This window comes from Pomacea canaliculata, linkage group LG2, assembly GCF_003073045.1.
Source record: "Pomacea canaliculata isolate SZHN2017 linkage group LG2, ASM307304v1, whole genome shotgun sequence".
Lineage (NCBI taxonomy): Eukaryota > Metazoa > Mollusca > Gastropoda > Architaenioglossa > Ampullariidae > Pomacea > Pomacea canaliculata.
This window is the reverse complement of record NC_037591.1, coordinates 17,092,872-17,236,376: the sequence shown is the minus strand read 5'-3', so window position 1 is coordinate 17,236,376 and position 143,505 is coordinate 17,092,872. Positions and strand designations below refer to the sequence as shown.

At 40.1% G+C, this 143,505-nt stretch overlaps 7 protein-coding genes across 20 annotated transcripts; 2 read left to right on the top strand and 5 right to left on the bottom strand.

Moving 5' to 3' along the window:
- The first annotated feature begins 48,982 nt into the window (after positions 1-48,982).
- LOC112557119 (disrupted in renal carcinoma protein 2 homolog) lies at positions 48,983-56,349 on the top strand. Its single transcript, XM_025226767.1, has 12 exons — positions 48,983-49,469; positions 49,895-49,985; positions 50,194-50,357; positions 50,887-50,923; positions 51,357-51,376; positions 51,848-51,901; positions 52,859-52,988; positions 53,393-53,501; positions 53,933-54,000; positions 54,688-54,806; positions 55,101-55,283; positions 55,810-56,349. Exons 1-12 carry the CDS (start codon positions 49,187-49,189, stop codon positions 55,953-55,955), a joined length of 1,404 nt encoding a protein of 467 aa, XP_025082552.1. The 5' UTR covers positions 48,983-49,186; the 3' UTR covers positions 55,956-56,349.
- A 145-nt stretch (positions 56,350-56,494) lies between these two features.
- LOC112557118 (disrupted in renal carcinoma protein 2 homolog) lies at positions 56,495-66,776 on the bottom strand. 2 transcript variants are annotated; one of them, XM_025226765.1, is made up of 14 exons: positions 66,486-66,776; positions 65,783-66,062; positions 62,941-63,472; positions 62,241-62,331; positions 61,446-61,609; positions 60,950-61,010; positions 60,613-60,701; positions 60,213-60,275; positions 59,843-59,972; positions 59,614-59,722; positions 59,367-59,434; positions 58,965-59,083; positions 58,418-58,600; positions 56,495-57,928 (listed from the first exon to the last, which is right to left on the bottom strand). In XM_025226765.1, exons 3-14 carry the CDS (start codon positions 63,368-63,370, stop codon positions 57,765-57,767), a joined length of 1,671 nt encoding a protein of 556 aa, XP_025082550.1. In that variant the 5' UTR covers positions 63,371-63,472; positions 65,783-66,062; positions 66,486-66,776; the 3' UTR covers positions 56,495-57,764. The 2 variants fall into 2 exon arrangements, with proteins under 2 accessions (XP_025082550.1, XP_025082551.1); XM_025226766.1 differs by lacking the exons at positions 65,783-66,062; positions 66,486-66,776 and adding an exon at positions 64,817-64,916.
- A 616-nt stretch (positions 66,777-67,392) lies between these two features.
- Positions 67,393-77,677, bottom strand: LOC112557117 (disrupted in renal carcinoma protein 2-like). Of its 3 annotated transcripts, none has more exons than XM_025226763.1 (13): positions 77,227-77,677; positions 74,716-75,255; positions 74,083-74,173; positions 73,606-73,769; positions 73,273-73,351; positions 72,200-72,288; positions 71,694-71,750; positions 70,882-71,011; positions 70,441-70,549; positions 69,551-69,618; positions 68,719-68,837; positions 68,360-68,542; positions 67,393-68,109 (listed from the first exon to the last, which is right to left on the bottom strand). In XM_025226763.1, exons 2-13 carry the CDS (start codon positions 75,128-75,130, stop codon positions 67,934-67,936), a joined length of 1,680 nt encoding a protein of 559 aa, XP_025082548.1. In that variant the 5' UTR covers positions 75,131-75,255; positions 77,227-77,677; the 3' UTR covers positions 67,393-67,933. The 3 variants fall into 3 exon arrangements, with proteins under 3 accessions (XP_025082548.1, XP_025082547.1, XP_025082549.1); XM_025226762.1 differs by having other exon boundaries at positions 77,232-77,677; XM_025226764.1 differs by having other exon boundaries at positions 77,430-77,677.
- Positions 77,678-79,656: 1,979 nt separating this feature from the next.
- On the bottom strand, positions 79,657-86,342 carry LOC112556654 (disrupted in renal carcinoma protein 2-like). The gene is made up of 12 exons (XM_025225853.1): positions 85,558-86,342; positions 84,478-84,568; positions 84,083-84,246; positions 83,671-83,731; positions 83,208-83,299; positions 82,984-83,037; positions 82,494-82,623; positions 82,079-82,187; positions 81,685-81,752; positions 81,324-81,442; positions 80,832-81,014; positions 79,657-80,241 (listed from the first exon to the last, which is right to left on the bottom strand). Exons 1-12 carry the CDS (start codon positions 85,967-85,969, stop codon positions 80,090-80,092), a joined length of 1,635 nt encoding a protein of 544 aa, XP_025081638.1. The 5' UTR covers positions 85,970-86,342; the 3' UTR covers positions 79,657-80,089.
- Positions 86,343-87,084: 742 nt separating this feature from the next.
- On the bottom strand, positions 87,085-99,258 carry LOC112556653 (disrupted in renal carcinoma protein 2 homolog). Of its 5 annotated transcripts, XM_025225848.1 has the most exons (16): positions 99,137-99,258; positions 95,583-95,633; positions 95,151-95,234; positions 94,745-94,783; positions 92,245-92,891; positions 91,780-91,870; positions 91,416-91,579; positions 91,228-91,285; positions 90,596-90,681; positions 89,982-90,035; positions 89,562-89,691; positions 89,309-89,417; positions 88,988-89,055; positions 88,471-88,589; positions 87,994-88,176; positions 87,085-87,726 (listed from the first exon to the last, which is right to left on the bottom strand). In XM_025225848.1, exons 5-16 carry the CDS (start codon positions 92,696-92,698, stop codon positions 87,566-87,568), a joined length of 1,677 nt encoding a protein of 558 aa, XP_025081633.1. In that variant the 5' UTR covers positions 92,699-92,891; positions 94,745-94,783; positions 95,151-95,234; positions 95,583-95,633; positions 99,137-99,258; the 3' UTR covers positions 87,085-87,565. The 5 variants fall into 5 exon arrangements, with proteins under 5 accessions (XP_025081633.1, XP_025081634.1, XP_025081636.1 ...); XM_025225849.1 differs by lacking the exon at positions 95,151-95,234; XM_025225851.1 differs by lacking the exons at positions 95,151-95,234; positions 95,583-95,633 and having other exon boundaries at positions 99,137-99,226.
- Positions 99,239-112,094, top strand: LOC112556652 (bifunctional purine biosynthesis protein PURH-like). The gene is made up of 19 exons (XM_025225846.1): positions 99,239-99,372; positions 100,385-100,511; positions 100,858-100,934; positions 101,375-101,441; positions 101,956-102,044; positions 102,179-102,257; positions 102,621-102,693; positions 104,374-104,530; positions 104,994-105,119; positions 105,286-105,390; positions 106,297-106,382; positions 106,678-106,767; positions 106,922-107,050; positions 107,284-107,376; positions 108,750-108,823; positions 109,661-109,769; positions 110,157-110,216; positions 110,632-110,727; positions 111,087-112,094. The coding sequence occupies exons 1-19, from the start codon at positions 99,357-99,359 to the stop codon at positions 111,204-111,206; spliced, it is 1,773 nt and encodes a 590-aa protein (XP_025081631.1). The 5' UTR covers positions 99,239-99,356; the 3' UTR covers positions 111,207-112,094.
- Positions 112,095-113,496: 1,402 nt separating this feature from the next.
- Positions 113,497-135,706, bottom strand: LOC112558391 (fibrillin-1-like). Of its 7 annotated transcripts, XM_025228864.1 has the most exons (42): positions 135,568-135,706; positions 134,858-134,985; positions 134,455-134,586; positions 134,077-134,193; positions 133,693-133,809; positions 133,144-133,398; positions 132,767-132,889; positions 132,456-132,581; positions 131,971-132,108; positions 131,390-131,515; positions 130,750-131,004; positions 130,457-130,567; positions 129,991-130,110; positions 129,510-129,626; positions 129,133-129,252; positions 128,636-128,896; positions 128,126-128,392; positions 127,701-127,829; positions 127,168-127,422; positions 126,770-127,024; positions 126,269-126,523; positions 125,389-125,646; positions 125,120-125,236; positions 124,890-125,009; positions 124,339-124,593; positions 124,025-124,144; positions 123,450-123,704; positions 122,914-123,171; positions 122,486-122,743; positions 121,851-122,108; positions 121,578-121,694; positions 121,351-121,470; positions 120,197-120,454; positions 119,827-119,939; positions 119,393-119,457; positions 118,761-118,948; positions 118,345-118,441; positions 117,864-118,022; positions 117,244-117,440; positions 116,844-116,932; positions 116,383-116,433; positions 113,497-116,154 (listed from the first exon to the last, which is right to left on the bottom strand). In XM_025228864.1, exons 2-42 carry the CDS (start codon positions 134,973-134,975, stop codon positions 116,122-116,124), a joined length of 6,783 nt encoding a protein of 2,260 aa, XP_025084649.1. In that variant the 5' UTR covers positions 134,976-134,985; positions 135,568-135,706; the 3' UTR covers positions 113,497-116,121. The 7 variants fall into 7 exon arrangements, with proteins under 7 accessions (XP_025084649.1, XP_025084651.1, XP_025084650.1 ...); XM_025228866.1 differs by lacking the exon at positions 122,486-122,743; XM_025228865.1 differs by lacking the exon at positions 126,269-126,523.
- Between the last annotated feature and the right edge of the window lie 7,799 nt (positions 135,707-143,505).

Sequence of the window (143,505 nt, the reverse complement as noted above, 5' to 3'; positions counted from 1 at the left end):
TGGCGGTGTCCGATTTCCTTATGATAAACGTTATTTTACTAGAAGTGCTTGTTTGTGAGATGTTTGCAATTTCATTTGAAACTACAAACGACACTTGCTGTAAAGTGTATACCTGGACATCGTACATCATCAGAGGGATGTCGTGTTGGATGCCAGTGCTGCTGACAGTGGAGAGAGCTGTCGCCGTCCTCTGGCCTCATCGTGTTGGTGTCATGTTGACATACAGGCGGACAAAACTGATTATCCTTACAATGACTACATTTTTCGCTTTGTTTAATTCTCACTACATATATGGATATAAATTGCAAACCTATTTATATATTTCAAAGTCATTCTACGACATGTATCTTCTCTGCACTGTTTCCTCTCAAAGCTATAATATCTTTAGAAGCTACTGGATTCCAGTGGAATCAACAGTTTATTTCTATTTACCTTTGACTCTTGTTGTCACTGGCAACGTTGTGCTCGTAAACACAATCGTGACGTCAGCACGCTCCGCGGTGTCCAGTCTGTTGACAGGCAGCGTGTCTCAAACTGAACGAAAGAGAAAACTTCAATCTTTGTCTTTAGTTCGTAATGTAATTGTTGTCTCTGCTGCCTTCTTCTGCTTTCTTTTTCCTGAATCTGTTTATCGCGCTGTGTTTCCTTATCTTAATCAGAAAATAATGAACGACAACAATTATATATACATTCACGATTTCTTATTTACGGTTATCCAAATGACTTGTTTTATACATTCAGTGTTAAATCCGTACCTCTACATTCTTACGGGAAGAAAATTTAGAGAAGAGTGTGTCAAGCTCTTTGGTTTTTTTACAAGCAGTGAACGTTTAAATGGTCAAAATAATGTTTGACTTTTGCGTAGTCATCAGGCCAGATGTTGCAGAATGGAAAAGATAACGTTTTATTTAGTACATCTTCTTTTATCTATCAGTAACACATCCGTCATCGAATCTTTCCTTGGATAGAAAGGCCCCTTCATTGACATCAAATTCCTTCGTTCGAGAAGCTTCAAGTACTTGCAACAAAAAGACTTCGATAAAGAGATGATCATTAAGAACGGTACAACGACAGCGATTTAAGTACCACTCGTAGGTAAACAAAGAAAAGTCAATTCTATCACCGACCTTAACGACTCTGAGTAAAGACGTCTCTAAACAAAAATAACTTTTTATTGCCTCTGACGAAGGCGCTTCCACTAGTTCTCAGCAGGTGTCCGTCAAACATAACATCTACCTCATTGCCACCGGCCAGGGATTGATTTCATCAGACAACCGTTCGTCAGACACTTGTACGTCGTCTGCTAGCTCCGTCGGCATCTGCTTTTTGTACTAGGGTACCGAAACGTACACGTACCATCCTTAGACTTATATATCATTTCAATGGTATAGAAAAATAACTTTGTCTCATTCTTCGCTGCTAGAGCAAATTAAATAATGTTTTCGAATAAATCCGATTGTATCTCACCAAGTGCCCATTATTGTTATCACGTGGATGATAAACTCTGCGTATACAGCCCCCACTTTTGTGAGTTAGCAAATAACTCGGATTATTTTACAAAAAGGCAACGATGTGTATTAAGGAGAAACTTGTATTCGTTCAAGAGTTGGTCATATTAATACTTTATCGGATACCAGTCTACCTCCTCCCACTGATTACTCGCAACCTAAGCGTGAAACTGATCTTCTGACAGAAACTGTCTCTCGGGACACCCATCATATTGAAGGCTTTGCTGAAAATAATATCAAAACCGTCAGTAGCAGCACTGTACACCATACGTCCAAACTGGAAAAATACTGTACACCGAAAAACAGCATTCACATATGATGAAGATGCAACGCATAACAGGCATGTACACAATCGTATCTATTCATACGATTATAGACAAATACAGACCTACATACACACACGTGCACGTAATAAGAATAGGTGTGGCAAGCACACAAGCAGTTGCATGTGAGGCCCTAATACAAGTGACAAGCAAACAAGTGCATAATAAAAATATAGTGAAAATAATAGTAGTAGTAATAAGAGTAACAAACCTGAAAAATTTAATCTCTTGTCGATGCATAAATTAGTAAAACAACGTCTTTCGATTCCTTAGTCGTTCTCTGAGCTCAGGAAACATCTCAAGATGGCTTTTAAAAAAGCAGTTGACAGTACTAAGAAAATTTAACATTTACACAATGAATATCAACACCACATTGTGATCCCGATGTACACTTTTAGTTCTATTTATTAAAATTATTTTGTTGGAAACATTTCGTTTAAGTGTGCACTTAAATATATACGGGTACTGACTTTACCTCATTAGAATGGGTTCGTGTGAAATAATGAGTTTGACAGTATTGTAGGACCTCCAAAATGTTGGCAGCATTGCTAATGTGTTCAGGGTTATTAAAGTCATGTCTCTTTACAGCTTAGTGACATGAGATAATATTGAATTATATTATGTGTGATGGTGAATGACAGTTACAGCCTGACTTCTGGGTGTCAGGTATCCGCCTTTCAAGCATTATCAACTAATTTCGCATAGTCTAATTAGAGACCCCGATGCTCAGGAGATGAGGGCGGGTAGAGGCAACAGTTAAACTCGGCGTTGACATTATCATTAACTTGCATTGCAGCACGGGAAAGAGGAGCCCTGCTGTTCTAAGTGTACACAGAAGTACTCCACCTGAAATATTTTACCAGAGCAATGATTTATTTCAATCTTTGACTTTTCAGCTTTCGTGTTTTGTTTTGTTTTGTTTTTTTTTTTCTACCTGACGTCGTACCTACTTCTTTAGTCCCCACTGTGTCCGCCATGGAAGAAAAAATTAGTTTTATGATGTGTGGATTTTTATTGTACGACTTAAACATTTTGGTCTGTAAGGATTTCATCCTGCAAAGCAACGACAAAGTCTTCCGTTAAAGTGAATGGAAGAACCACAAAATGTTTCGTTTTTACTTGGTATTTTTTTGTTTGTTAAGCGTGTGAACTAGGCTTCGCTCTTGTTGTTGTATATGTAAATTAAAGACAAGAAATACACAAACGTGATTTATCTTTGTTTCGAAAACTTGGTACTTGTCTGAAATAAAGTGACATTGAGGTTTCATAGCTTTATCTTTGGTATGGATCGTTGCAGTATTCTTGAGTTTTTAGTCGAAACTTGAGTAATGCCCCATTGGAACCGGGCGCGTGGGCGAGAGTTAACCTCAGTTCTCACTACCCACGTCAACAGAAGTTGCAGGGGAACCATACGTACAATACTCACACGTCAGTCACACAGTTTACCACGTGGCTCAAAATGTGTTTTTTCTTGTAAACTGTGCGTACTTCAGAATGGTATTCACAAGATAGTACTATACTCACTAACATCACGTGGCTTCTATTTTTGGCACAGCGTGCCATTCGACTAGTGGAAAGCAAGTTTACTTGAACTGAACAGAGGTGACGGTGTTGTCAGCAACCTCTCTGCCTCTAAACAAATCAAAGTGCTGCTCATTTCAACAACCCTATGTCTCGATGTCACAATGGCAACCTTCATCTTCGATCAAAGAAGAGCACTGAAGTTAATTAAGAAAGGAACCAAGTACCAAGGGGTTAATTGCGACATCAGAAGGAATATGAAGGCAGATCAAGACTGAATCGTCGACCAGTTTCAGAGCGTTAACAAGAATATGTCACGAGGGAAATGACTATCAATTACTGAAGTTCCTCAAAAAGTAAAGTAAACACTACACTTTAATGGTCGGAGATAGAAATAATCTCCTACCCGCGGAAAGTACGATTTTAATAAATTAATAGATTAATTATTAAAAATAATAATGTACCACTTCAAACTGATAATAGACTCAAGCTATTTTATGCAAGAGACAAAATGTATGTAGAAATAACGCTTTGCCAAACTAGCTTTTAAAGGTATGAAGATGGCAAAGGATGTGTTTGAGAATAAATACCCGTCTTGGAAATAGAGTGTAGATATCTTAATACTACGCATCGGAGATCCTTTCGCGTTCCTTAAGAAAACTTCAGAACGGTCTAAAACGAATAAAATGAGAATATGTTCAACAACACCTTTATTTCGGTCGACTGCCTTGTGACAACCTGTATTAAAATCAGCATCACCACTTTCAGGGAATGTATCCCCATACACATTCTAACACATGGCGGCTTCAGTCGGCGGGCAAGAAGACCATCATGCGGTGCCAACAGGCTGCTGGTCTCTGTAGCAACTGTAGGCTGTCAGTCTGCGTACAAGAGATGATGTCTGCAACAGTCAATACACAGCAGGCAGCCACGTCACCATCTGTGTCTTGCCCGCTGTCTGCCGACTGTCAGCTCCACAAACTCCTCGCTTTTGTCTCCTTACACAGGTGGGAGGGAGGAGCTTGTAAGGTATAGTCTTCTAAAAAAACAATTTACGGAAATAGAAGTCTGAATTCTCTGCTTCCTAATTTTTTTTTTATTCACACAATTTTTTTTTTTTTCGTTTTTTGAAAATACCTCGCATCGTTCCTTAAAATGGCTTAACATTTTTAAGATCAGTTCACTTCTCTTTACGGAAAAGACAAAAATATTCTCAGGTACACAGAAGAGAAAAAAATTTCTGCTGCTCGATTTCTCAAAAAATATTTTTTAACAGTGCATTATCAGACTTAGAAAGTTGGAGGCTTTATTTTTAAAGTAACTTTTCTAAGGAATGTATTTAATATTACTCGAATTTATTTGTTTTATTTCTTGAAGAATTTTTCTTTGATAGTTCTTTGTAACTTTCCATATAAGCTTTGTAGCTGAGGTCTTAATTCGCCATGTTTTCTGTTGCTGCATTCATCTCTTACTCAGACATTTTGAGATTTCATCAAATGTCGGCCAAGAAGATGAAAATCATGTAGACAATTGTATATTTGGTTGGTACAAGTATATTTGCAATATAGTGTTATAGCAAATAGTATTTACAAATCGTAAAGCTTAAGTGCTATGTTATCTTAGTTTTGTAAAGTTATCAACATGTTCAGTCTCATTAATGTGACCAGACGTTTCAGGAGCGAAAGCAAAACGTGTGTCTATCATGGTCTCGTCACTGACAAAGAGAGCCAAAAAAAGAAAGTCGGGGCAGGAGGGACTTTCCTCTGACTTTTTCGAGCAGTGGTGCTTTCAACAGCGGATCTGTCCACGCCACCACAGTATTCTATTTTAAAAAGAAAAAAGATTTCGAAATCTTGTCCGAGGAAACGAACTTTGCCACATAGCTAATTTCGTCAAATAACTCATTATCGTTAATCTCCATAGGAGAAAGTTTTGACCCAAATAATTTAAGGCTTTCTGAAACGTTTTTTTTCCAGGATGGAACATTTTTGAGTGCGATCCAATTAAAAGCATTGTCATTGTCAAATTGACAGCTTCTCTTTACAAGATACTAATTTCAGCCTGGGTTAATTTACTTAAAAGTTATTTTATCAAGTACAACATCGTTAGAAATCGGCAGTCCGTAGCATTTTAACACAAAATACAAAAATAACAAAACAAGGCTGACATGTCTGATGGAGTCGTTAGAGAGCAACGGGGTGGCAGGCTGACTTCAAAGGAAAGACTGGCTTTAGTTTAAAGTTTTAGTGTGAGCGAATTCAAACAGCTTCAATTTAAACAACAAATTTGGTAAGTGAACGCCTTTATTTACTCATTTGTTGTCCATTCAATTATCACTAGATTTTCACGAGAAAGAGAAGTTTCAGCTAGATACGCTGTCCGAGGTGGGTGGATGGGCGGGTGGGGAGGAAAGGTAAAGCCGCTGGGAAGTGGGGGAACTCCGACAACCGTAACCAAAGAAGCTGACACATTTAGAGGGATGATCTTACGACCACCAGCGTCGTACCAGCATCGTCGTGCAATAAGATATCAGCAAGCAGGTCATCATCCTTCTGGACACGCATCAAACACCCGAGCCCTCGAACCGACGAAAATTAAATAGGGATCGACAAGAAAATACCTGAAGCTGGTACACTAGGAGACAAATTTGAAACTAATAATCAAACGGCAATAATAATCAAACGGCAAAAGCCAAAACCAAAGACACGGATTTGAATCAATGTACGGTGATCAGATTTTTAAATACAAGCGGGACTTTTCAGATGAAAGCCAGAAAGAGGGACTTTGGGCGTCCCACCTAAACATTGTGTGAGCATGCGGGACACGAGGTCAAAGGTGGGCCTACATCGGGACGTCTGGTCATCTTAGGTCATTAAACGTATTAGATAGACACGCTGTTATTCCACTAGTTGATAAGCTAGTATCATTGTTTGTTGATCAATGTTTCGGGTCAGGTATCTACTCGTCGACTGACATTGTTGTGTATCAAATGTACAGGGTAGGTCAGTAAGAACGAAGAGTTGTTTTTCTGTTCAGGATACAAACCTGTTAACGCGAAGAGTTGTACCTGTTACACTTCAGCGGAAACTCTCATACTGCAGGAACTGATGAAACCAATTGCTTAGTATGACTACAGTTTTCTCCTTTATGTTTTGTATGGTCGCGCATCACAATTTAATGAGCAATTTTCAAAATATAAACTTTACTACAATCTTCCACTTATTAGAATGTGTAGTAGCCTGAACAGGGTCATTACCTGAAGAAAAAATCCAAATATTAAAGGCAAGTTACTATCTTTTTCAGATGAATTACATTCACGTGTGTAACAGACTGTAAAAAAAATCTAAATATGTGTGAAGAAAATTATACATAAAAATTACAATGTCTGAGAATTCGTCATCTAATATAACCGCCGAGGGAAGCTCATTTAATGAGTTTGCTTCATCTCTTCGTGTGATGAACCTGATCCATCAGTATCTGTGGCTCGTTCTGTCGCCCATCTTGCTGTTCGTAGGACTGTCAACTAACACAATGACCATCCTCACTATTCGCAAAATGATGGTAAAAGCTGTCAACAGAAAAAAGCCAATACTGATGTATTTTGTTTTACTGGCCGTGACTGATTCTCTTGTTTTAATTGGCTATTTGACACCTGATTGGCTGCTGTTTTCCTACGGTGTCAGCATGTGGTCACGTGCCACGTGTAAACTTGTCACCTGGCTCCGCGAAGTAGCGCTCTTTCTGTCGTCCTGGTTCCTCGTTGCCTTGACAACACTCACACGTTCTCTCTCATCGTTAGGTACAATTCCAATATAATGAATCGCATGTTTCTTGTAACAACATTTGTACTGGTTACTTTTGCCTTGGTTATCAACAGTCATCGTTTGTCAGGGATGATAGGGTTTGGTAAATCATGTGGGTTCTTCAGTATTACCAATTACGAAGAATTTTTGACTGGTCCGTGGACTGTAATCGTGCAAATACTTTTTCTTACTATACCATGTATTTTGGTGTTTGTTAACACTGCTATTCATATAAAAATAATAATAAGACATAATCGTGCGAGAGAGAAGGCTGCCAGACCGATAACATCCTCAGTTTGTGATGTTGTCATTGAAACATCAACGTCTGTGACGGTTACCCTGGTTACTTTGTCTACAGCGTTTATAGTGGTTTTCCTGCAACAATTTTCGACCTTTCTTGCATCTTTATTAAATGCTTATTCCTCTATTTTCTCTTTTTATTTAAATTCCATGAGACTGTTTCTATTCCTTGTATTTTATTCGGTCAAATTTTTTGTGTATTTTTTGACACATCGGAATTTTAGACAGACGATGCTTGATATGTTTACATGTAATATCTTTAGACACATTCAACAATCTGATCGCATTTGGAAAATAGACTGTGCAGTCTGTACAAGAGGAAACTAAGAGTGTACTTTTTAATTCTATGTTGTTACGTAATTAAACTCATCGCCAATCTTTTTTAATTCCTTCTTTATTTCTATGATTTCTGTGTCATTCAGGGCTATATACAATAAGAGGTTAAGAGGTCTGAATTATAGGGAAAATAATGGAAAACAATATTGTCCTCTAAATTTTTCAACATGTTGTTCTTTTTCTCCAGAGCAGATTGAAAGTAGCTGCTATGTTTAGAGTTCAATCGCATTAACACAATGGCTAATAATTTTATTTATCTATGTGCAATAATGTTATTGGAAAGTATTGCTGGTTATGAACACATTTTGTTGATAACATTATCTTTGACTATATGCTCTCATTTCCGGACTCTTTGTACCTAATGTTTTGCATAAAAGTATTGGATAAATATTTTTTAACTGGATAGAAGTATTTGGTCACCGTATAAAATCGTCCTAGTGCAAAAAAAAATTTTTTTTAGCGTTGCAAGTATGTTTTAACTCTTTAATCGTTACAACAGGACAATCAGATCCTCAAACAGAAATCAGACAATTATGTATTTAAAATAATTGAATTCATCTGTTAAAAGCTTTTAATAAACGTTTCCAAGTCAAATAAAATTGACAGGAGATTCCTACGGAGGTGGAAGACTAGGAAACGCTGGGGCAGAAAGAAATTGTTGAGCCTCAGCCACACAGACCTCTACTCACCACTCGTTAACTTCACTGCACACTGGTAAGTGTAACTATGAACATCGCTTGATGCCGCTTGCTCTCTCTTGGTGGTTAGTTCAAATCCCACCTTTCCCAGAACAATGCCGCCCTAGACGGTTGTGTACATATGTACTACGAGCTTACAAGTAGGGGTAGCATCTTAGAACACTTCGCTCTGTACGTAAATGTACGTAAGGGAGGCAAGCTACTAGACCCTTTAAGAGATATTCCACTATAGATTACTTCCCTTCAACAGTCAACCAGTCAGGTATTTAATTGGGAGAATGTTTAGTTTCTTCAAGCGCCATGCTGATCAAGTATTTATACTCAAACAATCAAAACTAAGACGAAAACAGTAAAATTGAAATTCCAAATATGTTCCAATAAGATATATGTTTGTTTTGTACTTTATGTTTGTTTACACGGTGTAAGTAATTTTTGTTGCTAATTTCTAACGTTTGACATACTTCCCGATTTGTGAATTCTCTGTCGCATACAGTTAGAATCTTTCATTTGATTTTACTGCCAGAAAACAAAGCCTATGTTTATTAAAATTTACACCACGTAAATGTTTTTAAAATATTCTTGACAACGGAGCATCGCAGATAGTTGCCGATGTTGTAAATTAATAGATAAAATTCTTGTAAATACCCATCGAAATTTCATTCTCGGGCATTCACCGCTGTGTCTTCAATACTCATTGCGGGCATTCATTCTTCTGTCACTTTTTAAGTCGGAATTCGAACTCCATCAGAACCTCATGTCCGAGGGAAAAAAAACAGAACAAACTACAAACAAACAACAAGACCTTCGTAGAGGTAAACAATTCTCTGCGAGAATTTGATTAGAATCCATGTCTTTCAAATAATCATTTTGTCATGGTAATACAATAACTTTGTATAACACATAATTTATATTTTATCACTTAAAAAATCGTATAGCTTTGTATAGTGTAGCCTTCTCAATCGAAAAACAGATCGTTCTTTGGCCAATAGTAAAGAAAACAGTTTAGATAAAGGAATCGTCCCAACCTTGTTATGTATTAAATAAAGCATTTGAGATACATTGGTTTTGGTTAATAATTCACTTTTTAGTTGCCGCATCTCTGCGATTGCGACATATACATACAAACAAGCATGATTAGATACAACAAATGTATAAATGCATATATACAGACACGAGTGAACATTCATTTGTAAATATATACGTATAATACATAATATCATGTAAAATACATGTTGTATTTACATTATTTTTTGCTCACCTTTTATCAAATTATTCACGTAAATTCATTGTATGTGCACTTGTTAATATACAGTAAGTGTACACAAAAGATATATATATATATAGTAGAACCTCGATTATACAGTGTAATGACCGACGCCCCGAATTCGGATGATCAACAGTCACGGATAATCGAAAATGATTCTAAAAATTAGGAAATGCTAGAATAAGTGAAAAATCAGGAATTTTTTGGCTTTCGATGTTAAATTCCGATTAAAGCTTAGCAACACATTCGCCGTTTTCAGCATGCTTAACAATTTGTAGTTTTGTATCGGACTATTTTTAATCAGAAGGAATGCCAGATCTCATGGGACCACGTGAAGTCCACTTTACATCGTAAATTTCAAATATAATTTCAATGACTGTAAGGCCATTTTCAGTTTAGGTTGAAGACTTTTGTAATCAACTTCAGAAAACTAAATGTACTGTCCGAGTGTCAGTTCTAAACAAAAGGTAATTAGGGGCGTTTCGGTCTGTGTGTGGCTACGTGCGTGTGTTTGACTATACCTATACTTATTCCTGTGTATGTGTAAACGTACGTGTACTACTCGTTGTACGTGTGTCTTGGGAGTAGTAGGTGGTTGAGCGCGCGTTGGAACTCCCACTTATTGTTCTGCAATTCATTATGCTCATCAATAATTTTATCGCAGGAGATGAGCAAGGCGTGGAGTTGGAAACCACAGAAAGAATATGGCAAACACTGCAACTAACGCCAGCTTCTCGTATCTGGACAATTACGTCATCTTTCAAACGTACAAAACTAACGACTGGGGTTTGCAGTTTAAAGTGGTTACATACTGGATGCGAGGAGCACTCTCCTTACCTCTTTACATCATCGGCACGTTTGGCAACGTCATCAGTCTTGTGGTTCTGTCTCGTGTGACATCAGACTTCCGCGCAGCTCATCTCTGCTTTATGGTTATGGCGGTGTCCGATTTCCTTATGATAAACTTTGTTCTGATAAATGTGTTTTTTTATGAGAATTTTGTGATTTCATTTGAAAGTGCCAACGACACTTGCTGTAAAGTGTTTACCTGGATATCGTACGTCATCAGAGGGATGTCGTGCTGGATGCCAGTGCTGCTGACAGTGGAGAGAGCTGTCGCCGTCCTCTGGCCTCATCGTGTTGGTGTCATGTTGACATACAGACGGACAAAACTGATTATCCTTACAATGACTGCATTTTTCGCTTTTTTTAACTCTCACTACATATATGGATATAAATTGCAAACCTATTTATATATTTCAAAGTCATTCTACGACATGTATCTTGTCTGCACTGTTTCCTCTCAAAGCTATAATATCTTTAGAAGCTACTGGATTTCAGTGGAATCAACAGTTTATTTCTATTTACCTTTGACTCTTGTTGTCACTGGTAACGTTGTGCTGGTAAACATAGTCGTGACGTCAGCACGCTCCGCGGTGTCCAGTCTGATGACAGGCAGCGTGTCTCAAACTGAACGAAAAAGAAAACTTCAATATTTGTCTTTAGTTCGTAATGTACTTGTTGTCTCTGCTGCCTTCTTCTGTTTTCTTTTTCCTGAGTCTGTTTATCGCGCTGTGCTTCCTTATCTTAATCAGAAATTAATGAACGACAACAATTATATATACATTCACGATTTCTTATTTACGGTTGTCCAAATGACTTGTTTTATACATTCAGTGTTAAATCCATACCTTTACATTCTTACGGGAAGAAAATTTAGAGAAGAATGTGTGAAGCTCTTTGGGTTTTTTTACAAGCAGTGAACGTTTTAATGGTAAAAAAAAAATGTTTGACTTTTGCATAGTCATAAGACTAGATGTTGGAGAATGGAAAAGATAACGTTTTATTTGGCACATCTTGTTTTATCTATCAGCAACACATCAACCATCAATACTTTCCTTGGATAGAAAGGCCCCTTCATTCACAACAAATTCCTTCGTTTGAGAAGTTTCAAGTACGTGCAACAAAAAGTCTTCGATAAAGAGATGATCATTAAGAACGGTACAACGACAGTGATTTAAGTACCACTCGTAGGTAAACAAAGAAAAGTCAATTCTATCACCGACCTTAACGACTCTGAGTAAAGATGTCCCTAAACAAAAAACATTTTTTATTGCTTCTGACGAACGCTCATCCACTAGTTCTCAGCAGGTGTCCGTCAAACATAACATCTACCTCATTGCCACCGGCCAGGGATTGATTTCAGAATAGAATACGACCTACCGTTCGTCAGACACTTGTACGTCGTCTGCAACCTCCGTCAGCATCTGCTTTTTGTCCTAGGGTACCGAAACGTACACGTACCATCCTTAGACAGATATGTGTAAGAATTATATATTACTTAAATGGTATAAAAAAATAACTTTGTCCCATTCTTCGCTGCTAGAGCAAATTAAATAATGTTATCAAATAAATCCGATTGTATCTCTCCAAGTGCCCACTATTATTATCATGTAGATTATAAACTGTGCTTATACAGCCCCCCCGTTTCTGAGTTAGTAAATAACTCAGATTATTTTCACAAAAAGGCAACGACGTGTATTAAGGAGAAACTTGTATTCGTTCAAGACTTGGTCACATTAATACATTATCGGGTACCAGTCTACCTCCTCCCACTGATTACTCGCAACCTAAGAGTGAAACTGATCCTCTGACAGAAACTTTCAGGACACCCATCATGTTGAAGGCTTTGCTGAAAATAATATCAAAACCGCCAGTAGCAGCACTGTACACCATATGTCCAAACTGGAAAAATACTGTACACCGAAAAACAGCATTCACATATGATGAAGATGCAACGCATAACAGGCATGTACACAATCTTATCTATTCATACGATTATAGACAAATACAGACCTACATACACACACGTGCACGTAATGAGAATAGGTGTGGCAAGCACACAAGCAGTTGCATGTGAGGCCCTAATACAAGTGACAAGCAAACAAGTGCATAATAAAAATATAGTGAAAATAATAGTAGTAGTAATAAGAGTAACAAACCTGAGTGCAGGAAACATCTCAAGATGGCTTTTAAAAAAGCAGTTGACAGTACTAAGAAAATTTAACATTCACACAATGAATATCAACAAGACATTGTGATCCCGATAAACACTTTTAGTTATATTTATTAAAATTATTTTTTTCGAAACATTTCTTTTAAGAGCGCACATTATTCTATACGGGTACTGACTTTACCTTATTAGACTGGGTTCGTGTGAAATAATGAGTTTGACAGTATTGTAGGACCTCCAAAATGTTGGCAGCATTGCTAATGTGTTCAGGGTTATTAAAGTCAAGTTACTTTACAGCTTAGTGACATGAGATAATATTGAATTATATTACGTGTGATGGTGAATAACAGTTACAGCCTGACTTCACGGTTTCAGGTATCCGCCTTTCAAGCATTATCATATAATTTCACATAGTCTAATTACATACCCCGATGCTCAGGAGACGAGGGCGGGTAGAGGCAACAATTAACCTCGGCGTTTACATTATCATTAACTTGCATTGCAGCACGGGAAAGAGGAGCCCTGCTGTTCTAAGTGTACACAGAAGTACTCCACCTGAAATATTTTACCAGAGCAATGATTTATTTCAATCTTTGACTTTTCAGCTTTCGTGTTTTTTTTCTACCGGACGTGGTACCGGCTTCTTTAGTCCCCACTGTGTCCGCCATGGAAGAAAAAATTAGTTTTATGATGTGTGGATTTTTATTGTACGACTTAAACATCTTGGTCTGTAAGGATTTCATCCTGCAAAGCAACGACAACGTCTTCCGTTAAAGTCAATGCAAGAACCACACAATTTTTCGTTTTTACTTTGTATTTTTGTGTTTGTTAAGCGCGTGATCTAGGCTTTCGCTCATGTTGTTGTATATGTATATTAAAGACAAGAAATACGTAAACGTGATTTATCTTTGTGTCGAAAACTTGATACTTGTCTGAAATAAAGTGACATTGAGGTTTCATAGCTTGATCTTTGGTATGGATCGTTGCAGTATTCTTGAGTTTTTAGTCGAAACTTGAGTAATGCCCAAGGGAACCGGGCGCGTGGGCGAGAGTTAACCTCAGTTCTCACTACTCACGTCAACAGAAGTTGCAGGGGAACCACACGTACAATACTCACACGTCAGTCACACAGTATAGCACGTGCTTCACGAGCCCCCGTTCTGCAGTGTGTGTGGGAATGAGTAAGTGTGTGGTAGTATGGGAATGGTGAAGTATGTGTACTATTTTATTATTTTAATTATATTATTTTATTATTTTATGCCCCTGTTGTGGACAAATTTTATTTCCGCTGAGGATTATAATAAACTTGTCTTGTCTTGTCTTGTTGTTCCCCAAACACAAAACTCGACGTGTGATGCAACGTGTTCTCGGTTCTTTATCAAAATGTGGTTTTCTTGTAAACTGTGGGTACTTCAGAATGGTATCCACAAGATAGTACTATATTCACTAACATCACGTAATTTCTATTTTTGGCACAGCGTGCCATTCCACTAGTGGAAAGCAAGTTTACTTGAACTGAACACAGGTGACGGGGATGTCAGCAACCTCTCTCAACAAATCAAAGTGCTGCTAATTTCAACAACCCTATGTCTCGGTGTCACGATGGCAACCTTCATCTTCGATCAAAGAAGGGCACTGAAGTTAATTAAGAAAGGAACCAAGTACCAAGGGGTTAATTGCGACATCAGAAGGAAGATGAAGGCAGATCAGGACTGAATCGTCGACCAGTTTCAGAGCGTAAACAAGAATATGTCAAGCGGGAAATGATTATCAATTACTGAAGATCCTCAAAAAGTAAAGTCAACACTAGACTTTAATGGTCGGAGATAGAAATAATCTCCTACCCGCGGAAAGTACGGTTTTAATAAATTAAAAGATTAAATATTTTAAAAAATAATGTAACCCTTCATACTGATAACATACTCAAGCTATTTAGTGCAAGAGACAAATTGTATGTATAAATATCGCTTTGCCAAACTACCTTTTAAAGGTATCAAGTTAGGCAAGGATGTGTTTGAGAATAAATACCTGTCTTGGAAATTGAGTGTAGATATATCTTAATACTACACATCGGAGATCCTTTCGCGTTCCTTAATAAAACTCTAAAACGAATAAAAGGAGAATATGTTCAACAACACCTTTATTTCGGTCGACTGCCTTGTGACCACCTGTATTAAAATCAGCATCACCACACTCAGGGAATCTATCCCCATACACATTCTAACACATGGCGGCTTCAGTCGGCGGGCAAGAAGACCATCATGCGGTGCCAACAGGCTGCTGGTCTCTGTAGCAACTGTAGGCTGTCAGTCTGCGTACAAGAGATGATGTCTGCAACAGTCAATACACAGCAGGCAGCCACGTCACCATCTGTGTCTTGCCCGCTGTCTGCCGACTGTCAGCTCCACAAACTCCTCGCTTTTATCTCGTTACACGGGTGGGTGGGGTGCCCGATGACGGTGCGGAAACGTGGATTTTCCCTGTAAAACATTTTTAACAAAAATAAAAGTCTTATAAATTTCCGTCCTACATTATCTATTCCTTAAAAACAAAATTAATAAAATAAAATTTTTTCTCTAAAAAAAATAACTTTACTGCCTAGTCTACCAGAAAGATCTTCCTTTCTGAAAATTACTTAATTTAAACGTTAACTAATTTTTATTTCCGTAAAAAGAGAAAAAAATTCTGTTCATCCTGTAGAGAAGTTTATATTTTTGTGTGTTGCTCGGTTTCCGCAAAATTCTTGCATTCAGCTGCTTCTTCTCAGCATTAGTAAGATTGAAAAATTTTCTTACCTGTTGAGTTTTTTAATTTGGCTTGGACATTTTTGTTGAATACTTCTTGTTAACTTTCCATATAAGTTGTGAGGCTGATGTCTGAAGTCGCCATGTTTTCTGTGCTGCTGTGTTCGCCTTCAGTAACGGTTGGTTAGGAAAATGAAAGTCACGTAGACAGTTTTATGTTTCGTTGGTACAAGTATGTTTAAATTCAGTGTTATGTCTTAACAGTTTTCTTAAGTTATTAACATGTTCAGTGTCATTAATCTTGTCAGTGAGACACAGTTATTTCACTAGTTTGATAAGTCAGTGTCATCAGCTGTTTATCGGTATCTTGGGTACAGTATCTATTTGTCGCGAGACATGGTTGTGTATCAATGTTCAGGGTATGGTCAGTAAGCAAGAAAAGTGTTCCTCTGTTCAGGCTACGATCCTGTTGTAGAAGAGTTGTAAGTATTACACTTCAGCGGAAATTCTCATACTACAGGAACTGATAAAGTCACTTGCTTAGTTTGACTGCAGTTTTAGCCTTTTCGTTCCAATTGATGCAAGTCAAAGTTTCATAATTGTCAGGACTCACAAACACATATTATATATATACACACACACGTTAACAATCTTACACTTGAAAACAATTACCTTCACCCAAACATAAGACACTAAAGAAACATTAAAATCAAACTATTAAATCAGACAGTTACTTATCACTTCAAAACGAATACATTCTCGTGTGTTATAAATTCTTGGAAATGTCTGAAATAGGTGTGAAGAAATTTTCTCATTGATATTATAATGTCTGAAAATTCAACTTCTAACATACCCATAGACGGAAGCTCATTTAGTGAGTTTCCTTCATCTCTTCGAGTGATGATCCTGATTCATCAGTATCTGTGGCTCGTTCTGTCGCCCGTCTTGCTGTTCGTAGGACTGTCAACTAACACAATGACCATCCTCACTGTTCGCAAAATGATGGTAAAAACTGTTAACAAAGAAAAGCCAATATTGATGTATTTTGTTTTACTGGCGGTAACCGATTCTGTTGTTTTAATTGTCTATTTGATACCTAATTCGCTGGAGTTTTCCTACGGTGTCAGCGTGTGGTCACGTGTCACGTGTAAACTTGTCACCTGGCTCCGCGAAGTAGCGCTCTTTCTGTCATCCTGGTTCCTCGTTGCCTTGACAACACACCACACGTTCTCTCTCATCGTTAAGTACAATTCCAATATCATGAATCGCATGTTTCTTGTAACAACATTTGTACTGACGGTGTTTGCTTTGGTTATCAGCAGTCATCGTTTGACAGCGATGGAGGCGTTCGGAAATTCATGTGATTTCCGTAGTTTTGAAAATTACGATGCATTTGTGAATGGTCCGTGGAATGTAATTGTGGAAATACTTTTCTTTATTATACCATGTGTTGTGGTGTTTGTTAACACTGCTATTCATTTACAAATAATAATAAGACATAAACGTGTGAGAGACGAGGCTGCCAGAGCGATAACTTCCTCAGTTTCTGATGTTGTCATTGAAACATCAACATCCGTGACGGTTACCCTGGTTACTTTGTCGACAGCTTTCATAGTGATTGTCCTACAGAAATTTTCAAGCTTTCTTGCAGTATCCTTATTAAACTCCTATTCCTTTTTTTTCTCCTTTTATTCAAATACCATGGGATTGTTTCTACTCCTGACATTTTATTCAGTCAAATTTTTTGTGTATTGTTTGACATATGGACATTTTAGACAGACGATGCTTGATATGTTTAATTATAATATGTGTAGACGTTGAACAATCTCATCGCCTTTTGAAAATCGACCGTGTGGTCTGTACTGACATACAATGAATCTCTCTTTGTCTCTTTAGTTCTTTCTTTGTTTCTATCTTTTTTTTTCTCTCTCACAAATAGCAGAATCTGCATATCTTTGCAATAAAGATTGACAAAGTATCAAGAGATATGACTGGAAAATATTAATCAATTTATTTTTCTGAATTTTTTTATGCATAGTATTATTTTTTCTCCAATACACGCGGAGAGGTAATGCTATAGTTACAGTTTAGTCGCGTTAAATAGTAATGTAGTTAATGTATTAATAATTTTAGTTATTTCATTGTGCAATAACTTTATCTAAAAGTACTGTCAGTTATGGAAAAGATATGTTTGTCTAAGCAACATCTCCGACTGTGTCCAGTTATTTCCGGACTGCTTAGAGCTTTTTTTGTATAAAAGTAGTCGATGAGTGCGTAGAGTTATTTTCTGACGGGATAGAAGTATTTCGTCGTTGTATGAAGGTAATTTTTCTAGGTGTGGTATGTTTCGATTGTATAAATTAGTTGAAATAATCAATACATCAAACAAAGCATATCATTAAACAGGAATAAGGGACCCGGATGAGCTGGGATGGGTGTATGCATCTGTAAAATTTCTGTGTATGCTTCCAAGTGGAATAAAGTGGAGAGAAGACTCACGCTTTCTACAGAGGCCGAAGACGAGGAATCTCTGGATAAGAGATGTAAGAAGATTTATTCAGCTTCAGCCACACAGACCTCTACTCTACCCGAGTGGTATGCAGATAAATCTCTCTTCTTATGTAGATGTATATGGAAGTATTATATACAATACACTTTGCGACTGTGTGTATCATTGTGTATGTATTATACGTGTGTGTTTGCGACATTGTTTGTGACTTCCTTCGTTCCTCCCATGGCGTGTTGCTGACAATAATTCTAAGACATCATATGTGATACATGTTTACGACTCTTTCTGTTTGTTTTATTGCTTTCATTTTCCAAACTTCTCAGCTTCAAATGAGCCTAGATACTTGGTTACTCAGATGTTATGGGATCAAGTCGTGACATCGTAAATTCCAAATATAATGTGGACATAACATTTAACTGACTGTAAGCCAGTACACAGTTCAGACTGAAGACTGCTGTAATATAATACAGACAGCTAAACACACTGCCGTGTGTCTGAGTGTCAGTTCTAAGATAAGGTAATGAGGGATATGTCTGTCTGTGTGTGTGTGTTGTAGCTTAGTGTGTGTGTGTGTGCATGAGAGTGTGTGTGGGTATGGCGCGATTGTGTATGTGCGTGCATTTGCGTGTACCTGTACTCATTCCTGTATGTGCACGCTCGTGTCTGTGTGTGTGTGTGCTACTGTGTGTTCCTGTGAGCTGGGAGTAGGTAGCGGTTGAACGCTAGTTGGCACTTTCACGCATTGTTGTGACACACCATTATGCATACGACTAATTATCGCAGGAGATGAGCACGTCGTGAAGTTGGAAACCACAGAAACAATATGGCAAACACTGGAACTAACGCCAGCTTCTCGTATCTCGACGATTACTTCATCTTTCAAACTGACAAAACTAACGACTGGGGTTTTCAGTTTTCTGTGGCTGCCCGCTGGATCGGAGGAGCACTCCCCTTACCTCTATACGTCATCGGCACGTTTGGCAACATCATCAGTCTTGTGGTTCTGTCTCGTGTGACATCAGACTTCCGGTCGGCTGATCTCTGCTTTATGGTTATGGCGGTGTGCGATTTGCTTATAATAAACATTGTTTTGGTAGAAGCATTTATTTATGGAGTTTTTCAGATTTCATTCGCACGTGTGAACGACATTTGCTGTAAAGTGTACACCTGGATATCGAACGTCATCAGAGGGATGTCGTGCTGGATGCCAGTGCTGCTGACAGTGGAGAGAGCTGTCGCCGTCCTCTGGCCTCATCGTGTTGGTGTCATGTTGACATACAGACGGACAAAACTGATTATCCTTACAATGATAGCCTTTTTCGCTTTGTTTAATTCTCACTACGTATATGGATATAAACTACAACCTTTCCTGTTTATTTTAAAGTCTTTCCGAGCTATGTTTTTTATGTGCGCTGCTTACTCCCAAAGCTATATGAATTTTAGAAGCTACTGGATTGCAGTGGAATCCACAGTTTATTTCTACTTACCTTTGACTCTTGTTGCCGTTGGTAACGTTGTGCTTGCAAAGACAGTCGTGACGTCAGCACGCTCCGCGGTGTCCAGTCTGTTGACAGGCAGCGTGTCTCAAACTGAACGAAAAAGAAAACTTCAATCTTTGTCTTTAGTTCGTAATGTACTTGTTGTCTCTGCTGCCTTCTTCTGCTTTCTTTTTCCTGAAGCTGTTTATTACGCTGCTTTTCCCTATCTTAATAAGAAAATAATAGAAGACAACAATTATGAATATCTTCACGAATTGTTATTTACAGTTGTCCAAATGACATTTTTTTTTCATTCTGTGTTAAATCCATACTTTTATATTCTTGCGGGAAGGAAATATAGAGAAAGATGCATGAAGCTTTTCGCTCTTGATACAAGTATCTAATGTTTCAATGATCACAATATTGTTTGAAGTTTGTTGTATTGCGGGAACTAAACGGCCGTGATGACGTAGCATTCAGCACACCGTGCTTAATTTATCAGCAACATGTTTTGTCTTACAACATGTTTTATGTTTTATTTAAAGTTTTGTAGTACAAGATTTATCAAGAATATGTTTTATTCCCACTCTTTTCACTCGCAAGTTTATTCAGTCCATAATATTGTCGCGTGTAGAAGGCAGTATACGCTTCCGTCAACATGACAAGCTGCACCGAATGTGTAGCAGTAGGTATCAACGAGCGTGGCTATCATATTGTATACTTTGCTCTAAACATACAGTCGCATCTGTTAACTGTTTACTCAAGAAGAGGATTTGTAGATTATCAGTCATAGCAGATGTTCTGATCCACCGGGTTACCTTTACAACTAGTGATCGTAAAGGTGTAAGTATAAACATGACACTCAGGCATTCATAGAAGGGACTTACAGTTAATTTGATACATAAAAATGGACTTAATTGAAGCTGCTCTAATACGTATAGAAGGAACTTAACGGAAAATAGTTTTCTACACTTTAGGTAAAGCGACAGTTTAAGTACAGTGGAACCTCGGTTAGCAAACGCCTCGGATAGCGAATATTTCGGATAACGAACAAAAATTTCGTTAAAAGTTTGTCTCGGATAGCGAACAAAATTTCGGATAACGAACAGCCACGTGAACCACATGTGACCGACCAGCGTGTCATCATTCGCGCTCGAGACACAGTTACGATCTGTCGTTCCTTATCTATGCGCATCCTTCTTATTTAGTGATTTTTGTGCTTTATTTTAATAAGATAATCCTCAATGATGGCTCCAAAGAAGATTAAGAGCAATTAATAGTAGTGAGGTAATGACAAGGAAGCGGCCAACAAATGAATTGTAAAAGGAAATGATTTCAAAGTATGAAGGTGGCATGCGTCTGTCGTAATGTGATGTTGTATTACCGAAGAGTTATACAAAAAGACAGAAGGAACAGACACTGGACAAGTTTTTTTCCTCAAAGCTTCAGAAAAGGGAAGTCACCCCCGATTTTATAATGTCACGTGTTCATGTAGGGGGAATCAAAGCAGTAATTCCACCCCTTCCTCCCCACACCTGCTTCCAACCACGCCGTCAAAACGGCAAGTTTTCTGATGTTTAAATGCTTTCGTTAATGTTTTTATGTTTATTTAACTCCATTTATATTGCATTATAACTGTTCTCATTAAAACAAATACCTATATATAGCCTGTAACTTTCAAATATTAGCGAGTCAGCAGGGGCTGGGAACCAATTAAATCTATTTCCTTTATTTCTTATGGAAAAAATTGTTTCGGATAACGAACATTTCGGATAACGAACAGCTCTCCAGAACGGATTAAGTTCGTTAACCGAGGTTCCACTGTATAATAAACATGCTATTGTTTTTTAGGTGAAATCAGTTGCTGGTAAGTGTCTACAGGGTGGTGTGTGTAGGACGAGCAAGTAAGAGGACTATAGTGACCTCAACACATTGTCATCAATTCTTGCCATGAACATAATATCACCTTTCCTAACAATTCTCTTGTTTAAGAATCTTCAGGTTCGTGCAACAAAAAAAAAAGATTTTTTAAGAAGTGACACGATACAAATATTGCAATTACTAGTAAAACTATCACTCGTAGGTAAACTAAGAAAACTAAATTCAGTGGCGTTTACAACTATGTAAATAAATACTCCATAAACAAAAGAAAACCTTTTTATCTCGGCTGAAGAAGGCGCTTCCAGTAGTTCTCAACCGGTATCCATCAAAAATACCGACTACCTCTTTCCCAGTGCCAGGGACTGGTGTAACTCATTCTCTCCGTAGGAGAAATACCTCTACGGTACCAGCTGGCGAGGCAAAAAGGGAAATTTCGACTGGTTTTAAACATAAATATTAACCTTCAACGTTGACAATTATCGGGTATACTCCGTTTTCAATAGTATTTTTCAAGCATTTTGTTGTGTTTAGGAAATATAGGTTTAGTTAAATGGTAGTAAAATCAAATGAAAGATTGTCCCTGTATGAGACAGAGAATATAGGAAAAGTAGGTCAACGATTTACATGATTTAAACAAACATAATGTACCAAACAAACACATATTTTATTAGAATATACATTTGAATTTTACTATTACTGTTTTCTTTTCATTTTCGGTGGTTTGAGTACACATTCATGTTGAATTGAGTAACCGGTAAACGAATTTAGGATGGTGCTTAAACACAGAATCTTTGCCTACTTTCAAATAAAAAAAAATATCTGATTGGTGGATTTTCCAGCCTTTAAAGGGAAGTAATATGTAGTTGAACAACTTATAAAGGTTCTAGTATGTTTTCATTCATGGACACACAGAGAGATTACAACAATGCATCAAGAAAGAGTTAAGCAGACAAGAGAACTGTAGCGATTCGTGGTTCAAAGTCCAGCCTCGTGATAGTCGTTGAAGCAGAGGTAGGATCGTGTGCTCACAGCATAAGTAGATCAGAGACTTATCTTGGAGAAGCCACGTGACCGTGTGACGCAAACGACGAAATTGCTTCACGCCATGACGGAAACTACGAAATTGCATCACGCCATGACGCAAACTACGAAATTGCGTCACGCCATGACGCGCTAGGAGGGCTCCAGACTCCCTTCAGTAAACAAGATGTAATCTGTGTGAAGCTCCACATGGCGGGGCGTAACTTCGGCGAACAGTCAATCCGGGTGGGGATCCATGCCGACTACACGGTGAAGAGAAATTGTTGTGGTCGACTAGTATGTCGTTTGCTAGCTCCATCAGTGTCTGCTTTTCATTTTCGTCTTCACACACACACCCCTCCCCCAATCTCTAGGAAAGTACAGTTTTATGGTTTATATAAGACTTCAATGCTATAGACAATTGACTTTGTATGATTATTCTCTGATAAAGCAAAAAAATTGTCTTCCAAGAAGAACGATGTATTTCTCCAAATGCTGACTATTATTGACATGTAGATGTTAGAATCTACTTACATATCCTCCACTTTGCTCAGTCAACGTAAAACTCGGATCATTCGTCTGGGATGTCAAATAAAGAACACAACAATGTGTATTAAGGCGAACGTCCTAATTACCTCCCATAGATCAACGCAGAGACATATATTATACATAACGGACTCCGCGTCTATCCCCTCCTACTGATCACTGATCACCAAAGCAAGTTTCCGAGTCTATGAAAGAAGCTTTCTTGCGGGACACACCTCATGTTGAAGGTTTTGATGAGAAATTAAGCAAAACCCTCAGTAACAGCACCGTACATCATGCGGCCTTTAGCAAAGAAGGATCAAGAGAAAAAAATATACAGAGAAACAACATACCTACATATCAAATGACACACATGTAACATAGATACATATCCTGATCCATATAAATATATATAGAGAGAGACATACACACCTGCATAAAAAAATACAAATTTACACGTGACAGATAAATAAGACCTTCAAAAATATAATGAAAATACAGTTATTACTACAAGAAGTAAGAACAAACCTTAATGGTATAGACGAAGACAAGGTGTGCAAAGGTTTTTGTCGATGTATAAGTCAGTAAAACAACTTTTAAAAATAATTTTCGTAGCTCATCTCCCCGCAGTAAAGATGGTTATGAAGAATAGCAGTTAACAATAATGAGGAAACGTCTCCTGTCACACAAAGCATGTCAAGAAGTTATCGGGATCGTGTCAACTTTTAATTTTGTATAATTGTTTTCATAATTGTTTAAAAGGGTTTGCACGGAGCACATTTAAAATTGAGGAAAGTGAGATAATATTATTGAATAAATATATGTGGTCTGATAGTTGTGAATCTTCTTCGCGTGGAGCATCCGGCTAAGAATCGTTATCCTACAACTGCTGTTACCTGACCTGACGAGATACCTCCCGTGGATAAGCAAAGTTGAGTGTAAGGGTGTGACTGTCAACCACTCCATGAGGTGGCCCAGATAGGGTGGGTAGAGGTGGGTAGAGGGGGCGGGGTGCATCAGGTTCTGTACCTGTGCACGGCATCACAGGGGAGAGAACCCATGATTTCTTGAGTTACACAAACTGCACAGCGGCGATAAGTCAAACAACAACATCACAACTGTAAACACGATAGACTTTAAGAAGAGCTATCAACGAATTCAGAGAAGGGGAGAACTTTTGTGCTTCAAGACTCAAAAAGCGGGTATATATTCTTTAAATAGTATAGCAAACGACTCGTTACAGACGGGATGTACCAAAGGACTACAGATACACAAACGTGATGTGTTATATGATGTCAGTGTTTGTGTTGAAAACTAAAATAAACAACTGATATTGACGCCTTATCGCTTCATCTTTGCTATAGATATGATTTCTTTCCAATACTTTTCATGGGTGATCCTTTAACATTTTTGAAAATTGTAATACTGTAAAAAGGAAACATTCATGTCAAACAGATGCAAAACAAATGCAAAAATTACTTGTATTTTTTTCAATCATCGTCTCAAAAAGGCATCAATATCTTATGTATCAGTTACCCGCCACCACAAAACGAGTCTTCAGTCGGAAAATTGAGATCTTGCAAATTGAATATTTTTTAAATGTACATTTTTTTCCATTTTTATTTTATTTTATTTTATTTTATTTATATACTTAGATTGCATTCCAAGTTAATTGAGATTTAATTGTTTGGAGAATGCAAGTCTGATGGCACAAAGTTGACCCTAATCATTTCTCTGGGCCTCTGCTACAAAACTGCTCTGTCCGTCTTACGACTCATTTCGTGATGGCAAGTCATTTGTATTGTTGGTATTGGTTTCAATTTTCTGGAAAGTTTCTGGAAAGTTTGAATGGAGATGGAGACTTAATTTGCCTTAGTAATTGACCTGTGCAGTCCTAGTCTTTTTGTGGTCAGTCACAAGGTACTTTTAATGTTTATACTTGAAGTATAGCAAACATGTTTTCACTCGATGTTACATAAGACGTGAAATAAAGCTCTGTCACACAACACTAACTCCTACTTCCGTTTGTGATTTGAAAATGCGACTTTTACACGTGTCAAATAGAATGTATTTTGTAGCAAAGATGCAACACCTTTTGTTTTACTCTTTAAGGAATAATTCATTACAAGTAATCATCAGGGGAAAAAACTCTGACAGTACTGCGCCGCAGTTGACGCGGGTGTTTTTATTATTATCTCCCTTACAATCATCTTTCATTATCTTTTACTTGAGCGTGGATTAGTAGGTAATTTCAGCACTGAACATTATACAGAGATGCCCTCATAGTCCTTGATGCCCTGATTCTATCCCGGGTGTATCTTTGCCCACTTGTCAGCCTCATGCAGCGCGCGCTCAGTCACTTGTACAGTTGCTTTTTATAAAGAGCGTAATAAAAAAAAAAGTAAAAACTTTAGAATGTCCGTATTATTGCAGTATTTTAGGAATTAAATAAAAAGGCTTAGATGAAAAAAAGTTAATGACAGCGAAAGACAAAAGTCCAGGAAATGCGAAAATTTGTGAGGCAGAAGTAGAAACCATGGTTGTGATTGTTTCTGAATGTATGTGTGGTTGTAAAACAGAAGTAAGAAATGAAGATAATAGTACTCAAAACTTAATGAAAATGACAATCCATATCATTTAACACAAAGGACAATTATGATAGAGGATCTGAAGGAGGACCTTTATACGTTATTTTTTATTGTAGTTTTTTTATCGGGAATGTGGAGGTAATGTCAGTACTCTATGCATTTTCGAAGCAACAGTTTATATAATTTAAACAAGTCGGAGCAAATCCTGATAAAAACCCTATATTACTACATTTTTCTATTCGAACAAGGCCTATATGCAGTCTAAACTTTTAAGATGACATTGATTTTATTTCAGGAAGCGACCAAGAACTGCAAGACTTAATAGTCAAACAGACAGACAACCAGAAAATTTAAATTTGATACAAACGATAAATTACACAAGCTAAGGAAGAAAATCATAGGAACAAAGAACAAAGAAGTAAACTATCCTAGGCGCCAAGAAGACGACCTTCATAAGGATGACAACTGCACAACACCTTTTGAGAAACCCTGCAAAGCTACCACACCTTCCTTTCCATCGGTTAAAAGCCCACATGCAGACGACATTGATCTGACGGCAGGTAGCAACAACAAACCACACACTCAGTCTGCTGCATGGGAACTGCCATTGTCCTCCAGATGCTTGGAACACTGACTACAGCAATAGCAATGTGTTGTTGGAAGCTGGCCCAGCAGGCACGTGGTGTCATGGAAGCCAAACACTACTGAAATGTAAAGTCTTGGTGGTTGTTGATTGAAAAATATATGTTTATTAGAAGCAACTGGATTTCAGTGGAATCAACAGTTTTTTTTCTATCTACAATTGACTCTTGTTGTCATTGGTATCGTTGTGCTCGTAAACAAAGTCATGACGTCAGCACGCTCCGCGGTGTCCAGTCTGTTGACAGGCAGCGTGTCTCAAACTGAACGAAAGAGAAAACTTCAATCTTTGTCTTTAGTTCGTAATGTACTTGTTGTCTCTGCTGCCTTCTTCTGCTTTCTTTTTCCTGAATCTGTTTATCGCGCTGTGTTTACATACCTTATCGAGAAAATAATGAACGACAACAATTATAAATACATTCACGATTTCTTATTTACGGTTATCCAAATGACTTGTTTCATACATTCATTCAGTGTTAAATCCCTACCTTTACATTCTTGATGGAAGAAAATTTAGAGACGAATGTGTGAAGCTCTTCGGTTTTTTTTTTTTTTTGTTTGTTTTTTTGTTTTGTTTTGTTTTTTTTTGTTTACAAGAAGTGAGTTTTTTAATGGTCAAAATAATGTTCGACTTTTGTATAGTCATGGACCAGATGTTGCAGAATGGAAAAGATATTATTTGGCAAAGATTTTATTTGGCACATCTTGTTTTATCTATCAGTAACACACCAACTATCAAAACTTTCCTTGGATAGAAAGGCCCCTTCCTTCACAAAAATTCCTTCGTTTGAGAAGTTTCAAGTACGTGCAACAAAAAGACTTCGATAAAGAGTTGATCATTAAGAACGGTACAACGACAGCGATTCAAGTACCACTCGTAGGTAAACAAAGAAAAGTCAATTCTATCACCGACCTTAACGACTCTGAGTAAAGACGTTCCTAAACAAAAATAACTTTTTATTGCCTCTGACAAACGCTCACCCACTAGTTCTCAGCAGGTGTCCGTCAAACATAACATCTACCTCATTGCCACCGGCCAGGGATTGATTTCAGCAGACAACCGTTTGTACTACAATTGTACGTCGTCTGCTAGCTCCGTCGGCATCTGCTTTTTGTACTAGGTACCGAAACGTACACGTACCATCCTTAGACAGATATGTGTACTGGGTTCATGTTAAATAATGAGTGCAACAGTATTGAAGGACCTCCAAAATGTTGGCAGCATTGCTAATGTGTTCAGGGTTATTAAAGTCAGGTCGCTTTACAGCTTAGTGACATGAGATAATATTGAATTATATTATGTGTGATGGTGAATGAAGTATCCGCCTTTCAAGCATTATTATATAGTTTCACATAATCTAATTACAGACCCCCGATGCTCAAGATATGAGGGCGGGTAGAGGCAACAGTTAACCTCGGCGTTTACATTATCATTAACTTGCATTGCAGCACGGGAAAGAGGAGCCCTGCTGTTCTAAGTGTACACAGAAGTACTCCACCTGAAATATTTTACTAGAGCAATGATTACTTTCAATCTTTGACTTTTCAGCTTTCGTCTCATCTTTTCTACCTGACGCCGTACCTACTTCTTTAGTCCCCACTGTGTCCGCCATGGAAGAAAAAATTAGTTTTATGATGTGTGGATTTTTATTGTACGACTTAAACATCTTGGTCTGCAAGGATTTCATCCCTCAAAGCAACGACAAAGTCTTCCGTTAAAGTCAATGCAATAACCACACAGATTTTTCGTTTTTACTTGGTATTTTTGTGTTTGTTAAGCGTGTGAACTAGGCTTTCGCTCTTGTTGTTGTATATGTATATTAAAGACAAGAAATACACAAACGTGATTTATTTTTGTGTCGAAAACTTAGTACTTGTCTGAAATAAAGTGACATTGAGGTTTCAAAGCTTTATCTTTGGTATGGATCGTTGCAGTATTCTTGAGTTTTTAGTCGAAACTTGAGTAATGCCCCCTTGGAACCGGGCACGTGCGCGAGAGTTAACCTCAGTTCTCACTACTGACGTCAACAGAAGTTGCAGGGGAACCATACGTACAACACTCACACGTCAGTCACACAGTTTACCACGTGGCTCACGAGCCCCCTCACCTGCTGTTCCCCAAACACAAAACTCAAAGTGTTCTCGGTTCTTTGTCAAAAAGTGATTTTTGTTTTCAAGGGATTCTAAAGGCAAAATAAAACTGCTTAGAATCGCGTAAAGAGTAGGATAAATTTGAATCTCGTCTATTTGTATGTGTGTTCATGTGGAAAACGTTGAAGATTTTTAGTAGAATGTTGTGTTTAATGAGAAAATTTCACAGAACTCTTTGTTTGCTTCCACGAAGTCTCGCTCTCCGTCACGTGACCCTATGACGTGTGGTTTACATAGTGAGAACCATGCCTCGAGAATGTGCTGCACCCGATTGCCACGAAAAGATGGGAAAGATTCAAAATGTTCTTTTCATCAGTTTCTGAAAGACAGAGCTTACAAGCCTTACACACAGAGTGCGTCATAGAATAAAAAGACGACGTCAAATCTTCGTAATGATACAGATACAAACACTTTCTGTCAGAGACTGACGTCACAACAAGACTATGACATCACAAGAAGACTTCTCTGCTTGATCATCTCGGGAAGCTATCGTGGCTATTCGGCGGAAGGACACAAGGGTCGATTTCACTGGACTTTTTTCAATTTTTATAAAAATCGGCATAGGAAATAGTGCTAATAAGTGGTAATTAAGTGAGAAACGAATCAATTATTTCTCCTCGTGGTCAGTAATTGTAACTAAATATATTTTTGAAACGTTTGACCGTCGCCAGAGCCTTATCACAACCCTTGAGTATCCCTTTAAACTGTGCATACTTCAGAATGGTATTCACAAGATAGTACTATATTCATTAACATCACGTGGCTTCTATTTTTGGCACAGCGTGCCATTTGCCTAGTGGAAAGCAAGTTTAATCAATCGATCAAAGAAAGGCACTGAAATTAATTAAGAAAGGAACAACCCCTCAGCACCTTCCAAGTACCAAGTGGTTAATTGCGACATCAGAAAGAAGATGGAGGCAGATCAGGACTGAATCGTCGACCAGTTTCAGAGCGTAAACAAGAATATGTCAAGCGGGAAATGATTATCAAGTACGGAAGATCCTCAACAAGTAAAGTCAACACTAGGCTTTAGTGGTCGGAGATAGAAATGATCTCCTACCCGCGGATAGTACGGTTTTAATAAATTAATAGATTATATATTTTTTTAAAAATTTTGTACCACTTCAAACTGATGACAGACTCAAGCTATTTATTGCAAAGAAAAGTGCAGGAAAAAGTGAGAGTAAAAGACAAAATTTATGTAGAAATAACTCGTTGCCAAACTACCTTTTAAAGGTATTAAGTTGGGCAAGGATGTGTTTGAGAATAAATACCCGTCTTGGAAACTGTGTATGGATATATCTTAATACAGTGGAACCTCGGTTAACGAACTTAATCCGTTCTTGAAAGCTGTTCGTTATCCGAAATGTTCGTTATCCGAAACAATTTTTTCCATAAGAAATAAAGGAAATAGATTTAATTGGTTCCCAGCCCCTGCTGACTCGCTAATATTTAAAAGTTACAGGCTATATAGGTATTTGTAATGAGAACAGTTATAATGCAATATAAATGGAGTTAAATAAACATAAAAACATTAAAGAAAGCATTAAAACATCAGAAAACTTTGCCATTTTGACGGCGTGGGTGGATGGAGGTGTGGGGAGGAAGGAGCACGTGACATTGTAAAATCGGGGGTGACTTCCCTTTTCTTTAGCTTTGAGGTTAAAGGTAAAAACTTGTCCACTGTCTGTTGCTTCTGTCTTTTTTGTAAAACTCTTCGGTAATACGACATCACATATCCGACAGACGCATGCCACCTTCATACTTTGAAATCATTTCCTTTTTCAATTCGCTTCCTTGCCATTACCTCACTACTATTAATTGTTCTTAATCTTCTTTGGAGCCACGATTGAGGATTATCTTATTAAAATAAAGCACAACAATCACTAAATAAGAAGGATGCGCATAGATAAGGAACGACCGATCGTATCTGTGTCTCGAGCGCGAATGATGACATGCTGGTCGGTCACGTGTAGTTCACGTGGCTGTTCGTTATCCGAAATTTTGTTCGCTATCCGAGACAAACTTTGAAAGAAATTTTTGTTCGTTATCCGAAATATTCGCTATCCGAGGCGTTCGCTAACCGAGGTTCCACTGTACTTCTCTTCGGAGAACCTTTCGCGTTCCTTAAGAAAACTTCAGAACGGTCTAAAACGAATAAAAGGAGAATATGTTCAACAACACCTTTATTTCGGTCGACTGCCTTGTGACCACCTGTATTAAAATCAGCATCACCACTCTCAGGGAATCTATCCCCATACACATTCTAACACATGGCGGCTTCAGTCGGCGGGCAAGAAGACCATCATGCGGTGCCAACAGGCTGCTGGTCTCTGTAGCAACTGTAGGCTGTCAGTCTGAGTACAAGAGATGATGTCTGCAACAGTCAATACACAGCAGGCAGCCACGTCACCATCTGTGTCTTGCCCGCTGTCTGCCGACTGTCAGCTCCACAAACTCCTCGCTTTTGTCTCCTTACAAAGGTGGGTGGGGGGCACGATGACGGTGCGGAAAGGTTGATTTTCCCTCTAGGACATTATAAAAAAAAAAAAGTGTTATATTTATGCGTCCTACATTACCTATTCCTTAAAAACAAAATTAATAAAATAAAAATTTTTCTCTAAAAAAAAATTAACTTTACTGCCTAGTCTACCAGAAAGATCTTCGTTTCTGAAAATTCCTTAATTTAAATGTTAACTGATTTTTATTTCCGTAAGAAGAAAAAAAGTATTTTTTCATCCTGGAGAGAAGTTTATATTTTTTGTGTTGCTGGGTTTCCGCAAAATTCTTCCATTCAGCTGCTTATTCTCAGCCTTGGTAAGATGGAAGTTAATTTTTAAAACCGCTTTTATATATATATATAAAGGTTTACAAAATTTTCTAAACTGTTGAGTTTTGTTTTGTTTTGTTTTATTTTGGCTTGGACATTTTTGTTGAATAGTTGTTGTTAACTTTCCATATAAGCTGTGAGGCAGATGCCTGAAGTCGCCATGTTTTCTGTGCTGCTGTGTTCGCCTTCAGTAACGGTTGGTTAGGAAAATGAAAGTCATGTAGACAGTTTCAGGTTTGGTTGGTACAAGTATGTTAAAAATTCAGTGTTATGTCTTAACAGTTTTCTTAAGTTATTAACATGTTCAGTGTCATTAATCTTGTCAGTGAGACACAGTTATTTCACTAGTTTGATAAGTTTTCAGACATTAGTCATCAGCTGCTTCTCGGTATCTTAGGTACAGTATCTACCTGTCGGGAGACATCATTGTGTATCAATGTACAGGGTATGGTCAGTAAGCAAGAAAAGTTTTCCTCTGTTCAGGATACGAACCTGTTAACGCGAAGAGTTGTATGTGTTACACTTCAGCGGAAATTCTCATACTGCAGGAACTGATAAAGTCACTTGCTTAGTTTGACTGCAGGTTTTTTCCTTTTCGTTCCAATTGATGCAAGTCAAGATTTAATGATTGTCAGGACACACAAACACATATTATATACACACACATTCACGATCTTACACTTAAAAACAATTACCTTCACCCAAACATACGACACTAAGGGAACATTAAAATCAAACTATTACAGCAGACAGTTACCTATCACTTCAAAACGAATACATTCTCGTGTGTTATAAATTCCGTGAAATGTCTGAAATATATGTGAAGAAAGTTTCTCATTGATATTATAATGTCTGAAAATTCATCTTCTAGCATATCCAAAGAGGGAAACTCACTTAGGGAATTCGACTCATCTCTTCGTGTGATGATCCTGATTCATCGGTATCTGTGTAACAGAGTGTAAAAAAAAAAAAAAAAAAAATCTAAATACATGTGAAGAAAATTATACATAGAAATTATAATGTCTGAGAATTCGTCATCTAATATAACCGCCATGGGAAGCTCATTTAGTGAGTTTCCTTCATCTCTTCGTGTGTTGATTATGATTCTGTCGCCCGTCTTGCTGTTCGTAGGACTGTCAACTAACACAATGACCATCCTCACTGTTCGCAAAATGATGGTAAAAGCTGTCAACAAAGAAAAGCCAATATTGATGTATTTTGTTTTACTAGCGGTGACTGATTCTCTTGCTTTAATTGTCTATTTGACACCTAAGTGGCTGGAGTTTTCCTACGGCGTTAGTGTGTGGTCACGTGCCACGTGTAAACTTGTATACTGGCTCCGCGAAGTAGCGCTCTTTCTGTCGTCCTGGTTCCTCGTTGCCTTGACAACACATCACACGTTTTCTCTTATCGTAAAACACAATTCCAATACCATGAATCGCATGCTTCTTGTAACAACATTTGTACTAACGGTGTTTGCTTTGGTTCTCAGCAGTCATCGTTTGACAGGGATAGAAGCGTTCAGAAATTCATGTGAGATCATTACTTTTGAAAATTACGAAGCATTTGTGAATGGTCCGTGGATGTTAATCGTGCAAATATTTTTCCTTATTCTACCATGTGTTGTGGTATTTATTAACAATGCTATTTATTTAAAAATAATAATAAGACATAAACGTGCGAGAGACGAGGCTGCCAGAACGATAACTTCCTCAGTTTCTGATGTTGTCATAGAAACATCAACATCCGTGACGGTTACCCTGGTTACTTTGTCTACAGCGTTTATAGTGGTTGTCCTACAGCAATTTTCAATCCTTCTTGCAGTATCCTTATTAAATGCTTATTCCTCTATTATCTCTTTTTATTCAAATTTCATGGGATTGTTTCTATTCCTGACATTTTACTCAGTCAAATTTTTTGTGTATTGTTTGACATATGGAAATTTTAGACAGACGATGCTTGATATGTTTACATGTAATATGTGTAGACAAGTTCAACAATCTCCTCGCCTTTGGAAAATCGACCGTGTGGTCTGTACTGACATACAATGAATCTCTCTTTGTCTCTTTAGTTCTTTTTTCCCTCTCACTATTGACAGAATCTGCATATCTTTGCAATAAGGACTGACAAATTATCAAGAGATATGACTGGAAAATATTAATCAATTTACTTTTCTGAATTTATTTATGAATAGTACATGTATTTTTTTCTGCAATACACGCGTTGAGGTAATGCTATAGTTTAATCGCGTTAAACAGAATGTATTGATAAGTTTATTTATTTCATTGTGCAATAACTTTATCTAAAAGTACTGTCCGGTATGGAAAAGATATGTTTGTCTAAGCAACATCTTCGACTGTGTCCAGTAATTTATGGACTGTTTAAAGCTTGTTTTGGATAAAAGTAGTTGATGAGTGCGTAGAGTTATTTTCTGACTGGATAGAAGTATTTCGTCGTTGTGTGAAGGCAATTTTTCTAGGTGTGGTATGTTTCGATTGTATAAATTAGTTAAAGTAATCAGTACAACAAAAAAAAAAAAAAAATGCATATCATTAAACAGGAATCAGGGACCCGGATGAGCTGGGATGGGTGTTTGCATCTGTAAAATTTCTGTGTATGCTTCCAAGTGGAATAAAGTGGAGAGGAGACTCAAGCTTTCTACATAGGCCGAAGACGAGGAATCTCTGGATAAGAGATGTAAGAAGATTTATTCAGCTTCAGCCACACATACCTCTACTCTACCCGAGTGGTATGCAGATAAATCTCTCTCTTCTTGTATAGATATATAGATGTTTGTGACTTCCTTCGTTCCTCCCATGGCGTGTTGCTGACAATAATTCTGAGACATCATATGTGATACATGTTTACGACTCTTTTTGTTTGTTTTATTATTTTCATTTTCCAAACTTCTTAGCTGCAAATGGGTCTAGATATTTGGTTACTCAGATGTTATGGGATCAAGTCGTGACATCGTAAATTCCAAACATAATGTGGACATAACATTTCACTGACTGTAAGCCAGTACACAGTTCAGACTGAATACTGCTGTAATATAATACAGACAGCTAAACGTACTGCCGTGTGTCTGAGTGTCAGTTCTAAGATAAAATAATGAGGGATGTGTCTGTCTGTGTGTGTGTAGTAGCTTAGTGTGTGTGTGTGCATGAGAATGTGTTATGAGTGTGTGTGGGTATGGCGGGATAACCCGCGCGACTTTGTATGTGCGTGTATTTGCGTCTACCTGTATTCATTCCTGTATGTGCTCGGTCGTGTCTGCGTGTGTGTGTGTGTGCTACTGTATGCGTGTGGGCTTTGAGTAGGTAGCGGTTGAACGCTGGTTGGCACACTCACGCATTGTTGTGACACACTATTATAGACAGGACTAATTATCGCAGGAGATGAGCAAGGCGTGGAGTTGGAAACCACAGAAAGAATATGGCAAACACTGCAACTAACGAAAGTTTTTCGTATCTGGACGATTACGTCATCTTCGAAACTGACAAAACTAACGACTGGGGTTTCCAGTTTAAAGAGGCTACCTACTGGATCCGAGGATCACTCCCCTTACCTCTATACCTCATCGGCACGTTTGGCAACGTCATCAGTATTTTGGTTCTGTCTCGTGTGACATCAGACTTCCGGTCGGCTGATCTCTGCTTTATGGTTATGGCGGTGTGCGATTTGCTTATAATAAACATTGTTTTGTTAGATGCATTTATTTATGGAGTTTTTGTGATTTCATTCGCACATGTGAACGACATTTGCTGTAAAGTGTATACCTGGATATCGCACGTCATCAGAGGGATGTCGTGCTGGATGCCAGTGCTGCTGACAGTGGAGAGAGCTGTCGCCGTCCTCTGGCCTCATCGTGTTGGTGTCATGTTGACATACAGACGGACAAAACTGATTATCCTTACAATGATAGCCTTTTTCGCTTTGTTTAATTCTCACTTCCTATATGGATATAAACTACGACCTTTCCTGTTTATTTTAAAGTCTTTCCGAGATATGTATGTTATGTGCGCTGCTTACTCCCAAAGCTATATGAATTTTAGAAACTACTGGATTGCAGTGGAATCAACAGTTTACTTCTATTTACCTTTGACTCTTGTTGCCGTTGGTAACGTTGTGCTTGCAAAGACAGTCGTGACGTCAGCACGCTCCGCGGTGTCCAGTCTGTTGACAGGCAGCGTGTCTCAAACTGAACGAAAGAGAAAACTTCAATCTTTGTCTTTAGTTCGTAATGTACTCGTTGTCTCTGCTGCCTTCTTCTTCTTTCTTTTTCCTGAAGCTGTTTATTACGCTGCTTATCCCTATCTTGATAAGAAAGTAATAGAAGACAACAATTATGAATATCTTCACGATTTGTTATTTACTGTTGTCCAAACGACATTTTTTTTTCATTCTGTGTTAAATCCATACTTCTACATTCTTGCCGGAAGGAAGTATAGAGAAAGATGCATGAAGCTTTTCGCTCTTGATACTAGTATCGAATGATCACAATATTGTTTGAAGTTTGTTGTATTGCGGGAACTAAACGGTCGTGATGACGTAGCATTCAACACACCGTGCTCAATTCTTCAGCAACATGTTTTGCCTATCGCATGTTTTATGTTTTATTTAAAGTTATGTAGTACAAGGTTTATCAAGAATATGTTTTATTCCCACTCTTTTCACTCGCCAGTTTATTCAGTCCATAATATTGTCGCGTGTAGAAGGCAGTACACAGAGGCGGCGTTAGGAAAACGCGGGGCCTGTGGCCGACCATCCGCGCGGGGCCGGGGCAATGGAGTACGTGTATCAACATCCCTATTGATATGATGCCGGAAGCACTGATTTATATACAGGTTGGATTGATTTCGCGAAATAACGCACGAATTTAGTGTTTTAATTGTTCGTAACCTTTGTGACAGTAGCGGTTTTTTTCTTAAAGCGAAATACAGTGATACCTCGGTTCTCGAACATAATTCGTTCCGGGAGGACGGTCGAGAACCAAATTGTTCGAAAACCGAAGCAATGAAACCCATAGGAAATAATGGAAACTGGATTAATTCGTTCCAAGCCCCAGAAAATGCCTATTTACTGGCCTAATTTGTATATAATATGTAGAAAAACATGAGTCTCAACAAGAAATAAAAAATAAAAGTGTATTTATTAAAACAAAACAACAACAAAAATAAAATGTACAGTACAGTACAGTAAATTGTGTTTCATTTACTGTACCTGTACCAAACTTTATGGCAGGAGGGAATGAATGTGGAGGGAGGAGGGAAGAGGGATGGTTATTGTTTTGAAGGGGCGTCCTCTTCAATAAAAACAGAGGGTAACTGCTCTTCGGGTGTTTCTGTTCTCTGTATCTTTTGCTGAGGAGAATCAGAATCTTGCTCTGCAGTTGCTTGTCTGATTTCTTTACGGAAGAATTTGTCAATTGTTTGCTGTTTTTTTCTCCTCTGCACTCACACTGATGACGCAAGCAAGGCGCTCTGGGCCCAAATGAACGCCATTCGGCTCAACTCGGCTCATCTCGGACGTTCGGATGTTCGAGTTCCAAATATTTGTTCGGATTCTAAGACAAAATTTTCTCGAATTTCCTGGTCGAATACCGATTTGGTCGAAAGTCAAGGCGTTCGAGAACCGAGGTATCACTGTAATATGGTGACGATAACTTAATAAACTGCTTGTTATTATTGTCGGGTTTAACGGGAAGACATGGGTTCAATAATTTGCTTAATTAGAACTTAGCAGTGTTTTCTGAACGTCGATTTTTTATTATTATTTTTTTTTTTTGGTCACAACTTGTTTAACACAGCTAGCAATAAGTCATAAAGATGACCTCGGGTAAGGTGACCAGATATTTCGGGGGCGAAAGCGGGACGCGTGCCCATGATGGTGTCGTCACCGTCAAAGAGAGGCGAAAAACAGGGGGGGGGGGTCGTTCCTCTGACTTTACCGAGTAGTGATGCTTTCAACGTCAGATCCGTCCACGCCACTATAGTACTCCATATTAAATAGAAAACCGGTATTCAAAATTTAAATTGAAATATTCCTACCTTATCACCCGCTCAGCCATCTTTGCGGACGTGCAGGGGAGGCGCTGTATAAATTATCGTGGCAATAATGGTCCGGCACCTTTGTCATCTTGCGGGACTGTTGCTCCCAAACCGTACTTCATAGACCGTGAATCTCCTTGTAAAGTTTCGGTCATTGCAAGATAGTGTTATAAATTTGATCACAGGGATTTCCTGAATTTTCGGTGTCAAAGTTGCACTCTTACAAAAGTCCTTTCAGTGTTTCCCACCTTTAAGGGGATTCTTAAGGCAAAATAAAACTGCTTAGAATCGCGTAAAGAGTTTGATAAATTTGAATCTCGTCTATTTATACAGTCAAATCTCCCTACTATGCCACCTACCGGGACCGAGCAAAAGTGGCATAGTAGCGAGAGTGGCATAGTAGAGAGGGTTTGTAAAAACGGCTTTATTTGTTCAAGTTACCCGTCAGTCCAAAGCAGGGGTGGGCAATTAATTTTCCCAAGGGGCCGCATGAGAAATTGGGATGTTTTAGAGGGCCGGACTAATATAGTTAACTCAGTTTTACCCAATATTGTATGTATAGTATATATACTGGTGGGCGGGCCGGTCAGAGACAGGAGGCCTTTGCCCAGGTCTGGTCCAAAGCTCTCAAGAATCGTCGGCTTCGCTAGCTGTCTCCTCTCATTCTCCCCCTCACCTCTTCATCCTCCACCCCTCCCAACCACATCCGCGCACCTGCATCCTGTCGCTAGTCGACCCCCTCACACCTTCCCTCTGTCACGTGGCTGTCACCCGCCCAGCGACCACCAACCCCCACATTGCCACCCTCCACCCTCCCTGTGTGCGTGCTATGTTCCATCCCCACCTAACTGCGATGTCCCACACTACCATACAGTATAATAATCGAGAACTGCGCGGAATTTCACAACTTTTGTCTTTTAACAGTCACAAAAAAGTGGCATAGTAGGGAGAGTCTGGGGTGGCATAGTAATTTTTTTTTTACATTGAATTTATAGTCGGGACCGAGCAAAAGTGGCATAGTACCGAGAGTGGCATAGTAGAGGGGTGGCATAGTAGGGAGATTTGACTGTATGTGTGTTTATGTGGAAAACGTTGAAGGTTTTTAGTAGAATGTTGTGTTTAATAACAGAAATTACACGGGACTATTTTCTTTTTTTTTTTTTTTTTGCTTCCACGAAGTCTCGTTCTCTGTCACTGATCCGTACTCACAGAAAAGGATTACTGGAAGGGAATAAAATGCCGCGCAGCCTAAAACACGCGGGAGGACCAAATGCCGAGAGGTGAGGAGAAATGTGCTGACGATGGCAGGGTACCTGATGTACCCGGGCCCGCGGTTGTGAAGGGGCCCGGCCTTGGTCAATGGATTGTTTTCCTTCTTCTTTTTATTCTCTCTTACAGAAAGGTCTGAAGAAGGAACACCCAAGCATTACACCTGCAAAGGTTTAAATCTGCAGTATACAATTTCCAGACCTAAGGTAGGCGGGTCGTCAGGGTAGCGGGCCAGGTGTCAGAGGGCCGATGGACACAATGATTTATCGCGCATGAACCGTCTAGAAGAACGTTCGTGCATGGAGGTCGCTGGATTAATGTGCCACTTGGGGGACCTGCAAGCAAGTTGGACTTGACAGTAAGGAGGTGGATATGTTACTGATGTATGACCACTCTGTGAATGGAGAGGATGGGGCCCGCCACTGGCACTACAACCTCTAAGCCCGAAGTGAGAGATGTCAAAGGAACTTGTTTCGTAGTTACTTCACGACACCGTGAAACTTTCTCTTCCCGTCTCTCCATCACCAAGCAAACTACATTAGTCTACAACTCTATACCAGGGGTACGGCCTGTGGATGCCTTTGGATCGGCATCTTCTGCCAAAATGTAAAATGCACTTGTTTTCTTTTTTTTTTTTTTTTTTTTTTTTTTTTTGCTTTTTTATCAGCCTAGCTTAATTTGCAAAAAAATTATTTTATCAAGTATAACAGAGTTAGAAATCGGCAGTCCGTAGTATTCCAACAGACAAAGTAAAAAGATAAAAAATAATAACTGACATGTCTGATGGCTGCCTTCAAAGGAAAGTAAGCGACTACAAACAGCTTCACTTTACACAATAACTTTGGCAGGTGAAAGCATTTATGTGCTCATTTGTTGTCCATTCCATTATCACTAGGTTTGGGACGTAGTCTCCTGTTGGCGTGGGTTGCCACTGGGAAGTGGGGGAACTCGGACAACCGTAACCAAAGAAGCTGACACCTTAAAGAGGGACGAGCAGACGACCACCGGCGATGTACTAGCGGAGCGTGCAATAAGATATCGGCGGCAGGTCATTATCGTCACGGGTCAAACACCGGAGCCCGCAGAGCAACGAAAAAGAAATAGGGATCAGCAAGACAAGGCCAAAAGGCAAAAGCCAAAACCAAAGGCGCGGATGCGAGTCAGTGTACGGTATTTTTAAAGATAAGCGGGACATTGATGGACTTCCACAAAGCGGGACATTGGGAGCAGGCGGGACACGAGGTCAAAAGCCGGACTGTAGGAGTCCCTTCGAGAGCGGGGGCTGGGGCAGCCGCCCCATTTGCAACCCCCTAACGCCGCCGCTGACAGTACACACTTCCGTCAACATGACAAGCTGCACCTAATGTGTAGCAGTAGGTATGAACGAGCGTGGCTATCATATTGTATACTTTGCTCAAAACATACAGTCGCCTCTGTTAACTGTTTACTCAAGAAGAGGATCTGTAGATTATCAGTCATTTTTCTAAGCCGAAGTTGAGGTCATAGCAGCTGTTCTGATCCACCGGGTTACCTTGACAACTGTTGATCGTAAAAGTGTAAGTATATACATGATACTCAGGCATTCATAGAAGGGACTTAAAGTTAATTTGATACATAAAAATGGACTTAATTCAAGCTGCTGTAATACGTATAGAAGGATATTAACGGAAAATAGTTTCCTACACTTTAGGTAAAGCGACAGTTTAGGTATAATAAACATGCTATTGTTTTTTTGGTCGACTTGTACGTCGTTTGCTAGCTCCATCAGTATCTTTTCATATTCGTCTTCACACACACACCCCTCCCCCAATCTCTACGAAAGTATAGTTTTATGATTTATATAGGACTTCAATACTATAGAGAATTGACTTTGTATGATTCTTCGCTGATAGACCAAAAAAAGTGGCTTCCAAGAAGTACGATGTATTTCTCCAAATGATGACTATTATTAACATGTAGATGTTAGAATCTACTTACATATCCTCCACTTTGCTTAATCAACGTAAAACTCGGATCATTCGTCTGGGATTTCAAATAAAGAACACCGCAATGTGTATTAAGGTGAACGTCCTAATTACCTCCCATAGATCAACGCTGAGACATATTTGTACATAACGGACTCCGCGTTGACCTCCTCCTACTGATCGCTGGTCACCAAAGCAAGTTTCCGAGTCTATGAAAGAAATTTCTACCTGGACTTCTAGCTGGAGACTTCTTCTTATGTTGAAGAGTTTGCTGTGAAGGGTAGCAAAACCCGCAGGAACATAATTGTTTAGAAGGGTTTGCACGGAGCACATTTTAAAGACAGCACCAAATGCTGTACGGCTGATGCCTTTAAATCACTTTAAAGGAGTCGTGTGAAATAATTTGTAGACTGTTCACAGCATTAGAAAAGTGCTGAGGATATTTAAAGTCACGTCTAGTTTCACTTTAAAATTGAGGAAAGTGAGATAATGTTATTAAATAAATATGTGTGGTCTGGTGAACGTTGTGAACGACAGTTACAATCTTCTTCGCGTGGAGTATCCTCCTGAGAATCGTTATCCTACAACTGTTGTTACCTGACCTGACGAGAGACCTCCCGTGGATAAACAAAGTTGAGTGTAAGGGTGTGACTGTCAACCACTCCATGAGGTGGGGTCGGTAGAGGTTAGTAAAGCGGGTGGATGCATCAGGTAAACACGGCGCTGCAGGATCTGTAACTGTGCACAGCATCACAGGGGAGAGAACCCATGATTTCTTGTGTGTCACAAACTGCACAGCGGCGATAAGTCAAACAACAACATCACAACAGTAAACATGATAGACTTTGGGAAGAGCTATCAACGAAATCAGAGAAGTGGAGAACTTTTGTGCTTGAAGACTCACATAAACGGGTATATATTCTCTAAATAGTATAGCAGACACTCGTTACAGACGGGATGTACCAAAGGACTACAGATACACAGACGTGATGTGTTATATGATGTCAGTGTTTGTGTCGAAAACTAAAATAAACAACTGACATTGACGCCTTATCGCTTCATCTTTGTATAAATATGATTTTTTTAAATACTTTTCATGGGCGACCCTTTGAAAGGTTTTAAACTGTAATACTGTGAAATGGAAATATTCAAATCAAACCGAAGCAAAAAAATGCAAAAATTACTTGTATTTGTTTCAATCAGCGTCTCAAAAAGGCATCAATATCTTATTTATCAGTTACCCGCTACCACAAAACGAGTCTGAAGTCGGAAATTTGAGATCTTGCAAATTTAATATTTTTAAAATGTACATTTTTTCCTTATTTATTTGTATACTTAGATTGTATTTCTAGTTAATTGAATTATAATGTTGCGTCTTAAGACTCATTTCGTGGTAGCGGGTTTTATTGTATTGCTGGTACAGGTATAAATTTATTGGAAATTATCAATAGAGATGGAGACTGGATACTTAATTTGCCTTAGTAATTGCCCTGTGGAGTCCTAGTCTTTTTGTGGTCAGTCACAAGGTACTTTTAATGTTTATACTTGAAGTATAGCAAACATGTTTTGCACTCGATGTTACATAAGACGGTAAATAAAGCTCTGTCACACATCACTAACTCCTACTTTCGTTTGTGATTTGAAAATGCGACTTTTACACGTGTCAAAAATAATGTATTTTGTAGCAAAGATGAAACAGCTTTTGTTTTACTGTTTAAGGAAAAATTCACAACAAGTAAGCTTTTACAGGTCTACCGGATGACTGAGGTCCGCAAGTATCATGGCAAACAATCTACTCTACAAGGACAATTAAGTTTATTTATTACAACACACTACAGAATAATGACTTAAATATAAGTTTACAATTATATAACAGCAACATTCTTTAAAACATCTTATTTGGCATTATCATCTATAATTATAATACAACCATGGCATTAACAGACTACACAGAATACACTACATGCTGTGTCACGTGTCAGGCACCGGCAAAAGGCCGCTCACAGCAGACGACGTTTGACGTCATAGTCCAGGCTATTTTTATCCGGTTCGCTGGGGAGGGTGGAAGGTCAAGGCCTTCTTTGGGTGACTGTATCAACGCCTGACGTCATGCCCATGCTGCGTCACGCGTCGTCTGCTTTATTCTGAGTCTGCTGTTTGTTGTAGCAATAGGGGTTCGCTGTTCATTGCGCCTCCCAACCCTACAGTACAGTGAGGTCTATCGTTAGGTCTGAAGGCATCAGGGGCAAGAACTCTGACAGTACTGTGCCGCAGTTTGTGCGCGTGTTTTTCTTATCTCCCTTACTAATATCTCTAATTATCTCTTACTTGGGCGTTGGTTAGTCCCCTGTTTTGTTAAATGTGTGTGTGTGTGTGTGTGTATATATATATCATTTTTCTTTTTTTTTTTTTGTATCCGTGTGATTCAACTCATTATTTGAAAATTTTTTTCTTTCTTTTTTATTGTGGTCTACGCTCATGAACGGTTCAAAAGATAATGTGTCTCACATCTCAGCACTTAACAATACACGGAGATGCCCACATAGTCCTTGATACCCTGATTCTATCCTGGGTGTATCTTTGCCCACTTGTTAGCCTCATGCAGTACGCGCTCAGTCACTTGAACAGTTCGCTTTTTTAAAGAGTAAACATAGTAAAAAAAAAAAGTAATGTAAACTTGAGTCCGTATTATTGTATTTATGTCCTTATTATTGCAGTATTTTAGGAATTAAATCAAAAGGCTTAAATGACAAAAAATAAATCACTACGAAAGACAAAAGTTAAGGAAATGCCAAAATTTGTGAGGAACAAGTAGAAATCATGGTTATGATTGTTTCTGAATGTGTGTCTGTAGTCAGTACTACGAAATGAAGACAATAGTACTTAAAACATTATCACAATAACAATCCATATCACTAATAAAAAGGACAATTGTAATGGAGGTTCAGATGCCCTTACTGCGCACAAAGACGAGAGACAAATCAAGGAAGATTGAAGACTGAAAACTGCAAGATTTTGTGGTCAAACTGACAGACCACGAAAAAATTTCAATTCAATACAGACCATGACATACAAAAGCAAAGGTAAAAGAAAATCATAGGAACATAGAACACCTTAAAGAAGTGAACTATCCCAGGCGCCAAGGAGCCGACCTTTCTAGGGAAGACAACTGCACAGCAGAAATGCACATCATAATTGCAACAGCAGTGATGCTTTTATTGGCTCACCTGATATCATCATTTGAGAAACCCTGCAAAGCTACCACACCTTCCTTTCCATCGGTTAAAAGCCCACATGCAGACGACATTGATCTGACGGCAGGTAGCAACAACAAACCACACACTCAGTCTGCTGCATGGGAACTGCCATTGTCCTCCAGATGCTTGAAAAACTGACTGCAGCAATAGCAATGTGTTGTTGGAAGCTGTGCCCAGCAGGCACGTGGTGTCATGGAAACCAAACCCTACTGAAATGTAAAGTCTTGGTGGTTGTTGATTAAAGAATAATTTTTTTTTAAAAAGAGTAAGCAATTATACCCTCCAATGATTGTAAATAAGTTATGTGATGGTCAAGATATCTTTTTACTACTTTTTGCCGACAATGTTTTTGCTGATCGAGTGGAACGACATTAACACTTTTTTTGTAATCCTCAGAAAACCTATTCTATTCATGTATCACTGCAGCGTTTGTGCGGTTTCTACTGAATTTATTGCGAAGTTTGAATCAATTTTTAGGATAGTTATCGATGGTCATGTTTGTAAGAACAATGCATTTGAGAAGGTGACAATGATCACATCAGTACAAAAGATATTGAGAGACAGAGTGAATAGCGTTCGTCTTTTACTGTTGACTTTATCTTTGCTCAACTTGCGCGCTGGATGGATTTCTGGGTCAGCATTACTTTCCATATTTTCTTGTGAAATTTTATCATTTTTCTACTGTTACATCTGTGTCATCTTGTTATTACTTGATTGGTATCCTGTATCTCCAGGAAACTCAGGGAAATATCCCGCTCACACTAAGATGCGTTTGGTGTCATCCTCAATCTTGGTCCGAAAACTGTGAAAAGACCGGCAGCTGTGGATTATTACACATCACCAGCAGTGTGGCACCACAGGATAACAAGATATTAAATAGAAAAGGCTGGACAGAGATGTGCAACAGTCATCTCTTATCTTTTGGCTCGATCCGCTGTATAAATAGCCCCTAAGTTTTAAACTTCTTGACTAGTTAATTTGAATCCATCATGCACTCGGTTGTCATGCTGCTTCCGCCAATCGCATGCATGCTAACATTTGATTTTGGGAAATATGTACAATTAGTAGAGAAGAGATACGATTAAGCAATTTGATTATTTACAGCAAAAAGCATATGGTTAAACAGTTTAAACTAGTTAGAGGGGGGAGAAGGGGGAGTAGTGAGACACGATCACGTGTCAACTTTGCCTTCAAAGTGGAGGGCAGGCAGCAGGTTGTCGACACACAAAAAAAAAAAAACTACACGTACCCGTTATTATCACCGCCCACAGGTCATGCCCTCGTCAGTTTAGCATCGCATTACGCGTTTACCGCCTCTTCCCTTCACTGACCTGCTTTCTTATCTTACACGACAACAAATTTGTGCGAGGTCACACAGAACAAACAGCTCACAGACGCTGGGAAAAATAACGAATTTCGAATAGAAGACCCTCCGAGTAGCCGACATGAAAAAGTGTCGTGCGGGGCGGAACGCAGCTTTGATTTGACGACAGTATAGCTTCACTGAACAGATAAAGTTGCTTTGTGTTTTGCTGAAGGTTGGAGAAGTATTGACAAACGGGAAAGAGTTATGTTAGGTTCTTAGCACTGAAGGTGGTCTTACCAACTGTTTGCCGACAATTTTTGTATTGTTTGGGGGAAAGAACTTTAACATCTTAGTGCCTAATGTTCCGAAAGCCCAAGGCATCCATTCTCCCAGACCCTTTTCCAAGTAGACATGTATTAAATACTGAAAGAGCTCTATTGCGTTACACAAATTGACTTCCTACAATAAATAAATATAAATCTTATAACAAAAACGGAAAGTGTAGCAGGGAGTGTCTCTATACGTTTGTTGACACCTGATCAAATCCTGATTGTTTCTGCACTTTCCCGTCTAGGTTTGTGAATAATGCACACGAATAATTATCAAAGGTAATGATCAAGGCTGGAGGATACCCATTTAAGAGTAGGAAACAAGAGAAAGAATATGGCAAACGATAAAACTAACGCCCGATTCTCACCTCTAAACAATTACATTATCTTTAAAAAAAAAAAAGGACACTAATGACTGGTGTTTCCCAGTCTACTCAATGCATCCATGTGCTTGTGTGAGACAGACACCAAGAGATGAAGGAGAAGGAAAAGGAGCTAGCGATTACGTCACGTGACAGCTTCACTCAAAACGTCTCCCATCTGACGTCCTGTCCACGTCCTGTTATTCAACTTTGTCGTCTTCTGTTTGTCCCTTCGACATCATCCTTCTACACGTTTCTCGAGGACTGGCTTGAGTAGTGTGTCATGGGCGGTGTGTCATGGGCAGTGTGTCATGGGCAGTATGTCATGCCGAGCGACGTGCCCAAACCAAATCAGAGAAAGAGAGATATAAAGACATTTCTACCTTTAACAAAGGTATTAAATGTTTCCAGCTCCAGTTTGACCTCATCCAACAGACATCATGTGGGCAGAACCTACCGTTACTGTTGGTTACTATGGTGACGATGTAACTTATCGCTGCTTGCCGGGAGGTTATCACAATGGGACTAGGACTAAGTTGCGAATCTTTGACGGAGAAATGCAATGGGTTCTGGTGACTAATCCAGTTTATAAGGACACATCATTGAATAAAGTATTTACATGACATGAAAAGTTTCTCTCATGTCATTATTTATTCAACGTTGATACAACTTCTACTGAATTAGACTGTAACATTTGATATCAAAGTCTTAGGATAGTCCAGCGAAAGTAGACACGCATTCTTGTATATGAGAAAAGTGCACTAGCGCTGGTGACAATGGCCATATAAATACAGAAAGAAAAAAGGAGATAGAAACAGAAAGAAAAGGACACAAAAATAATGAGACAGAAAGAGAGAATAGCTTTAAACGTGTACTTTTCAGTTTTACTTTGTTCGTAAACACAATAATCTACAGTATAATTATTTCAACACGTAAAATGTATTGACCAAAATGAGTTTTGTCCATGTGCCTACATTCATCAAGTATACTCACCAGGCTAACACATTCCTTTTACATTACAGTTTGTACCGCACTTCCAGCTGTCAAAAAGTTTCTTTATCTAATAACGCGGTGAGGTTGTCGTTTTTATGTAGAATGATTCCTAATTTTAATTTCTGTATTTACTTTGCCAGAAAACATACAAGACACAGTGGTACGGGCTAAAGTAGTTTTATAATGGGAATATATTTTACCGCTTCTATTGAAACACATGTGAATGATGTTCGTCCGATCGTTGCCTCCTACTGAATATAGGAATTCGCTTGGGCAAGCAAACATTGATGCTGTATATCTCACAAGTCTCAAATTATTACACATTTTAAAGTCATGTGTTCTGTATCATTAACTGGTCTTTACCATGATCAGACATTAGTTCAGTACTTGCAGTCTATTACTTTCGAATTTTGAAGACGGAAAGAAAGAAAATAAATTCTTAATTTTGACACAGGAGGTTACCACACATAGATAAAAAATGACTACAGCAAGCATTTCCTTAGATATTTATCTTATGGGAGAAAAAAAATGGAGAAATCACCAAAAGCGTGTAAGTAGAAAAGAGTTAACTGCGACATCGGAAAGGAGACCAAAGCAGCTAAGAGATGAATAAAGGACCGATTTCGAACCATGCACGAGACTACGGCACAATAGGACAGAAAATGGCCGACTAGTTACTGAAGACCATCACCAAGAGCGATCAGCCTAAAACTTCAGTTGTTGAAGACAGCAACGATCACATTATCATGGAAAGCACTACTGTACTAAACCGAGAGACGAAATATTACAAATACATGTACAACTTCAAACTGAGGACAGACTCTAGCGGTCTAGTATACGGCTATGCATCGCAACAAGAGGAGGGTGAGAGTAAAAGAATAGTTTAAGTATAAATATTATTTAAAGTTATCAAAACTTAACATTAAGGGAAAGGTTACATTGAAAAATTAAATTCCCGTCTCATCAATTTAGCCTTGATATCAATAATCAGAATTTTTGCAGAACGGATCTTGCTCCTCGAACTCAACTAAATAACATTATAAATCTGATAATCTGATGCCCACGCCGTATTCTGGGAATAAGATGGCCTGAAAAGATCTCCAACAGTAGCCTTCCTCTTTCTCAAGAGTAGGGGATTGATTTCAACAGACACTGTTTATAATGCACCTATATATTATATCAAGTTATAGTGTTAGGCAATCGGGTTGTACCCGTTGCAAGTGTTAACACTTTACAGGTACAGCCTGACCACAAGTTTTAGGCTAATTTTTAACAGAGAAGTAAATGACGGTGTCGAGAATGATGTTATAAATATTAATTAATGCCCATGGAAGAAAAACAGGTTTCCAACATCTGCAGTAAACGGTCACACACTGTTTTGAAGGTGACCTGAAGACAATGATTACCTACACCAGCCTTTCTGAAAATGACGCGTGCGGACTGAGCTGATGCACGTGCACATGGAAAGTATGTAGAAAAAGTTGTTTGGACACGGGAAGAGAGCAAATATTTTTAGCTGTGAAGCCCAAGAGAAACTAATAAGTGCTGAAATTGTACTTGCTTGTAAATACCTGGGCACCATCTTCGATAGGAGACTTCGTTGGATCCCTGCACTCAAACTGTCGTGAAGAAGGTTCAACAGCGACTCTTCCTTCTCTGGAAGTTGCAATCTTTCTGTTTTCACAACAGTTTATCGGTGAATGACAATAATAGCTTACATCGCTTTGTATTAACCTGCTCCAAAGTCATTGGAACCGCTTACAGTGCTCTTCGGACTCCGTATAACAACCAGACAGTTCTGAAAGTGTCTGAAATCCTTCGTGATGACAAACATGTCCCGTTGGGAGAATTTCTCTTCCTCCCATCGAGCCACCGATCTGTTTACCTGCATGCAGGCCCAACAGACTGTCCTTTGTTGTTTCGGCCGTGCTACTTGTGGATGTTGCTGTGTGCGAATGAATGCAGCTGTATGGCCCATGAATGTATGAGTCTCTTTGGCCGATACGAATTTGTTGTGGTATTGTTTTGTGCTTTCCCGAGCTGCCCCGAAGCGCCATCTGGGATAAATATAAAGTGTTATTTATCGTTTATATATATGTACGTGTGTCTGTGTGTATGAATGTGTGTGCTTTGTCTACTCTGTTGTTTTACAGAGGAAACGAATGTTTCTCACAAAATACAGAGCCATGCTTGCCTGCCAGCTGTCATGTACACAAGTACACATGAACACATGACACTGACGTTGGTGTGACGGCGCTATTATGTCGTCATTCAAGTTTTGACGTCATCCGCAGTTTGTACACGTCACCAAGCTGATGCCGCCATGTTGATGTCTGCAGCTTGCTTTCCCACGTCTCTTGCCTGAAGGAGGATTTTCGTACATCTGAGTTTACAATAACTGTGAGAAAGTGAAAATAACGTTTGTTTGTTTACTCACTGAAGGAGTTGAGAATATTTTCAACACATAGGTTCAGCTGCACTTAAAGTTGCAAATAACTTATTCGATTGAACCCACCGGAGCGACCATGCGGGTAGAGGTTCAACCATCGGGTAGCCCTCAGCCTTCAGGAGCGGCAGGTGAAAGTCCCGTGACCGTTCGGCCGTCCAAGCAGCGCTGGTACATGCTGCTGGTCTGCTTTCTCTACTCAATGACGCAATCTTGTGTCTGGAACACCTTCGGTCCTATCTCGACGACCAGCAAGGAGGTGTTCGACTGGACGGATGCTAACATCTCGTTGCTCAGCGCTTGCGGACCCATTGCCTTCGTCTTAACCGGACCGGTCTTCTCGTGGATCATCGAAGAGAAGGGTGCCGTATGTTCTCCATCTTACAAACTGCTAGTTTCCACACACATTGATTGATTATTCTGTTAATTCAGTTTCATTTCTATGCATTTGGTTAGTCACCATCAGAGAGTTTAATGGAAGATAGGCAAGCAGGCTCACCCACACACAAAGACAATGAAAAGGGATGAAGGAGTGATCTAGCTTTTTAAAACAAAATTGTGTTCAATATGCGTGCTCTTGTGAGACAAAGATAGAGAGCGAGCGCGCATGTGTATGTCTGATAAAGAGAGAAAAAGAAAAGTGAATTTCACCCTTCTTAACAACCTATAATAAATTTATTCATAACTGTTATCTGCCCTGAATCTGCCTTTATGCGCTTCCACGTGTACCACACCTTGGTGTCCCACCTTCGACCGTCCTGGCGTGAACCATGTTGGTCATCTCCAGGTCTGAGGGTGGCCTACCTGATCAGCTCTACTAGCACTGCCATAGGAACGGCCTTCAGATGCATAACCTTCAAAAAACCCACTGTCACCTGGTAGGTCTACGACACATCAGCATTGTTATCGTGGTCTATTATTACATTTTCTTTGTTATGGCCATCAAAACAAATATAGTTCCCAAGGACTCGTCAATTCAGTGATTGCATGCTCCTATATTCGCATGCACGGATTGATAGAAAGACAAATGGACAGGCGATAAAGTAACTGAAGGTCCTCTTGCAACGCAACTGTCCGTGTCGGCAGGCTGATCACCATAGGTCACCTGCTGAATGGCCTCGGGGGTCCCATAGCACTGTGCGGCCCCTCCGCTGTGTCCGCTTTGTGGTTTCCGTCTGGTGAGCGCACCACTGCCTTGGCCATCGGTATTGTCGGAGCCTACACGGGCCTGGGTCTAGCTTTTATTATGGGTATGCCTTGTTCTTCTTGTTCTTCTTTCTGTTTGTGTTCTTTCTCATGTTCTTCTATTTCTTCATTTTCCTTGCCTTTCCATTAATTCGCATGTTACGTCATTTTATTTACAATTCTGCCTAAAGGTTTCTTATACGATTGGGGGATGCAGAAACAGGCTGACAAAGAAAGACCCTCAAAGATATCAACATATCCTCTCCGCTGTTGTTCAATGTCGTTCTGAAAGATTAGTTGTCAGCTGACATCCATCACAGACAAGAAGGACTTCAATCAAACTATAACCACTCTCACTTTAGCCACACACATATATGCTTACTCCAGTTTTGGTCTTCATTGGCAAAGGAAGCAAATGGGAATCAGTCTTGCCAGACGAAAGTTGGTATCACCGGTAATTTATTTTTACCGGTTTGGTTTTAGCTTCTGTAGGGTTTTTAAATTTGTGAAAGTAGTCACATAGAATATTTTTTGTCTCCTGCTCTGAGAAATAATAATCATTATGTTTTTAGCAATATAATGTTTTTTGTGCAGGTCCAAACGTCATCCCGGAACTGAGCAATAAGTCAAGGTTGTTGATCGTATGTCTTTTGACAGAGGTAGAGTAGGAAGGGACTGGGAGGGAATCAAGAGAATCTTGACACGAAACCTGTGATTGCTTGCGTGAGTGCGTTTCCGTTTGCGTTGATGCATTCGAGTGCGCGTTCGGCCGTGATAGTGCATACGTAGTGTGTGTGTGTTTGTGTGTGGACGAATGGATAATAAATTTCTCAACAAGAATATATGCATGTGTCTATGCCAATACCTCTATCTCTGAAGGGTGGAAGAGTACTTGAGTTTGTCTATGGTACGTTCGGCGGGACGATGCTCAGACGGTGTACACACCTGCGAATGAATGCATTTTCGAATGACCTATGATCTTATTCGAGCAATACTGAATTGTTGATGCTTTATATTATGTCTGTGTATTTTCTTTCTTTTTCACGCACTTTCGGACCCGGCAGTGAAGCAGATAATGGCGAAGGTCTGCATCGCATTTTCTGTTTTTAAAAAAACTTGCACGTTTATATGACTTTCATTAGGAAAAATCGTCTTTTCTTTGATACCTTACCTGTCCACCATAATTATGTAGTGGCTCTAGCGGTTTGGTGATGGGATTGGTGATGGTGGTGGCACTGCTGAGGACTTTTTTTTTTCTTTTTTTGATGGTAGTAGTGGGAGCATAACTTGCACGAAATGTGCGTTTCTCTGAATAACTACGTGAGTTTGGATTTCTGTGTAAAAGGGGTTGTGTTTTTGAGATAAATGTAAACAGAGTGCCTGTTACCTTCTGTCAGAAAGCACCTTACACAATCTCTAACAAATTTTTATGTCTCTTTGCTTTTGCTTGCTTGTTTACTTGGTTTTTTTTCTTGTCCTTATAAGGCTGTTGGGGTGTCTGATAACGAATTTCACTGCTCCTGACATAAGCCTTTCTTTTTTTTTTTTTTTACAGAATCATCCGAGGTGAAAAAGGCTAGAGATGCAATAGCAAACTACATGTACTTCGGTAATTGTAGACGATTGTTATATTATCATAGCTCTTCGGTCACTCTGTCAGTCAGACTGCTGGTTGTCTGTCACACCAAACGGTTTGACTATGCATTCGCTCACCATACACAACAAAACAGATCGTTTTTCTTTTGTGGGGTTTTACCCGCCAACGCGGCATCAATGTATTTTAACAAAAAGATTTTTTAAAGCAATGAACATCCCAAAATATCTTCAATCAACAGTCAAGTTAGCTTTTCCTAATAAAACACAATTTCACAAAATATCTTCAATTAATAGTCAAATGCTCTTCATCTCTAGTCATCAAGGTCTAAATTGTTCATCACAGTTTGTCATCGGTCTAGGTATCAGTCTTCTGTAACAGGCCGTTCAGTGGCTAGGATAGACCTTTCCCTCCATTTTTATCACTAAACATGGAAATATCTTTATTTTGCCCGGTTTTCCGTAGATCGTCGGAGTCTCTCGCCCGAAATAAAGGTCTAGCACTGGTTCAGGTGTTAGCGTTCTACCCACAAAACTCTCAGAGTTGACGCGACTTCCATCAGGTAGTGGTCTTACATTTTGGTTTGAGTGTGGGTTTGCGGGAAAGTCTGGTTTTCAAGCTAAATACAGTGTTCTGCAGTCTTTTTATGTCCAACACAACATATTCCTTCGTCTCTTAATGTCGGATATAGGATGTTCAGGAGTCCGATACAAATTGTTTTGCATTCTCTTTATATCCGACACAGAACGTGGTCTCTGGTTCATTACCTACCATTCCATATCATATTCATTGTTCTTCGAGCTATAGAAACTGTTTCAGATCAACACTTTTCAGTCCAGTTAAGATATAATATAAGATATAATAATAAGGTATATTAATGTCAAGAGACGTGCAGTACGAAGTAAAGTACGCTAGAGACCGTATCTCCAGCACCTGTGAAAGCGGTAGCCATTGTATTTTATTTTTCTTCAGAGGCAGGCTGGAGCGCTCTCATCTTTATCCTCATTGTGTTCCATTTCCCCTCAAAGCCTCGTCATCCTCCTTCCGCTTCAGCTGGCATCACGCGGGAGAATTACTGGGATGGAGTGAGAAAGCTGTCGAGGTAAGTTTCTTTCTCAATATCACGCTGCTGCAACGTTCCTCCGTTTCTTTCCAAACTCACATTAGCCCCGGGGCACTGGATGTAACCACGTCAACATAATCTTGCAAGGGAACGTTATAAACAACATTTACAGGTCACTCAAATTTCGCCACACGGCTCAGAAGTCCCCTCCCCTCTTTCCTCCACCCCACCCCCGCACCTCCAGAAAAACAAAAAAGACTTAACGAAGCATGAAAATTTCATCAAGAAGATATTTATTAACATACAAATTATTATTATCCCTCTGGCAGTTGCTGCTGCTGCTGCTCTCTTACTGTGCAGTGTGTTTGTGTCTGTATCTGTTATGGTAGCGTCACGTGACCATGTCGAGATGTGACCTAATCCTCTATGTCCGCCTGTTCCAGAAACAGTCAAGCTCTGCTGGTCGTCGCCGTCTGCTCCATGACGATGGGAGTGGTTAATGGGTTTGCTAGCCTGCTCAACGTCACTTTGGAGAAAGTGGACGTGTCACAGGTGCGTCCATGGCGTCTCTCGTTTCCTTGCTGTGCATAGAGGGTTATGGTGATCAAGAATAAAAATTGCAAAAGAAAATTCTTAAATGAATCTCAAAATTAAGCACTAGAAACATGGTCAGATTTCTTTCACAGTGTTATTGGTTGTGGTGATGGTGATGGTGATGGTGTACAAAAAAATCAGCACCAGCCATTAAGGTAGAAATAGGTTTCTCCTGCTTTCAAAAAGTTATATAACTGCTAACCATAACAAATCCGTAATTGAAGAACCATAAATCCAGTTATATATATATAATCATGAAACTGCATATTTTTTTTTTTTTTTTTGGGGGGGGGGAAGTTGGCTTGCCTTTTTATTTGCCTAACTGTGATTCTAACAGAAAGTTACATTGGCTTAAGCCAACATTTTCCTTCTCTTCTTCTTTATTTCAGACAACAGCAGGCTGGATCGGTTTTTATGCCATAGTGTCGGCGTGTTTTATGTCACTGACTGTGGCCAGGTGAGCATGGTAACCTCGAACAATGGCCTACTGACAGAATACAGAGAATTAATTCTCCTTTTGAAGGCAGGAGTTCCTTTCCTTGAAATGTAAAGGTTTTTTTTTTATTCCTGTAAATACGCTCGGAAATTGCTATCTATCGTTGTCCATTCGATATAAAAAAGTAGTGTTTTGGAGTATCGCGATCGTATTCTCTTCGTTTGTGCAGCGTAAACAACTTTTCTCACACCAAACAAAATTATTGATGCTGGTACGAGGCGGTGGAAGACCCACAGTTGACCCCACTGCTCACACGGTGATAAACGCCACTCTTCCTCTTATTTCAAAACACCAGTTTCTAACAGCATCTAGTAAACATATTGTGTAATGATCAGTGGCGTACCTGGGGTGGGGAGCAAAGAGGGCAACCCCACTCCAATCAAAAAACGATACTGAGGGAGTGTCATTCATTCATTCATCATGAAGTTTGCCCCCCATCTTAAAGCCGAGTATCTTCCTACCCCATTGCTGAAGCAATACACACACATAGAATGAGCAAGATAGGAAAGTAAAAAGACAAGAAAGGAAGAGTGTACCAAAAAAAAAAAAAAATCAGCATCGGGGAAAGAAGTGAAAGTCATTGGGACAAAGCTGAAGTGAGTGCAGTAGGGAATAATTACTACAAGATAACAGGTTTATTTATTGCAGATACGCAGATATGTTCACGCACTTCGTCAAAGAAGTTGCGTTCAGTCTCATCGCGGTGGCGCTACTGGCTTTTCTTATCTTAAAGCTTGCGTTCATGGGCGTCATTCCCAAGTCATTACGTGAGTTTGATAAGTTGCTCAGTTGCTATTTCTGATTCGGAAATCTGAGTATCCTATTCTTCATGACAGTTACTTAGACGAGTTATATCTTTCGCCAGCTTGTGTGTGGAAATGACATGCTTTTTATTATTTGTTGGCAGGAACATCTGTCTGACTTCTTAACAACTTTTTTTTTTAAAATCTATTGTTTCTGTTATAGAAAAAGTCTTACCAAAACGTATTTACTAAACATTGTGTATTGCATTTACCGAATATTGCTCAATTTGACCATGTTGTTCGTGTTTTCTGTAACAGCATTGTTTTATGCAACAATCATAATCGGAATTTCGTGCATAAATGCGTTAAATCCGATATTAATCAACTTGGCATGTGAGCTGGCATATCCGGTAGGAGAAGGTACAACGGCATTTTTGGTGAATCTATCAACAAATGTGCTTATCCTGATAGTCCTGCTAATAATGATGATTCCAAATATTGGTAAGCGGCCCAGCGTTTACTTGTTTTTCTTGTGCACTTTCAGACATAAGTTGCAGACGATTCTGTTTACAAGCTAAAAGCAGTAAAGACAAATCGTTAATAAGGATTTCAATTGCTCCATTTCTGTTTTATATATTTTATTCGCTGCCTTATGTCATATCTAAAGTGTGTATATGCTAGTCTTCCCTTTTTTTCAAGACGCAAGGGACGCATCACCTTTGCTTGCGACAAACATGAACTAATCAGCGCCATAATACAGGGGAGCGCATAAGAGGAAACAAAACGTTGAAACATTTGTTGTAAACCTTGCTCACTCCATAATACTTTCTAAAAGAGACAAAAATCTCGTTGAATGTAGTAATCATTTTAAGCCGTTACTCAATTAACATTCTCGAAAAATCCTCTGTAGACAGCGATCTTTATCTGATGCCATCTGACGTCATGTTTGTACATGTCAAGCCCTTGTATTTGCAGAAAACATGAAACAGATGATACATGAGTAAGAACATAACGGTTTGTTTGGCAGGCTCCACCTGGATCACCTGGGCCCTCGTGGCCATCCTGGCGGTGTCAGTACCAATTTTGATGCTCGTGAAGGTGACGTTCAACCGGCTGGCTGTCGACTTGCTTCACACAGTGACTTCAACAGTTTCAGAAAACTCTAAGGAGTGATAATGCCGCCAAAAGCCCTTGGCAAATTGTGTGAGAGAAAACCGGTGGACAGAGTATATATCTCATCGTTGCCTCGGCGTCAAAATATAGTCTCCTTCGGCGAAAAAACTGTGAAGAGACTTCCCATCTACGCTGTAACGTCAACATAAAGTTTATTTCTCCGATTCAGAGTGAAAGACACTGCTAATTCCGCACCTCCGCTATGATAGCTTTAGTGCATATGTTGCTCCTGAGGAAAACAGAGTGGCATTTAAAGTAGAAAAAAAAAACACCAAAGAAAGTAAGTGGCGTTCTGTGGAATATGAACTGGTTACAAAGTTTAATGGTGTACAACTGAAGCTGAGGCTTCGTCAAAACTGAAATTGTCCTCTACTGGGAAAACCAGGTGTTAGAGAAGTGTCGACATAAGGATGTATGGTATCCAGGCATGAGAATGAGATGTTGTTACAATCTTTTTTCCTATATTCGTAATTATTTTAATCTTTTACACTGACAATGTGTGTTTATGTGATGAAATCAAGATCACACCGCATTAACTTAAGATTCCACAAATTTTATTCTTTCACCACCAAAATGGGGCATTAAGAATATAAAAATTTACATGTGAACAAGAATTTCATGTCAAATACTGGATTTTGAGTCTGTTGTATTGGAAACCAGGCAGCGTTAAGTTTTAACATGAGAAGACTAGAATGTCAGCGACTGCAATTGGAGAAGGCAATAATTACCTCCCTTTATTCCAATGACGGTTTCAAAACTCATCTTGACAACCTTAGATACAAGCATCTGAAGGAAATGTCTTCCTTCCTGTCTGTAATCTCTAACATTCAAACTGTGAATGACATACTAGTATTCACCACTTAAAAGGACTAGTGTTAGGTTTACCCTCTGTGTAAAAAACAAAAACCATCACAATATCTAAAACGTAACACATAAACAATCTGAGAAAAGCCACAATATTACAAAGCAGTCGGGCATATATGTATGTGGGCGCACATAAAATTACCGCTAATTTCACAGGCAAAGTGATTCATTCTAAAGTGTTTGTATACTCAAAATGTATGCACATCCCATGCAACAAATCGTAGGGAGATAAAAGGGCTTTTCATTCATTTCATAGATTATATCAACTGATTATCGACACTTACAACCAGCTGTTGTCAAGGGTAGGTAAATCGATTATACTTATTGAAACAGCCATTTTTGTGTGACAGCTGCTGCAATTTGCTTGATGCCTTTTCATTGTTTGTCCTCCTTAAAGTTATGCATAATCTAGTTGTCACCCTACACAACAATCTACAACACATATACAAAAATCCAGAACTCCTTAGCATGCTCCACCAGTAAGCTCCCACCATGCACAACAACCCACATGTATAAAACACTAATCAACAAAAATGCGCGGCGAGATAATAACTTGATACCAAAAAAGTTATCAAAAATATTTTATTGATCGAGTAGAACATTTGGGATCTCACCACTGACAAATCACAACGTTGGTAGAAATCAATATCACATTCTCATCCACCAATGTATAACGAACTGGTTCTATTGTGAACGTGTTCTATTGCGTGGTAGGCCAATAGCAGCACGCCCCCTTTCCGAGAACACTTTACAGAAAATGAATAAATAGTACGGGGAAAAAATCGGGTTCTGGAATAGCTGCAAGGCCACAAGTCTTGTTCAGATCACTTACAACGAAAATCAAAAAGGAGGACTTCTCTGTTTGTACAGATAAAAAAAAACTTAAAATAGAAAGTTCCTCCTCGAAAGATCGCAGATCTCAAATATGCAAAAGTCCAGATGAAGTCAGGAGTCCTGTGGCGCAGGGACGACGACTTCGATGTTGATGGTGGCCATGTCCGGCAAGCGCTCGTCGACCTCCAGGCGGTTGTAACGCTCGCGCAGTGCCAGCAGCAGCGGCAGACAGCAAGCAACGGCTCCGATCTGAGTCCAGTTGGTCCACATGGTACCTGCATAATGTAGTGCCATAGCTCAGACATGGCACTGGACGTTTTGTGTCTTTGCGAGTGGATGGTGAGTGGATGGGAAGAGGTAATTCACATGAGTGCGTGAGGTATTGACTTCGTTGAACAACATATGTGTGTAGACAGGCATGTTTGAAACGTTATAACATGAAACGTGCTATCACATTATAAATCCTACTGGCAGTGATCTTGTGTTAGTCTGAGGTGACAAGGTCACCAACTGTATCTACTGTTGTTGGATGTATGTGCGTATATGTATATACTGTGTGAAAGAAAAATTATTCACTGTAATCAACGTGTACGTCCAAGGTGTCGTTGAGTTTATTCTTATTGCAGACGAGACATTCACAGAAAAGTTGTTGCAGTAAAACTAAACTTCATGTGGATGTCAATGTCCTTCGCATATTTGTCATGTACACACTTATTATTTGCTTAAACTCTCATATTGTGTGTATACCTATGTCGTGTACATACCTATATTCGGGATCATCAAGACCAGTAGAAAGATGATACCCGTAAAGTTATTCACCATCGTCAAGATGCCATTGGAAGTGGCCTCCCCTACTGGATAGGCTAGCTCACACGCCAACTCGTACAAGAAAGGAATGGCAGAGGTGATGGCCACGTAGCCGACGATGATGGTTGTGTAGAGCAGGACTTAGAGACACGGGAAAAAAAAAATAAAGGCAAGATGCGACGTGATTTGACCATTTTCTAACAGGTGTCACCTGTTTACAGGGCTGACCGTTGGGGTTTTGTCCCGGTACTGAAGTCGACGCTGTTGCGACTATTTTTCTTACCCTCCATGTTCATTCCCTTTAGTCTATTTTTTACGAGATAGTTTAACCCACTAGCAGCCCGGCTGTCGTGCAAAGCCTTGGCTGTGCAGATGATGTGTGTTGATCGAACCTCTTATTCTTCATTTCGCCCCCCATCCCACACACACCCTAAAGCATTCCCCAATCGTTATACACTTCTGTTGTTATCTACCGATCGACAGAAAACTAGGCTTGACAATTACCTGTAGAGGAAGGTATAACTTCGATGCAGGCCAGAGAGAAGATCAAATAGGCCACACAGCAAATAACGTAGAACACAAAGACGATCCATTTGTGGATGCGTTTGACCTTATCTGCAAATCTGCACAAAAAATACACGTGACAGCCACGTAGAACGTCACCACAACCCCTTGCACCAAATCACGTGCTGAATGGACGTTACCTCCAGTTACCTGCAGACAACATTTCAATCGACGATAACAGCTAAGGGGTCGCGATGGCTTTAAGCTAAGTCCAAATTCTTTGTCCAAATTCTGGGGCGATTTTTTTAAAATCAGATAATCCGTTGTCATTCGTCTGGACAAAATACAATTTTAAACTGTACACCACAGGTTTCTGGCTGTCTGATCGCACAAAGTACTCACCTAGCCACAGCAAGTGCCATGAAGATGCTACCACACACGGAGTAGAAGCCGATCCAGCCAGCTCTTTGCTGAAGAAAAACAAATTGTACAAAGCCACTGTCAGCAAGCTGATGTAATAGCTGTACTACAACTAGGAAACGTGCATTAAGAAGTTATCTGTGTAAAGAATGGTAACGGCCTCTGGATACTGAAATACAGTTATGACCAGTCTGGTAGCCATGACAACATACAGTATCCCACTGCTCACCTCCGTGATGCCAAACGGTTTCAGGATAACATCGAGCACAGTGATCCAGCAACTGTTGACACCAGTAGCTACGCCATATGCAGCAACAAGAATCCAGAAGTGAGGACGCCTGCAAGCCACCATCATCAATTATAATCTTCATCAATCATCATCATCATCATCATCATCATCATCATCATCATCATCATCATCATCATCATGTGTATTGTAAAATATTGCATGCACTCACGCTTTCAGCTGTTTGAGGCCGTCCACAAAATTCTCTCTTTGTAGTGCAGCCGACACACAGGGCGGTTGGGGCGGCTTCTTGGGGAAGTAGATCACCATAATTACAAACAGCCCTATAGACCAGGCTGCCTCTGTGAAACAAATCACCATCATTACACAGGGACCAGGGACCAGGCTGCCTCTGTGACATAGATCACCATGATTAATGTTCTAAGGACCAGCCTTCCTCAGTAAAATAGACGAGGGAATACAAAGGTAGCTGCAGTATTTCAAACCTCACCATACAAACACACATATATCTTACATGTTGAAACCTACGATCGTATGTTTTACTGTAAGCTTCGATTGGAGTATGTTCCAAAAGAACTCACCGATATACATTAGTAACTGGATAGCATGTCGTTCTTTCTCAATTCTGTTTTGGTCTTCTATATCTGAGGAAAAGCAAGAGTGAGAAACTCAGTATTGCACGTGCTGTTGGCATTTCATGTACAGGCAACACCTCAATGAACGACAACTCTCTTCCTTCACTCTCCATTTTCCCTCCAACTAGCAGCATGCATGTGTGGAAGAAACTTAAAAGCAACTGTTATTGGTTTGTTTGTTTGTTTGTTTGTTCTTTCTTGCGGTTGCCTTATTTCACGATGTATTCGCTTGTGGTTAGACAGATGAGAAAGTTTTATTCATTATCAATCACATGTGTACTTTAAATGCTCGGAACTTTTAGGGAGGGAAGCAAAACAAACTAAAAAATTAAAAAAAATCACTCACATAGTTCATCAGGAGAATACTGTTGGGTAAAATTATTGCTAAAAACTGCAGAGGATTGGTCTGTCCATGTTACACTGCTGACTGTAGTTCTGGAAATTAAAATAATAAAAACTGTGAAATGCCATGTCGCCATATGGCGCCTGACATTTAACGTGCCTACCAGCAGGGTAACTACAGCAAGTTAAACAAATATATCTGTGGAATTTATGCTTACATCGGCATAGCAACATGATGTAGCCATCTCACCTAAAATGTGTTTACAAACACTAGTAACTTGCTACTACAAATCACAACAGCGCCACTTTGCACAACTGAGACATTCTTTTAATCTTTTAACCTGGATTCAATCAAAGGGGAGCTTGACATGTTGGCGGGAGGAAGAGGAACTATCTGTGGGCCTGGAAAAAAAAAGAAACAAAAAGAAAAGGTTATTTCCTCAAGTAGGTACCAACAATCTCTGCATACAACCAGCTCAAAATATATAAAATGATACAGAATTTAGATGTTAAAATCTTGATGATACAGATATGACTATGTACGACGATTAGCTTGTTTGAAAATGTAGCCACACTTAACACTGTCCTACAATTTGTACAAGTTTCTTGTCCATGCAACATTGGAACAAATGTGCAAAAGTGTCTTGTCACACGTAACATTGATTCCAACAATTTGTACAAGTGTCCTCAGATATTAAGCTTTCTCGTTTAGTTTGGGTGTCAACACACACAAAAGTATCCATTCTAGCTTTTTACTTATGTATGTGTTGAACACATACACAAACATTCACACATGATCCATTAATACAAAACTCTCTATATATATATACAATGTACCTAATAAGAAAGATACGCCATTTCCTAATCCAGACATGATGGCACCTATGGCTGTGGCAGTCGTACGCTCGTGAGTGGGAAACCATACGGCAGAAAGCACCGCCGGCCCCGCCATGGTGACAGGCCCTCCCAGGCCGTTGAGGATGGATCCCAGATGCATCGTCCTGAAACAAAGCCACCAGCCGCCGAGGGTCACAAACAAGGTTTCACGCAGTGCTCCTCCATCTCTATTACACAACATTAGCACGACCTCACGCGACCTTTGTATGGACTACATCATCATAACTGTTTCACAAAACGTCGCAGTTTCCATGTGACAATAGGAAACATCAACGCCTTACTTGCGCACGCCTGGTGTAACTTTAGCTCATGTTTTTCCCATGTTCCCATGTTTTTCTTGGCAGCCATGCAGGCCAATGAAACAAATTAGTCAGTACCAAAAGCTGCTGCCTTTCCGTTTCTATTCAGTAAATGGTTGAACACTTCCGCATCCTTTAATCCAAAATCTTCATGTTTGTGTACACACAAAAAATTCGAGAGTGGTGTTATGTAGTTCTGTTCCAATAGTCAGCGTAATGTTACCCGCCTGACCTGTCGAAGATCATTAACTGTGTCCGTTATCGAAACTTGTAAGCTCTCCCACACCTTTATTTTCACTGCTGTCTCTGGCAGCTTGTCCGTGTAGCTAACCATATTTCCATCTTAACTCAGGAACACATTAACCTGTACCGTGCTCCTGTACTGAATGACCTATCGCCATCAGCACGTGCCACGTGGCATCCTCCAACAGCTTACCAGGTGACGGTAGGGGGCTCCACGCTGATGCATCTCACTGATGCTCCCAGCGCCACCAGAAACATGGAGGACACGCATGCCGCCCGCAAACCTGCAGGACAGAGGGATGCAATTCCATCAACAAGACCGACCCCTAGAACTGAGACATCCTCAGTTAATGAGTGTTTAATATGTACAAGCAGCGCCACCGACCTGCTGTCACTCAGTATTTAGTCACATACTGTCAGTATTTTCTCTGGCTAAGAACCAAAAGGAGCTAGCTATACCCACATTTTCTGCAAAATATTACAAAATTGCAAAAGGAGGTCAGCTTAACATAGTAAACAGATGTCACTTGAAACTTAAGAAACTGTTGATGGGAGATCTGCTTTAAAACTAAGTTTGCAAATTAAACATGAGAAGGGACGTCCGGGACTTGACTCCACCAAAAGTAAATAAAGCGCCAACGAATTTTTCCTTGAAGATGTGATTGAAAATCAGCCTACCCTCTCCTTTATAAATGCATGCACAGCGCATTTTATTTGTCCCAATTCCTACAGTCAAGACAATTATACAATCTAAGCCAATCACAGACCCAGGTATTGAAAACGTCTGTGGCAACAGAGGGCATTCTCCTACCTTGCCTGCATGCTATTATTCAGAATAGAAGATTCAATAAAAGCCGGTGGACACATATAAACACTGTTTCTCCAGTACTGACCTTTCACGTCCATCATCCAGGAGAAGACGAAGCAGGCAATGACATAGCAGATCTGCCCCCAGTTGTTGAGCAGTGCAATGGTCCCATCGTTCCAGCCGAAGGCGTGCTCACTGGTGGCGGCGATGGACCCAAAGGTGGACCACACGGCCGTCTGAGTGGCATTAAACAGGCAGAACATGACCAGCACGTACCAACGCCTGGTGTACACCGTCAGGCCAGCCTCCGAGACTTTCTCGGCTCCGTCATCTGAAGGCGGTCCCTCCAGTTTCTTAAACACCACCTTGCCGTTCTTGCAGGTGGCAGCGTGGAGGAGAGGTTTTGCCGCCGAGATGGTGGAGTACAGTTTCCTGCTGACCGATGAACTGCTGCCGTCACTGTCTGTGTCTTCATCCTCCGCCAACAGCAGCGGCTGCCGGACCTCATCCATCATCACCACTTCCCACCGCTACTTTCCTCCCGCACGCGCAGCCTGGCGCTGCGGCATGGACTACGTCACGCCAGCCGTTTCCGCTGCGCTGTTCGCCCTCAACACCTAAAATGAATGGAGGAATTATGTACCGCTAAAGGCTGCAGTTAGACATGCATTTTTGTTTGATATAAAGACATGTTCACTTCAGTGCTGAGATATCAAAATGTATTTACTCTCAAGCGTACATGCGTGGCTTCTTCGTGGTTTTAGAGGTAGTATGTGTCACTGTATCAGTGGAAGTAGAATATGTAGTAGTAATAATATGATTAGTACTATAGTACTATAAAGAATGATATACTCGCATGTTCGTTCCATGCACACCCACCCACCCACCCACGCATCCCCCCCCACACACACACACACAAACATGAGTACAGCACAATGTGTCAGAGGAGGATGCCCATCCCTCTTCCCCGTTAAATACCGCCAGGTAATAAAACATTAGTAATTGCAGCCTCTGGCATAACTCAGCCTCCAAAGCCAAAGGCGACTCGCGTCATTCATTGGTTGGTCAATCTGACAAAGAAGCGTTCCGCTCTCCGGGAGTAAGACTTGATAAAAAGATTATGAATCAGAAGCACCTTAGTTAATTTGGTTTGCATATTTATAGCCTCGTGATTATGAGATACCGCACGTACACGTCAATCTGTATATGTGACAGAGACAGGGGCGGCAAAGTGGTCTTGGGGAAGGGGAAAAGAGAGAGATCGGCCCTGAGCTTTTGGTAAGATAATAATGACAAGCAGGGCACTGTATTCTGTACCAAGCTGTGTAGTCTTCGTGATTCTCATACAAACGCTGGTATCTGTTAATTAAGCAGTAAGCAGCATAATCCCTAGGATACGATTACATAAATCGCGCTGATCACGGCAGCACTAGGCGTATATTGCATACCGTGATGAAACGAAACACATCCCTGAAACATCTTCAGAAATGGTGCTCACTTAAAATAACTGAGCAGTCTCTCTGTACATCAACAGATTTTGAGTTACAACAAATTTTTTAAAATGCTAAAATTGTAACCCTAACCATCAGAAGACAACATTACTTTGTGGTTATACACTCACGCGGACGGTCTGACCAGATAAGAGAAATGTGAATTACCAAGACCACTGGCAAAGATAAAATGAAGAAAAATAACCGGAAAAAACTCACAAACAAAAGTATTTTATCAAATAAGCCTGTAGACTCAAGGAGGTGGTAAGACGTGTTTCAGGAATGAAACTTTAAGACCATCCTTAGTTCAAGATTAAACATCTAAACGCCAAGCCCTATTCGCTTAGGGAGATGAAGATAATGCATTCTGTTTGCCCTGCAAGTGCCCCCGACGGGCAGATCGCATTTTACAGTCTAGTCACATCTGTATGAAACAAGGATGAACAGCAACGAAATAAGCACACACATTACCTGTAAAACGTGTCCGACATTAAACAGCTCCACTAGCATGAGTGGAAAACATGCACAAGACACAAGGTACGATTACCCTTCAAGACCAGAGAAGGCATGCGCACTGTGTTACGAACACGACAGGTGTGACACCAGGGAGGGGAGGGAAGGGAGGCTGAGGGAAGGATGAGGACCTTTATCTTCCAAGTCAGTCTAGACGCAGCAAGATGTTGACCGAGTAAACAAGAACATAACCAGCAGACATACAATCAATGTTAGAAACACAAACATAACACCCCCGACACAATCACTAATTAACATCACTGATATCGCTATCGATATGTTATTGCTATCAATAGATACACAATCTTTATCCCACAACTAACAACTGTAATACAAAGACAGTTTTCAAACCGTGTAGGAGGAAACGTGGGCAAAAGCACGCAAATGTTAAAATGCTGTAGAAGAGAAAACAACAATTCCGATGAGCAGACTTCTAGACGGGTGAGAGCGTCTCAGGTTACTTCTTTCTTCTTTTTTTTTTTCCTTTTTTTTTACGAGTGACCGTGACCCAGCCAAACTGAACACACGCTGAAGTAGCAGACGTCTGGGCCTTGCGACGTGGCGAACTGTACACAGAGTGAGACACGCCAGACCTGGCATGCAAGAGGAAAGCTGGCATGTACCTTTTTCCTTCTTTCATGCAGTTGTTGTAGCCAACGAGTTTTAATAATCGTTCAAAAAAATATTCGGTCTGTAGCATGCTAAGACAAACGGACAGAAGTACTCCTAACGTACGCTATTTGATGGCTGCTGAGTGTGATGTTTACAAACAATTTCGCCTAATTGTCTGTGATACCTCACTCTAACCCAAGTGTATGAGTTCACTGCACATATGTAACCTATATGTTTACACTTATATTAACCTATCTTAGCGAACAACCAAAGTTTACGAAACAGAAAATGTGGCGGTAGGGGAATACTTACGATGCTGAGGCTAGTCCCACGGTGCGCCGTTTCCGGGTCGTCTGCCACCACTCCAAGAACTTTCCTAATATTTTGAAGTTTAAACTTCAGCAGTAATGTCAACAAGTTAATAACTGCCCTTGCAGTGTGCAGCACTTAGCCTTGTCGATCTCGGTGATACCGGAAGCATTTGGCTCGGCGACACCACACGCTGACTTGCCATGGGCGCTAGCGTGACATGTCAGGGGGTTGGTCCAATTTTATCAGCCAATCAGAAGGTCGTTTGTAAATTCAATGCGGTCTGCAAACGAAATATCTGTATACTTGTACACGTATATATTATAAATATATATATATACTAATACAAGTTCGTGCTTATACAATATCCGACAACAAAGTATTTCTGTAAAAAACGAGATAGTAAAGCTATTGATATGCTGTACACTTTAAAAAAAAAATAAAGTGCAGGTTATTTACATATATCTGATCAATAGGATTGTGTTTTGTTTTCATTATCTTACGGGAAGGAAAGAAAAAAAAGCTTTATATTTTTCTCTCTGCTTCGTTAATGGTATTGTCAGTAAACCCTGTATATGTATCCAAAAACAGGAGTACATCCGCCCCATCCTTCCACCCATATATGTCTTTCTCTACACTCGACGGATCATAATTAACGTGTACATATATATATACACACATTAAGATATGAAAGGTATATACTTACTATTTCAAAAATAAATCGAATTGTACTCGACACCTGTTGCAGATGTCAGAAAGGGAGATAAACCTACATATTTTTTCGAGAGAAAGAAATACTATAGGTGCATTCCTTGAGAGCTCTTCTTGCCCCCGCACGCACTCTTGACTGTTTGCGGTTTGTGTGTGTGCTGAGCACCAGCTGTGCGCATTCGCAGTGAGGGTTTTCCTCATGCAGTTGCTATTCCACTGAACCCGTGACCTCAACGCCAGCCGGTTAGAGCTGGACGAGACTGACGCGTGTCGCCGCGCGCTACACAGCTGGCAAAGCGATGACGACATCAACGTGTTGCTGTCAGGTTGTGGGCGGAGTGGTGGTTACGTCCCTGTATAACCCTCCAGAGGCTAAAGAGTTGCTCAAGTTTTATCCCACTTCATGAACTCTTCGCTTCAGTGTGTATGTGGTCGGCCGGGGGCGGAAGGGGACGGCGGTCGTGTCCATACTGCGATCGGAAGCAGCCGGGGGCGCTCAGGCTGTTTTCAGTTCGATACCTGTGTGGCGCAGCGTGCTTGCATGGTTCAGCCACCTGTTGAAGGGTTATACGTAAGGCAAGGTATAAAACAGCGAGGGAGAGAACTCACAGGTCGAAGGGTACTGCCTCTACACAGACACACATAAAGCTGACCTCGAGATGCATTCTGTCTCTAACACCTCGCACTACGATGACCTGAAACCAGCAGGAAACCAACTCCTTTTTAAATTTTCACATGGACGAAGTGTTGTCGCGGACATTGATGTGAAATCTGCCTAATGCTCGCGCTGACAGCTAAATTTATGAATCGAAAAGCTAAAGTACCCATCTTGATATTGCTTGTATGCACATTGCGTTTTATTTATTAAAACGATGAAAATACAACAGATTAAAAATAAAACATTCAATTTTGATATGTTTATTGCGCAATTTAAACGACAGTGCATAAAAATGTATTCATAGCAGCATGGTAAAAAATATCCTTCATAGACACATCGAAATACATGCGAGCACGCACACTCACACATGCATAGCACATGATGCTAACAAAGTTCAAGGAAACGCAGTCAACACTCAGTTCAAAGTGCCACAGCAGATACAGAACCCAGACGATTCTGTATTCTGGCCTGGCTGCATCTATACCAGCACTTTATTGGTACCCAGAGGGCATGCCACAAGGGCCTAGGTTATGCGTACACACAAACACACGTGTGTGTGTAAGCGAGCGTTCGATCGTGTACCGGCGTATATGAAAACGCAATCATTCTAATAAACAAGTAACCTACAATAAATATCATTCGTCCACGATCTATACCTAATGTCAGCCTATTATATACTTTTAAATAGTGTGAACTCTCGCACTGTTCGAGAGCTATCGTGACAATTAATTGTGCAAGATACAGGTGCACAGTTTCTCACGAACATTGCAATCACACCAGCTTGATCACGCAGCCTGGACTGACGGTGGAGGGTCCGGAACGGTGATTTCGACGTTGATGCTCGCCATGGTGGGGTTGACCTCGTCCACGTCTAAGCGGTTGTAGCTCTCCTTCATCGCCAGAATCATGGGTATGCAGATTCCGATGGTCCCGACCATTGTCCAGTTGGTCCACATGGTACCTGATCGAACGTGCAGTCAGTCGTCAGCAATGATTTAAGAATTTTGGGAACAATCGAGTAAAACTGCTTGTATGCTGCTACAATGCAATCCTTTTCCTCCAAATTAACTTTTTTTCAGCAAAACATAATATTCTCCTGCCGTTTCCTGCTGGCGACAGTTCTATTTATAACTGCACGATAAATTAACTACAATAAAAAGACCCAAAGATCAAAGTTATTCCTCCTCCAGGTTTGAGGTAAGTATACGTACCAACGTTAGGGTCCATGAGGACGAAGAGGAAGATGAGGCCGACAAAGTTGTTGGCGATTGTCATGATACCGTTGGATGTGGCCTCGCCTGTCGGGTAGGCAAGCTCACACGACAGCTCGTACAACAGCGGCACTGCTGTGTTCAGCGTGATGGAGCCCACGATGATGGACACGTAGAAGACCGCTACAGGACAGCAAACCCGAGGACATTGAGCAAAAGCAGTGCAAAATAACCTGTGTCTATCTGTTCATCTGTGTCTCACTATATGTATATCACATGTAATATACGCGTTTGAAATGTTCTCCTTATAGTAACATTATAGAAGGTTTAGGAGATAAGGAGCCGACATGTTGCAGTACCTGTATAGGAAGGCACGACATTGATGCAGGCCAGAGTGAAGACGGCAAAGGCTCCGGTACTGAGGGCGTAGAACACAAACACCAGCCACTTGAGGATACGCGAAATGTGGTCAGCGAACCTAAACAGACAATCCACTGACAGATGTACATTACAGACCGGAGACAAGTGCGTTATCTTAGGCTTCTGGCTGCAATAAAACATAAAATCCAACTTGGCTTACATTACATCATAAAGCACTAAAATAATAGGTCTAGTGGGATACAATTTTCGTTATAATGACTGGCGCAATCTCGGTGCAAGATATTTCCCCAAATTTGGGTTATCTCCCACTTTTCGCTTCAAGTGTATGCACATCACCAGAAAGATGTCAACAACAAACACATTTACGTTGCAAAGCTTCAGCCAATGGAAAGACTCGAATATATTTTTAAAAGCCATATCATGAGATCATGATTTTGACCTTTTTCTGTGCATGGTGATGCTTGTAGGCGTATATCTCATGACAGGCAGAAGGCTTTTCATCCAAATTTGGAGAAACAGTATCTTACACTGAGCTTTAGCCAATCAACACAAAGACATTTTGCAAGCCGCTATTCTTTTAAAACACTACACTTATCCCTGACGCTTCAGGGTGAAACAAAGGGGACTGTTACTTTGGGCGTCGATTTCAAGCAGTAAAGATCTTTTCTGGTGATGTGTTCACTATCTCGTGGTGTGTTTGTTTGTGTGTGTGCGTGCGTGCTTACCCACTCCCATCATGCACAATTTTTAAGAAAGTACGACGTGAGAAAGGACAAGAAAAGAGCAGAAGACAAGTGGTCGGGCACCCACCAGGCGACGACAATAGTGACGACAGAGCTGGCACATATGGAGTAGAAGCCCATCCATCCAGCTTCCATCTAAAACACATATCAGTCATAATCAATTAATAATAATCGCTGTATTGCCAATGCTGTTGAGAACGAAGACGTTCAAAACATGCTAGACACTCGATAGCCCATCTTTCGTCTTGAGGGACAGAGAAACGGTCAAAGAGCTACACAAATAGAGGAAAGGAAAAGAATGACAAGTGAAAAAAAAAACATCAGCATTCATAGAAAACAGACAGAAGCAGAGGATGTCAAAAATTAATAAAATCAAGCAAGAATGAAAAGCACTGAATGCCTATATCGAAATTCGCCCACACAGATCCCCTGGAACACAAATGCAATCACACACAACCAGGGCCGCCCAAAGCCAGCTCGGGCCCCGGGGCAGACCTCTACGGCGGGCCCCTTGTAATTGTAAATTATTTCACCAGTATATAACAATATGCTTGCAAATCGATTGTCAATATCTACTTTTCATTCAATAAGGTAATATAGACTGCAAACATTTTGACAAGTACACATCTATATCACTTCCTGAACATAGAGTTTGTTTACACGTGAGTCGAGTAAAAGAGGAAAAATGACATCAAAGGATCAAACCTGTACGTAGTAATCCCGCTCCATAGAATAAATCCCCAGAGTGAGGGAGGCCTGTTAAATCAACCTTTCTTTAAAAGGAAAAAAATTAACTGACCAAGGCCAAGCCCGGGTACATCATCCCCACACCTGCCCCTCTCCTATCGCCTACACACAAGCACACACGGACGCGCATACAAACGTATAATACTTATATATTTACACACACGCCTGCGCGCGCACACACATGTACGCTCACATACAATTTGCACGCACCTCGCCGATGCCGTGTGGAGAAAGCACCATGTCCAGCACACTGGCCCAGCAGTTGTTGACACCTGTCGACACGCCGTAAATGACCACCACCAGCCAGAACTGCGGACGCCTGGATCGCACAAATCACAGCCTCCATAACTAAAACCGCAACTATAGCAACACACACGTCTGTGGGGGGAGGCAGAGAGCCCGGAGGAGGTTCTTTGAGACATGCAGTTTACAGACACAAGATGTACTGATAGAATGAATGATTTCTTATGTCTTACATGTCATTGCAGTTGTTGCATGCTTGCGAAGCTGAAGACAACAAAAAGATTCCAAAAAATATGTAATCTTCTCCTCGTGATAATGTTTACACATGATCGAAAACATCCAGACATGTCTACAACCAACCCATATGTACAGCCTCATAAAGGAAGAAAAAGGAACTCCGTTCAGTACTTTGCTAAGCGCTTCAGCCCCACGAGGAAATCTTCTCGTTGCAGAGCAGCAGACGTACATGGAGGCAGTGGCGGTTTGCTTGGGAAGTAGATCAGCATCAGAAGAAATAAGCCAATGGCCCACGCGGCCTCTGGAAAGGACACAAATGAAGCGGTGTTCATGTACTGCTAAGACTCAAGATGATACGTGAAGGCTATCACCAGGGTTGTCCATGAGACATATTTTTCCATCCCATCCCATGGCAATTTATACCTGTCCCATCCCATCCCACGGGATTTCCATTATCATTAAATTTATGAAAGTTTAGGTATAGTGTCTACTAAATAGGACTACATGTACAAAGAGACATGCAAAACGACAAAATTTATTAACTTTAACACTCAAAAGTATAATCTAAGTATGACAATTCAGTATCATTCTGACACTCTCATTCTATTTCTATGTCACTCTGCTCATTCAGAACACTATCAATTTCCTGCTCACCGACGGTTTCTAATAAATCAGTTAATCCAGGTAATACCCGAACCATTTCCACAATTTTCATCTTACAAGCAAATCTGATATACACAGAGTTTATAACGACAGCTGGTGACATCCGTTTTCGTAACTTACTCAACAACAATCCGGCCGCACTAAATAAGCGCTCTATTGCGGCCGATGACACTGGTACGGCCAAAGTACATGGAGGGAGATAGAGAGAGAAGAGAGAGAACCAAGCAAGAGCACTGACATATTATTCACGACAGTAACAGAATGCAGAAAGATCATTTGATAACAAAAGCATCTGTAAGCATCAGTTTGTCTTTACATACCTATATACATAAGTAGATGAATTGCCTTCTTCTCATTCGCTATTCTGACTTCAGGAGCTGAAACAAGATTTAGATGATGATGTTTTCACATATCATTTCAAACGAAGTCACTCATTATCCTTTTCCTTTTCCTATTTACAATACTTCCTGACTGCCTTCCTCACGGCCTGCCTATCTGACTTTATCTCACTACCTATTTGTCTCACTGTCTGTCTTTCTGACAGTGTGCCTCACTGTCTGCCTGTCTGATTGTCTGTCTGCTGCAACAAAACAGAAGATCATAAATTGTTTAATAACAAAAATAATGGTGAGGCCAGTGTATAAACAGCTTCTTCTGTCATCTATGACAGACAACAAGAAATGAGATCTAGAACAAAATGGAGAAGTCATCTGTGGATGAACAAAGTCACAGTCAGAAAGGCAGTCAGGGACAGTTACATATTTAGGCTTGCTTTAAAGCACCAGCTTTGTTGCAGTGAAGAGGAGAGACAAAGAAACACTCTTACGTAGGATGGTTGTATTAGCAGCAGAATATTGAAGAGCATGTAGACTACTTGTATGTTGGCCATCCTCCCTAAGCAATATGCTGACTGTGCTGTTAACAAAAAGGAACCAGCAATGTGCATGAGGTAAAACTTTTCCAATGATGATGTAAAGCACAAAGATCTCAATATGTCAACAAAAGAGCATGCTAATGTCACGAAGTGATAGGCAAATTCATGCAAAACCAGCTTAATTCACATTACTTCCAAACACCTAAAGAAAAAAAATCTTCTTAATTGGATTTTCATGGTTGGACTTTGTTGTCACAAGAATACAAATGATCTCATCTATGTCGATTCAAGATTCTTTATTCATCTGTCCCGCATTAAGGGGTATTATAATATTCAAGAAAATATATGATATACACAAATGCACATATTCAGACTCATTCCTATACAATATCTCTCACTCGCACCTACACACAGATATTTTCCTGATCGGTTTATAAAAGCTAATATATTAAAAGCTAATTTTCTGTATCTCTCACTCTTTCCTTCTTCTAGCCCTTTAATTCACATCTGCATATGTAATCCAATAAATCAAAGTATAAACACATGGATAACAATAGATAAATTTTCATTGAGTGATTATCTGTCCTTCTTAAACTTACCTAAGTCTATACTCGCTCATATCCTCACATACATATGTAAAATCTCTCTATCATTCTCTCGATCTCTCTATTTCTTATAAAAATATACATAAATTATTTTTTTTTTAGTTCACCGTCCTCAGTAATAACTTTACAAATAGAGTTAATCTAAGGGACTTTTTTAATTGAAGTTAATAAAGGAACTTAAAAGCATTAGGATTTTTATGTTGGTTAAAAAAATATTTTTACAATTAAATAGATAATGAAATTTATCTCCTACATCTTCTACAAAGCCTTCTATTTCTAGGGATCTCAAATGGCCTACATTTCTTAAACAGAAAGTAGTTATTCAATGGCCTAAATTTTATTAAAGGGAGATGATCATGGGGAGCAAGTATTTTTAGATAAGATTCAGCTATAAAATTCACAACTTCAGAAAATGATAACCTGGATATAGGAGACGATGTGGTCGATGTGGTCGATGTGGTCGATGTGTTGTCAGGGACATCAGGAACGATCAATGGACCTGAAGTAAATAGAAAATCTTTCTTCTACGAGAAATGAAAACCATAGCAGTCATAACGATAAACAAGAACGGGTTATAAGGTTAGCTAACAGCAGAGAACGCCCAGCAAAGTTTAGTACGGCTGAGAGTTTCGTGGATTTTGATTTCAAGTTTACCCAGTAACCACCAATATATCCAGAAAACATACACAAACTTTTTTTTCAGCTTCACACATGCAGCCCCCTTCCCTTCAATACACATATACAAGAGCCTACCTATCAAGAAGGATGCCCCAGTTCCAAAGCTGGCCATAATGGTACCAACAGCAGTGGCTGTTGTTCGTTCCCGTGATGGAAACCATACAGAGGAAATCACTGGGGCACCTGCCATAGCTACTGGCCCTCCTAGTCCATTCAGCATTTGCCCTATATTCATCATCCTGAAACATTTCACAGCCAGCACCATTTTGAATAACTATAAATTTTCCACCTAGCATGCCTGTTTAAAGGAAAAGAGCAAATGTTTCTGTCAAGATGAGAAAGTCATAAAAAATGTGATGGGGACAACCCCATTGCCAAAGTGTAGTCGCTACTAATTAGTCACTGGTGCTACACTGCAGTTATATATACATATCATATCTGCTGGAGTAATACTATTAACCTAAAATTATCTCCAAAAAACAAAACATGATAGGAAAAGAAAAGCTAGCAACTTGTTGTCATCATCGTGACCATCATTAATACCATCTTTACCATGTGACTAGAGGGGGTTCCATGGTGATGCACCTCACAGATGCCCCAAGAGCAATCAAAAACATGGTTAGCACGCAGGATGGCCGCAGACCTGTGTCAAAAACATGCAACATTTACCTCATAGGGTCAGTGCAGCCACACACTCTTCCGTCACCAACCAAGGTGTGTATAAATATGCAAAATTTCATTATTCAGGCTCAAAACACAAGTAATGCTCTAAGGTTCAAAGAAGGATTCTCTCTAAGCATCTGTGGTGCAAAAATATTATGTTCTCTGGACTGCATGAGAGAGATCTATATTGGAATTATAGAATGCATAAAGATTCTCTCTGTTATAAAATAATAGTATCCTTATTATGTTTAGCTGATGTTGTGTAATACTCTTATTTATTTTTTTTACAATCATTCAAGCTCTGTATAAAGATGCTACATAAGTGACCTGCATACTTTTTGTATATCATGTCAACTTCTCCATCCCTCAAGGGGTGATCAAATAAAATCAGTGCCAATGTAATTTTCACCTCCATGGGCTTGCAGCACATACACTACTCATCCACTTAAACGGTTGTTATCCTGTTGTTGTCTTACTCATCATTGAAGTTGTCATAAACATCATGAAAAAAATTTACCTTACCTTTGACATTCATCATCCATGAGAAGAAGATTCCAGAGATGATATACGATATAGGGCCCCAGTCACTCAGCAGAGCAATGTCGGCATTGTGCCAGCCAAAGGCATCTTGGCTGGAGGAAGAAATGGGTCCAAATGTGTTCCAGATGGCACCCTGTGTAGCAGCCAGCAGGGAGAAGAGGATCAGGATGTACCAGCGTCTCTTGTAGACCTTCAAATCTTCCTGATGGTCATCCTTATCCTTAATGCTCTGAGGTTCACCAACTTCCGATTTTTGGGGCAATGTGACACCGTGGTCTGTTAGAGAGCCTTCATGTCCATCGTATTTTTCAGCTTGTATAGAAGAGTACTGTGTGCTAAGGAATGATGGTGATGCTCCATCACAGCGGGGCAGAAGTGGTTGCTTTGCTTCATCCATTGTGGTTACAGTCAGAGTTCAAGGGGAGTGAGAAGTCCAAGCTGGCAGAGCAATAGCTAGAGGATTCACCTCCCACGTTGCCAGCTTGGGTTTAGCTGCTCTCCATTCATTATGAGCGACATGTTCTGAAATGAAAAGGAGAATAAGATAAAAAGGATGGTAAGTCAACAAATAGCTTCATGCAACTACTTTTTTATCACTACATTTGTAGCAATCTAAAGCCATACTATCATTAAACACTAAGGGTATGCTCTTTACGAGTGTGAGGATGTGCTATAAAAATAATGCATTTATTATTATTATACTACTGCCTTTTAACCGGCTGACTTTTGATCAAAATGAACAACAATAAAGGAAACAGTCATCAAATATAATCCAGCAGTAAGGAAATATAAAATAAGACTGCGCTTCCCTTAATACCTATATTGGTTACCTACAATAAGTGCAGACCGATAATGTAAAAGTATGTTATCTTAAACTAGAAACAGGACACCAATTATTGGAACACATACCAATAAATCCACCCATCAAATAAGTACAGCTTTATCATTTGTGGGTTATCTCTATACTAAGGAAGTCATCTGATGCACATAAAACAAAGTTCAGTGTCAGTAAATAACCTTGCTTTGTCTCTGCCTAACATTAATAAATTATTACAGCTTGAACCCTGTAATTTTCTGAGACCAAAGTTGGCTGGTATGCAAAAAATGTTAAAAGAAAACAGCCCTATTCAAAATTCACACACTGGCTCTGGCTATCAACTGCTATCATCATAAACCTCAGGTCTCTGTACATTAACACAACAGTATCAGGAATATGCAGAAAATAACCTTGGTGTTAAGAAATCATGTGCTCTGGCTTCATTTTTATGAAACCAATAGGTGTTCTGTTTAAGTAAAAATTTATGCAAGAAAAGTAAAGCATCAGATCAACAAAAATTACACCCAAAAGGAACCAAAAGCACCCTAGTGCATCTTCTGGGTAACATATGTGCAAAAATTTCTATTTGAATTGAATACTTGCCGAACAAGGAAAAAGGAAGTGAAATGTAGAGAACAATTGTGTCTATCCTGTTTACATCACTTAAACTTTTGTATCTGACCAAAGCCTGTTATTTTAAATTTATCAACCACTCATTGAACTAATTTTTGTTTTCCAGTCTACTGTGCTTTCTGCCAATTTTCCAAGCAAATTGGGGTCATTTTATTGCTCACTATTAAATGAATAATCTCATTATCTACATTTTTTTTCCATCTTCATTGTTTTTCTTGTTCTTTGTTGGGTTTATCGGGAGAAGAGCGGATGTAGATGAATATAGTGGGCTGTCAAAATGTTTATTCAGATGTACGCAGCTGTGTTAATATGCGTGTTTAAAGACAGTGCTTATAAATCTATACATATATCAATTTATTGTGATGGTATGTGTAACTTCATGTGCATGCATATGTCAATCATAGTCACACAGTAATAATTGGACTTATTTTCAGCCTGGTTAGTATTTGAATGACTGACCGACTGTAGGCAAACAAAAAATCCTTATGGGGAAGTGTATAGCCTAGTGATTAACCTGAAGCCGAAAGGCCCACATACTAGAAGGTTCAAGACCCAGTGAAGCAGCATATTTTATACACAGGTGCTGGGAAAGGTATGGCTCCAAGAGAGAAGATAGGTGGGGTATGTAACATCTTACTCCCAACTCCCAACAACCACAAGGTCAGAGGTCTAATTATCCCATCTAAATGGAGTGGTGTGTTTGTGCATGCACCATAGAACTGAATAAAAAAGAACATTAACAATATGTTTCACAAACGCTTTCGTTTTTACTTTATCTGATCCTTTTGTTAAAATCCCAAACACCTTGTCTAAAAAAATGCATAACTAAAGTAAAATTTGGTTTGGATTTTAAAGAGTTAATCCCAGGAAGCAATAAGCGTCACTTTACATGAATGTAATTATATTATTTTTAGCCCACTTATAACAGGTATAACAGGATAGGCAACGAAACACAAAAGGCTGCAACGTTATATCGTACTTGAGAATGTTCCTCTAAGGATAATCATATTAAGCCAACAGCAACAAAATCTACCATTACCAACCTCACCTGCATCTTGCACCTTGCAGCTGTAAAGCTCCACTCCACGAAGACGCACAACCATATCAGTCCGCGCATACATCCGCCCATTCATGACCCCCACACACTCACACGCCCATCCACACTCACATTCAGAGGAAAAGGGTAAAGAATCAGTAAAATTAGTTGCCTTTTCAGCCTTTCCTGTCAATTCGTGGCACACTCAACTCAAAACTGACGAGCAGCGCCATGGAGTGATTTCCCCTGACACCTCTAGCAGACGACGTTGGGCTGTGACACCACGGACGTGTGGTTTAACGGGTTTAACCCCCGTGTGGTTTAACCGGACGTGTGGTTTAACCCCCGGCCAGTCTTTGGTGGTACCACAAACTAACTATACATTGTGGTACAGCTGACAAAGAGGTCGATGATGTGATGGGGGCGTTGCGGCGACCTTCGGTCAAGTGGCCCGCAGCTAACAAAAGTCGCTGTTTGACTGGTTGTAATGAAGCTAATTGCCTGCTAGGCTCCACAGTATACCTACAGGTTGGAAGTACTTGATTACCTGCTACTGATAGCGCCGTGCAGATAGGTGAGGGGTAGGAGATAAACGTGAATAAACGTGAACCGAAAGATTGTATGAGGCCATGTTCTAGCTTTGGTGACAGTCTGCACACTCTGACGGAAATGATTTTGGTAATGAAGAGCTGTTTATAAATAGTCGTTGGATGTAGCGCACAAAACGCAAATCGTGCGACGCCCACAAATTCTTATTAGAGCAAAGTTTGGGGGTCTTTCGATATCTTGGTTGACTGCTACCCACCTTCAAGCTATACAATAATCCCCACCCTATCGCATTAAAATACTATAGCGTTATTGTCTACCGCCTTCCAACAACACCCCCTTCTCAAAGATCGGAATAAAAGAACCCTCTCTTTATTTCGTTTTTTTCATTCTATTGGTGTGTCTGTGTGTGTGTGGGGGGGGGAGGAGGTAGGGTTCAGTCATGTTGCCCGATACGACAGTCTTCTAGGGGTGTGTGGAAAGAAGACGTCGGTGAGGCAAGAAAAAAAAAAAACATGGCTGACTTCATTCATCTATCGTAGAAGTGGCGAGCATTGTTACCTGTCGCTGGGGAGTTCTAGTGAAGCGCAGCAGAGATGAATTCAGTAGAAAAGGTCCCCTAATGAGCAGTTTGTCCACTCCTTCAGGTTAGTCACCCGGCTTGTCTTTTGTTTGCCATGTGTCGACCCCCTTCAATGTGACCTTGGAGGGCCGTTTTCAGCAAGGTGTCATGTCGGACATGACCGACCAGTACTTGCTGCTTGACGGTAGCGACCCACCAGACAGGTGACTAGGTGGCCTTATTGATTGACCGCTACCCTTCCCACCTCTAGGTTATACAATAATCCCCACCCACATCACATTAGAATATTGGTCTTTATCTGTAACTTCGTCTTCGGTTCCAGAAAAAGGATTTAAGGAGCTGGAAGGAGCAATTACTAAAGTTTATATTTTAAATTGTTATACAATGGCTGCATATTTTCTGTAATTTTTAAGATATAAATTATTCAACATAGAATATCATAAACTGACAGCACAATATCTATAACTAAGACTAATGGTCTATATATAAGTCTTTGGTAACACGCAGTTCGGAGGATGGGTTCATCTTTTCCCTCCATCTATTTTTAGTTCTAAACTAGCTGTCGCTTGACAAGCGTCCCACGTGCAGGGGGTGTGGTGGGCATTTGAACAAATTGATACCCTCCCCACTAACATACTCGCAAATTCTTCTAAGTCTTTTTCTTATTCCACCAGCTATTCAGTTACAAAGGGGTTAACAAACACTGAAAAACGGACTGGTCCGTGACAATCATGAAGAACAAAACTTTTACTGAATAGCGAATTGCTGTATTCATGCATTATTGTTTTCAGAGATTGTATTCGAGGCAATCATTTGTACACACTTTACTTTACACTCATACAGTTCAAGGCACTGACAGTACTTCGGAAAACAAGGAAAATGCATGGAATGAGAAATGGAAAGAAAAAACGATTTACATGAAAAAGAGGAGATGGAAATCAGGAGATCTCATCTTTAATAATCCCAGTCTTTATCCCAGTAGTTAAATGAAGAGAGATGAGAACAGCAGTTGTCTTCCTTGATGGTCCCAGCTGTCTTTACAGCAGCAGTTTAAAGTTCGTTTCCATAATAAATCACATCGGTCAATCGTATTATTATTGTCTGTGATCTCTTTCCAACAAGAAGACAGCGGGTTTTAGATCCTTCTCCAATGTAGCCCCGCTTTTATGGAACTCGCTTCTCCTCTCGACCAAGGAGTCTGATAGTATTGCATCTTTCAAGAAAAATCTTAAGACTCACTTGTTTAAATTTATTTGAAGTTTTCATTTGACCTGCAGTTTGGTGGCTGCTGGGATCACCGCGCATTGAGCGCATCTTTGTGATGCGGATACTAGCGTGCTACAAAACTACATCATCATCATCATCATCATCATCATCATCATCATCATCATCATCATCATCATCATCATCATCATCATCATCATATCTGATGACACATGTTTTGTGTGAATTATTGCAATCTTTATTGCAAATTAATATGAATGTGTGTTTCGAACAGAGCGTACTGCTGACTTAATGGCATGACTATATTCAGCTTTAGGAAGACAGTCTGTATGATTTGTTAGTTAGAAATAAATAATAGACTTTACACAGCAGTACTTTACATGAATTGTAAACAATCATTTAAGCAGTGTCTTATCATTCAAAAAACAAACGCAGACCATCTCTGCACGCCTGTCAGTGCTTGCACCTTAGGCACCTGCCTATAGTTGGCCTCGTGGTAGAAGGTTTGAATACACCATCACTCTGTACAACCATGATTGCACTGCTCCATCTGCTCGGCAGTAAATTTTTTGTCGATTTCAAGGCGGTTGTATTTCTCCTTCAAAAACAGCAAGAGCAGCAGACTCAATCCAGAAGATCCAACTATAGTCCAGTTGGTCCACATCGTGCCTGTAAAAAGAAAAAAAGAAAAAGTCGGGGTGCTTTATCAGTTGAACTGGCAAGGTGGGATACAATGAGTTCACGGCTATCAACAAAAGGTTTGTTAGAAGACTATACAGTGCTTGTAACACCAATGTACGAATAGCCCAAGATATTATCTGCTTGAGTGGCCTGGTATCAAAAATATACATCCACATGTGATCATCTATGCAGCAAAAAGAAAGTCTAGGGTTTCATGAGGACATTAAGCATAAGCCCTTAATGGCCCTCAAAATTCTCACCAAAAATTGTCTGAGAAGGAAGTTCAGATAAAATATAATATATTCACATGTGAATTGTGCCTGAGAAAGAAATTCGTATAAAATTTATGTGGAACATCTCTAAGGAAGTACTGATGATTAGTTGCTTTATTTTTTGGGAAAATGCTTCCACCTTTAGATAATCTTTATGAAGTATAGTTGATGGTTACGGAAATTAACAGCTCAGTCTTCAGGGAGTCATGGAAGTGTTCGTTAGAGCGATATTATATTGAACCCTTCCAGCTTATCTCCCTCTTCCTCCCCACTCCGCCCCCTATCCGTCCAAGTCTTCTGACTTACCGACGCTAGGTATCATCATAACGAAAAGGAAGATGACGATGACGAGGTTTTCAGCCACACTGAGTATCCCGCTTGTGGTGCCCTCCCCTGTCGGGTACGCCAGCTCACAGGAGAGTTCAAAGATCAGCGGCGATGCTGCGTTGAGGACGGTGACGCCCACGATGGTAAACGTGTACAGAAGTGCTATGGGCATCATATCAGCCATGTAAGTTATATGAGATCGACAATAAAACACAAGGAAAGCGAATGTACTTAATAAAACAAACACAACAAAAATAGGAAACAAAGAAAGGAAACTGATTTGATGAAGCAATGAAAAGAACGAAAAAATAGCAGACAGAAAGAGAAAAGACAGAAAAAGAAAAGAAAATGAAATAATGAAAAGGAAAAGAAAAAATTATAACAAGCGCCAGAAAAAAAATGCAATGATGATACAAATGAAATTTCATGTATAAACGACAAAGAAGTGGCGGAGAAAAGCATTTTTCTTACCTATTGATGACGGGATGACGTTGATGATAGTGAGTGTGATGACGAGAAAGGATATTGTGCCGATGAGATAAAAACCTATGATTATCCACTTGAGCATCTTAGAAAATGCATCTGCACACCTTGACAAGCATGGCCATGAAGTGAGGTTATTAAAGCCAATAAACTCAAAAGACTTAGTCAAAGAAATATAATCTCCAACGTTTAAATAAAAATAGAGAGTAAATTACAGAATAAAGTTCCAAACGCAATGCACAGATTGACAGAAGAAGTGCTGTCTCTTGCACAAAAACACACAAAACATGCATACTCAGTAATGCACTCGCACACACACACACACGCAGTCAGATTCATTAAAGCTTACCTTGCCACGATGAGGGAGACGATGAAGGCACTCAGCTGCCCATAGAAACCAATCCAGCCTACCTGCTTCTGTTTACATTTCATCATGAAAATCAGAATCAAGGAAAAAAAATCCTTCTGTGTTTTCCTTCTACATCTCTCTCTTCTGTGTGTGTTTTTTTTTGTTTTTTTATTTTGTTGTTGTTTTTTTCCTGCATGTCTGTATGTATGTGTGTCCTAACAGTCTAAGAGCCTTGAAACACATGCACTCTCGAATATACCGGTGTGTATATATATATATAAAACACTTAAATGTGTAAAAAAATAAAATAAAATACAAACTGAAGTTTAAATTTAATTTAAATTTAATTTATATACTGCAATAGAAGGGTTTGTTAGCGGAAAAGGGTGCTGACCTCCCCGATACCGTGAGGTTTCAGAACAACGTCCAGCACGCCATTCCACGCTCCGAGCACACCCATAGCAATACAGTTCACAGAGCACACCAGCCAGAACTGACCCCGTCTGCAACATATAGGATCAACGGCTTTAAAAAATAATATAACCAAACTACATTGGTCGCTGTTTTTTTTTTAACCTTTGATGATGCTGATGCTGCTGATGATGATGCTTTATATAGCGATTTTCAAAAGATTTGCTCAGAGCGCTTTACATAAAATCATACACAGACTAAATCATAACAACCATGCACCCATCTTCACATATCACAGACACGCTCACTTCTACAACATACACTCACTCATACACGAAAAACAAAAGAGAGTAGTAGTGGGCGGATGGGGAGGGGCGAGAGAGCTCAGGCTTGATTACCTCGACAGGTGCTTGAGTCCCGCCAGAAACCTAGTGCGCTGGATGCTGGCGGATGCACTCGGCGGGTGGGGAGGTTTGTTGGGGAAGTAGATCAACATGATGAGAAACAGACCTATGGACCAACCAGCAACTGCACGCACACACCCAGTCAGACTTCAGGGAAGTCACATTGTGTCCTCAGCTGACAGGCAAGGGCAACACAAAGTACAGATGACAAACACGCAAAGAAATAAAACTAGAATCGCTTCACTGGGTGTTTCAGTTTCATCAAAGACCTGTCACCTAGCCTTGTTTTCGTTTTTACACATGTTTCATATATTCACAATACACTAGGCTGCTCTCAGGTTTTATTGAAGGCGTGGCCCGCAAAGATGGGTTTTGTAGTAGTAATGAAACGAAAGTAGTAGGCATTTCTGAACAAAACACAGTGGAAGATGGATGCAAGGCGTGTTAAAATGAGGATCTGGCATAAATTGTGTGGAGATCTTACCTATGTACATGTACAGTTGAATGGCTTTTTTCTCTTGCAAGATTCTCTGGCCCCCTGAAAACACACACACAAGCGCGACAATAACTTTGTCTCTTCATACTGTTAGACGTTCACTTCTACTGAGCTAAATGCGAAACACAATAGTGTCTAATTTTGTAATCGATGAATATATTTTACATATGAAGGCATTTATGGAAATGGACGATACGTCTGCAGGATCTCACCAGATGCCTCAGTGGTGGGAAAGCTCTCAGTCCATGGTATCCAAGAAGTGCTGTTGTCATGAAAAATCTTATTTTCTTTGAACTGAAAACCACTGACGTGAACGAACAGATTGGTTACCAGTCGCTTATTAATTGTATCAAGCAGAACATCAGTTACTTAATTTTTAAGACTTTGAAAATCAGTTAACATAAACGAAAAATGTTATATATGCACCTACATACTCGCGCGTATTCACACACAAGCACCAGCTCACAAATAGACTCACGCATATACTCACGCACGTGCATACTAAGAAACTGCATGAAAATAAATCTTCGATGGTATAGCTAGATTCAAGGAAATGAAAATTAACTTGGAATATTGAAGAAATATAAAATAAAAATATAAGATAATAAAATGCCATAACATGAGGATGATGACTAGCTAGGTCCAACTAAACTGTTTTTCAATTTATTGTTTTACCTGAACTGATTTATGGAAGAGTTTGTGGCGTTAAACGGAACATCTGGAATAAGCTCCGGTCCTTGACGAGGGAAAACAATGATGCACAATAAATTATTATAAATAAATATATAAATTATTAAGCTATAAGTGGGACTCGGTGGTGCTTTCATGGCGAATTTTCTTCACTAAAGAAGAATTGCTTTTTACACAATCAAATATTGTCTTTCAGGATAGGTACCGAAATCACAAAATAATATAACCTTGTGCTAGTTCTTATTCCTACATGGTGAATACCAAGCAAAATTTCCTCTTTTAGCATTCTCATCATCTTTTACAACTCATATCACGTTACGGGAAAACAAAAAGGCATTTCCGTTTCAATATCATTTTTAGGAAACTATCAAAAAACTTAGTAATACATTGTACTAACCGAGTATGAAGGAAACAGCAATGCCAATAGAAGCGAAGGAGCATCCAACAGCTGTGGCTGTTGTTCTCTCGTGAGGAGGAAACCAGGTAACTGACAAATATGGTGGAGCTGCCATGGCAACTGGACCAGCCAGTCCGGTAAGGAGCTGACCGATATTCATTAACCTTTAAAGGTAAGAAAATGGTTGTCGAACTAGTCCTTTGATTGTGGCTTTTAGGTTTTGTCATGCAACAATTATTTTATGGATTTTGGATACAGGTGAGAATTGGTTTCTTGCTCCTGTTCGAGGTGAGCTGCATGTGTGAGTAGGAAAATGTGTGAGTGGCGACAGTTATATGGCGTACAGCAACAACAATGACAATAATGATGATGGTAACTGTTATTGTTGATATTACCATGTCACGGCCGGTGGCTCCATAGTAATACATCTCAGTGTCGTTCCTATGGCAACGAAAAGCCCCATCAGAAGACACGAGATCCGTAATCCTACATAGGAAATGAGACAGTAGATGGATCTCGCAATCATCGACATTAAACATCCACTCTAACATTGAAGGCCAACCGTTACTTTTCTTATTCGGTCCACATTCAGTAGATGTCCTTGTGACATTTCTATGATTATAGTTCAAGGCTTCAGTGGATTGGAAAAGCGACAGGAGGGCTGATTTGACAACGTACCTGTGTTAACCTTTTCGCTTTTATGTGTCATATAAAGGAATTTTTTTGTCTATGAACAGTTTACTGTATGGAAGTCTTTTAATGTTTTATCGGTCACCGATTTTGACAACTGTTCAAAACCTTCCTTGCACTGTGGGAGTCAACGTGAACTGAGGAACTTGTCAATAGCGTCTACAGGACAATTGCGTTTTCAATGCACCTACCTATTCACTTGATAGCTCCCACCGAAACCCCTTTATGAAGTACATCTTGTTTCATTTTCATATAGGCCTTTTTGCCATTTGGTGTTTTTTGTTTTTGTTTGTTTTTAGAATGAAAAGAGAGTGGAAGCTATCGTCAACTTTTAAGCAAGTCTTGAGCATTTTATGGTAGGTAATATTTGAATGAGCAGGAGAAATTCTTCCTCGGTTAGGCTGCGTGTGCTACCTAAAATACTGCTCAACATGAGAACAAATTTCCAGATTTTGTTACAAAGATTATATATATATATATTTATCTCTAAGCATTCTATGATCAGATGGTGTGTACTGCCCTACAGTCCAGGGTTAGGGTTAGTCCTGATAGCCAGTAGTCACTGGATTACTTTTACACAGATTTGTGCTTTGGGTATCTTCTTTTCACTGTTAATTGAAATATTTATATGTAAAGCCAGAAAAATATGTGTTTTTAATAACTTTATTCTTTACAGCTCTGAGAGAGAGATAGGAGAGAGACAATTACCCATACCTTAAAACAAATTGAAGATTTTAGTAATGACTGTATATAATAATATCTTTCCTATTAATGGCGGTGCTCACCTTTTACGTCCAGCAACCAAGAGAACACAACTCCCACAATGAGGTAAACTATAGGAGGCCAGTTGTTTAGCAGAGCGATGGTGGCGTCAGTCCACCCGAACGCCTCCTCCGTGGAGGCAGCGATGGGTCCAAACGTGTAACAGACGCCACACTGGGTAGCCGACACCAGCGAATACATTATCAGAATGTACCATCGTCGTTTGTACACCCGCAGTTCCCCGGGTGGTGTCGATAGGTCAGACACTCTCAAGACATCCGAGTGTGAAGTCCTCGAACAAGACTGGCAGTGGTGATGGGAAATCTCAGAATTGACGGAGGCATAATCGGCTACTGGAGAAACATGATCAGAAACTTTTTGAGCACTTTTGCCCGGTCGGTTCCCGAGTAGGGGATCAGTGTCGGTTTTATACATAATAGCTCGGCATGTACTTCTGGTGACTTCTCCTCCTCCTCGCTAGCGACACTAACAGCTTAACTTTCCTGCTTCCTCTGTAACGACTCTCCCGAAACATGAAACTGAAATGACTACATGAATCTTTGGCCTTCATTAGCATATTTGAAGGAAGGTATCTTAATAGCTCAGTGTAGGATAAAAATCGTATCCAGATAAAAAATACGCCTGACTAGAAATATAAAATTCAGACTGGAAGTTGTTTGGCAGGTTTAAGTTGAATCCTCTAAGTGGAATGCATCGCGTGTACTTCCGCTCAAAGTTTTGCTGCTAAACAATTCGTAATTGGTCCTGTTAAGGTCACTTTCAAGGCTCGTGTGAGTGAGTCATGCACTCTGAAGGACTTGAGGCTCACTCAATGATGTAACAGTGTGTGTGCATACATATGTGAAAGCTGGGTGTCCAACATCCGAGCCCTGGTTTATTAGAGTCAACTAACATTTTAATCAGAGCGGTTTATTAGTTAACTGATATCATTCTGTGGTTAGCATCATTACTTCCACTTAGGTCTGTCTTTTGTTTCTCGGGTCTATTCACTGCGGGAATATCATGAATGGGAGCAACACGTTGTGTGCTGCATGCTTTCCCAACCACTGTAACCACTGATGTCGCCTTCGAGTCGAGTGGAGGATGGAATTTCGAGGGTGTACGTGTAAGCCGACTGGTTGGTTGCGGTGTTTTAATAGCCAATAGCTAGTCCAGCTGTGTAAACTGCTGCCTCATCTAAACGGAAATTACGTGTGACGGAAAGGACAATCCCATGACTCTTTCCAAGTTTGGAGTATTTTACCGTTGCGATACCGCGGACACTCATACTTGTGCGAGTGCAAGAGCACAAGGCAAGATCATCGCCACCATGCAGCCCTCCCTCTTTTCTCTCTCTCCCACCTCTCTCTCACTCAAGCTTCCCTCTCTCATACGTATATTCATGCATGTACAAACGACAAATGTACGGCAGTGTTTGCTCTCATAAATTTACCAGTTATTTTCTGTGGTCTAATCGCTTACGTAACTCAGTCCCATAGCCAACACAGCAAGCTCTGAGAATTCAGTCAAAAAATAACTCTGAAGTTGTCTTATTAAAAGATTAGAGTCTTTAATAGTTCAGAAGCAAAGCTGCCATTCAGAGTGTGGTTTCTTATAAATAAATTTCAGTGCAAAACTCTATAAGATAACTCAAAGCATGGGTTTAATATCAGCGCTTAAGTACCTCAGAGATTGCTTCAAAGAAGCAAGGACTAACTAACAATACTTTTTTCCTAGTTAGTGTTTCATTACTTCTTGTATTACGTGGGCAAATCGCACCTGCAGTACAAAGTAGAAGGAAAGAGCAGATCATCATTACTAAATCACAGAGTCTGGTTGAGAAACCGCCATGTTCAAAAAGCAGTGGTACATCAGCACTAACCTCGGAAATCTCAGTGCTCGCACTGATCAAAGAAACATTAATCCCTGGCGGAAACATCAGCAAGATACAAAAAGGAGAGCTGTCGATGAGAACCTGATTTCTTGCATGGAATGTGATCCTGTAGCCTGACCAGCGGATAGGAAATGACGTCATAAATGAGGATCTGGAATGATAATTTCTGTGTCGATGCTTTCTAAGGTGGGATTGAGGTCGTCAATATCCAGGCGGTTGTATGTTTCTTTCAGCAGAAACAGCAGGAACACACAGAACCCAGACGACCCCACCAGCGCCCAATTAGCCCACATAGAACCTGTAGAAGGATAAAAATACTTTGACAACATGGTCACTACAATCGGTTTTTTTTCTCCACTAGAATACACACTCATATTACTTTAAAGAGTGCTACGCAGACGACTATTATTTCACTTTACTCAATGAAATGATTCTCTCTCGCTTTTGTTACAGCGACAATGTCTTAAAATTGTTCAAATAGTTACTAAGCTACGAACAGACCGTCGCAGACAGGCACAGTGAGGGAGAGAAAGGCAGAAGAGAGTCGCCGCTCGCCAAGTCGTACCGATATTTGGTATCATGAAAATGAACAGGATCACCACGGAAACGAAGTTGTACACCATCGTGAGAACGCCATTGGCAGTTCCTTCCCCTGTCGGGTAGGACAGCTCACACGCCAACTCAAAGATCAGAGGCACTGCTGCATTCAAGGCAGTGGTTCCGATGATGTTGGAGGCGTAGACCATACCTGTAACACGATCAGGCGGGAAAGACAATCAGAGTTATCTGCAGAGCGGTCCCAATCTGATAACTCTCAAACCCACATTTTTCATTTTATTACAACCAATTTCCGGTTTGGTCTGATTATTTACTGTTTGCAAACATCTTATATCTAAAGCCAATGTTAAACGAAAGATCAGCGGAGAAAGAAATAAGTATATGATGGAGACATAGCTGGACAGACAGAAACAGTAAAACAGGCCTGTGAGGAAAGAGAAATTCTACGATACAGCGAGCAAGAGAGAGAGAGAGAGAAGCGGACCTGTGGAAAAAGGAAGAACGCCACAAGCGATGAGGGTGAAGACGAGGAGTGCCGCTGTGCCGATGGTGTAGAAGACTATGATGAGCCACTTGAGGATGCGTGTGAAGAAGTCAGCAAACCTTCACGTGTTGTTGGTGGTGCGGCAAAAAAACAGAAGAAACGGTTGCATTACAGGCATCAAGCTTCAAGCGAGGTACACGCACAAGAACTTAACACATGCCATTGAAATAGTTCAGTAAAAGTAAATGTTCAGCTGCTGGAGAAGCGAAGACAGGAGTCTTATCTAAAGGGGTCGACAGTAATGTTTTGTCTATGCCGCAGTCAGTAATTTGGTTAACTTCTGGGTCTTCGGTTCCATAAACATTGCGGGAAAAAAAATCTCTATATTTTCTCCGTTGTGACCAAACGTGGAATTTTTATAGCACTGATGGGATAGAATAGATCATTTGAAATAAGGTGACAAAGGTAGGAAAATGATATAGATTTAGAGATGAACAAACAAAAAGACAATATATACCTGGCGACCAGAAGGCTGGCAACAGCGCCACCACACTGTCCGTAGAAACCAATCCAACCCGCCTCTTTCTAACAACAGAGAAAACAAAGACAAATAAACAATCAGATTACTGCTTCGGTGTACATAACATCAGTATTTAAGCTAGGACTTTAATTCAATCTAGCATAAAAAAAAAAAAAAGCTGAAGCCTGTACGCTAACAACACGTGTTAAGCGCACACACTGACAGAACTAAAAGAGGGTATCTGAAGAGGTCTGGGCGGATTATGGAAAGCATAATTGATACAATATCCAGGGAGTGTGTCTATACATCTGAACTTACCTGATATATTTCAAGAGGTTGTAAGATGACCTCAAGCACGCCATTCCACGATCCGAGCACACCCAAGGAAATGCCGTATATAGCGCACACCAACCAAAACTGCCCACGTCTGCACAACACATATTTTTCCTTTATTTCTAGCAATCACTGACGCGCGCGCGCGCACACACACACACTGAGCAGAGGTGTAAGAGACAGAAAGCAGCGCAGAGTGTTGAAGAGATGGCTATGTAGCAAAGCTGTAATAACATGCCTTCCAAGATCCTTGAGTCCAGCCAAAAAGTTACTGCGCTGTATAGAGGCCGATGCACTAGGAGGGCGGGGTGGCTTACTGGGGAAGTAGATCAGCATCGCCAGGAAGAGGGCTATAGACCATCCGGCAACTGCACAAATGACCACAACTCACGTCGGTACACAATAGTCCAGCGACCCTTTTATGCTAGGGAAACTCACTCAACAAACTAGTACATTTGGGCCACGAGTTCTGAATTCATAAAGTGATAATCTGCAGGTTCGGTGACTGGAGAGGAAACCTTTCATTTCTGAGCTATGACAGTGAAGGCAAGGCTACCATTCTTGAGCAAGCGACAAAAACACAACAGTTGCAGTTTGCTCTTGACTGTCTACGTTAAATGGTATTCATATTATATAAAAACAAAAATTACAAACGTACCTATGTACATATATAGGCGCAGGCCGTGCTTTTCTCTGGAAATCCGATCAGCTCCTGTGTTTACAAACACACACACAAACAGCGCGACTGAGTGAAATGAAGTTGCGCGCTTTACTAATAAAATCTTATATTTCACTCTCTGATGATGATGATGATGATGATGATTATCCACTTAACAATTAGCAAGAGTTTTTAACTTTCGTTTTAGACTACACCATGAAAGTTTCACCAACATGTTAAGACAAATCACACCTTCTCTCTTATCAATGGTTTTTCAATTTCGTCTGTTGTTTAGAAATATTTAGCTCTTTCAAGTCTTCTTAATGTTCACTGTGCAATCCAAAGATACCGTTTGGTTCAGCAAAACGTGTATAAGCATAAACAGTAGACATTACGAACAATATATAAAAGTAAATCGTCTGAAAACCTTCAACCAGAAAGAATTTCCTCAAGCCTATCAGGAATGTGTGGTTATGTTAAATACCTTCATCACTCTCACTTCATCTTTCAGTTCTGAGTAGGGTCTTTTTCTGATAAAAAGGGAAATGATTAAAAGATTAGCTAATTTCAAAAGCAGATTTAATTGTTCTAACACATAATGCTTAAACACTTACTTGCTGCATCAGAATCCGCATCAAACTGTGCCGACACATTCCAGAAGTTGCTAATGAACTGGTTATCTTCCCAAGGCTGAAATAAACTGACAGACGATGTGACTGTTAAGGTAAAGCGCGATGAATGCTCTGTACCAGCTGGCACATTACGAACAATTAAATATTGCTCTTCATCCTATGCAGGCTTCTTGGGTTCTTCCATCTATCTGCAGTATTAGCCAGCATTTATTAGCCGATGTTCACGGCCATCCTACCCTAAAACTGAGTACATTAACAATGGTGATAGCGTCAGCATCTAGTGTCAATCTAACAAACCTAGTGACCAGCATTCGACTACAGCATGACAGTTCCAAGTCCTACTGTCCGCATGATGGAATAAGTAGGCAACATTCAGTCCAACCAACACGGCAGACTGTCACAATAGTTGGCAGTGTCGCAATTAAAATAGACAACAAAGGGTGTCATGCACACGTGTTATACCCCGATGACTGTAGTAGAACCGCAATGCACATAGGCGTATGATCTTAACCACCACTCCTACTGACATCAGTTGAATGTGTGGACAGGCGTTATGTACAAACATCTCGCAAACATCTGAGAGGACATGCTACACGTGTACATAAATGTGTTACCTTTGTATATGAGCAGATTCCTTGGTGGAGTTTGTGGCATCGGGAACGAGTGCTGGGCCTATAAAAGATAACATAATGACATAGTTTCATTCATGGTCATTAATTAAAAAGATAACAGAATCATTTAAAAAAGAAAGCAAGAAAGAAGGAAAGAGGCGGGGGAGGGAGAAGAGAGACAATACACTGACCCAGGACAAACATGACGGCCATGCCCAGACTGTTCAGCATGACTGCTATTGCTGTGGCCGTTGTCCGCTCGTGAGGCGCGAACCAGATGGCCGATAAAAATGGCGGCGCGGCCGAAGCAACAGGACCAGCCAGGCCATTGAGAATTTGTCCTATGTGCATCAACCTTGCGGACAGACAGAGGTCAATTGAATACAGCTTCTTACCCCACAGATATTTTCATACATGTTTCATGGTGCGTAGGATTTCACGCGCACGTGCATACATATATACATAACTTGTTCTTTTTAAATATAAATGCAGGCAAACAGGCGCGCGCACACACACAACACGAGAATATTGAAAATCTACAGGCTATAACCTTACCATGTCGCAGCTGGTGGGTCCATTGTTATGCATCTAAGACTTGTTCCAACGGCGATTAAAAGTGCCGTCAACAGACATGATATCCTTAGGCCTAAAACAGACGGAAAAACATATTTTGCACTTTCCTCTTTCACATGAAAATGGATTCTACAATAACTGTCTTTGCCAAGCCCTCAAACACGGACCTTCATTCATATGCTTCAACCTAACCCAACCCTAACCGAATTCTAGTCTCTTTCTGGTTTGTTAAACATGCCACGTGTCAAGCCGCCTTAAAGTTGTAATCGATAGTTTAGCGTAGTCGTGGTCACTCCAGGGTTTCTACAAATCTTGATATTACTGATCGCACTGCTATAAGATATAAACTAGAACTAATCTTAACCACATTCAAAATCACATCTTCTCAATTTATCAATCTGTGCCTATTTTCAGGCGCAATAACAATTTACCTGTAAGAATACTCACCTTTGACATCCATCATCCAGGAAAAGACAATGCCAACAACTAGGTAAGCAATAGGACCCCAATTTCCTAGCAAGGCAATGGTAGCATCGTTCCAGCCAAATGCATCTTCTGTAGTTCTCTTGATGGGGCTAAACGTATTCCACACTCCACTTTGAGTTGCAGCAAGCAGTGAATATAACATAAGAATATACCATCTTCGTTTGTAGAGTTTAAATTCCTCTGGTACCTCTGCAGGCGGACTGGTGGAAATGCCTGGTATTTTGTGTGGCGGTTCATCACTCGCAGCAGGGGAAGTCAACGGAACATCGGGAAGGGCAGGGTAAAGTAATCGATGGTTACATTCAACTGAACCATAATCGCTTTTCCGATGGAAAACTGGATTGTCCTCATCACCGTCTTCGTTGTTAATAACCATATGGTGTTGCAGAAGTGGTTCGGTATCCGGTGAATCCATAGCTATGACACAGAACTAACCCTGTAGCATATTTTGTTTCCTTTAAAGTTGTTGTTCAGAATACTGGTTTTCAGTTGCTAATATGCATATTAATTGTCGCCATGATGGACACCCTCCATCAGAAGGAGTTCTGCAATAGGTTCTTCCTCCGAATTCAGTTAGGCCCAATTAAAGGTTCTTCAAAATGACGCCTCTGGAAAGAAACAAATATTTAAGTTTTGTGTCGCTCTAAACGCGTGCAAGAGAGGGGAAATAGGCGAAGTAGTCGGGTAGCAATTAAGGAAAACTGACCTCTTGTAAAAGTCAGCACCATATGTCCTTCTACCTTCCCTCGCACGGGCGAAACCATTTTTAAAAAACGCCCACCGGGACAGAAAGGCTCTTGTTCACATCACGGTTTATATCAAACACTCGTGTGTACAGCATGTGATAGGCCGACAAAAGGTACCCAGCTATCAAGGAAGGGCCACAGAGCTTCCTTATCGACACGGATATGAGACGTCCGAGATACAATGAACAATCCACACTGACTTTTCCAATAATTATAAATAGATGCAGTAATGACATATCTGTAGATAAAAAACCATCGCATTCAACTACTAACAATGAGCGTCTAGCTTATAACAAAAAGGAACACAACGGATCAAACAGGAAAATATACCTCTCAGGTTGTGCATGGTGGATCACAGGAATGAATATTGTGCATCCTCTTTCAGTTTACATAATTAAAAAAAAACTATAAATCATGTAGTCCACACACAAAATAACAGACGTCTGACAGAAAATCAGCTGAGGAAAGGACTAGCGAACCTACACTGTGTACGAATCATGTCGCCCTCCTTTTCTCTACAAAGGCGTTAGCGGATGCGGTCATATGACGGTGACTCAAATGTGCTCGGCACAAAGTAGGTCATCAAACACGTTTCTAATTTTAGCATTCCTCATGAAGCTTTTGCTTACAGCTTACATAACGTACCATTTAAGACCCAGCAAAACATCTTTATTACACATTTTAATGGTACGATTGTATTAGATAAACTATACATTGCTGTTGACAGAGTGAACAGTTCCTATCTCTCTCACCCCACCAATACACACACACAAACCTAGCTGGTGCTGCTGGTCTGCACTGAGTCTCCATAACAAATGACACTTTATAACTCCATGAACATAAACTCCTGTAAAAATAAAATGTTTGTACTTTGTATTTCACTGTTTTCTTTTTTAATTTTTATGTCCTTTTACAATTTTTAGTAATGTAGAGATTTCCCTCTTTATAAGGCAACGATTACATGTTTAACAACAAAAGCACAAAAGCATGCTGATTTACTTATCTGGTGATTATTGTAATTAGAGAATTGTCATTCTTATTCTTTCCCTCTCACTCACACAAGCCCCTCTAAGCTAACCCCCTGACACATGTGTGCTTGTGAGAGACGGAAAGGGAGAGCACGTGAATGAAAGAGAGAGCACACATGGTAATGAGTAAGAAGGCAAAGTCGATGCCTGGTGTGTAGGCACAACTTCTTCAATCACAAAGCACAGGGTTTCTGATTACAATGCTGGGTACATAAATCATATATGAGAGTTTCTAATTACCAAGGGGATTTACAAATATAAACAATTAATTGGTGTAAGAGAGTGAAAATATGAGTTTAGGTTAGAAGTCTTTGTTATTCTAGCTCAAGGTCTGAAAACATTTTAGGTGGAGGTAAAGGTTTGCAAACCCATTGCACTAGGATGGGAAACCATGACCATACAGAATCACAGTGACCACATGAACACTTCAAAAGTTTTAATTTGTTTGCTAGATTTTCATCTTCAGTTATTTAACACATTATATCAACATATTGATCAGAAATTCTTAAAATTTTTGCATGTCACCTGGGTCTTCTTTGACACACACTGTACTGTAAATTGCATACAAACATTCTGGTTAACTCCACAAAGGTATTAGCAGCTGCAGTCACATTGGTATTTACAGTTATCATGCACATTACAAATGTAATTATTATTAAATAGCAATAATATTTCTGATACACCTACCTTCCATTAATGGGGAGTTTCTGGCAGTTTGAAAAATGTCTGCAACATACCACAACAGGTATTCAACACACATTTAAATATATATCTAAATACATCTGCTATACCCAACTATCACAAACCTCTATTGAGCCAGTTAACATACTCCACATATTTGAAGTTTGCAGTATCAAAATGATGGACAAAAAGGTAGGTTGCAGTCATATGAGTTTCATTGCAATATTTATTATCTTACTGTTTAGCATTGTAGATTTAACACACTATTAAATAAAGCCACGGCAGTAATAAAATCCCTAACCAGCAAGACAGTCAGCCAACTACAGTCAGTAAGTTCTATAAATAAAATGTATTTAAAACTTGTAGGTTAAAGGCAAAACTTCAACCATCTAGTAGCAAAGAATAGTCTGACCTAGAGGAGAAAGGTGAATGTAGTGATGGTGATGATGGCCCAATAAGTACTCTCACCGCTCTCTTCTAGATTAGACAGTTTTACCTTTAAGAAGACATAAACACTAAAGAATAGCCAATATAACCAGCAGAAAATTTAATGTTTTATTTAAGGTTTTGGATAAAACCAATCCATGAAAAACAAAACTGAACAGTAAACACCACTATAAATTAGCTTTTAAAGACCTGGTCAGATAACCAACTTTCTCCTGGCTCATTTCATCATGACAAGCAGCCTGATGGTAGAAATGACTTGGAAGATTAAAAAAGTGCACAAATGCTGACATAGACTAAATCTGCTTGATTTCAAAGAAGTCGTTCATGTTCTACAGATGATACATAAGGTCAAGGGCCTACCTTAAAGCAAACAAGACAAAGTTATCTCTACACCTACATTACTTGAAGGATTTGAGGCTGGGCTGCATCAGCTTTCATTTGTTGATATCTGAAAATGTCCATAAATTTTACCCAGTGAAAGTGTCCTGTAGAAAGTGTTTAGTTTAGGTACTAAAAAAAAATATAGAGCAGTCAAACAATCACTTGTCATGTTCACCAACAGTTAAATGATAAAAAATAAACTATTTACTAGTTGTCTGTATCTTAAAAAAGCTGTACAACAAAGGAGAAAGACTTTGTACCCCGGACATGGAAAATATGTGCGGTATATATACCCCAACACAAGATAAGTGTTGAATATACAACATTCAAATATTCATCCCCAGCACTGTCACCCTAATCGACACCATCATTACAGTCATGACACTTTCAACTCTGACAACTCTCATTTTCATTACATTTTCTCACTTGGATCTAATTAGAGTTCACTCTTGAGACCATAATTCTCTCCCAGTCAATAATGCCTGTCAACTTTGTAGTTGTACACATAGTTTAATTATCTTATGGACAATAAAGTCAGTAAACTCATGGAAATGTCGAAAAGACCTTGAGAATATATGAAACATGCTCCTTCTAGCATAGAAGAAGAAAAAAATAAGATACCTTATCACCATTGGGGGCTTTGTTGACTAAGCAATTTTATCTTCCAAGGACAAACCAAAAAACTAACAGCAATGAGAAAACAGACTACAGTATACAAAGATAAACAGTTCTGATGCCTACGGGTAGGACCCAGAGAAGAAAAAGGAGGTGAGAGGAAACAAACAGTCGATGATAATAATAATCATCGCAAAATTTGTAAAGCGCATACTTACACTCCTAAGGAGCATGCTTAATTAACTCTTAAGAACAAAAACAAAACATGGACACCATGAGAGGGACAGGAAAACAAACAAATAAAATATGAACTATAAAAGAATAAATAACCGTACTAAACGAAGAATAAAATCAAATACAGAAAACATAAAGAGGAACGAAATAACAAGAACAAGAGCTGAGAGTAACATGATATTGCAAAAGGGTGTGAAAAAAGGACTAGCATTATGGAAATGGTTGCCAGGAGTAATGTTTATGGAAGAGGTGTGTTTTCAGTGCACGTTTAAAGGATTCAATAGTGGGTAGGCGGTGGATATAGAAAGGGAGAGAGTTCCACTGTTTCTCTGCACAATAACCAAAAAATCCTGTGGCCACATGTTCTTGTTTTGGTGACAGGAAGAGTCAGGAGACGGAGAAATAATCAGGGCAGGTGCCAACAAAGAAATTAAAACACAGCACAGACAGTTTGTACTGGATGCGAGAACGGATGGGAAGTCAGTGTAGAAAACGAAGGAGAGGTGTGGCATGGTCTCATTTCCTAGCTCTAAGCACCAGAAGAGCAGCAGTTCTGTACTTTCTGGAGTTTGTGAAGAAGGTATCCAGGGCAGCCAGCAAGCAAGGAGTTGCAGTAATCAAGTCTGGATAAAACAAATGCACAGACAAGAGTGTTGGTAGTGCGCATAGACAGAATGTGATGGATGGCGCTGATCTTGGGTAGCTCATAATAGACAGACTGACAGACAGCTGTAACTTGTTTCACAAAAGTCATGTCTGCAGTGACAATGAATCCCAGATTCCTAATGGAGGACGCAAAGGTGATGCTGGTTTCACTCACCTTGATGTGACTTGGTAGACAAACAAGTGAAGGTGGATTTCTTCTTCTCGAACATAGGAGGGCTTCCATTTTGTCATCATTGAGTTTAAGTTTGTTTGTCAAAATCCAGTCTTTGACATCATTAATACAGACTCCTATGGTGCTGATAGCAGAGTGAGACTCAGCTGGTGGAGTGGAGCAGTACAGCTGTGTATCATCAGCATATAACTGATGAGAAACGTTGTGAGACCGGATGCAAGATGAAAGTGGCTTCATAGACAGAATAAACAGAACTGGGCCGAGCACTGAGCCTTGAGGGACACCACAAGAAAGTGGAGCAGGGCGAGATGTTTGACCATCGACAAACACAGTCTGCGTCCTATCAGTAAGATAAGACTTGAACCATACTAGTGAAGGTCCAGAAATCCCATAGAGGCAGTGTAGTCTATGAAGGAGTGGAGAGTGGTCGATTGTGTCGAATGCAGCAGACAGGTCCAGTAGAGTTAAGGCAGAAATATCACCACTGTCAAAGGCAGATAATATGTCGGTGGTCACTTTAATTAAAGTAGTTTGAGTATGGTAAAAAGGTCTATAAGCTCACTGAGCATGGGGGATGAGCTGGTGGTCTTAAAAGTAAGCCCAAAGCTGAATCAGAACTACTTTCTCTATGATCTTTGAGAGAAAAGACAAGTTGGAAACTGGGCGATATCTGTTCAACACAGTGACATCAAGTATGGATTTCTTAAGAAGCTGCTTCACCAGGATATTTTTAAACAAAGATGGGAAAACTGCTTATGACAAGCAAACATTTACAATGATTATAGTGGAAGGAAGTAAAATATCTAAGCACTAAAGAAGAAGACTTGAGGGTATTGTGTCTCTGGCAAATTGTTGGCTTGGCTTTCAGAATAATTGCCTTGATATTAGTAGCAGAGACTGGTCGAAATTTGGTCAGAGATGAGTGTCAAACCCAGTCTAAGAGGACACTAAGAAAAAGAGCGCAGAAATTATGATCCCACTATAATTTAACCCTCTCAGCATGATGGGTCATGATAGTGGGTTTGTCAGAAAGTAGTTACTTTCATTGCAAAGTTCAAGTTTTCTCCTGTCCAAAAATGTATAGGTTTCTAGGTCTAATATTTACCTCAGAACAGCAATAATAAAAAACAAATTGTCATCTTTACAGTCTTCAGTTATAAGCCAGTCATTGTAATGTTACATTTTTATGTTGTGCTAAAGGAGTTAAGGGCACATGAGTTACCACTTACCTGTTATTGTCACAACAAAGCATAATACTGTGGTCCAAAGAAAATAAAACTAAGATTGTCATTCACATCACTAAGATTATTTGAACGTTTTTAAGAAAAAAAAAAACAACAACACTTTCGACAACCCCAGTGTGTGTTTATAGCTATCTTCAGCTGGCTGCCCTAAACAGGAAACTAAAAAATGTACCACTGACATGGCTTCAGGTCAAGGAAATCACTTCCTCAGTTCCTTGCAGTTTGTTGGATTATATTTTCTTTAAGCATACCATTTTTAATCACACCACATTCTCAAAATAAACACAAAAAACTAATCATTATTTGCACATATAGTGATATAGAACTAGAAAACAGTACAGGTTATATATATACTTTTATAAGTGTATGAAAAAATCTCTATTTCTATATGAATATTTCATTAGCTTTAGTCTAGTATTTATCCTGGGATGGAAAGAAAGTTATGAACACCAAAATTAGTCGGTCAACCCCAATAATAGTGACATATAATTTGGTCATTTGAAGTGTCGTGTTGTTTACAAACACTTTTAAGTAAAACACCACGAAGTATGACAGATAAGACAGTGACGATTGAAGGTCTCGTGTCTGACGATTAGTTCGTTGCAGTTTATCCTGTAGATCAATGTTATGAATGCTTACTGTTTTGGCCGAGGCGATAAGGGAGGGTGATGTTGTTGTTGTAGAAGCAAAACAAAAGGCGCGTTACTCTGCCTCGAGCTCTCGTGCTGCCGCGCACGGCTTCCGCGCATCTATAAAGGGTCGTAACCCATAATCACTCGCGGATTCGGCAGACGACAACACGTGGGAACGTCCGGTGATAAGCACACACACAAACACGCAAAACAGTTGTTTTCTGACCATGGCAGGGGAACTAGGTAAGTAAGTGCGCAGTTTGTGGTGGAATATTTTGAATATACACACAAATGATCAAGTGAACAGACTCTTGTCATCAATGGCTAGTAGTAGGTCGTCTGTGCTTGTCTGCTGTGACTTCAGCTCCCTTGAGATAATAAATGTCGCCTAGAGAGAGGGCATCCATTCCAGGCAACAAAGAGGTCATTTTGCATAGACATTAGAGACATGGCCAAGAGTGCATGCCAAAGCTCATCAGAGACTGTGGCAGTAGGAATCCCCAACAGTTTTTTTTTTCCTTCAAAGGATCAAAACTGATAATGCAGGGAAGATGTTGCTGACCGGTGTCATAAAATGATCAAGAGAAAGCGAACATTCGAAATATGGATTTGAGCATTGTGTTTACTGCAGAGGATAGCAGGTCTCCCCTATAGACATTTTGGGCATTAGTTATAAAATGATTTTAAGTTGTTGCCCAGGTCAACATGGGAAAATCAAGTTTCCTGTCTCCATATCTATAAAGTGGTGTGCAGACTCCAGATATTGGGCCATAGTTATAAAGCAGGGATAAAAATGCCCTATATTGTCTTAAAGCACTATCAGTGAGCTCTGGATACTGCTTCATAATTATATAAGATTTTTGCTTTAAATTTCCTTTGTTGTCCAAGGGACAACATCTTTTCATTTCATAACTATGGCCTAATTGTGTCATTATGATCTCCCTTTCTTTGGCTGACATCAGTGGTATTATCCTGTGCACATCTACCTTTTACTCTGTTTGTATGCATCTTTGTATGCAAAGCAGATCAAAGGAAATTAAATGTAATGCTACATTCTTCACATTTCAAAAAATGTGATTTTTATATGCTGCTTCCGCATGAATGCATATTGGTAATTTCAAAGTTAGTGATGATTACTTAAGCACCAGTTTCTGTCATTGTGGGTCAACTTGTCACTGGTTGTGGTTGATGCTCTCTTTGCTATAACAATAGGTTCTTTTTGTTACTGTTTCTTATCTCTTTGTTTTCTTTTTAGCTCTTTTGAGTGTATCAGACAAAAGTGGGCTACTCGATTTTGCAAGAAAGCTGTGTGATCTTGGCCTGAAGCTGGTGGCATCAGGTGGCACTGCAACAGCTATCAGAAATGCTGGAATTGAAGTCAGGTATTATCAAGCATACTAATTTATAATTTTTTTTTTATTTGCTAAAGTTTAAGCCCACATGTCCATGGTGTGCCGACAAAATATGCATGTTTTACAGTGTACATCTGTGAGAAATTCCATTACTTACATTGTCAGTTAACAAAATTAAACTCCATTCTTTTAAATTTTATTTTGAGGAATAGAACCTCTCTTGTAGCACCCGGCCCTGGTGTATTTAATAAAAGAAATGGGCAATAATGTTGCTAGTGTTATAAGTTAAGGTGATACTAAAGCTAACAAACTCCTTAGCAATGAAATGGGTGAGGGCTAGATTGGTTGATGTGTACACAATTCTTTTTTGTTTTAGGGACGTTTCAGATATTACTGGGGCTCCAGAGATGCTAGGAGGCAGGGTCAAAACCCTCCACCCAGCAGTACATGGAGGTGAGACTTCCTCACTACCCAAATTTAACAGAAGAAAAGCACCTTAATTTGGTGGTTGAAATTTTGTGATTTTGGTGGAGCCATCCTGAATTAAAAACAAAAAATGCTGATTGAAATTCTCCAGTGTAGGTGACATTTTAGTGGTGTAGGAAACATTTTCCTGCTGCTTGCTTTTATTTGTTCTTTGGTTTAAAAAGACAATGACATTGCTTAAAATAGTTTCTTTTAAAGAACTGAGGTTGATTTGAAATTCTCTCACTATAATGTATTGCTTCAGCAATCCTTTGTGTTCAAACTTGTATGTATGGTAAATTTCAGTAGTAGATGAATTGTTCTGTCTGAAAAGTGTATCCTTGTTTGTGCAAGTTGTAAGGTAGAAACAATTATTTCCATCTGTCATCCTAGCAAAATGTAGTTGGTTTTTCTTTGTCCTGTATCAGGAATACTGGCCCGACTAACAGAGTCAGACAAGAAAGATCTTGATCAACAAGATTACAAGCTGATCAGGTGATTTTAAAATGTAACATTTTCTTCAGCTTAGTCTTTCCAATGTTCCCAAATATAAATCATACACCGTGTATTGATACAAATGTATCTTCCATACAATGTGGACTGATTTATCACCTGTTAATGTAGTGTAAAATCTTATTATCATATACAGCATAATACTAATAGAAAATTTGAAACATCCCAGTTTCATTCACAATCCCAGGAGTATGACAAGAGGGTGGCAAAAGCAGTTGTGGTAAATATAGCAGCACGTCTAAGCATGCACAGCCATGATAGGGGAGATAATAAGCTTATTAGAAAAGTTAGTCATGCAAGGAGCATGAGTTATACATGAATGTGATTAAATGGTGTTTGTGCAAATGAGAATCTGCTTGCTTCTCAGTTTATGTGAGTAGGAATGTTTGCACATGTAGGATGAACTCAGTGTGCGCAGGTGATTTACTGTATAATTCTAAGATTGCAAGAACTTAGATTGTTTTCTTAGTAGTGTAAATTTTTTTTTCTGTTTCAGGGTAGTAGTGTGTAATCTTTACCCTTTTATAAAGACCGTGGAGAATCCTGATGTTACTGTGGAGGATTCAGTGGAGCAAATTGATATAGGTATTTTGTTGTTTTTGTTTCCAGGTAGTTTTCTTCATCTCACCCCCTCCCTCTCCTCTCTCTCTCTCTCACACACACACACACTTCCAAATCTAAACTAAAAAGAATGAACCTTGTGTGCTTCTTTGTTACAGGTGGTGTGACATTGCTCCGGGCTGCAGCAAAAAATCATGCACGAGTGACAGTCATTTGTGACCCTGCTGATTATGATAAGTGAGTACTTAATGACTTAATGTTGCTATACAATCTTCTGCAATGTGTTTGTACAATCCCCCACTCCCCACACACACACCAACTAAAGGTTATCCTGCCAATGATATCTAAAATAATAATATATGAAATTTCATCCTTCTTTGGTAACTTAAAATTTGGATTGTTTTTCTTCTTTTTTGAGGGGTGCCCATTGTTGCTATTGTAACTGTCGTACACTTCAGTAAATATAGGTCTCATATTGCAGTACTACTCTGTCTCACATGCGCACATTTTCTCTCTCTCTCTCTCCCCCCCTCATGTTATATGTCACACAAGAGATTTGTGGTTGTACACATCAAAGTCAGAATTCTATTATGTTCTCAGGGTTGCCAAAGAGATGGAGAGTTCAGAGCTAAAAGATACATCACTGGACACTCGTAAAGCTCTTGCTGTGAAGGTTTGTTCTGTTATCATTTTACAGTTCATTTACAGGTCTCAATAATGAAGCATATTTTGATCAGTAAAAGACATGTATTCATTGTATGGAGCTATTTTCATGTACTCCAGGGGTGGGCAAACTTTTTTGTTGCGAGGGCCGCATTGCTGGGTCATGACTAGTCCGAGGGCCGCACCTTGTAATTGAATACAAAAACGACGTAAAATCGCGAAATTGCAAACAAACGCATTTATTTAATAATCAGCACATGAAATATGTAACACTGTAGGAATAAATATAAAACCAGAATGAACAATTAAGCACACACAGCCTTTTTTCTTCTTTCTCCATCGGCCAGATTGCATCCAAAATCTCCGTGCTTTGTTTGATAATGACGCCGTAAATTGTATTCTTTCAGCACACCAATCTTGGCACAGTAAACATACTGCTTTCTGTTCAGAATAGGTGAAGAAATATTTGTGAGTCCATTCTTCATTAAAAACACGACCTTCGTTCTCAATTTTACGTATTTTACCAGACATTTTTGCAGGAAATAACGGAAATGATTGGCCAGCTGCCTTCTTTCCACTCTCACTTCCACAACTCAAAGGCCTTGTACCACTCAAAACTCCACTATTTATCCTGTCCCAGTCGAACGTTCCAGAAACCGTCCTTTGTCTGTTCCCACAACATGGTTACGCAAACGTAGTCTCAACCTTTATTTGCCCCCCTCCTCCACCCGTGGGACCAGACTTCCTAGTTTGATTAATAATTTAAAATTTGTCTCTTAGTTTACTACCCCTCACCCCACCCCCACCCCGCTTTTCGCTTTCTCCGGTGCTCTTTGTAGGTCACGACACCATGATCAGCATGCGTCCCGCTTTCGCTCCATAAACGTCTGGTCACCTTACCTAACTGCAGGTCTATATCCCCCCTCCCGCACTGTCTGGTCATGACCTTCCTAAGTTGGTCAGGCCGCTTCGTAACTCAGGTGTAACAAAGGGTCCACTGGCTACCGGCGAGACAGTTCAAGGCCGGCCATTACGTACGCAGCAGGCGTGGGAAGGGACTAAGTGTAACTTGTTTTCGGTAATATATTTTTTTTGTTGCCAAAGTGCGGGCCGCAGAGAACCACTTGGCGGGCCGCATGCGGCCCGCGGGCCGCTATTTGCCCACCCCTGATGTACTCTTTAATATTTTTATGGAAATGTGTAAAAATAAAGAAATGTGATTTTTTTAAAAATTGTTTTTAATTTTATTCTTATAAATATTTTTGTTATAATTATTTTTGGATTGGTAACCAAAATTACTGATTTGCAATATAGAATGGGAAGTATAAGTTTTTGTTTATTAATAACTCCTTTTAGCAATAGATAAATGTCTGATTGCTTATTAGGATTGGGTAATGCTTAGAACTCTGTTGCTAGTGTCTTGCCCTCAAACTGCTGGGGACAAGTGTCAAGTTTTCACCACTACTCACTTGTGCTGTATTCAAATTTTAGTATTGTCCTCATTATTAAAATAAAATTGATGACAATTCTTTTTATAAAGAAATTCGTGGTGAAAATAATTTCTTTACCTCTTTATTCAGGGCTGTCAATTTTGTAGTTTTAGGGTCAAGGTTTATCTCTTTCCCTAAAGGGAACTTCACAGATATTAAGAAGTGCCGGAGATAACTTTTGTGGTGAATTTATGTATCAGGCATTCAATCATACTGCAGAGTATGATGCTGCCATTTCTGACTACTTCCGAAAGCAGTACAGCAGTGGCATCTCTCAGCTGACACTGCGGTATGGCATGAACCCTCACCAAAAACCAGCACAATTATACACCACACTTCCAGAACTTCCTCTTAAAGGTGAGAACTTCTAATGGTGTCTGCAGGAATGATAATGAGTGTCAAAGAAAGGATACATTAACATGGTAGCTTTTAGTGTAACCTTGATTTGTCAAGGTAATAGCAAAAAATAAAAGGCATTTGAGCTTGATTTGTAGTGAGAAAAGGACAGAAAGAAAAAAAAGTAAAAAGAAGAATTGAATCTAGTGGATATATGCAGTGCATTTATTGTTTGTTTAGATAAGTATTTATGTTGCCAAAACATCTTATTGTTTTAATGAATTATCTGCTTTATTTTCCTAAAATTAAGAGGATTTTCTTTTTCAATTTTCTTTTGTACTAAGAGATCCATTATTTCTGTCAAGGTTTCTTGTGATATCTGAATAGCTGTTAATGTTCATATAGAGATACACAAAGCATAGTTCTCATCTGTCCTGATGCTCATAGGTATTTTACACAAAGACCTTATTCTCATGATCAACAGTGGTGAATGGATCCCCTGGTTTCATCAATCTGTGTGATGCACTTAATGGCTGGCAGCTGGTACGTGATTTAAAGCGGGCCACAGGGTTGCCAGCAGCCACTTCATTCAAGCATGTCAGTCCAGCAGGTACAGTCATTATTCAGATGCTTTTTGGAGATTAGGGGAGAGCTTTCCTTATTTTGCCCTAAAACTGGCCACAATGTCACCAACTGTTAATAATAAAAGGTTCTACGATGTAATATTCTGAATGCATTAATAATAAAATATTGCCATGGCCTTGTTTTATTTACAGGGGCAGCCATTGGTGTACCGCTAAGCAAGGAAGAGGCACAATTATGTATGGTTGATGATTTAAAGGACTTGTCTCCCCTGGCAATTGCCTATGCTCGAGCCCGAGGTGAGAGATGGGAATTCTTTAATCATTCTGTAACATTTAGCTGTGCTTGTCTGTTTCTTCTTTTTCTTGTTCCTATTCACCCACAGTGGAGCATAGGGCCACAACTACACGACTCCATTTTTCTGGGCATCCCTTTTCAGTGGGACCATGTCATGCCATCTGCCTCCGCCTCGCTGTGGACTGATCTCCATGTCTGTCTGGGTTGTCTGTTACACATGGTCCTTTTTGTACTTGTTGATATGACTATGTTTTCTGTTTAAATCTTAAAATCCATCATTAAGTTCTTGCCCAAACCTCGAAAATTGCCAACTGACTTCATGTTGAGCTCTCATGTCTCCATTGTTTTTAAAAAGAAAAGTACATCCAGAAAAATTCATAAGGGATGTAACTTCTTTTGAATGAGATTTACCTAGCCAAATAGCTTGATTTCATCCCCTTTTGGTTACATTGTTTTGTAGTAAAAATTATTAAATGCAATAGACACGGTTGGTGGCCCAGTCTTAATGAATGCTGAAGGTGCTGAGCATATTTGTCCTGCCTGGTCTTGATCAGTTAAATAAGTTCATTTGAACCTCCACTTCTGCTGTTTATTTGTCCTTTCTCCAAACCTACCCTGAAGAATTTAGAAGATACATGTTCTTATTAATTAAGGGGGTGAAAAATGGCCAGTGGGGAAATGGGGTGGGAAGTTTAATTCCATATCCTCGTGTGTTTGAAGTGACAAACAGTCTATTTGTATTGTAGGCATATTTTTGATTTTAGAGCAGTTCTTTCAGGGACCCTCTTGAACAAACCATTGCTCATTAAAAAGTTATAAATTAAAAAGTTATAGATGTATGATGAAATATTATAGAGCAGGTATACCTTTTCCAGCTGTTGTCAGACTTCCATACCTTTCTTTGCCAGGTGCTGACAGAATGTCTTCTTTTGGAGACTTTATTGCTTTGTCTGATGTGTGCGACCTGTCTACAGCAAAGATAATCTCAAGAGAGGTGAATTTAATGATTAAACCACTCTAACAGGTTAATATGTAATCTTGTTCTAGAGGAACCATTAATATTCTTAGATGTGATTCGCCATGCATAAAATGGGCATGTCCAATAAGTCAAGCTAGTTGCCAAATATTTTCAAATTTATCCCTCCCTCCCTACCTGTAAACATTGTTAAATGTGATAATCTTGTATCCTATTTATGCCAACAGATTATGGATAACAGCTTAGAACTAAATAGTTTAAAGCTATTTTTCCTTAATGCTATCTTGAAGGTTGACTGGATTTTCTCCTACAGGTTTCAGATGGTATCATTGCACCTGGCTTCATGCCAGAGGCATTAGAAGTGCTGAAGAAGAAAAAGAGTGGTGGCTTTTGTCTGCTTCAGGTATATGTATATTAGACTGTGTTGGAAGTGTGCGTTTGATTTGTTGTGCATATGTAGATGAAAATTATACACATCCAGAGAGATGAAACGAGTGAAAATACTTGCATGAAGAAGATTGATGTGTTTTATTTACTTTTTAAAATTACATGTGCAGATTGATCCAGCATTTGAACCAGCATTAATGGAATCAAGAACGCTGTTTGGGCTGCAAATGCAGCAGCGGAGAAATGATGCCATTATTGATGAATCTCTTTTTACCAACATTGTTACCGACCATAAAGAGGTGAAGAAAAAGTATCCATGAGTTGTACTTATATTTTTATATTGTTACAGGTTCAGTCAGTTGGACTACATTAGAAACTATTCAGATTCCTCAATTTTAACGTATTAAAATGAAAACAAATCAACATAGGGCTTTTGCTGCTGCTTGTTAATTTAGCTTACATTTTCTTTATTGATCACCAATTGTTCCTGTATTTTTGTTGGTGTTTTCAATATTTTAAAATTGCATTTCAGTTACCTGACTCAGCAAAGCGTGACCTTCTTGTTGCCACAATTGCCTTGAAGTATACCCAGTCCAACTCTATCTGTTTTGCTAAAAACGGCCAGGTGAATAGTTTTTCTAGTTATTTAAAATGCATGTAGACTTTTATTAGAGAAAATGCTTTAAAGATATACCTTAAAAAGCACATTCTCTTTGTACTAAAGTTTTGAGATACAAGAGTACTATTATTACAAAATGCAGAGAAAGAGCTTGGGGAAGGAGGATGTCCAACATGAATGTACATTAAGGCAAATACTGTCACAAGAGAACTGGATTGTATGTGGTTAAAGTGGTTGTATGATGTTTAAAAATAGCTGTTTAAAGATTTTAGTGGGACCTGAGCACTTGCTGCTGGATTTAAGGTTATTTTGAATACTTTCTAATCGGAAACTGTCTTGGGAAGAAACATTCAAAGGTGGAATAAATTCTCCGTACTGTTATAGAAAGAGATTTTCTGTCAGTCATCCCTTGACCAGCACCTATCGTTTGGGAGAGCATTTGAATAGATGCAACACCTGACAATGCCTGACACTCTTGCCTATTTTGGGTGATAGTGAGCAAATCCTGTGCAAAACGACCAGTCTAATCTTTGATGTTTGTAAGTCAGTTCTACCTCTAGTCACCATGTTGTCGACTACCCTCCAAGGTGCCATGAAGGATAATCTTTGGCAAGGTGTTGTGCCAGGTCACATGGCCAAAGAAGGCCAACTTACATAACTAAGTAGAGGTTCCTGGTGTCCTACGAGTGTGGCAATATTGTTTCATACAAAGTCATTGGTTGTATGTTCTCTGTTTGGCTGTCAGATCATGTCTAGCTGTGTAACTAGCTACAGTAATTATTGTAACTAGTTGAGTCTACCTTTTATATTAATACATTGATGTCACTGAGGAAGCCCACAAAAAGGTGATCTGGTTTTTTTTTTATTGTTGCACATGTCAAAACTGCCACTGATATGGATATCTGATGTGGAGCTGCTGTCCTTTTGAGAGGATGGCTCCCAAGCACTTGAAGCTGCTTACTTCTTCGAGCTGCACCCTGTTTATATAGATCTCTGCTCTGCCATTGCCATTGATCATAACTTTGCTCTTTTTTGTGCTAGTCTCTATTCCATATGTGTTCAAACTGTCAGTCTTTTGGTAAGGTCTTGTAGTTCTTTATGAGTGCCTGCTAACTGATGTATGTCATCTTTAAAGAGTGGGTTGCAGATCAACCTTCTGCCAATTTAAATGGAATTATGCTGACCACAGGGTTTTTTTTGAGCAGGATATCCAAGAAGCTATTGAACAACATCGTTGACAGGGGAGGTCCTTAACATATGCGTACAGTTATGCTAAAGTAACTTCTATTTGTTATCCAGCAGTACTGTGCTCATTGAGCTATTATATAGCACTTCGTGACTTGAATGAGGCCTTCATTCGATGTTGATTTTCTGTGCAGGTTATTGGCATAGGAGCTGGCCAGCAATCTCGCATCCACTGTACAAGGCTTGCTGGGGACAAGGCCAACAACTGGTCAGTGGATGAGTAATGTTGCATGCTGTAACTTGTGGCCGTGTAGTTTTCCTTACATTCTGTCCTTGTAGAATAAATCTCTTTGCATGAAACAGCCTCAGTTTCGCACAGCCTCCCATCGTTCACATGTGGTGCTACAGTTGTAGGTATCATACATCATGCAGACTTTATTTTTTGAGTTTTCCATTTGTCCAGATCTTTTCAGACTTCAGATCTGTCTATTCCACATATTCATATCAGTGTATACCCTCAATAGGCCAAAGGCCTTCTGTGAGAGTTTAGTTATACCTTTTACAGAGCAGCTCTGTTCTGCAGAGTTTTATATTTAGTTTCCTTCATTTTTATTTGAGTGGTTGGTTTTGCGAGAGATTTTTTGACCAGTGTTAGGAAGGTACAGGAGCATTCTCGGTGACAGTTTATTTTACTCAGTTAACACACTAAGGAGTCTTTCTAGTATGACATCTGTACTTGTTTTTATTCATCATTAGTACTGTTGTTTAATCTTTCTTAGTTTGTGTGTTATTCGTTTGTTTTCCTGTACCTCATAATGTGTACATGTCTCGTTCTTGTTGTTAGTTACTAAGAGCATTCTGCTTAGGAGTGTGAGTACGCGCTTTACAAATTTTGCATTTTTGATTGTTGCAAAACAAAAGAACTTAAGGTGTAGCAGACAATTCATGCTGTTTTTAACAAAACAAGACAGCTGAAATTATTGTTCAAGAGCATTGTTAATGTGTTAACACATTTTTCTGTAGTCCATTTATGAATTTCTGTATCTGTTTTTTAAAAGAAAAAGTAATTTGAGAAAGATTGAACTTAATGAGTGTATGTCTGTAGGTGGCTTCGTCAGCACCCTAGAGTTCTGGGCATGAAATTCAAGAAAGGTGTAAAGCGTGCAGATATGTCTGGTGCCATTGATATTTTTGTTTTGGGCACTGTCGGTCAGGTAAGATTTAATCTTAAGTGTATGAAGTATATGGCTGAGCAGTTTTTTCAATATGTGTTATGGGAGTTAGAGGCAAGTGGATGGAGGTGAAAGTGTATTTCTCAGTGTGAAAATGGAACTGCAGGTGTGTAAAAGTTAGTGATAATGTTTTGCATTTTTCCCTTGAATACAAGGGGCGGTCCAGTGGTGCAACAGCTGGCGAAAAACACCAATTCGCCCCCAGTCCCCTTTGAATGCAAACCTGCCTTTTTTCCCCCCATTTAAGCCTTTAATTTTTGTAGATAGATCTTCTTGATATGTTTGCATACTCATATCATGTATTCAGAGGTTATGAAATACAAAAGCTGTGTTTTTGAAAAAAATATTTTTATTGAATCTTGCATACAGGACATGGACTTTAAAACCTGGGAAGACATGTTTGAAAACCCCCCACCCCAGTTTACTGAGGTAAGAGACTGGAAGAATTTTGTGATTTTCTTGATGTGAGACAACATATAGAGTCATTAGAAAAGAGCTGCACTTAGGAAGCATGTCGTTCCTATTCTGAGCAAGATGCAATGTAGATCTTGTCACTTGTTTTTAATCACAGTATGGTTGGTGACTGCAAGTTAGTATAACTGAAGTTTTCCTTATAGAAATAACCCACACACTAAATTCAGGTGACTTGTATTAGGATCCCAAAGGTCTCTATCTCCATCATATACTCCACATCTGTAAAAAGTTGTGGACTTCATGCATAATCTTGTATTTCGGTTCTGGGTAATGCTCACGTAATTGTGCACATGCCTGCCTTGTAATCCAGATGTTAAGGTCAAGTAGACCATGCTATAACTTGTTGTTGGTTTTTTTTCTTTAATACTAGGCTGAAAGGCGTGAATGGATTGCCAAGTTGAAAGGTGTAGCCCTTGGTTCAGATGCCTTCATTCCCTTCAGAGACAACATTGACCGAGCTGTTCAGGTAAGTTCAGACTGGCATAAAACCTGTCACCAGTCCATAGATGGCTCCTTTGACAAACTAGCTTCTGTCTGCATCCCAACAGGATATAGTGCATAAGGGTCCTTATCAGCTTTAGCTTGGGGACATCATGATGAATGTACAGGTGGGTTACGAAGGTGACAAAAGATGATACATGGCTACAGTTGAGCTGAATTGGTAAATATCCATGCTGCAACTACCAACATAGGGGGTGCTGGAGGTATGTGTATGCAAGAGCATCAGTGAAGAGAAGAAAGAAAGGAACTATCAATTTAATAGACATACTGATTACAAAATGCATCCACAAGTACAGACTAAACATTAGGATGTTCTGTTTACAGAGTGGTGTAGAGTATGTTGCCTCCCCTTCAGGCTCCACCAGCGATCAAGTCATCATTAATGCCTGCAATGACCACAAGATTGTCCTAGCTTTTACCAACTTGCGCCTCTTTCACCATTAATTAGCTGGGTTGTCAGAAATCTGGTTGTTGAAAAAATTGTGAGCTAGCAGAACTGACATTGGTATTATTTGGGGATCCTTTTTTATGCTCACCACTTATATCGCAGTTTGACATATTTTGAGTTTTGTACTGAAGAAAAATGACTTTAAGTCAGAAAATGAAAGGATTAAGGGAACTGGGTTTGGTGGGGATAAGATAGATACGAAAGTCAGAATGAGAGATTTGAGATGGATTCTCTGCATTTATGTTGCCTGTGGTTGAAAAGGATTTGAGATTATATTCAGCTTCAAAATGTTTTTTAACACATTTCCTTCGTAGCATCTGATAACCATTGTCATTAGTGTAGAATTGTAATCATGTCAACCATGTAATTAATCCAAATTAATTGGCATCATGTGTCCTACAATTCCTCTTCTTGTGTGTTAGGGTTCATATTTCATCCTGGATTAGGATATATCAATCATTTGTGATCCACTTACAGACCAAGTTGGATAGTTTGTTTGTAAAATAAATTTTGTTCGCTTTCAGTGCAGACAGGTTGTCCATATTTGTATTTCCATGTCATATTAACTGGCGGATTTTGGGGGGAATCTGGGAGGAGAATTTTAAAATGATGGGAACGCTCTAAAAACACATTCGTTTGAGCCCGATCCTATGCTGGTTTATGGACATAGTCTCATGCTTGCATACGAGACTTACTATCCTGTGGACATATGACAGTGTTGACCTCACACCATTGAAGGTGATATATCTGATAGTATACGCATGCGTGATTGTTTCGTTCATACTTAATTTCTGGTTCATTTTGTATTTTAAGAGACATTTTACTTCATATTTTGCCATTCTCTGCAAGTTCCTGGCATTGAAATAAAATTTTATCTCACTGTCGATCTTGCGTTGGCTTGTGTTGTCTTGTACAGCACAGGATAGGATCGCTGCTGTTGACCTCTCTCGCCTCAACCAAGCACTAATCTCTTCCTCTCGCTCTACGTCTCTCACCCTTTCTCTTGTCTGTCCTTGTGGTGCGGTCATAAAGTGTACATTTCTCTTCCGCGATCTTTTTCTTTCTTTGTTTTTCTCTCTTTCCGTCTCTCCCACACTTTCTCGTGGCCTTGATCTTGTGGTGTGGCCATAAAGTGATCACCAACAAGACAGGATTGTGAATTCGAATATCGCTTCTAGGTCATGTGATTTCTCTGTGGCACTGGCTTGCCCCTGATGACTCGTAGCACATCTAAAAGACCAAACCTCTCCGTCTTTTACATAGGTCATTCTAGTCTGTGCCTTTACCTGATATCCGCTCAGTTAAGCAGATTGGGGGTGGGGTGAGTCCGCGCGACCTTAGCCCGCATAAATACTATCGCGCACTTGAACTGGCCTAGCAAACTTATGCAGAATGCATGTCGCAGAAATTCAATATTAATTATTGTTCGACTTTAAACAAATTTGTTTCACAATTATCTGGTTCTTGGAAAGCTGTGCCTCTTAGTGCTACGCCACACTTCTTCAGCCACCAAAACCTCATAAAGTCTTGTTGTTGAAGTTGTCCTGATGAGAACCATTTAAAATTTTTCAGAATTATAAAATGTCAAAGTTACTTGCTGCTGTGGATAAAGAAGACTATGTAACCCGCACAAATAGGTCAGTGAAACCAAAAACAAGACTGCGTATGTAACCCTTATAAATAGGACGGTGAGGCACGAGACAAAACTCAATCTCTGCATTCTTAGGACATGGAGAGATTGTAAACATTGGCTAATAAAACCTGAGACTGATATCAAAATAGGTTTGCAAATTTAGCAATCTCTAATCAGACTAAGGATGAAGAAAGATGATTTATCAATAAAAGCAAAAAAGGTCCATATGATTAATCTTCATAATGAAGTATTTTGGGCTGTATTCTTTGTGTATGGATTAGAATAAGCAAGGAAAATGTGTTTGGTTTGATGGAACCTTCATTTCATGAAAAGGGCCATATCATTTCCAGACGAGATGGCCCCTGGACACCTCATTTTGAAATTCTAGAATGACGCGTTTCTTATAGGTTATCGTTTATTACAGTTACCGGTAAAGCCAAACATACGGATGCTTTTACAACTGTTCGGGTGCCACACCAAAGTTTATCAATTAACAAAGACACGACCATTAAAACAAACTTTGAACGGACAACTCATCGATTGGATTCGAATTTTTCGTCGTCTCACTTCTTTCACTTTTCTTTCAATGTAAACTCCATATTTTCACACACACAGACACACCACGAAACTAGGATCAACATTCCTACGAGTGATTATAATTGTATAATTTTTATTTCCAAAAATAATAGAATCTTCCTCATTTCTCCTCTCGCACAAGACCTGACCTCTCCTCAGCGTCCTTACTGAACATCAAACATCAATTGCACTGATTATTTTGATACGTTTTATCACATTAACATGCAGAAAATGTCACGGAAAAAGTGTCACATTCTATTTGGGCGTCTTGAAATCATCGTTTTTCTGTTCAGCAAACACTTATTCTTGTCAGTCATTCTCTTTATTATCGCTTATAAAGAATTGGCTATTGAAACTATATCATTCTAAATGCCTATTAATGATGATGGCGACAAGCAACAACACACTCGATAATAGGAATGTGCGTCACTAGGTGGCGTTGCAGTTCAATACTTTTCTTCGTTCCGTTTTCTGATCATTACAGTCTGTCCTCAATGCCGTCCCACTCATCACTGAAGTCTGCTGTTGGTTGCTGCAACACATTAGCATTTGTTCCTTCCAGGTCCTTATGTTTTGTATCCACGAAAAGAAATACTGTTTTGTAAAGCAGACATCATCTGAACCAGGTAACACACTGTTGTGGTCTGGGAGTGGAGACACATGCTGGTTGTCATCGCAAGGACAGGTGAGCACCGACTACAAATCACTTTTCGAAGAATTTGTCTCCATGGCACCAGGTCTTTCCGAACTCCTCTGGGCAGTAAAAGTACCCCCAGGTTACAACACTTTTCTATCAAAATAAGCAGCTTCGGAACAAATGTGACAAGAAAGACGACAGTTTTAGCGATACGCTGGATTTCGAACTACAGACCTTTCGATGAATGAACATGCAAATTGTAGGGCAAACTACATTACAGTAATATAGGACTATAGACCTTTTGATAACATATGAAAGACTGCAAAATATCCCAGCCACCAAGAAAGTTCACTTGCATTTACAATTTTTGAGCAGAATAAATAACCATATGTTTCAGGTACAAATATGCGAGCTGTGAACAGTGAAACAAAGAAAAATATTAGTTGTTCATTGAAGAGATAATGAACACGTAGTGTATTTACAGCTTGACCGTTGTACAATGAAAAGAACAAGAACAGCGTGTAAAATTAATAATGTTAAAAAGGATCACAAGTTTGATTAGGCGGTTTATTGATTGCCTCTTAATGTTGCCACAGCACTGCTAAAATAATAAAGGCACAGTAACAGCTTCTTGTAATCGTAACAGCCACAGAATAGTAGATACAAATAAACATGGTCCCGAACACAGCTTCCATCTTACAATCTGAGTCTCTTCTCCCAAGGGCACTCCTGGATTTCTTCCTCTCACTCGGAACATTCAGTGAATTGAGGACTAGCGGAATATTTCTTTGGAAGGCAAGATCATGTTTATACTGATAAAAGTGCATAGAAGAGATTATTGACAGGGAGGGTCATATGTTTATTTTTTGAAAAAAATTTTAAATTAGATTTTCAACTGTTTGCTAAAAATAAATTTAAAAAAAATGTCTTGAATAAATAAACGTGTATTATTGCTCATTTCCAATTTATTATGCAATAAAACCATTACAACCCTGCTTTACCATTTCACTGTCGGACGCCTTATTTCATGATAATAAACAAATATTGTTGAAGAAACATGTTATTTTTAATAAAATATGCTGCTGCTGGTTGTATAAATGACATTATAATTATGTATTAGTATAAAACTAGATACATCATGGACGCACACACCCATATATACGCGCGCCCACACACACACATCGTAAAAGTAATCTCTCTTTCACTCTATCTTGCCCACTCTCCACTTCCAAGGTACCACAGGAAATGTTTAACGACAAGAACACAACGGAATGATTTGGCAGATCATCAAACAATCATCCATGATATCACGTGTTACAGGCATCGTCAGGTTGCATATTAGCATCAATTGATAGCATCGTAGGTATGACAAGGCACTGGCTAATTATATGCTGAGAACTTGAATTAAGCAACTCCCAACACACTGGCACTGTCAGCATGAAGACATGGAACATCAACCACATGAAACAGTCACGATGCCAAAAGGTCTTTTGGAAGTGAGGTGTCCAGAACTGTCACTTGTTAACACTTGAATTCGATGACACTTGAGTCTTGTGGGTATAGTTAGACGGCGATAGCAATGAACTGTGGTGGTTTAGAGATGCTTAAGACAAAAAGAAAAAAAAATCCAGTCTGTCCTGCGATGGGTTCCTCCAAAGGACAGCACACGATTTAATTTTTTTCCCCAAAAAAACAAACGAACAAAAAAACATTTTTTTAACTTCGCTTCGAACTTGCTGTCGACAGTCAGAACTGTAGGTGTCGATGTTTTGCTGCTGAGACACAAAGTCCAACCATTTCGAAAATAAACATACATAATAACGAGTTTATTCCGACATGTGTTCAAACGTTTTGACCACCAGCAGGAGAACAGGCGCCATAGTTCTGTGTCACAGAAGGTACACGTGTAGGTCATGGATGCCCTTCTGACATCCACACAGGACATTGCACACGTTGCCTGACAGTGCCATTCTCATCGCCCCATGCACGATTTGGTCGAAGGGCAAGAGGTTTTAATGCACTTTTTAGTCTCAGGACTTTTCATTAATAAAATCCAGAAGGACTTTCAAGCCATGGAATCTGGATGTTGCCGAGGAGGCTGTGAACAAAGAGGAAAGGTAAAGTTAACGGAGACCATTAACGGCGTTATAGACATGTTTTAAGGAATTCGACTTTTACTTTGATTTTTTTTAATCTCGTATTATTTTTACCGAATCCCAAAAGGAAAACACAACAAGATATGTGAATCTGTCACTCGTATAAATATATAATCGAAAATGGCGTTGGTAATTTATCTCAGCTCAATGACCTGAAGGTAAATACTCACAGTAAAAGCTGGATTCGGCGTTTCTGTAACCTGAGGCCTCTGGATCTCAAACTGTCGAAAACAAGATGCAATTTTAATAGAGGAGGAAACACGTGTGTGTATGAGAGAGAGAGAAATTGTATAGATTTTGATTCCCGCGTCTGGCAATGGATTCAACAAATATCTTATGGAAATGGCTGTAAAAATAAAACAATTATCTTCAACTGATAATGGATGTATCTATATAGCTGTTGTCACAAATCTGCCTCGGGATGGAATCCAACATAAGACATCACTTTATCCGTGCAATCTATATCTGTTTTGTGAGTTACCCAGCGGACTATATTTTTTTGAGGATCAAGACTAAAATCTGTTTTAAAAAAAATTACCAGCCTGGTGTCTACGATTTATGCACCCCTTCACTCATTAACGTGTGCCATTTGTTTGCCGACATCAACCCACTGTCTGCACCCAGTGCTTACCTCTCGATGAGGCTCCAAGAGATGGAACATGTATTCCCAAGAGAAGGTGGATGCTTCTGCTCTGTCGCTTTCTTCTACATATGCTCCCTCTGTGAAAAAGAAACATCATAAATATAATTTTAGTTGAAACTATGCGCAGGACCAAACATGCCCGCTTCAGTATCCGCTGTCAACGTTGATTACATTCTGTCTTCAAATTCACTTTTTTTCGCTTATGATGTTAGCAGCACATATAGATACAAAAATAACGCTTGTTTTTTTTTAAATCCGGGTGCATTTATATCTCCCTTTTTATATTTATATAATTAGAAAGCCAGGAAGAAGGGTGTAGATCTCTATCCACCTAAAAACACCTGTGCAAATATTGGGAGCTGTCGGACACATGGCAAGTAGCACTGACCTGGACGGACATTGTCGTACCAGGGCGAGGCTGCAAAGTCCGAGGCCCGCCGGAGCTGAACTCTCTTCAACAGCTTGCCCTGGCCGCTGGTCTGACTGGTGGCTATTGAGAGGTTGTCTGGTGTGTACATCGACAACCGGTTGGCGGCCCCCCAGCTGCCCTTGGGAGCCAACCGGCTAGCAAAGATGCTGTGGAAGCTGGAAAAAGATGTGCACAGAATTCTAATAACAAGTTGTAGCCATTGCATTTTCCTGACCTCCCTAGTCTGAAAAATGAATAAATTGCGAATATTAATGTTTCTTATGCGCATCCTTTCATAGTTTCTTTCTTTATTATTTAAGGCGCAATTTTTGTTCATATAATATATAGACCAAAGCCATACAATCAGATAAAAATATGAATTTATATCTTAGGAGTTTGAGTCAAGATTTTCCCTCAACACCACAATAATAATTAAAGCCCTCCTAGCATATCTTATATAAATCTTATATAATGGTTAATGCACTCTTCACAGATCAGCAGACGCTTGCAGCAAAAATGTGCATCAAACAACCCAAACACTGGATATTTTCTTTCTCTTACTTTATCTCCTTCACACTTTCTAACGGCGACACACTTACTCGTCCGACGCGTCTGACGGAATACTGTGCGCTTTCCGCCGGCGCCGCCTCAGGCAGAGGAAAACGATGACTCCGATGGCGACGATAAGGATGACGAAGAGAGGGATGCCCACACTGAGACCGATGACAAGCTTGTAGGTGTTGCTAGTGTACACGGGGCTGCACACAGATGGCGTCACATGCATGATGGCACGAACATGATGAGAAAGATCTTCAGGGATTCTACAAGAACTGCTGCACAACTAGTTGCTCGATTTCTAGTTTCTGTAAACTACACACCAAACCTCACTGATTACAGGCACTAATTATAATGTGAACTGAGTCACTCTCATCTTAGTGAGCTCACAACGCTCACAGACCTCTGCTACACTCCTCTCAGTCACGTGACCCAGTAACCCTTTGACACCATTAACCACAAGAGGTTCTCGCCTAGATAAGATGCAGGGTTTAAATCAACAGAAGTTTAAAGAAAACTCCTCACCTGCACTGAGGTATGTTGTCTATCGCCTCACATGTGTAGGAATCATTGCAGCTGCGGATCATGTAAAAGGTGTCGCAGACCTCTTGATGTTTACTGACTGTCATAAAAATTACAATGGTCCAAGTAAGATAAACAATAACATATCATTGACAGGTTCTGTTTTTCTAAGAGTATCGTGGAAATATGACAGTTTACTCTTTTGTTTCATTTGTATCTGACTGTTATAATATTGAGAAACATTTACTTTTGCTGGTATGGTAGTCTGCGGAATGTTTCGTGATAAACGAATCATAAGTTCATAAACTGAAATGGTGACATAAACTAGAATGCCAATCGCTCAACAGTCCTGGAAACAACACGAGCAGCGTTCAGAGCAGTTCCTGATCCTTGTTGGCATCCTAGTCGACTTTTCTTACCTACATTGTTGTTATAGAGAACTTCCTTCAAGGGTACGAGAGTGTTGTTGACAGGCAGGCTGTCTTTGTTGGCCAGGTCTTCTATCGCCCTGGCAGCATGTCCGTCTGTCAGGCTGGCCCAGTTATCAGCAGACTTCAGCTGATTCGGGTCCATATACAGCAAACCATCCACCTTGACGCTGCCATTGCTGGAGGAAAAACAAGAGAAGCGATGAAATGTTGAGGAGCTGACGAAAAGGTCTGTATGACGATGGTGTTTACTTTCAATAAACAGTGACAGTGAAAGTATCATCATCGAATATTTTATCTGGCAATCTGTTGTTTTTCTTTGATTGACATCTAGAAATGAAGTCGTGTCAGGTTCAAAAAAGGTTCTTGAGTATTTCGCGATGGGAGAGGAAGCTCATGCAGCTGTGTGTTGTGATTACAAAGACAAGGTAGATACTGTAATGATAAATCCAAGTAGCCAGACTTAACATTTGTGTAAGTGCATGAGTTCGTGGAGTGAGCGTGCATGTGTATGATTGGGTGCAGGCGCGTCTGTATTTGTGCGTTCGTGCATGTGGGTGGGGGAGAGCGGAAAAGAGAGGGAAGAAAGATAAAGAATAAGACAATGAAAATTTGATACGTACCTTAAGAGGAGGATGACATAATCTTTGAATAAACCTGAAGTAGAATTTTTCCAGAAGGCGACGAGCTGCGACCCGAACAAAGTTGAAGAAGTCGTTATAAAGGTGAAAAGAATCGTTTAGGCTGATTATTTTTAAAGAATACAGCTGAGATTTTGTTTTATCTGCAATTGAGGGTGTGTGTGTGTGGTTGTGCACTTGCATGTCTGGGAAGAGCAAATTTCAACATCTTTGAATATTTATCTACATATATTTCCCTTGTGTTGGGGAGATACATCGATTTTATCACTAAAAGGCCACGTGATTAAATCTGTTGCTTATCTTAACGGTCTACTTCCATTTTTCCTTCTCCTTCCAACATTATTCATCAAAATCAAAGATTACAAACCAGCGCACACCATTAAAAATTAAGTAAAATAACATAAAAGTCGGCTCACAGCATCATGGATTATCCTCTTCAAATTTTGGTATTTGGCAGAGTTATTGTTGGACAAATCGTATGTCTCCTCAAATATGAAGACTGCCGTCACACGGTAGGTCCTCTCTGGCACTGCACACAGACACGTGGTTTCTAATAACATGTTCCTAAATAAACACATGAGAATATTCAAAGTGATTAAGTAAAAACAAACTCTAGCTGACCTTCTGTAAATACTGTCCCGACCAAGTAGTAAATAGTTGCCCCAAAAGATGACATTAATTATTGATGATTACGTGACAAGGATTGATTACAAAAGAGCATCAGACAGACAAAGCTTTTCAAACAAACTGACTTTACACAGGAGCAGGTGGCTTGTAAATGCTTACACAAACACTGGCCAGAAGTGTTGACGTAGTCGTCTTTGCAAAGACAGGTGTAAGAGCCGTCTGTGTTACTGCAGATGGTGTTGGACACATTGCTACAAGCGTTCCGCTGGCACTCGTTGATGTCGGTGTCACAGTTCGCACCTGTCCAACCTGTCTTACACGTGCAGGTGCCGCTGACTGGGTTGCAGCTGTTGGTGTTGTTTAGTTTACACGCACAGTTGGACGCACAATTTACCCCATATTTGAAGCTTGGGCAAGCTAGAAAAAAAAAAATCAATGTCTTAATGTTAACATCATCAGCTTGCATATATCCACAGTCTGAAGCATCAATACCTGTTTATTGCTTGTCAAACATTTTCTTCTTACTAGGATAGAAAACATCACTAAACAAACACAACTACACGGTAGGTGTTTTGCAGAAGACAACACTATACCAACAGGTTCGTGCCAACACATAGCAACTGATAACAACGGCAGCAGTAGCAGCAATGGCAGATGTCAAAGTTTTCGTTATACCGAGACATTTCCCATCCTTGTAGCGCACAAACGGAAACAGGTCTTGGGGGAGGGGGGGGGGGCAAAGAATTTTTAACTTTGAAGTGTAAGCAGCCCCTTTTGTTGTTGTTGTTGTTGTTGTTGTTGTTGTTGATCACACTTAATGTCTGCATTCTACAAATGATCAAACAACATCTGATGGTGGCTGTGAGGTAACGGCGCATTTTGCTTGTAGGCATTTAAAAGGATAGAAACCGAGCAAGCCGAGTTATTTTTATATAAACGTGGATAATATCGATCAAGAGTTGACAAAAACGTTTAAGGTTTAATGGTAAAATATTTCTCTAATATTATTTAACTTTAAGTGATTTGGACCAATTAGTGTTTAATTTTTTTGTAATCTTCAACTATACACAAAATGTAACACTTAATTTATATTATGATGTTTCAGACAATTTTTTTTAGGATCTTGTATATTACTTGAAGAGACGAATTAAAATACAAACAGGTTTCTAAAAAAAATCTGTAATTACGATAATGATAAATCAATATCAAACAAATTTTATATTGATTTCAAGAAAAGGAAATAAATACATAGAAAGCGTTCTACAAAGAAGTTTCTTTTCCGAAAATGCCTGTCGATGTGTCGTTGAACTGACCTTGACATGTGACGTTGTCAGGTAGAAGGAAACTACCCGGATTACAGCTGCACGAGAAGGAATTGTTGAGGTTTGTGCAATTGCCGTTTCCACATGGACTGCTTTGACATTCATCAGTGTCTGCAATGAACCATGAAACAGTTAGAAACATTCTTTTTCACCAAACATTTACAAAGTATAAAGTTTGACGGACAGCGGATGAACGAAGTCACATGACTGTCACCTACCTATGCAGTTTATTCCATCTGAGGTCAGAGTGTTGCCAGGATTACAGTAACACTCCTCTGTCAAATTGCGGATTGCGCATCCTTGGCTACAGTTCTTGGAGGTGCACTGAGTCTTTGCTACACAGACAACCACATAGTCAAACATCAACAGCGTGCGAGTGCACGGACACACAATATCTTGTAGATAATGTGTTTAAGTTAAACCGATTGAACTCACTGGTGAACGTAACAAAGTAACAAATAAATATTAACAGCAAGCGATAAGGGGCTTACGCAGACACAGGCTGGAGTTGTCGATGTAACCGTCATTGCAAATGCACTTGAAGGAGCCCACTGTGTTGCTACACCAGGACTGGCTGATGTTTGTGCAAGGACTGTATGCACATTCATTCAAGTCATCGTCGCAGGTGGGTCCGGTCCATCCCGGCTTGCACGTGCAGCTGCCATTAACCGGGTCACAGCTCACAGACTTGTTGATGTTACACGTGCAGTTAGAGGAGCAGTCTTTGCCGAACGTGCCTCTTGGACATTCTAGACAATCAAGGTGTCAGGTAAAGTGACTGAACAATGTCAAATAAAACTGATGTTACATTTAAACAAAGATACTTCCATTATGTTGACTTTGCTACGTGGCCATATGAGCGAAGGAACAGTGTCCTTATGAATGTATAATCTTAACGCCAAATATTAGTAAACAACAAAACAAAACAAAACCTGATGGTATTTACTTTCTCTACATAGAAACACAGTCAGAATGTTGTGTGCACAGAAAATAAATAAAAGTTAATCGAAAACACATGTTCTAAGAAAGAAAGCTGTAGATATACAAGAAAAATCAGTGGAGGAAAAGTAGCATAGTTTCCATGACAGTAGAAGAACGAGGATGATGATGAAGAGTGTATACTCACGAGTGCATTGGCCAGAAGAATTGTAGAAACCGACTTTACACAGGCAGCTGTAAGACCCGTCTGTGTTGCTACAGTTGCTGTTGGACACGTTACTACAGGCGTTCAGATTACACTCATCCACATCCAGATCACAGTTGACACCTGTCCAACCTGTCTTACACGTGCACGTGCCGTTGACAGGGTCACAGCTGAGTGTCTTACTTGCTGTACACGTGCAGCTGGATGCACAGTTTGTCCCATACTTGAAGCTTGTGCAGGCTAGAATAAAAGTGTAAGCAAATATTTTAAACAAATCATGGTGTGTTAAATAAAAGCTGCAGATATAAGACACAAATCTCTGGAAGAAGCAAAGACTGTTTCCGTGACAGTAGAAGACAGAAAGAAAATGATGAAGAAAGAAAAAAGAATAGTGAAGAAAGTATACTCACGAGTGCATTGGCCAGATGAATTGTAGAAACCATCTTTACACAGGCAGCTGTAAGACCCGTCTGTGTTGTTACAGTAGCTGTTGGACACGTTACTACAGGCGTTCAGAGTACATTCATCCTCATCCAGATCACAGTTGACACCTGTCCAACCTGTCTTACACGTGCACGTGCCGTTGACAGGGTCACAGCTGACTGTCCTACTTGCTGTACACGTGCAGCTGGATGCACAGTTTGTCCCATACTTGAAGCTTGTGCAGGCTAGAATAAAAGTGTAAGCAAATATGTTGGCATAAAGTGACAACTCTTCTGTTTTCTTTCGCGTTCCAGAGATTCTGTGTGTCAGACTTTATTTGTTAATTACAAAACAAGTGACCAGTACAAATAGTTTAAGCTATTGTAGCAATAACTAAGTAAAGCACACGTGTATATTTTCCTCAAAAGACTGCATATAACTTACACTAAGTGAATACAAAGTTGAAATTGTGAAATTGAATTTTTCTATCCAAAAGACCTGTCGGTGTCGTGGCTGAACTTACCTTGACATGTGACGTTGTCAGACTGAAGGAAACTACCCGGACTACAGCTGCACGTGTATGAACCATTGAGGTTTGTACAGCTGCCGTTAACACATGTACTGTTCAGACATTTGTTAATGTCGACGTTACAGTTTGTACCGTTCCATCCCTGCCTGCATGTGCAGGTACCCGTAACCGGATCACATGTCTGGGTGTTGGTGACGTCACATGTGCAGTTGAAAGCACAGTCTTTCCCGTACTTGAAACGTGAGCAGGCTGCACAATAATGTGTCAAATTTGAAAGCTTCTCCAAAGAATAAAAAAAGTTTTACTCCTAGTACATGTAGTGTGCTTACGATGTGAATAAAGCAATTGAAAACTCTTGCTACGAAATGATTGTGAAGCCTGAGCAGATTGTCATAATGTTGGAAAGCAATTGCTTTCTAAAGGCATAAGTTCATATTTATGCAGGTTACAGAAAAAATTCTGATATTGATTGATTAATTGATGATTAAGAAACAAATTTTATATTGAATTCAAGAGGTGAGAAAGAGAGATTTAGAAATTTATACAGTTTGCCTTTTGCACGAACTTACTTTGACATGTGACGTTATCAGGCTGAAGCACACTCCCTGGACTACAGCTGCACGAGAAGGAATTGTTGAGGTTCGTGCAATTTCCATTTACACATGGAGTGCTTTGACATTCATCAATGTCTGCAATGAACCGTGGAACAGTTAGAAACAGGTTTCTCCAAATATCTTAAAGTATCTATTTAAACTTTAATTTTACAGTTATTTAGTTCTTCCCGAACTATAGTTTATTTGAAACTTTAGCTTCAGGCAAACATTTTAATTTACATTACGACTTTTGTTCCGCCAGAGAACGGTTACTTTTAAATTGCTCTTACCTTGACATGTGACGTTGTCAGGTCGAAGGAAACTACCCGGACTACAGCTGCACGTGTATGAACCATTGATGTTTGTACAGCTGCCGTTAAGACACGGACTGCTCAAACATTCGTCGATGTCGACGTTACAATTTGTACCGTTCCATCCATGCTTGCATGTGCAGTTACCCGTAACCGGATCACACGTCTGGGTGTTGGTGACGTCACAGGTGCAGTTGAAAGCACAGTCTTGCCCGTACTTGAAACGTGAGCAGGCTGCACAATAAGGTTTCAAATTTCAAATCTTCTCAAAAAAAAAAAAAAAAAAGCATTTTTCCTCATAGTGTTCTCGTAATATGTATGGAGCAGTTGCAAACTCTTTGTATGTAACGATTGTGAAGCTTGAGCAGATTGTCAAGATGTTGGAAAGTACTAGCCTTTTAAAGGCATAAGTTCATATTTATGCAGGTTACAGAAAAAAATCTATGATTATGATGATGATGATTATGATAATTATTATGATTATTAAGAAATGGAGAAATTCATACAGTTTGCCTTTTGCACAAACTTACTTTGACACGTGACGTTATCAGGCTGAAGCGCGCTCCCTGGACTACAGCTGCACGAGAAGGAATTGCTGAGGTTTGTGCAATTTCCGTTTACACATGGACTGCTTATACATTCATCAGTGTCTGCAATGAACCGTGGAACAGTTAGAAACAGGTTTTTCCACATATAAATGTAAGAAGTTCATAGTTTGATGGACACAAAGAATGAACCAATCCCCATGGTTGACACTCACCTATGCAGTTTATTCCATCTGAGGCCAGAGTGTAGCCACGATTGCAGTAACACTCCTCTGTCACATTGCGGATTGCGCATTCTTGGGTACAGTTCTTGGAGGTGCACTGAGTCTTAGCTACACAGACAACCACACAGTCAAACATCAACAGCGTGCGAGTGCTAGGACGCATACATGCAACATCTTGTTGTAATGTGTTTAAATTAAACAGATTGAACTCACTGGTGATGTAACAAATAAATATTGACACCAAGCGATAAGGCGCTTACGCAGACACAGGCTGGAGTTGTCGATGTAACCTTCATTGCAAATGCACTTGAAGGAGCCCACTGTGTTGCTACACCAGGACTGGCTGATGTTAGTGCAAGGATTGTATGCACATTCATTGAAGTCATCGTCGCAGGTGGGTCCGGTCCACCCCGGCTTGCACGTGCAGCTGCCATTAACCGGGTCACAGCTCACAGTCTTGTTGATGTTACACGTGCAGTTAGAGGAGCAGTCTTTGCCGAACGTGCCTCTTGGACATTCTGGACAATCAAGGTGTCAGGTAAAGTGACTGAACAATGTCAAATAAAACTGATGTTACATTTAAACAAAGCTACTTCCATTATGTTGACTTTGCTATGTGGCCATACGAGCGAAGGAACAGAGTCGCAATGAATGAAATATTAGTAAACAATAAAACAAAAAAAACCTTGATGGTATTTACCTACTGTACAAAGAAACACAGTCGAAATGTCGAATTCACACACACAACAACAACAACAACAACAACAACAACAACAACAACAACAAAACAAATAAAAATAAATCGAAGACACATATTCTAAGAAAAAAAGCAGCTGGATGCACAGTTTGTCCCATACTTGAAGCTTGTGAAGGCTACAAAAAAGTGTAAGCAAATATGTTGGCATAAAGTGACAGCTCCTCTGTTTTCTTTGGAGTTCCAAAGAATCGATGTGTCAGACTTTATTTGTGGATTGTTGAACAAGTGTCAGCAATAAATACTTAAAGCAATTGAACCAATAACATAGTAAAGCAGACGTTTACCTATTCCACAATAGACTGTATATAACTTACATTAATAGAAAATAAATGAAAAGAAGTTTTTCCCCCCAAAAGACCTGTCGATGTCGTGGCTGAACTAACCTTGACATGTGACGTTGTCCGGCTGGAGGAAAGTACCCGGACTACAGCTGCACGTGTATGAACCATTGAGGTTTGTACAGCTGCCGTTAACACATGGACTGTTCAGACATTCGTCAATGTCGACGTTACAATTTGCACCGTTCCATCCCTGCTTGCATGTGCAGTTACCCGTAACCGGATCACATGTCTGGGTGCTGGTGACGTCACATGTGCAGTTGAAAGCACAGTCTCGCCCGTACTTGAAAGGTGAGCAGACTGGATGGAAGCAACAATTCAATTTTTTTTTAGACTGGGGGTATATTAAACCATTAATATGCCGATAAAACTGCTTTGAAGTCTTAAGTCCTAATATTATGGACTTAGTATCCTCCAAAACTTAAATTTAACAGTTATTTAGTTCTACCAGAACTACAGTTTGAAACTTTAGCTCGAGGGAAACATTTAATTTATACATTACAACGATTTTTTTTCTGCCAGAGTATAGTTTTAAATTGCTCTTACCTTGACATGTGACGTTGTCAGGCTGAAGGAAACTACCCGGACTACAGCTGCACTCGTACGAACCATTGAGGTTTGTACAGCTTCTATTACCACATGGACTGCTCAGACATTCGTCGATGTCGACGTTACAATTTGTACTGTTCCATCCCTGCTTGCATGTGCAGTTACCCGTAACCGGATCACACGTCTGGGTGTTGTTGACGTCACAGGTGCAGTTGAAAGCACAGTTTTGTCCGTACTTGAAAGGTGAGCAGGCTGGATGACAGGAATCATACGTTAGATGCAAAATTAAATTGTTTAAAATATTTGTATTGTTATTTTAAATTTCAAGTAGAAGGACTGACATTTGTACTTATGTTATAAGTTCGAGAAGGTTTTTTCTTTAAAGCTATACTGACCTACACATGTGACGTTGTCAGTGAGGAGACCACTACCCGGATTGCAGTTGCACGAGAATGAACCATTTAGGTTTGTGCAGCTGCCATTTACACACGGATTGCTTAGGCATTCGTCAATGTCTTTGTCACAGTTTGCTCCTGTCCATCCCTGCTTGCATGTACAGCTGCCAGTAAATGGATCGCACGACTGACTATTGTTGACGTCACACTGGCAGTTGGAAGAACACCCGAACCCGTACTTGAAGGCCGAGCAGACTGTAATCAGATTCCAGGAAAGATTACTTTTTTTTTTAATTCCCTCGAGCGTTAGCAATATATATATAGTATAATGCAAGCTTCGAAAGAAGTTTTTGAGTCATTGTAGATATATGAGCAGTGTTTCTTGACTGAAGAAAGGAAAAAGAACGGTCTTTGCTTTAATGACTCAATAATAAAATTTTAAAAGAAATTTTCTATTTGTAGCAGCCACTTTATGATTTTTCTACACGGGATATTACGGGTATTTGAGTGATAGATCCTGCCGTGCCACTCACCTGTACATGTCTGACCAATCATGGAGTAGCCAGCCTTACAGCTGCAGTTGAAGCCGCCGGGATAGTTGTTACAGTCTTCACTGGTTCTGTTACAAGTGTTGAGGTCGACGTATAAACATTCGTTGATGTCTGTTGATAAAATGTCGATAGAAACCAATGAAGTCCTCGCAGATGTCACATATCTCATGACCTATGACTAAGTTATTATTGACTTTAACGTTTGTATTATTAACTCCAAGCAAAACACTATTCTTACGGATCTTCTTGTCTACCTTTTCTTTCTTTCGTTCTCTGCCTTAGTATTTTGTTTCTACTTTAACCCTTCCTGACAGCGCATTCTTGAGAGAGATTTCTGTAAACAAATTTTGAAAGTAAAGGAATAAAATTAGATGACATCATCGTCGATTCACGAGCTTTTCTCTCACCTGTACAGTTGTCTCCAGGTGATGGTCGCGCGTAGCCACTAAGGCAGTCGCAAGAAAATCCACCTGCAAAATTCCGGCACACCTCGTTTGCGTCTGCTCGGCAGGTGTCTGTCTTGTTACACTCATTGATGTCTTCTGAACAGCTGGAGCCAGTCCAGTACTTGGAACACGTGCACTTGCCAGTGACGTCATCGCAGTCCACAGTGTTGCCTCTTTCGCACGCGCATTCGTTGGCGCACTCCTTTCCGTAGTGAGTTGCGTCACATGCTGCAAGAAGCAGACGACAGTGAGATTTGCTCTTGTGTCTCAGTTAGCCAATATGCAGGACACTAAGGAGTGAGATACAACTTTGACAATGCACTCCAATTAACTCATGTCTTAGCAAAAGAAAGGAAGGAATGCAGAAAAAAGAAAAAACCAGAGAATAATTAAAGAAGTGGATGCAAAAAAAGACAATAAAATTGTTGAATCAATACACAGATGTTTAAAAAAAACCCTGTAAATACTTACGAATGCAGCTGTTGGAGTATGTAAAGAAGCCTTCAGTGCACACACATCTGTAGGAACCCGGTGTGTTGTGACATTTTGCATTATTGCCCGTGATGTTACAGTTGACAACCGCACACTCGTCCACGTCACTCTCACAGTTGTCTCCGGTCCACCCCGGCTTGCACATGCAAATGCCAAAGACTGGGTCACAGCTCTCAGTACTGTTGGTTAGGCACGTGCAGTTGGATGCACAGTTCTCTCCATGTCGGTCTTTCGGACATGCTGAGTGACATGAGAACAATAATTTATAAAATCTGTTTTTTTAAAACAGAATTCGTACAAACATTTATGTGTCTGTGAATAATTAATGATTTAACTGCTTATCCTTGTATAAAAATATTTCTTATATAACGCTTGCGACGTTTGTTCAGTTTCTGCCACGAAAATTGCAGACAAACTGAACTAACTGACTTACAAAATAATTTGTTTTTCAGAAAAGACTTTGGGAAAGGACTTACCTTGACATGTAACCTTGTCCGGCAGCAGAAAGGTACCCCTAGTACAGTTGCATGAAAAAGAACCGTTCAGGTTTGTGCAGTTGCCGTTAACACATGGGTTGTTCAGGCATTCGTTTATGTCTGGAAAATAAAGTATACAGAACTATCAACAAACTGATCTGGTGATAATCCAACATCTCAATCCAGCATCTCGACCTAATGTGGGGCAGGAATTCATTGATCACTTTTCATGATCACAGAGAGAATAAATGTTAAGTGTTGGAAACAATGAAACTAGCGATGTCGCTGATCCGAGGTTTAGGCAAGGTAAAGAGATAAAGCGAGAATATTTTTAAAGACTAGGGGGTCCTTTACAGAGACAAACACCGTCCACTGACCTTCACAGTTGAAGTTATCAGCTGCCAGTTGGTAGCCTTGTGGGCAGAAACAGGTTTCTCTGGCGTTGACCACCCGACAACCATAGCTGCAGTTTGTGGAGGTGCACTGTATTTTCACTGCAGACGAACAAGCACGCAAACACACACACACAGACACACAATCATACCTTAGTCTTAATTACGTTTTAAGCAAAGTACAAGAAAATGGAGTAAGGAACATGAACACAGCACGACAGCAGAAGAGAAAGACAAAAGCTGGAGTTACTCTAGGTTAACCGTGCAAAGAAAAAAATAAAGAAGGAAGGAAATGAGTGAAGCACAAACCTAGTGTGACCAAAACAAAATCACAGCAACATCCAGAAGGACAGAAATAAGCGAGAATGTCAACACAGTAAAGCCGGGAAAAGAAGAAACCGTCATGGACAAAAGTTATTCACCACGTGTTGCGGTGGTCCAACTGGTTTCACTGCCCTGTACTTACCATCGCACGTGCGGTTGGTGATGTTGAGGACAAAACCGTCGTAACACTCACAGGCGAAGCTGCCGATTGTGTTGCGGCACACCTGGGAACACTTGCCAACCTGCAGGCACTCGTTGATGTCTGTAACAACGATAGCAGAGATGATGATGATGATGCCGGTCTCACCAGCACGAGGGAAATTGGGAAAATGGTGTTTTACACCGAGCCAACTAAGGCTATATCACGGCAAGGCAACCACCCTGTAAACATCACCAGCACGAATAACTCATTTCTTCCGTTATCCCAGTAAAGGTCCCAGTGTCTTCGACCAGCTCACCAGGCCAGGCGTCCCCATATTCACAGTACAGGCGTCCCCATATTCACCAGTATATACGTCCCCATATTCACCAGTACATATGTCCCCATATTCACAGTACAGGCGTCCCCATATTCACCAGTACAGGTGTCCACGTATGTGACAACTCACCTACACAGGTGGTTCCATCACTGTAGAAGCCTTCCAAGCAGCTGCAGGTGTAGGAGCCTTCAGTGTTCGTACAGGTTTGATCGCACGGGTTGTTATCACACTCGTTTACATCTGCAAAAGTGACACACGCACACACATAAACACAAACATGCACACGCACGATCGCCGGGAGGGTTACAAACAGTTACGTGGAGGGTCATGTCGCTGTTGCGGCCCACCCAGTGTGTGTATGCGTGCACGCTTGTCAGGTCCCACTCCCCGTATAACACACACACACAGACAGTACTACGTACCTAAACAAAAGCTGCCGTTATCTCTGTTAGAATACCCGGGGTGGCAGACACAGCGGTAGGAGCCCTGAGTGTTGACGCAGTCAGAGTTGGATGGACAGGGGTCGCCGACGCACTCATCCCGGTCCTTCTCGCACCAGGTACCCAGCCACCCGGGGCTACACACACATCCGGTCTTCTTGTCACAGGAACTCGCAACCAGGGGGTTGCAGTCGCACGTGTTGTTGCAGTTCTCTCCCCAGTGATTGGAGTCGCACGCTGCATAGAGACGTTGGCATCAGTAACAGCAAAACATAATGTGACGGTCTAACGGTGGTCGCCGTGAACAATAAACAGTCTTTCTTCAGGTGTTCTGCTATAGAGTGCAAACTGCAGTGACTACAGATATGCAGGGCACAGCGAAATAACAGACCAGAAACAAACACCAACTAGTTATGACAACTGCTGAACATGACAAAGCCAAATAGCAATTTCCAGAAACAAGAAGCAACTGAATGTTGTGGGGATAGATCGTCAGGTATCTAGCAAGTTCACAAACAAGTCATGACATTGTTTACAATCCCCTTCCCTCCTTCACACTCTGCATCTCCCCCTCTCTCTACTCCCCGCAGTAAAGCTGTCTTCTGGTCAGAACTCGATGTACCTTCGCAGGTTCTCTCATCAGAAGCGAGGCTGTACCCGGTCTCGCAGGCGCACTCGTAACTTCCCGGGTGGTTCAAACACGTCTGACTACAGTTGTTGGTGGCGTTGCTGCCACACTCATTGATATCTGAGGATTGGGAAAGAAGGACAAACATAAGACCATTACAATAGTAACGGCAATGAGAACTACAACAACGACATTCTCAAGGTACTTTAAGCAAAGAACGTGTATCACACCATAATGAACAACATCACCAATTCTGACAGGCTTGTTTTTCCTTAAATATTCACACAAACAACCATTTGTTTTTGAGCGAGATTCTCTTGATTTCTGGTTCTGTCACAGACCCTTTAATTTTCTGTCAAAACCTCCATTTCGGAGATCTTGTAATTTTTCTGTTAGGTGTATGTTTATATTTGATACCCTGTAAATTTCAATAATGTTATTATCATTCTATTTCACTTAATATTACAGTATTCTCCTGATGTTCTGATCTGTCAGTCTCTGTTCCCATTAATCTTTTATTTTGAAATCCAAATATATCCCTCATATTGTCTCCCTTATACCGTATCTGTCCTCACCTACGCACTGAACGCCATCTGTCGCCACCTGGTAGCCTCTCATGCAGAAGCACTCCCCTTGGCCCGATGACGTCACATCACACCCATATTCACAAGTGTGATTGGATGTTGTGTTCATATTTTCGCATGGGTCAAAGTCTGTCATGAAGTAAGTAAGCCACAATTAATGTAAATAAATAATGAGAGCGTTAGTATTAACAAATGGAAAACATTTCAAACACACTGCTATGGTCACAAAAGCAGAACTATTTACCGGTCATTTGTTAATTTTTTTATTAATTTACTTTTTTCACAATTTTTGTCTTGTCTTGTCTATATTCATTCTAACTAGTTCTGTCAAAAGGCCAGAAAGCTATTCAAACAGGACCTTTCTTAAAGAAATCTTTACAAAATATGTTTTCTTTGGTTGTATGTACAAAGTTCACTTCCAAAGTTCGGTGATTGTGTTTAGCATTACAACTAAGATAAAATTAATTCTTTTTTACCTTTGACACAGCCTTTCCTGTTGTCTGCCAGGTGAAAACCCATGTGGCACTCACAGTTAGCAGAGCCTGGGAAGTTGTAGCAGAACTGCTCGCAGCGATCGGTTACAGTTTCACATTCATCGATATCTGGTAAAAATAGAAATTAATTAGTTTACCGATTTATTTGATTACTCTGTTTAATGCTGGCAAGTGTATTGTTTCAGTACGTGAAATAACTCGGCATCCCTGTTACCAGAAGACCTCCACCGAGCACCAAAATTAGTGTTAAGGCTACAGAAGATGTTCAGAAGACTGATGGGAAGACCACTGACCCTCGCATTTGTTGGTGTTATTAATGTACATGAAGCCAGGGTTGCAAGTACATTGGAACGTCCCTGGTAGATTCTGACATGACTGTGGGCAGTTGCTGGTGTAAGAGCTGCACTCGTCAATATCTGCAACAACACATGCACCTGAGCTTAATTTTTGTTCTAGAGTTAGGGAGTCAGTCATTTAATTAATCAGCCATTAGGGAGTCAGTGCCGTAAACAGTCCGGAGTTTGGCAAGAGAAATTTGAGCAACTTTTTCTTTTATTGTGTCACTAAAACAGCCTGCTTGAAGACTGAATAAGATGCCATGTTGCAAAACAGTATTGCAAAACTCAAAAGCAGACCGAACGAGCACTGCTCTGAAGATAAAATTGCTCACCGACGCACGTGTTGTTGACCGTGCTATTCACGTAGCCGGGTGGACAGTCGCATTTGTATGAACCATTGGTGTTGGTGCAGATCCACCCCGGGGGACATGCATTGGGCAATGCCTTGCACTCGTCAACGTCAGTTGTACATGTGGGGCCTGTCCAGGCGGTCTGACACATGCAGCCGTGCACCTTGTTGCACGTGCCGCGACCCCGACACTCACACGTCATGTTACAGTTGATGCCGTACTGGTTGGTCGGACACTCTGCGACAGCGACGACATTCTTGTAAACATGTGTGTATGTGTGGGAGAAAGAGAGATATATAGAGAGAAATAAAGATAGAGTGTGTTTCACATCTACACACCTATGCAAGTTTGCTCTCTCAGCCTTAAAATCTACTAAACACGTGACGACATTGACGCTTCCTGGCTGACCTGGTCATACCCTCTCTCTAAATATGCGATTTATCATGCATGTCTACAGATAAGACTTCGGCGAGAGCAAGTATAGGTGTGATATTGCCATACACAAGCTTTTTTGTTAATTGCTGTACACACCTACACACGTGACCTTGTCCGAATGCAGCCGGTATCCAGGGAGACAAGAGCAGGTGTAACTACCGTTTGTGTTGACGCACGTCTGTGAACAGATGCCCAGACTGCATTCGTTGATGTCTGCAATAAAACGAAACAAGAATATGAGACAAAGAGAGAAAGAGAGAAAGAGAGGAGGAGAGAAGGAGAGAAAGAGAGAAAGAGAGATGAGCAACAACAAAGAGCGGATGACAAGAGGAGTCGAGGTGCTAAGGACCAACAATGCATCTGATTCATGTTTGTCTTAGGCTTCCTTTACTCACGTTCCTCACATTGAGTACAACACTTATCAAAAGGCTGGAATGAAGCGCTCACAGCGCCCCCTATCGGCACAACCACGCCACCTACCGTCACAAGCTCCTCCTTTGGGGGCGAAGCCGGCTGGACACGCGCACGCAGGAGCACCTGTGGCGTTGGAGCATGCGTACGCGCAGGTGATGTTTGCTGCCTGACACGGATCTTGGGCTGAGGACAACACAACAGTTGACAAACTTACAAATCTCAAATCCTGTCCATCCATCGGTCCCTCTCTACCCCTCCCACCCACTTCAACAAAGAGTCGACCATGTGCATCAGCTGTTACCTTGTATATAGAAACATTAAGTGACACTTGCTTCTTCACTCCTGGCTCACTGTATTGTGTTTGTAGATATTTATAAATATATATAAAGATATATATATTAATATTTATGATAAACAGTTACAAAACAGGTGTTGATTACTTACTTATCATCTTTGAGCACGTGCGTTTGTTCGCGTCCAACTTAAAACCAGAAAAACACTGGCATTCGTAGGAGCCTGCGTTGTTGACACAGTCATGCTTACAGTCGTGTGTATTCTCCGTGCATTCGTCAATATCTGAACAGACAGCCAAACCAACTGTCATAAGCTGTGTAGGCCGTTACAAGCTTCACATGAATGTCACCTTAAAACACGCTATAACAATCGTTGCCATTCATGGGTACACATCACAATTATTGGTCTAATCTCGGCTTGAAAAAAAAAGGAAACAAAGAAAGAAGAAAATATGTTTAAAGAGATAATGAGATTGCCCCTTACTAGTACTATAAGATAATGAGATATACCCATTACCATCAATTTTTACAAGATTGTGAGATCTGCTCTTTACCTTTGCAGCTTCCACCGTCCTGTGTCGAGTACCGATAGCCAGTCTTACAGGTGCAGGTGTAACTACCCAGGGTATTCGAGCATATGCTGTTTGGTAACAGGATGATGTGTTGCTGCATTCGTCGATGTCTGGAGATGTGATAAACAAACAATAAGGCAACGGTCCCTGTAGATAACGAACAACCTAACTTTCTCGCGAGATTTCTCGACCACTGTCCAGTGACGACAAAGGAGACCTCTTCTCTATCAGTTATCCAAAATCACACAGGCATTAAATTTATTTGAAATACTTTCTTGTAATTGGTGAGCCAGAGGAAAGTGGAGTAGTGCATGGAAAACAGAATCAGGTACAGGTGTGCTTACTGTGGACTATCCAGAGACTCCTTAGAGAAACTAATTGAAAATAATGTGTATTTGCAGAAGAGAAAGAAAGAAATTTTCAATGGCTTTATTGTCCCTGAAGATAGAGATACTAATGCTATGTCATATTTTTAAAACTATTTCTGACAACGGTACAGCGTGCAAGAGAAACCTTACTGATAGCAACATTAGATTGAGAAGACTCCACGCGCTGCTGGAGCGCAACTAATGTCACGTGACCTCAGCACGTGCTATAATCTTATGACCAGCGTGTGGCCCTCATCTCAACTTAGCGTAAAGTATTATTCAGTTAGCGGCATGCTGTGCACCCAGTCTCCAACTGCTGCTCACCCAAACACTTGAGGATCGTCTGGTTAAGCAAATATCCTACAGGGCACTCGGTGCAATTGTACCCCGGACTGTTGCGCCCAGCCTTCCGGTGCTCGTCCTCAGGTAGATCAGTGCAGTTCGTCATCAAAGGGCAGGGGTCATCGGCGCAGCCATCGAAATCATCTTCACAATTTTCACCTGCCGACCATAGCAACGCAATGCAATAATTACAACATGCCCTCCTTAACATAGTTATTGGGTGAATGGAAAATAATTTCTGAAATTTTGAAGATCTTACTGCAAAATTATTTAAATTAAGGAACTGCAACTGCTCATAGAAATAAGTATGCATGTCTAGAGGGTAAACAAGAGATTATTTATTTTACAACAGTAAAAAGAAAACATTATTCTAAATATTACTTTTACTGTTATGATGTGGCACACATCCACTCCATGAAAGGGTAATTTTAAAATAATGGATTAGGCTGTCAGACGGGAGGTGGCTTGAAGAGACACGAGAGAACAAAAGAACTTTGGTCGTCGGAGATATACTGGGAGTACATGAGCAGACAGTTGACAGAGATACTCAGGTGCAAAAGCTTGATCTTGACCTATGAGCCGAAGGTCTTGCCACTAGCTATAACCCTTAACCTTGCGTACCTGAGTAGTAGGGTTCACAGTTGCAGGTGGCCACATGGAAGTATTCGTCTCCTTTTCTTAGCACATCGTAGTTACAACTGCCGCGATCCGAACATCCCGTGCAAATTACCACATCGACCACATAGACAGGTGACTGCGCCCCCGTGCTGTCCCGTCCAGCATACCTGCCAGAATAAACCCTCAGGTATGTCATCTGTGACGTGACTCTCGTGACACGTATAACGTAGTTATCATGTCACATGTGACGTATAGTTATCGTACATCCCGTGTAACGCGTAGTGTGACAATTTAATAAATTATTAAACATGTCAATACTACCTGTCAAATTAATTGTCTTGTAAAAATTAATTATACTGTTTCACAAAATAATCCCATGTATTCTGTTTTCTTCCGACATGGCCCAGTAGTTATCGCTCTTCTGCTTTCCACAAGAGTATTCCTGTCAGACTTCTAGTTTTATTGTTTTTTCCCCGAATCTGTGAAAATGTGCAATTGTCCTTAAATGTGCCATGCGAAACAAAAAAAATTACTTTAAAGTTAATGGCTGTAGTGGCTTACCGTATTTGTGTGACGTTTGTGTCTGTCGGAGTCCACGTGGCATTCAGAGTTTGGCTGTCAAAATTGAATCCGAGAGAGGGTTGAGAGATGAAGGAGACGGTTAAAGGCTGGTTGTTGGTAGAGATAACCATATTCGTTGTGTTGCCCACTGTTACGTTGATCCTTGTTGGACCAGACAATGCAGGGCTGCTGTTATCTGTAGACAACAGTCCGAGAGGTCAAGAAAATTATTTTTATTAGCAGAGCCGTTACGACCATGACGGCCGACACTATCAACAGTTTTGTTTTAGGACGAATGACTAGGAATAACTGGTGGCCCCACCTCCTGGTCCTCATGACCACTAGTTGAAAATAGACTCTCAGTAACACTTAACTTTGGAAAAAAAAAACCTCCCTTTAATAGCGGTTGGAATTCAGTCTACAATCCCACTTTTTTCTTTCACTACCACCATTTTTGTCACTCCTTTACTTCTGGATATACACTTTTTTCTGTCTCTCTGACTTTGTACTTGTAGGTCTGTACTGACAGCATCTAGCCCACGCAGGCTGGTCGTACATCTTTCAATAATTTATGTACTCACTTCCCACACTAACAGCCGCCGACGCCTCGTCCGCCGCCATCTTGGTAGCCTGTGCCAGCCCCTGGTCGCCAGTCACGAGGTAGTCGTACACACATCCGGTGTCGTTGCTGCCGCACACCAACGCAGCTTCCGCTCTCTGCTCATCAGGCACCTCGTCCATGAAGCGAGGTACAAAGGAGTCGTTGGTGAAAGATGTCGTGTCGAGGCCACGTGCGTAGTTGAATAGGGTTGATTCGTTTGTGAGGGCCCCTGAAATATTTAGGGGAAAAATTAAATGAACATCCCAGAAATGTTCTCTAAAGTACGATGGAAGGGGAGGTGAAATAACTGAAATCTCTGAGCACAGCTCATTACCTTTTCCCTACCACACTATTATTTGTCTGTGCTGTTACTCTTTTCAGCTCGCCTTTATAAGCGCCATAAGAAATAATAAAATAAAGACTGCTAGCTATTTATCACCATGGTAGGTGTGGTGCACATAAAAGATTTCAAGCTACCAGGGATCAAGATTGCAGAGCCAAGGGTAGAGAGAAGGGGAGTTGTGACAGCTATGGACACTCACAGGATTTCCCGTATTCGAACAGCTGGCGTTCGGTGGAGTTTGCTGGCAACATCGTCCCGTTGGGGAAAATAAAATCGTCCTCCGGAATTCTGTTATTGTTGCCTAGCAACCCTGTGAAAGAGGCGTTGAGGGTGGATTCCACTCCGACTGAAAGCATCAGGAGCTGAAAGCCCAGGGTGATGTTGATGTTCATGCCTGTAAGATGTGGAGAAGAGCGTTGCTATGAATATATCATGCGTAACATTGTGGTCAGTGTCCATTGTTATCCTCTGTGTGTGTGTGAGCGCGCGTGCTGTTGTGCAGTTTACAGTGCGTGACATAGTGTAACACTTTGACAACATTACTACTAGGTCCTACTTACCTCCGGTGAAAGAGATCCTCAGCGTTTCATTGGTCCTGATTAAGACCATGTCGCCCTGGACAACCGAGAAATTATTTCCATCTTGTTGGAATTTTAGGGTCATGTCCTGGTCGTTGACGTAGATCACTAGGTCTGTAGAACACCAACAGCAGGTCACGTGAGCAGAAATACACATTAAAACGCTATAGACTACAATAACGGAACTCTTGTGAACTAATTATTTATGTGTGTGTGTGTGTGTTATAATAATAAATGCGATGTTAATAAGCACAGAATCATACTCGTACAGTTCTCAGCGCTTGAGATAAAAGCAAGACAATGAATAGCAGGACAGGCAAAGTATTGACAGAGTACTGAAGACAATCAACGAAAAACTACAGACAACATACAGGACGACAGAAAACTCGTAAGTTTAAGTCATCTACAGCCACTGTATAACATTTAACTTGAAGTGTAAGGAACAGGTTAGTAGATAAACTAGTTTTTTTGTGGACTGTTATTAGGTGTAATGCTCACAGAGGAGCGTGTTTGATCTCTGTTTGAACAATTCAATGGTGTGTGTCTGGAAATCCGCCCCTCCAGCAAATGATTGAAGAATGTGGTGAAAAATGTGAAGGCTGTGAAGCAACTGTAATGGGAGGGAGCCTCCAGTCAAGACAAGACAGTTTATGTTGTCTACTCACACGTCCTGTTTCTGGAGAGCTCCACTTGCACTTTGTCGCTGCTGTTGCCCTTGGCAACAAAACCACAAAAGACGGACGCAAAAGCCAGACTACCGTTCATTGAAATGGCCTGACACGTTCTCGCCTGAAGGTCAAAGGTGAATCCGTTCCGGACCTTCATGAGAGTATATTCGCCAATAGCGTTGAAGGCAAAGTCCACACCATCGAGGGTTTTGATGTGGGGGTCACCACGAGCGATTGCTGAAATTGAGATTGATACAATTGTCAAGATTCAAGATTTTTTCCCACCCTTTATGGATATTGAGTTCTTCAAAATATATACATATATATGTCAGGGACGCGTTCAATTCACAATTTCACACCACTCGCACTCACGTCCCCACATGTGTTCTTTCAATCATAAATCACATAGATTTGACGTGGGCAACGAAATTTTTATACAACTCAACACACACACACGTTACTACTATATACAGTCTGAATGTCTTTCACGCGGTGGCATGTAAATCAAATTGGACGATTGTTTTTTTAATTGTTCTCTAAAGTCCTAGTTACTCACACCACCACACAGCCTGGAAACAAAAATAAACTTCCTGGTAAAATCCTCCCTTTCCCGGTCCATAAATTAAAAGTACAGTCTCGGCCATACCTGACTGATGTCTACGAATAAAATCAGCAGACACCTGGCTGACGACCACGAATATATTCTTTTGGGAACAACACACAAGTTCCAAAGCGAACACTTCGCACAATGCGTCCGCCTCTAGTCCCTTCTCTCAGCCGTCTGCTCTCTTCCTAAAATCTTTTCTCTCTACGTACAATCTAAAATTGCGTCATAATATGACGTCGGGTTCTGACGCAAAACCACTACGCAACAAACACACTCGGACACTGTTAAGGGCAATAATCCCTGCCTACCTATTTCTAACATATATATTTTTTAAAGTAGGACGTGATCACAAATCCTATTCAAGCGGGAGAATTTCTGTTTGTCTGCCAATTTGTGAGTCAGCAATCTTCTCTCACCATCGTCCATTGCAAACTCCTACTCACAAACTGCGAAATACACCTGGCACTAAAGTCTACAAGCAGCAATGAGAAAGGTAGACAGCTCACCGATGATGATCACAATGGCCCTCTCGCACTCATCCGTGGGTCGGACGTCATAGTACAGAGCACACAGCCTGCTGTCCTCGCAGCAGCGTTTCTTGGCGTAGGTGTCCAGACGGTAGTTCTGAGCAGGGTAGGTCCAGGGGTGGTTGGACAGGAAGGAGCCTGCAGCCGGGCGACGCGTCTCGTAATTGAAGTTGGCGTTGTAGCAACAGCGCTGTGGGAGTAGGAGGGAATAAAGACAATGCTGTACTGAAGCGAACTCCTACAGAGAGTGAAAGACTACCTCCCTCTCTCTCTCAGAGTTCTTTATTTCGACTGGTATGAACAAAAGTGCAAGTGTATTTTCTCGGCTGTTTTAACTCACTGATGCGGTTGCTGCTAACGACGGTGAGGTTGCGAAGGAACAGCAGGAGAAAGAGGTTGGTGTAATGTTGTGAAGAGGAGGACAAGATGAAGAGTTGTGTGCCCAGAGATCGCGGACACTGGTTCTTACCTTCCCATACCGATTGAAGAGAGGGACGCTGAGGAAGCACATGGAAGTCTGGGTGGTGTCTAATACCCACTCGTTGCTGAAGAGCGCGAGACGGAAGTCACATGGACAGGTCCTCATGCGTCTTCTGCCCACAGCGTACTCGTCTTTCTTGCCCAGCTCCTCGTAGTACCAGTTCAGACAGTCCTGCTCTGGGTTGTCGGAAGGCAGCGCCCCCAGCTGGAAAATCCACACACCTGGGAGATCTGCAAGCAAGTCAAGTGCGGCACGTGAGCTGAAGGAAGCGCGCACCTTTGACAGTCACGTGACTGGAACTCGTCTGATCTCACCAAGATCTCCACAAAATATTATTCAGCCGCTTATTGAAATACTAACTGACAGCTGCCATTTAACGACGAGGACGACGACGACGACGACGACGACGACGACGACGACGACGACGACGACGACGATGATGATGATGATGATGATGATGATGCCAGTAAACACCTAACATTGTCCTGTAGTGCTTACCTGTGTTCCCGAGCTCGCTGTCCGGTCGTGCCTTGTAGATGTTCAGATTCTCCTTCAGGTAGCCGATGGAGACAGCACGTTTCATGTCTTCGTTCCACAGCATGCCGCCAGACAGGTAGATAATCATCCCGTAGGTTCTTTTGCCGTCCGTAATGATTACCAGTTGGAAGTTCACGCGCTGGCACGAAATATTACTAGTTTGTACTAATTTTACTACAACATCGTCGTCAGGTGCAAAGTTTTCTTTCCTTCTCCAATATCCAAGCTCTACTTTCCACATGATTTAAATTCACGTTTTACCGTCATAAAATAACATTTTTTTTTCCATTTTCTTTCTTTCGTTTTTTCTTTAACTGTTTCCTTCATACATTCTTCCTTTCTTTCGTCCTTTCATTTCATCTCGTTTCTTGACATGTAATGGGAAGTTGTGTCTCTCTAACTGTTTCATGTGTTTAATCCTCACTTGGTAATCCAAACGATCTAAAAACCACGGCATATTTATATTTGTACTTGTATATTTATATTTTTCATAAAAGACTCAAATCTGCAAGTGCACCTGCGAATAATGAAGAGAAGCACTTCTCACCTCTGACGTATCGATCATGGAGAGGTCAGGGGCCACGTCTTCGAACGTGGCGACGAGGACGTAGGTGGCGGAGAAGCGGGTCTGGTCTGTGTACGACTGCACGTACCTGTCGGCCGTCCTGAACACCTCGAGCTGGCGCTGAGTCATGTTCACGATTTTGTCCTTCTCGTAGCTCTGGGACAGCCAGAGAACCTCAATATCATTCTGTCTGAATTACTGTAGCATCGTTATGAGGTCATAGTTCATCAATACTGTGATTTAACAAAATAACTAGATTGTTGAGATTGCTCTGTCGTCAAAATTCTGTGCTAAAACATGACAAACACGGCAAAATACAAGTAAAATGGTAACAGATTTCACATTAAAGAAATCGTTAATGAATCAGTAATCAGACTTTAAGTAATCGTTGATTAATGAACGTGCTCTGTCTGTAGGAGGGCTAGATGACCGTCATTGTACGCCTCGTTTGCTCCCTGTGTCTGTGCTAGGGTTGAAAGGTCACATGGCGCTGACCACTCACCTGGTACCAGACGTTGTTGCTGGAGTCTCCGGACAGGAGCTGCATGGCTGCCCAGTAGCCACAGAACAGAGACCTGCTAGTCACGGGCAGGCGGCGTGGAGCGAAGCTTCTGTACCTCTGTCCGAAGCTGATCAAGCCATGCATGCTGACCTGAGGACATAGACACAGAGTTCAGTTCTTGCCGATCTCTTGACATCTTCACATGGTGCCACAGTTCTGTTGATAATGATGACATCTAGACGAATCACGAAATACTTGAAGCATCAGATATAAACAAAGGAACAAATCTCACATATAATGTCTTGACTGACTGCTCTGCCACCGGGATGGCGGAAGGTATTTGGACTTCCACCGCTTGCATCGCCATGTCTTTGGTCAGAGTTCCGTCTCCTTGCAGAATACCGTGTGGGTAGTAATCTGTTACAGATAAACAAAACCCTTACAGTACAATACCAGTCATGTGTAACTTTCATTCTTTCTCCTCTTCCTCTCTCTCTCTCTCGCGCTCGCTCTCAGCCTGTACCTGTCTGTCCATTCTTCTGCCGTTAATTGTTCAGTATGTCATTGAAACACTTGACAGCACTTGTATATCTAGTGATCTATCGTCGTATCAGTTTCTTGAAGATGTAACATAGTTTATCGACAGAAAATAGTACATTCATTATCTCTCTTTCTTTCCCTTCAAACTACACTCATGATTATATGAACATGATCTTTACACGTGTGAACACTATCGACGTAGTCATGTTAGTCATCGCACCATCCGCCCCTATAGTCGTTCACTTTATGTCAGCCAGTGGTTCTCCATAACTGTTTCTGTACTGAATGACACAATTTCTCGGGAACTTTTGATATCAACTAACACAGAGGTAACTATGGACTACAAACAATGTTTATCCTCAGGACATGCAACAGTTGTTGCTCAGTTCAAAGCCATCTACCCTATGGATTGCTGGCGACATTTCTATAAATCTAAGGTATCCACGATGTGGGTTAGCAGAGCACACCATCAGACATGGGGAGTGGTGGTAGAAAAACTTGTGTGAAACTATGCAGTTAGTTTTGTTTTAGTTGTAAATGTTCCATAGCTAGCGAAAACAGGGAAATCTGTTCTTCCATAAAGTGTGACAAGAGGGCGGGGTTGGGGGGATAACGACTTTTCATTACACACAAGAGTAACTGTCGAACTCTATGAGAAAAAAAAAATACTCACATTGATTGGTACTTCTGCAAAAGAGAATCATAAAAAAATGGGTTAGAGAATTTGGAATACATTGTGTTACGGAAAGGTGACCAAACGGCCTTCCCGTACACTCTCTCTCTCTTACAGTG

Excerpts from the sequence above, each read along its gene's own strand:
- LOC112556652 (XM_025225846.1), top strand. Across the intron at positions 105,120-105,285 it reads CAAGCATGTCAGTCCAGCAG|GGGCAGCCATTGGTGTACCG; the intron begins GTACAGTCATTA and ends TTTTATTTACAG. Across the intron at positions 106,768-106,921 it reads GTGGCTTTTGTCTGCTTCAG|ATTGATCCAGCATTTGAACC; the intron begins GTATATGTATAT and ends TTACATGTGCAG.
- LOC112556653 (XM_025225848.1), bottom strand. The coding sequence starts at position 92,698 with ATGGATTCACCGGATACCGAACCACTTCTGCAACACCATATGGTTATT. Across the intron at positions 90,682-91,227 it reads GAATCTGCTCATATACAAAG|TTTATTTCAGCCTTGGGAAG; the intron begins GTAACACATTTA and ends ATCGTCTGTCAG. Across the intron at positions 88,590-88,987 it reads GCCAGCCTTCTGGTCGCCAG|GTTTGCTGACTTCTTCACAC; the intron begins GTATATATTGTC and ends CAACACGTGAAG.
- LOC112557118 (XM_025226765.1), bottom strand. The coding sequence starts at position 63,370 with ATGATGGATGAGGTCCGGCAGCCGCTGCTGTTGGCGGAGGATGAAGAC. Across the intron at positions 59,084-59,366 it reads ATGGCACTTGCTGTGGCTAG|ATTTGCAGATAAGGTCAAAC; the intron begins GTGAGTACTTTG and ends TTTTTTGTGCAG. Across the intron at positions 57,929-58,417 it reads CTTGATGATCCCGAATATAG|GTACCATGTGGACCAACTGG; the intron begins GTATGTACACGA and ends TACATTATGCAG.
- LOC112558391 (XM_025228864.1), bottom strand. The coding sequence starts at position 134,975 with ATGCAGCAACACATCATCCTGTTACCAAACAGCATATGCTCGAATACC. Across the intron at positions 133,399-133,692 it reads GGACAAGGTCACGTGTGTAG|AGTGTCCGACCAACCAGTAC; the intron begins GTGTGTACAGCA and ends TCGCTGTCGCAG. Across the intron at positions 118,442-118,760 it reads TCTCTATAACAACAATGTAG|TCAGTAAACATCAAGAGGTC; the intron begins GTAAGAAAAGTC and ends TTTTTATGACAG.
- LOC112557119 (XM_025226767.1), top strand. The coding sequence starts at position 49,187 with ATGCGGGTAGAGGTTCAACCATCGGGTAGCCCTCAGCCTTCAGGAGCG. Across the intron at positions 53,502-53,932 it reads AGAAAGTGGACGTGTCACAG|ACAACAGCAGGCTGGATCGG; the intron begins GTGCGTCCATGG and ends TCTTTATTTCAG. Across the intron at positions 54,807-55,100 it reads CGTCATTCCCAAGTCATTAC|CATTGTTTTATGCAACAATC; the intron begins GTGAGTTTGATA and ends TTTCTGTAACAG.
- LOC112557117 (XM_025226763.1), bottom strand. The coding sequence starts at position 75,130 with ATGGATGAAGCAAAGCAACCACTTCTGCCCCGCTGTGATGGAGCATCA. Across the intron at positions 73,770-74,082 it reads GAACCCCCTCTAGTCACATG|GATGATGAATATAGGGCAAA; the intron begins GTAAAGATGGTA and ends GAAATGTTTCAG. Across the intron at positions 71,751-72,199 it reads TGCTAATACAACCATCCTAC|CTCCTGAAGTCAGAATAGCG; the intron begins GTAAGAGTGTTT and ends ATCTTGTTTCAG.
- LOC112556654 (XM_025225853.1), bottom strand. The coding sequence starts at position 85,969 with ATGTATAAAACCGACACTGATCCCCTACTCGGGAACCGACCGGGCAAA. Across the intron at positions 83,300-83,670 it reads TCTTCCATAAATCAGTTCAG|TGGTTTTCAGTTCAAAGAAA; the intron begins GTAAAACAATAA and ends CGTTCACGTCAG. Across the intron at positions 83,038-83,207 it reads TCCCACCACTGAGGCATCTG|GGGGCCAGAGAATCTTGCAA; the intron begins GTGAGATCCTGC and ends GTGTGTTTTCAG.